This window comes from Anabrus simplex, chromosome 1, assembly GCF_040414725.1.
Source record: "Anabrus simplex isolate iqAnaSimp1 chromosome 1, ASM4041472v1, whole genome shotgun sequence".
NCBI lineage: Eukaryota > Metazoa > Arthropoda > Insecta > Orthoptera > Tettigoniidae > Anabrus > Anabrus simplex.
In genome coordinates this window covers 736,274,112-736,406,718 of record NC_090265.1, presented here as the reverse complement: position 1 = coordinate 736,406,718, position 132,607 = coordinate 736,274,112, and the positions used below count along the sequence as shown (strand labels likewise).

At 38.8% G+C, this 132,607-nt stretch overlaps 2 long non-coding RNA genes across 2 annotated transcripts; one reads left to right on the top strand and one right to left on the bottom strand.

Moving 5' to 3' along the window:
- Positions 1-21,110: 21,110 nt before the first annotated feature.
- Positions 21,111-66,679, bottom strand: LOC137496970 (uncharacterized). The gene is made up of 3 exons (XR_011017551.1): positions 66,597-66,679; positions 57,872-59,006; positions 21,111-22,899 (listed from the first exon to the last, which is right to left on the bottom strand). It is a non-coding gene; the product is annotated as an uncharacterized lncRNA (long non-coding RNA).
- Positions 66,680-72,067: 5,388 nt separating this feature from the next.
- Positions 72,068-128,361, top strand: LOC136857450 (uncharacterized). The gene is made up of 3 exons (XR_011017550.1): positions 72,068-72,441; positions 84,799-84,889; positions 126,428-128,361. It is a non-coding gene; the product is annotated as an uncharacterized lncRNA (long non-coding RNA).
- Positions 128,362-132,607: the final 4,246 nt, after the last annotated feature.

Here is a 132,607-nt window from a genome sequence, read left to right as displayed (position 1 = left end):
TCTTTCATTTTAACTGTAAGCAAAAAGGACACTTTATCAGAAGAGAATTGAGCAGGCTGACTTGAGAGGTTCAACAACCCAAATACATTTTAAAAATAACCAAAACATTATATCTTATGGCAGGGCTGGATAAATCCCAGGTGCTCGGATGTCATGGTGCCGGAAAGAACTGTATAGGCACCTAACATTTTCAACTTGTAACTGCTAAACTCCAGTCTGATGGAAAACAATATATTTGAAATGTATTTCTACTCTGAAAATAGCAACGCATAAAACATTAATTTGGTGGCATTTAAAATAACTCCATGATAAAATTTGTTCCTAAGGTAATTTATTTTTGTTGTTGTTGTTGTTGTCGTGTCTCCAGTGTATATAATTACAGAGATTATTAGGTTTAGATGCGGTTATAAGCGGTGATAACACATGAACATTGACTTGAATCAATATGAACGTCCGATAGGCCTATATCTCGTGACCACTCTTAACCATTACATCGACAACTTAAACCTCTACTTTTTGCCGCTCTTGGCACCAGATTTTATTCTCTATTTTTCTTGTGTGCTGCACTACTATGTCATAACAACTGCTCTGGTCCTAGTACATTTGGGCCCATTAACACATTCAGCACCAAACCCGTATATATATTGTACCGGTTATGTCATGTACATGCCGTATTTTTCGGCTATTAATTATACTTCATCGTCACGCAAGACGTTCAGAGCGATTTTGGTTTGTTTACGTTCGGAGGAGCGAACAGGCGAGCCGCCGACAGCTGTGTGTGTGACGTATCTGAAGGGACAATATAGACTAGCCGCCTAACACCATGTGTAGCCTGCATGGTGTGGTATATTCTGGATATGAATGTTACACCTTCGCGAACATTCCATTGAGAAAAATTCAAAACTTCTCTAATATTAATTGCAGCGACTTGAGCGATACGTCATTCTGAGGAGGGTAATATAAATGTCCCAAACTGTGAATCTTAAGGAAATCCATCGAGGGCTTCGCAAGATAATCAGCCTCAAGAGATCACGTTATATGATGATGTAGGAGCCCCGATCAGAATACAAGGAGAGCTCACTTTACCCAGATCAGACAGTCATAGCTGGGTGTTCAGCCTGACTCTTCACGCTGCAGTGTTCGTCAACGTGCTGACAGAGTCTACCTTTGAATATTCAAAGTCTTCCAGTGGGACTTAAACACTGACAGTCATGTTGAACTTATCAACTGTGCGTGTGTGAACTCTAATGTATAACAAAGTCTTTATAATGGACATTGAGTCTATCAATCAAGTTGAACTTATAATCTGTGTGCATATTGGAACTCTGATTATGACAAGCTGGGTATTGCATGTAGAAACTTCTCGATGCAACTTACTTTTATTCTCGTAGAACTGAGTTTATTACCATGTTGCTTGTGTGAAACTTAGCATCTGAACAAACATATTTAACTTCAATGTGACACTACTACGTTATACTATTAACTGTGACATTTTGAAGTATCTCAGTCAGCATAATTTCATTGGGATTTAGAGTGTTTATGAAAGTGTTCGAACTTTTGACAAGAGTGTTAATGCAAGCGATTATCATAATCGTGTGCTACCCACCAAGGTTTCACTCTGAACTCAAACTGTGTTCTTTATACAATTCAAAATTGTGTATTATTTCTTCTGAACAGTGTGTAAATTGTTTGTCCGTGACTGACAGCAGTGTCTTTGATAAACTCTCGAACAGTTACATATTTTATTTAATGTCAAGTGCGCCTAACAATGAACTATGCTTTTCATTTCAACCTTATTTCTTCGTCAAATGTTTAGTGTTGTTTCATGACTGACAGCAGTGTCTTTGATAAACTCTAGAGCAGTCATACATTTCTTTCAATGTCAAGTGCTACTTTATTTACTGGAAAATCACCATGAACTGTGCCAGGTGTGTGAACAATTTTCAGTTTCATTATTTCTATTCATGAACTGTGCTGTATTTTCTTCCAATCCCGATGCTACCCGCATCTTCATCTTTAGTGAACTTATAAATTCTATCTACAAGATTAAAGAGTGAATTCGACTGCATATCCCAACCATATTAAATGAAACAGTGCTATTAAACCGAAGTGTCGGTGGACTGTGTAATTCTGGACACTCGTATAAGTTATGTGACGAGTGATTACCCCGCAACATCGTCAGAGAACGTCGGAGATTGTCCAGAACATCGAACGTTTGAGACTCAACCCATATCTAACTAACCTGGACGTTCCAGCCTTATCTCAACATAATATTGGCAACTTCCAGAACGTGTTCCAGCCCCATTCAGCCTGGTGAACTGGGAGCACGGGTCATCAAAATGCGACGTAGAAGACAGCGACTATCAACAGTAAGGTGATGTGCACTTTGAAATGCATTTTCTGATTAAATTACTATTATTCAATCTATTTTAAAATTTTCTTGTAGATATGACCCTGCCTCCTGTACCAAGCCCTAGGTAGAAACCACCCAGAATTGCCCTGACACCTACTTTCTGCTAACTTTAATATTAATTCATAAAGTCGGACTATTTTACTGGTACAATATATATATGTCAATGAACGCCGTGCCTCACCCGCCATACCTTTATATATATGTTTTGGTGCAGTGTGTACTCCACCAATCTCATACATGAATGGGATATAGTGTCATGCTTTGAAATTCCATGGAAATGCTCAAAGAAGTTCTGTATGGCAGATATACCACTCCATTTCGCAAGTTTTGAAAGCGATCTGGTGATAATTCAGCTTCGTTGGAGTGGAAAATCTTTCCCACTAACGTGTAGCCATCATGGAGTCTTCAAGTATATATTCAACTCTTGTTGATGAAGAAAGTGAATGTTTCCTCATATACAGTGATTCTGGAGAGCTATATTTTGATGATGAAGATGGATAATATATAGGGGGCGATACAGACTACAACAAAGTGCGAGACGAAGTAGTAATGATGAATCTCATGCGAAATTGTCACCCCCTCCTCAGAAATTTTTTTTCCCCTAAATGTTAATGATTTTGATAATACCAGTTCTTGGATCAACAATTTTATATTATATTTCAGTAATAATATCACCGAGCAGAGTAGCCTTGCGTGTTAACATGCTTCAGCATTGTAGCCAAGTTCTGCATTTGACAGGCGAGTGCGTTTGAAATCCACCGTCAGCTGTTTTTCTCCTTTATAGTTTCCCTTTGGCACTCCCAAGCAAATACCGGGACTGTTCCTATTCATAAGCCACAGCCGATTCCCTCCACTTTCGTACCCAGTTTCATTCACCATCATTCATTTCATATTCATCAACATCTCAACCGAGGTTGACATCAGGAAGGGCATCTGGCCGTAAAAATAAGCCTTAAAATATAATCTCACTTCATCCCCGACCCCATATTAGGCTAAGGGGATGATATGCATTCCGTTGATAGTATCAGTAAAAATGTATCTGTAAAAGTGCTTCTTCCTTAAAAAGAACCCGGCCTAGAAGGGTTCGCCTGGTCATTAAAACTCGGCAGTGGAAAGGTTAAAGGTTAAAGGTTGAATGAAGTATCTAGAGTAGTGAATGTGATTTGATAGTGATTAAGATGAAGTGAGAGATTTAACTGGTTAATATTACAGGGGTAAGCAAATTATTTTTTTATGTCTGGCACGCAAGAAATTTTACTGGCTCCTACATTCACTTCTGACATGTCGTGCCCTGTCTTCTGGCATGTGACTCGAAAAAAAATTGCAAGCACTTTTTGAGGTAATGATAAGCAGTCGTGTTCCGGTAGTCTAAAGTGGGCCTAATGCAAGATCTTCCTCCACTTCATTCATCCACTTTCAGTTTTGTTGTGGGAAGGGAAGAACAAGGAGAAAGGCACAATAGATCTACACATCATGTACACCATGGTTGAATAGGAACCTACTTAAGTGCAACTTCACAAATGCAGTGTTCAGTTAGGATAATTTGAACGAGCCCGCCTGTTGGCCATGATCGTTTAGGCTTTGAAGCGTCAATGGTCTGACGCTGTGTTTAGCCGGTTCGAGTCCCATTGATTATGGCCGTCAGCATAGTGGAGGTGGTGGTATACTAGATTGCGTGCCAAAAGCCTGGATTCAATTCCAAACATCTGCGCAGTGCTCATAAAGGAGTGAGGGCATGTGACGCTGTTGATGGTGAATCTGTAGTCTCAGTGCAATGTGCGTTCCATATTAAGTTCCATTGTAATCCTCCAAGTGATAATAACATCCACAGATGTTATAAGTTTGAAGACACCAGCTGTCTTTGCAAAGGCAAGAGTACTAGAAGACCAACGAAAAAAGCACATCTTGAGCAAGTGAAAGTGTCTTTCAAGCGTAGCCCCAAGAAATCAGTTCGGAGGGCTTGTCGTGAATTAGCAGTTCCATTGATGTCAGTGTGGAGAGTTTTAAGGAAACAGAATTGAAACACCTGTTGCAACAATTACTCCAGACACACTGAACGAGATGTGGGGTGAACTCTGCGATCAACTCTATATGTCTGTGTGACGAATGGTGTTCACATTGAACACTTGTAGGACAAACTGTTTGAGTTTCTCTTTCACTTGATGTATTATTTGCAAATGTAAGTTCAATGTAATAAGCACTGTAGAGCCTTAAAACTCCGATATTCATTTTCAGAAAACCTTGTATATTTTTAAACCTGCTTGCCCAGCAAATTGTAGTTTATTGGGGATAGGAACAGAATTTGCAAATTTGATGGTATTTACAGTATCCGAGTGTGAAGTCCCGTCAGCACCACCTGTTGTCGGTAAAACGATATCGAGAATACCACTGTCATCTTCACCACAATTAATATTTTCATCATCACTAGGTTTCCCTTACATTGTAATCATTTAGCAAAGAACACAAAACACCGTGCAATGAGGAATCAATAGTGAAAACAAACAGCGGTTAGTGTCATTCTTTTGTTTCTACCCAGTAGTTAGGCCAAGCAAGGAGGATAAATACTTCGAGCAGCCCTATTGCAAAGAGAATATCTTTGAGATTCCAACGATGTGCAACAGATGGAATTTGTGTTCAGATAGGGAATCTGGCACCTGGGCAACTGACCTAAATGCAGATCAGTAGTGATTGATTGATTGATTGATTGATTGATTGATTGATTGATTGATTGATTGATTGATTGATTGATTGATTGATTGATCTAAGTGTTTGTTGTGATACTGTGATTAAGGTTATGTGTGTATTATTTTGTGTATATATGTGAATAAAAGCCTCCGTGGCTCAGACGGCAACACATCGGCCTCTCACCGTTGGATACCATGGTGAAAATCCCGGTCACTCCATGTGAGATTTGTGCTGGACAAAGCAGAGGCGGGACAGGTTTTTCTCCGGGTACTCCGGTTTTCCCTGTCATCTTTCATTCAGGCAACACTCTCCATTCTCACTTCATAGCATCTATCATTCATTAATTAAAATCACTTTGGGAGTGGCGACCCCATTGTACTAATTGCCTATATCTGCTTCATTCATAACATTCCTGACCCGGTCAATGACTGAAAAACAGGTTGTAGGTTTTCATTTTCATGTGAATAAAATTAATTGTACCAACTGACAGCATCTCGTGTGCATCTGTGTGGCTACATTATTTTTGATGACATCAATAAGACAGCAATCAGCTTCAGAGGATCCCTTAATTTTTTAAAATTTTAGAGACCCTTTTTCACCAAGTTAAACCGAATGACAATACGCACATCAGAAAATAAGAGCAGCTTAAGAGAACAGTTTTTCAATTAAGACGCAACATCAACACAAAAAGGTTCTTTTCAAAAACATTTTAAAATTAACAACTAAGAAAAAACACACACATCATATATAAACAAGAGTGCTGTATACTAATGAATTTTTAACATCCATTTAAGTGAATTGAAATTTGTATTAAGTTAGGTTAGAACATAAGTAGATCCATCTCCCCTTCCCATTTCACTGCCCACTCAACCCTCCCCACTTATTTTCGTAAAGAAGTCCGTTGTAGCGAGTACAGCAATTAACGAGAGCCCCATTATAATGCCGTTTTTTGCTGTCCCTTCAAAATTACTATATTAAACTGTGTATTATCCTTCGGTTACAGTGACAGCCCTACCACTGACGCATCCGATGTCACGAGCGATTATACGTGTGCAATCGTTCACCTTCGGTATCGCTTCCTTGCTATTTAAAAATAGCTTTCAAGACCATTCACACCAATGCCTAAACATTTTTTAATTCTCATACCATCAATGGCAACAACAAATTCACAAACTCGGGGATATACAAATTAAAGTGCCAGTCTTGGTTTTCAGCACGCGTAGGACAAACAGGCCGTAGTTTCAATATAAAGTACGCCGAACATCTTAACGCCTTGAAGTATAACAGCTATGCAGCCATGAGGGAACATTGTAGGGAGCAAAATCATATACACAACAATTGACCAGGATTGAAAGATCTTACATTATGAACAGAAAGCTCCCTTACTCAATATATTGGATAATATTTATATCGATATTGACCAATATAACAATTCCTCACACAACCTAAATGAAATTAACGAGAAGAGGAATATATTATTGGAATCTTTTGTCCCTCTCATCAGTCAGCAATTTATGAATGAAAAACGAGTTTCACTTCCGACATTCCAGAACAAGACCCGCCCTTCCCTCAATATCCCCCTCCCGTACCTTACCTTACCCCTCCTCATTCGTCCCCCCTCGTCGTCTTCCCCACCCAACCATATCAGCACAGACACACTGAAAGCTAAACATAAGCTTAGTGTCAATGTGACTTGAGACTGACAAGGTCGTACCACTTGAGACGACAGCTTTTTAACAAGTCAGTAGACTGAGCCTTATTTTTGCAAAATATTTTGATTTGTTTTCATCCACTCATACTCTCTTTTTTTCCATTACAGATGTTGCATACTTATTAACCACGTTATTGATGGTCTCATTACATTGTACAACACAATGTTTCATTTTAAAGAATCAGCAAGTTTTACTGTCAATCAAAACGGCCTTTCAGAAAAGAGAATTTTTACATCAATATGTTTTTTACTTTAACGATCATGATCATTGTATTTTACTTCATCAATATTTTAAATTTGTTTATGTAATGTACTGGCCTTGATGAAGATGGCCTTGAGATTAGGCTGAAAAAAGTATAGACGTTGTGCCATCTAACAGATGGTTTGTTTTGTATTGAAAAGGGGAATCTTATAAATTCTTTTTATTTTTAAAATGATAACCGACAATATGGAATGAGATTTATAACATGCAAAAGCAACGTTATGTAGCTGAAGACGTTCCTAGGAATGAAACCTGTTACAAATAATTAATTTGCTTAAAGAAAGTATATAGTAACAAACAGGTGGATTTAATGTAAAACTAAGATTTGGTACAGGAAATGAAGCCGATTTCTTTCAATCTGCAGAAGACACTCAAACTGCTACTAGCCGATGACAAGAATATTGCTGATCTCTTCATTCCCTTTATGCATGTGAGTCAAATAATCACGAGTATATACATTTCAAGCGTTCTGTTACTCAAAGAATTTACGCTCCCTTTTGATGCTTTAGTGACCGTTTCAGCTCAATAAGAAAACCTTTTAATTCATTTTCAAATTCCCTATTGAATAAATGATTTTATTTTATTTTTATTTCCATGTAATTTGTTCCGAGAGGATGATTACCAAATTGTGTTCCCTCTTAAAACAAAAGCTGTTGCTGCCACCACCACCACCTCTACATGACACGGGATAATACACGGATAAAGGAGAACAGAATTAACCTACAGAAAATGAAATGAAAGGAGAGGTATTAGTAGAGTGCAGGTGAGTGAAATGAGATTCTTGAGAAGCAGAATACGGTTTACAAGAGAACGAAGAAGATGAGGGGAAATACTAAGCGAGGATGAATTGCTAAACTCAAGACACTGAAGTTTTCTTACAGCACTTCATCCTGGGTACAATTCTTTATCAATCAATCAGTCACCACTGATCTGCATTTAGGGCAGTTGACCACGTGGCAGATTCCCTATCTGTTGTTTTCCTCGTCTTTTCTTAAATGATTGCAAAGAAATTGGAAATTTATTGAACATCACACTTCGTACATTATACAATCCCTTACCCCTCTTCCTATAAAAGAATATTTGGCTCAATTTGTCCTCTTGAATTACAAATACTTTTTTTTGTTTTTTTCTTTTCCTTTTTTTTGCTAGTGGATTTACGTTACACCGACACAAATAGGTCTTATCGCAGCGACGGGACAGAAAAAGCTTAGGTGTTGGAAGGAAACTGTGTGAAAATGGGAAACTACGGAAAACCATTTTCAGGGCTGCCGACAGTGGGATTCGAGCCCACTATCTCCCGGATGCTAGCTCACAGCCATGTGCCCCTAACCGCATGGACAACTTACCCAGTGATTTCCAACTTTATCTTCATATTGTGATCTTTCTTACTTTTAAAGACACCACTCAAACTTATTTGTCTACTAATTTCATTCCACGCCTTCTCTCCACTGACAGCTTGGAACATACCACATAGTCAAACAGCTCATCGTCTTTCTCCCAAGTCTTCCTAGTGCAACATTTTAGTAACACTACTCCTTTGTTGGAAATCTCCCAGAACAAATCGAGCTGCTTTTCTTTGAATTTTTTCCAGTTCCTGAATCAAGTAATCCTGGTGAGAGTCCCATACACTGGAACCAAATTTTAGTGCTTTACTGCTTTACATCCTTACTCTTCTCCTTCTTCTTCATATGTTTCTTCTTATGCAGGTCGTTCACAGAGCCTCTTCCAATCTTCTTTTTTCGCACATTTTTTCTTTCATCACTGTCTGCCACTGTAGTCCTCTACAATTGACATCATCCTCCACCTGATACCTCCATCTTGTTTGTGTTCTTCCAATTGGTCTTCTTCCAGATTGTGTCCATTCCAGAGCTCTTAGTAATCTCTCTTGTCCCATTCTTTTGACATTGCCGAACCATTTCAGCCTACTTCTCTCTCCATAGTTTCTTTTAGAGGGTGACCTGTAGCGTCGGTTTTTTTTTGTTTCATTTCTTATCTTGTCCCTCCTTGTTTTACCCAAGATCCCTCGCAGAAAGCGCATCTCTGTCACTTGTAATTTACTCCGATCTTTTTTTGTTCAAGTCCAACATTCTGCCATACCTCTTCTGTTCTAACCATGTTATAAGCCTTTTGTATATCAATGAATGCAAGAGCGATGTATTTTGCAATTTCCCATTTCTTTTCTACTACTTGTCTAGCTGTAAATATGGCATCAATAGTTGATCTTCCAGAACTAAATCTTTGTTGTTGTTCTCTTAATTGTGAATCTATCTTCCTATGGTGAAACTTCGGATGATGAACGTGAATTGTGAATGATCTGAGTATTGGGCCGATTCTATTTAAGATTTTTTGTAATGATTTTATTAATTGTAAGCCATCTGAGTTTATATTTGTGGTATATTCAAAGAAAATTAAATAGGTATATAAGTTATTTGATTTTTTATTTTTTTCTGTATTTTGCCGTCACAAATTTACGGTATGGGTCTTATTCGGTGGCGGGTGGTATTCGGGATAATACAGTATTTCTCAGACACATGTCTAATAACATCTCCTCTTCATCATTCTGTGATCTTCTCCGTGGCTTCCTATAACTGTTTCATATCCTCCTCTCTCATTCACAACTCTAGCATTGAAGTCTCGTATAGTCTCCTAGAATCACAGTCTTGTTCGATGTTACAGGATCCTCCAGTTTAGTGATGAACTCTTCCTTTTCATCTATTTCACAACCTATTTGAGGAGCATAAACCTTGATTTTGTCAAGGATATTTCCTTCTGTCGTCAACTGAACTTTAACTATTCTGTCACAAACATAACCCACATTGAGTACTTTGTTGGCCAGTTCTTTAGCCACTATTATTGCAACACCAATTTTTTTCTTTTGTCTCTTCCTGACCAACACATTTTATATCCCCTCTCCAGCACCACATTACCACTCAATGTTTTTTCTTATTTCGCTTAGTCCCGTTATCGGTATGTTTCTTTCCATCATAATTTGTGTGATTTCTTTAATTCCTGCATCCTCTTCTAAGGATGCTACGTTAATAGTCCCAATTCCTATATTTTTCTGTGAACTGATTTGTCTATCATCAGAGCAATTTTGGCCGTCATACCTGACATACCTCCACAAAGGCCTTGTCACTTTTGGTATTGGTTTTACATTTGATCCGAGGCTCGCTTGATTGTTGAAACCGATGTTAATACACTACCACTTGTTTGCTAGGTCTATCACGGATCTTTGCGTTAACATTTTGTTATGGACTAGCTGGCCAGCGCCTGACATGCATTGCCTCATGTCAGTAAGGTTTATGGTTTACCCACCAATACTCGGGAGGCTAATTGCAGTGGTTAACCACTATGCGATGGAGTCACCATATCCCTACGCCAACATCCTTACTACAACCTCTTAATTACCCTTTTAACCACGTGAAAGTATGTGTACCCTTTATTTAGAACCCCATTTATGTGATTACCTCAATGAAGATCTTTCCTTATAGTAAAACGTATGTACTTACAATGATCCCCAGAAGGAACCTTCACCCCATCAATGCAGTAATTAAAATTGGGAGGAATTTTCCTATTTGTGAAACTCATAACCCGACTTTTAAGCCGTTTATCATCATACCATTGCCTACTATCTACCTCACAATGTTATCAAGGTCATTTTGCAGTTGCTCACAATCTTGTAACTTATTTATTACTGTAGACAAAATAACAGCATCCTCAAAAAGCCTTGTCTCTGATTATATATATATATTACAATTGGTTTTACGTCACACCAACACAGATATGTCTTATGGTGATGATGGGATGGGAAAGGCCTAGGAGTGGGAAGGAATCAGCTGTGGCCTTAAATACGGTACAGCCCCAGTATTTGCCTGGTGTGAAAATGGAAAACCACAAAAAGCCATCTTCAGAGCTGCCGACAGTGGGGTTCAAATCCACTATCTTGCACGGCCAACTCGCCCGCTGATTCCACTTTTTTACTCATATAATTAATATATATATATATATAAGAAAACATAAAGGTCCAATAATACTGCCTTGAGAAATTCCCCTGTTAATTGCTGCTGGGGCAGATAAAGCTTTGCCTACTCTAATTCTGCGAGTTCTATTTTCTAGAAATATAGCCACCCATTCAGTCACTCCTTTGTCTAGCTTACTGGTCATCAATAGCGTGTATCGGTGGGAAATGATAACTTCTTCATTGCAAACCACTAAGGCGGGCTTGGCACAGGGTTGAGTATTGTTGCCTCTTCTGTTCTCATTGTACATCAACGACTTATGTGAGATGTTGATCAACTGTAAATATTACCTATGCAGATAAAATCCAATTATACATTCACACAAGGCCTAATGACTTAAACAATTCAATCACTAAGTTAAACAAAGACCTAGCAAATGTTAATGAGTGGACTAGCAGACATGGTTAAAGTGAACCCATCAAAATCACAGGTCATAATAATTGGTACTTACAAATCACAAGTTAAAATACAAAACACATCTGTACCCACTGAAATCCCAAAAACATAGTGATCATGTAAAGAACCTTGGAGTAATGTTCAATAAATATTTAAGTTTGTAGGAACAATGTCACAAAGATTCGTCAAAGATCCCCAAAAGGAACCTATTCATTACATTCTGCAAAAAGGATGAGAGACTTCCTTCTAAGAAACACAAGAAAACTATTAGTTCAGAGTTTAATATTCCCAGTATTTGATTTCAGAGATGTAGTTTATGATAGTTTGAGCAAAACACTTTCATATCAACTACAGCGAGCTTACAATGCTTGTGCTCAATTCATATTAAATATCCCAGTCTAAACACATATTAGCACTTTCCTCTCTCAGCTGTCATGGGTAAGATTGACCAAACAACGTAAATAGCATGCTGTTTTCCTTCTCCACAGTGTACTGCAAACAAGCAAAATGGACTTTAAATACGGTACATGTCCCCTTCTGATAGAGCTCCCTTAAAGTCATCCACACGATCCCTCTTGTCCATTCCCATTAATCATAGTAACTCGTACAACAACTCATTTATACCTCTACCATACGTTCCTGGAAATCAGTCCCAGCCGAAATTAGTGGCATAGGCAATCCAAGGCTATTTAAAAGGAAGTGCTTAATGTGGAACTCAAATCTATGGAAAGTAGAGCTCACTAACATATTAAAAACCTTATATTTAGTTATTAATTATCAATAAGGATACAAAATTACAGAGGTTAAGTAAATTCATTTTAGTGATATTTAGAAATATGATGTTTAACTAATGATTATGTGTTCTCAAGAAACAAAGCTAAATAGTATCAAAGCCACCATCGTTCGTCATCAGCTTAGATGGGCAGGCCATATCCATCGTAGGAGTGACAACAAACTCCCTCAGCAAATCCTGTATGGTGAACTCAGCACTGGCAAAAGTTCTCGTGGTGTTATCTGAAGCGGTATGAATACCAACTTAAGCAGACCATGAGAAGTGTAGATATAAACCCAAATACTTGGTATACTCTCACATTGGATCGCCCTCGCTGGTGTGCTACCATCTCAGCTGCAGTTGCACAGTTTCAGTCATACAAATTTTAGTGAAAAATGGAAGGGTATGTATAGGTATTTTAAGGCAGAAACAGGTTCCAAGAAGGACATTCCAGGAATAATTAATGAACAAGGGGAGTGTGTATGTGATGATCTTCAAAAGGCAGAAGTATTCAGTCAGCAGTATGTAAAGATTGTTGGTTACAAGGATAATGTCGAGATAGAGGAAGAGACTAAGGCCAAAGAAGTAATAAAATTTACGTATGATAACAATGTCATTTACAATAAGATACAAAAGTTGAAAACTAAAAAAGCGGCTGGAATTGATCAGATTTCTGGGGATATACTAAAGACAATGGGTTGGGATATAATACCATATCTGAAGTACTTATTTGATTATTGTTTGGCCGAAGGAGCTATACCAGATGAACGGAGAGTTGCTATAGTAGCCCCTGTGTATAAAGGAAAGGGTGATAGACATAAAGCTGAAAATTACAGGCCAGTAAGTTTGACATGCATTGTATGTAAGCTTTGGGAAGGCATTCTTTCTGATTATATTAGACATGTTTGTGAAATTAATAACTGGTTCGACAGAAGGCAATTCGGTTTTAGGAAAGGTTATTCCACTGAAGCTCAACTAGTAGGATTCCAGCAAGATATAGCAGATATCTTGGATTCTGGAGGTCAAATGGACTGTATCGCGATTGACATGTCTAAAGCATTTGATAGGGTGGATCATGGGAGACTACTGGCAAAAATGAGTGCAATTGGACTAGACAAAAGAGTGACTGAATGGGTTGTTATATTTCTAGAAAATAGATCTCAGAGAGTTAGAGTAGGTGAAGCTTTGTCTGACCCTGTAATAGTTGAGAGGGGAGTTCCTCAGGGCAGTGTTATCGGACCTTTATGTTTTCTTATATATATAAATGATATGAGTAAAGGAGTGGAATCGGAGCTAAGGCTTTTTGCGGATGATGTTATTCTCTATAGAGTGATAAATAAGTTACAAGATTGTGAGCAACTGCAACGTGACCTCGAAAATATTGTGAGATGGACAGCAGGCAATGGTATGTTGATAAATGGGGCTAAAAGTCAGGTTGTGAGTTTTACAAATAGGAAAAGTCCTCTCAGTTTTAATTACTGCGTTGATGGGGTGAAAGTTCCTTTTGGGGATCATTGTAAGTATCTAGGTGTTAATATAAGGAAAGATCTTCACTGGGGTAATCACATAAATGGGATTGTAAATAAAGGGTACCGATCTCTGCACATGTTTATGAGGGTGTTTAGGGGTTGTAGTAAGGATGTAAAGGAGAGTGCATATAAGTCTCTGGTAAGACCCCAACTAGAGTATGGTTCCAGTGTATGGGACCCTCACCAGGATTACCTGATTCAAGAACTGGAAAAAATCCAAAGAAAAGCAGCTCGATTTGTTCTGGGTGATTTCCGACAAAAGAGTAGCGTTACAAAAATGTTGCAATGTTTGGGTTGGGAAGAATTGAGAGAAAGAAGAAGAGCTGCTCGACTAAGTGGTATGTTCCGAGCTGTCAGCGGAGAGATGGCGTGGAATGACATTAGTAGACGAATAGGTTTGAATGGCGTCTATAAAAGTAGGAAAGATCACAATATGAAGATAAAGTTGGAATTCAAGAGGACAAACTGGGGCAAATATTCATTTATAGGAAGGGGAGTTAGGGATTGGAATAACTCACCAAGGGAGATGTTCAATAAATTTCCAATTTCTTTGAAATCATTTCGGAAAAGGCTAGGAAAGCAACAGATAGGGAATCTGCCACCTGGGCGACTGCCCTAAATGCAGATCAGTATTGATTGATTGATTGATTGAGGAAGAGGAAACTCGCCGGAGAAAGAAGTTACATCAAACACTGCCACGTCCCCCACCTTCCATTGGATACAATTTGTTTGGCTGCATGTTTTATGCAAGAATTGTTCTGATAAGCCATCAGCACCACCTTCAATGTGTAGACTAAGGATTACAGAACTGCAGGCGAGAAACAAGAACTCGGTCATGAGTATCGGCCAACGACAACGACAATATGTATACTACGAAGACAAGTCAATAAGTATCTGCAATTCTGCTCTAATTGTCTGTAGGTTGGCTATATGGCTATATGTGTTCCTGCGTTGTCAGATCAGTACAGCTTGTTCTGTTGCGACGTAAAGATGGCCGCAACACACTCTGTTTGCATCAAGAAAGAACAGTGTTCCATAATAAGTATTTTGTGGTCTGAGGATGTACCAGGAGTGGGAGTTCTTCTGGTGTCATGGTAGTGTTGTTACATTGAGTGTGAATGTTATTTGGATTCTATCAGTGTAGTTTGCTGTTGAATGTCTTCCGAGAGTATTTCTAATTCCCATGCAAATGTTCAAACATAATGTTTAAAAGTAATTGACCTCTCGGATAAAATATAATTTAATTAAACAATTCTAGATTTATGAACTCATGTGCGACAAATTTACTTTGTGTCTTATATGACGTATTTCACTGTGCATTTCATCTTATGCATTACTGTGGATTTATGCAGGATAGTGTCATCAAATTCAGTTTTAAATTCAGATTTGTGGTAGGACTAAAAATCACCACTAATAATAATAATAATAATAATAATAATAATAATAATAATAATAATAATAATAATAATAATAATAATAATAATGATAATGATAAATTTTAAAGCTGGGTTGAAATAAAGTGATAAATAATATTTGCTGTTCTTGCGAGATATTTAATGTGTGCTCTGTTGAGGAATTGCAGTATGAGCCTGGAATACGGCGATCCTGTGGGATTAATTTGTGGATTATTTGGAGAAGCATGTGTATTGGGTTACCATGCATTCTGCAAATTTTGAGCATGTGTTAATTAATATTTATGAGATTTAGCGATAATAACAATTTAACGTGACTCATTGACCACGTGTATGGTGACATTGACGTTTAACCTTAATGATGTGCATGATAATTGTTGACCAATTCTCCTATATGGATGTGATAGCTGGACTCTGAATCCAGTCATAGAAAAACATATTGATGCCTTCGGTGTACCTGTATCGCAGTCTCTTGCGGATATCTTGGGTAATGAAAATCTCAAATGTTGAGGACCTTAGATGAAAAAGCAAAAAGAACTACTGCTCACCATAAAACAGAGGAAAACACAATACCTAGGACATATCATGAGAGGTGGGAGGTATCAGTTATTACAGCTTATTATCGAAGGAAAGATACAGGGGAAGAGATCTCCTGGGAAAAGATGAATTTCATGGCTGAAAGACTTTCAAACATGGCTCTGCCGTACTTCAGAAGTGGCATTCCATTCTGCGCTGTCAAGATCAGAGCTAGTTACATGGAACGCCAACCTCTGCTTGGGGACAGCGTCTTAAGAAGAAGAGGAAGTTCTTCTGAGTATTAAATTGCTGATTTTGTATGTGATCGACATTGTATTAATCCTGCTGTTTTCTTTTAAAAGTGATTGCCAATATTCAATCACGTGTTACTGATTTTCGGACGTAACGATTTACCAAATTCTGTCATCTGACTGTTCCTTTGATAGGATTATGATAAAAATCAGAACCTAAAATTAAATTCTAGAATTCATTTTTAAATAATATAAGTAAAATTCTTGTATCATATGTGTGAATGTGGAGTGAATGCAGTAGTTATGAATAATTTTTTTCTTGTGATTTATTCAAATGTGGTTTTAACCTAACGACGTGTTCACCATGGTGGGCTCAGGTTATTCTGGCATTGTTTGTGCTAGTTTATTTTGTGGAAATTAATTATATTTAGTGAATTTTATAGTGTACTAGCAGAAGTACCCGTTCTTCGCATGGGTTAACAGAAACTGGCTTTAGTTACTCATGCTATCGGTGTGACTGACTTCATTAGATATTTATATCACTGGTGTATTTACTTAAGTACGTAGAAAATATTTGTCATGTTTGGAATTAAAGTGTATCTTCTTCATCTTTTCTTCATGGGGGCCTCTAAATATTAGTTCCTAATTAGCGTCAACCTCTAAGATATTTTGCTACCATGTTTTTCCTTCATTCCTACCCAGATATACCTGCTCCCTTCACAAAGCTGCCGGTTTAGTGTAAGTATACTTTCGCCAGATAGTACCACAAATATAAATATTTTTGAATGTATTTGGTTGATCCGACATTTTGTAACTATTACAAATGATCAAGGAAATACGCGATGCATAAAAGGAACTACTATAATTATCGAGAATTATAATTCTCAGGGCTTGTCACTCATGTCGCACACCATATAATGAATTTGAGTATAAATGTTGAGAAATTATTTCAAGTCATGTGCGCACCATCTTGACAACTGTGTACAGTATATAGGTTGTTTTCATGGTTATAATGATTGTAAAAGTGGACCAAAATATCGGCACTAATAACATTAGTGATCCTACTACTCCATTATTTGATAGAAAATAGTTTAGATTATAGGTAACCGACTCCACAAAATTCTGAAACCTAAGCCAGTACGTAAAAATGGAGGCTGGTCGGCAACCGCTGGTCACTGTACTACGGAGATCTCCGGGGCTATTGCTTTTATACTTCACTCCCTTTCCATCCCCGCCCAAAGGATTGTTATGAGCATTTTACACAACAGTTTATTTTTTCCAGATAGTAAGTCATATGTGTATCAATTTTGGTTGGCAGCTATGCCCAAACGTACATGGATAATCTCGCTGCTGTTGAATCTTGGAGCTGACATTGCAAACGGCCGTTCGTTTCTTTATCTGATTCCTAGAGCAGGGGTAGTGTGGTTCAAATATCTCCATAACATTTGGTTTTAGGGCCTTAAAACATGGTTTTCCAAGTTTTGTTCTTTGCGTCAAGGGGCTTAAAATGAGCTTTGTCTCGTCCTTGTATAACAAATTCGATTTTGTCTGTATTAGCCTATTATTTTAATATTTTTATATCTCCCCCCGTCGCCCCCCTCGAATTGTTTTGAAAATAAAATACAGCCCATGTTACTCACTGACAATGTAGCTTTCTATAGGTGAAGTAATTATTAAAATCGGTTCAGCAGTGCTTGAGTCTATCTGTTACAAACAAATATACAAATTTTTCCTCTTTATAATATTAGTATAGAAGTATAGATTACATCCCTACACATACGGTTGCCATCAGGAAGGGCATCCAGCCGTAAAACTGGGTTTAATCCACATGTGCGACAGAGTTCGCACCCGCAACCTCACAAGTGTGGGTAAAGCAATAGAAGAAGAATATACTCATTTTTAAAAATTCACCCGCTTTTTATTCTTTTCACCCCCTTAAGTGGATTTTCCAAAAAGAGTGTGTTCATTTTTAAAGGAGATTCCAAGTACCAATCTTCATTTCTTGAGATATATGTATCCTCATATAAATAATTCAATTCCTTCCTCACTTTCTCTCACCCCCTCCCCCCCTTAAGTGGATTTTCTGAAAACGAATATTTGTGTTCTTTTATTTTTAAAGGGGATTCCAATTATCAATTTTCATGCCTGTAACATGTTAAGTTTTTGTGATTTATCTATATATATATATAAAAGCAAGTCGGTCTGGAGCGATGTATATATAAATATTCAAAAATGAAAAAAGACGTGAATTAATGAGGCACTTCCAGAAATCTCAGAAATTTAAAACTTGGTACGGGAGAAGCTGATGACCCCAGGATCCCTAGAAAAATCGAAAATTCTCAAAATTCCTTCAAGGGGGCACTCTGGGGGCCTCGAATTTTGGGCTCAGCATAAGAACGCAGCCGTATAATTTATCCAAAATGACACCTGCCAGATGAGGTAGAAAATTGAAATTTGGTGAAATTATAGCATATCATAGGACCACCTATTTATATCGCTAAATGTGGCCAGAAAGTGCGTCTTATCGTACAATCCCCTTTTCGATTTGGTGTACTGTTTAGCAGCAGTTATTCTGTAAATGAAGGTAAACATCCATATACTTCCGTATGACGACTATATTCTTTCATTGACGTCGATTTGTAGCGATCTAGAAAGGGTTTGTCTGCCATTGTTATTAAATTGCAAATCATTAGTGACTGTCAGAACGAGGGCGTCTGCTATTGTATTCACTCCTCCCCACATCGCTTTTGACAGGCAGTAAGAATGGGGTCATCCTCCATGTCCTGTGCACTATTTTAATGCATAAATCGCTTCTCAGTTCGACTAGCAGAAGACAAGGGAGCGTGAATTTTTTCAAAACTCTTTTACCCAATCCTTTTTATCAGTAGGCAAGATTGTCCTCCATTATAAGCAAATTTACCCGTGTAAAATGTGACTGACGTTAGGCATAGTGACCTGCTATTATAATGGAAACTCACCAAATCGGTGTGACTGGCAGTAAGCTGACTGGAATTAGAGAAATGCGTCTGCCATTATAATCATAAGAACACAACTCACTTTTGACTGGCAGTAAGGAAGGTCCTTGCAAATATATTAAAAGTTCCTCAACTGTAATCTATCTGAAAGTAGGAAATGGGATCTGCCATTGTAATGAAACCTCTCCAAATCGATTTTGGCCTTGCACTAGGCAATGGGGCCTGGCGTTAAATGAATATTACCAACTTCTTTGTGAATTGCAGTAGACAAGTGGACTTGCCATTATCAACACAATCCCGCAAATCACACTTTCATTGGAAACAACATCTGTGGATTTCACAATGCTGTTTCTCGGATAAAGCCAAGACACACCCAATTTAAAAATCTTATTCACTTCATGTGCAGTAATTTACTTCGATATCCGTATACAATGTAGAGTACCGTAGCAAAGCACGGTTACATTTGCTAGTTGTAGATAATTTCGCTGCTGTAGAATCCTGGAGCTGATGTTGCCATGGTTATGCCAGTTCATTACTTTATCCGATTTCTAGAGCAGGGGTAGAGTGGTGCCAATATTTCCAGAACGGTTGGTTTTAGGGCCCATAGGGCTAACCGAGTTTTGTTCTTTGCGCCAAGAGGATTAAATTGAGTTTTGTTTCGTTCTTATACGAAAAATTTGATATTTTGCCTAAATTAGCCTATTATTTGTATATCTCCCCCCCCCCTCCCCATGGCCCCACCACGAATTGTTTTGAAAATAAAATACAGCCCATGTTACTCACTCACAATGTAGCTTTCTATAGGTGAAGTAATTTTTTAAATCAGTTCAGAAGTATTTGAGTCTATTCGTTACAAACAAACAAATTTTTCTTCTTTATAATATTAGTATAGATTTAAGTAAAGTTCTACATTGATGTGCTATTTAAAAAAGAATAGGCCCGATCTATTTCAACCTCGCATAAACAAAGTTTATAATTCTTTTTTAAACATTGTAAAATTTTCCATAGTGTTGTGTAACTTTAATTTATAAATGTCACAAATTAATTTCAATCACATTTTGCAGGATTTTCATGGAAAGAATGCTTTTTTTAGGTCATAATTACGCTTGTGAAGTTTTAAATCAACATAATTGTCTGAAATTACATTAATTAAAGTATTCTCGAGAATTTTTTGTTAGGAACTTTTTCAATATCAGTGGAATCTATCCATAATTAAAATGAAACTATGATGTAAATATTTCAGCATTATTTTGTGAGATTTTAACAACGCTATTATCATTCAAAGATTTTTACACTGAGAAAAATGTTCTATTTTCCTGAGTTGAAAATATGCTATCGCAACAGCCAGTTTCTATTAAGTTAACGGTTCAAAGAAGTTAAGATGAGGTTTGCCCTCAACAATTTTGTTTTCCTCAAGCCAGATGGAGGCTAATTTTGAATTTTATTTACATTTCAGTGTAATTCGGGTTTCAACGTGGAAGGACCAGAGAGTCAGAACTGTATAAAACTGTCTTTTGAGAAGAAAATGCATAATGACTTCAAGATTGGTTTGTAAAATTTTGTTTAATTATTGTTTAAAGGAGTGCTATTAGCAATAAATGTCAAACTTTATTTTTAAATTGTTTGTTTTTCCATTGTCGTCAGTCCTTGTCCTATTAACTGCCCTTAAAAATTAGTGACGCCAGTTAACAAACGATCCACCTCTGGGACTCTTGTTCACCAGCTGAGAATACCCAGGAAATAAGGGGCAATATACACCCTCCCAATGGCACGAAAGTATGCTAAATGATGATGAATACAAAGTTTGTTAATAACGAAGCCATACTTGAATCTTTGAATATAAAGGAAGCAATCAAAATTTACATCACAAAAAAGCTGACGTAACCAACCTCAATGACCATACATACTTTAAAAATTGCCCCCTCTTCGCTCTACCTACATAACATCTGGACAACACTTACTCTTGAAATTAGCGCTTAACAGCCTTTAGAGTATGGTTTATCTTAATATTAACATCTAACAGATACTCTCTATTTCAATTCCATACTTTATTTACATAAAATCATTAACTTGCATTCATCCATATTACATAAAATACATAATAACCTTCTCTTCCCTTCCAGTGATGAAGGGAGGTTCCAGAATGCTGCACTTGCTCCACCCATATTTCCGTCTCCTGACTCCAGAGTACAGTATGCTAGATTATAACATCCAATAGGAAGAACCCACAATGTTCCACTTGTTACTCCCCTGCTTCCCCACCCCTCTCAGCCAACAGTATGCTTTGCCCAAAACTTTCCATTTGCCTCTCCATGACCACAGTCCTGAAATAGTGTTTGGTGACAATGGACTTTGCATCAGCAGTCTAGCAAATGTGTTAATACTTGTAAATTCATTATCTGTTATTACTTGTCCATATTATCACCTAACTCTCTATCATTGACAAGTTTAAGCAACGTAAACAATATTGTACATATATATATATATATTTGATAGAATCTGAGGATGTTCTTGTAGAACGAAACATATCATTCTTTGTATAATAGTGCGTATTTTTACAGGTTTGTTTATAGTATATAATTTATATTGAAATTGTTGTGTGTTTGGCAGAGAGGAAAAAATGAAATGGTGTATGGCTTTTAGTGCCGGGAGTGTCCGAGGACAAGTTCGGCTCGCCAGATGCACGTCTTTTGATTTGATGGAGCCAGTCAGAGTGGAAAGTTTTTATGTTACATGAATACAGAGATCAAACTGAATAAGGAAATATGATTAGTAGTCTTAGCTGTAGGGACAAATGTAATGTCGCATTAGACTGCTCACCTGGTTTCCCCTCCTTCACCTTGGCGAGTTAAGGCATGTCCTGCTTGTGATAAGCTCTCTCACTGTCCACAAGATTTGTTTCAAGACCATTTGCCTCCATGTTCCCCACTGCATTCCCAGCAACATTCAGAAGAGCGTCCTTCTGAACCTTTCTCTCCTGCACTGGAAAGTGGATTTTCTCCGGGATAACTTTCTGCCGCGCAATATTCCCACCTTCTTTGACAAAGCCATCTTGTTCAGCAATATGAGCTTTCTGCTGTTGAATGATACTTGGAATGTTCTTGACTGGGAATCTCTGTTCTGGTATTTTAACTTTATCTGGGACAACTTTGTTTTGTGACATATTTAGATTGTCTTTGGCTGGGAAATCTCTGTTCTGGATTTTTAGGTTTTCTTTGGATAACACCACTTTGTAAATTATTTGGATTGCTTTCAGCTGGCAAACTCTGCTCTGGAATTTTAGGTTTTCCTGGGGTAACTTCATTTTGTAAGATACTGGGTTTGTCTTTGACTGGGAATCTCTGTACAGGAAGTTTAATCTTATCTGGGGTAACAACTTTTTTCTGGTCAATATTTGGATTGTTCATGGCTGGAACATTAGCTTTCTCTGGGACAACTATTTTCTGCTGACTATCCTTGGCCAGGACTACTTGTTCAGGAACACCGACATTCTTTGCACCATCGCCGCCGACGACTTTGTTAACTTGTTCTACTGTGAGTTTCTTAGTCCTATCTATCTCCTTCTTGTGCTCATGCAGCGCTTGAAGGATCTGTTTCAGCTCTTGAAGCAATTTTATTTGTTGCTCTTCGTGCTCCTCGAGTTTACACAGAATTTCAGCGTCTTACTTCTCGGCGTCATTCTCTGCCCTCTTCTCTGCTTTGGCCAACTCCACATCCTCTTTGCGAATGGCGTCTTGGTCCACAAGCTTTACCTCCTCCTTGTTCTCTGGATCCGGAACCTGTTGGTCCGGTGCTGCGCTCTTAGACTTGGCTGGCGCCACTAGCTCCTTCGACTCCGCCTTTGCCACAGGAACCTTCGCGACCTCTTTAGGAACATCTTGAGGCTCGACCGGTACTGGAGGCTCTTGTCTTGCTTCTGCAGTTGCTGATAAGTCTGCTGCGTCATCTTTCATTTTAACTGTAAGCAAAAAGGACACTTTATCAGAAGAGAATTGAGCAGGCTGACTTGAGAGGTTCAACAACTTCAATACATTTAAAAAATAACCAAAACATTTTATCTTATGGCAGGGCTGGAGAAATCCCAGGTGCTCGGATGTCATGGTGCCGGAAAGAAATTTATCGGCACCTAATATTTTCAAATTATAACTGCTAAACTCCAGTCTGAAGAAAAACAATATTTTTGGAATGTATTTTTACTCTGAAAATAGCAATGCATAAAACATTAATTTGGTGGCATTTAAAATAACTCCAGAATAAAAATTGTTCCTAAGGTAATTTATTTTTGTTGTTGTCCTCTCTCCAGCGTATATAATTACAGAGATTATTATGTTTAGAAACGGTTATAAGCGGTGGTAACACCTGAACATTGACTTGAATCAATATGAGCATCCGATAGGCCTATATCTCTTAATCGCTCTTAACCATTACATCGACAACTGAAACCTCTACTTTTTGCCGGTCTTGGTACCAGATTTTATTCACTATTTTCCTCGGGTGCTGGACTACTATGTAATAACAACTGGTCTGGTCTTAGTACATTTGGGCCAATTAAACCATTCAATGCCAAACCCATATATGTATTGTACCGGTTACGACCTGTATATGCCGTATTTTTTGGCTATTAAGTATACTTCATCATCATGCAGTACATTCAGAGTGAACGTGGTTTGTTTACGTTCGGAGGAGCGAATAGGCGAGCCGCCGACAGCTGTGTGCTTGACGTAATTGTAGGGACAGTATAGACTACCCGCCTGACACCACGTGTAGCCTGCATGGCCTGGTATATACGGTGACATTTTGAAGTATCTCAGTCAGCACAATTTTATTGGGATTTAGAGTGTTCGAAGTTTCACAAGTGTGTTAATGCAAGTGATTACCATAATCGTGTGCTACCCAACAAGGTTTCACTCCAAACTCAAACTGTGTTCTTTATCCAATTCAAAATTGTGTATTATGTCTTGTGAACAGTGTGTAAATTATTTGTCCGCGACTGACAGCAGTGTCATTGATAAACTCTCGAACAGTCATATATTTTATTTAATGTTAAGAGCACCTAACAGCGAACTGTGCTTTTCATTTCAACCTTATTTCTTCGTCAAAGTGTTTAGTGTTGTTTGATGACTGACAGCAGTGTCTTTGATAAACTCTAGAGCAGTCATACATTTCTTTCAATGTCAAGTGCTACTTTATTTAGTGGAAAATCTCCACGAACTGTGCCAAGTCCGTATTCAGTATTTCTATTCATGAACTGTGCTTTATTTTCTTCCAATCTCAATACTACCCGCATCTTCATCTTTAGTGAACTTATAAATTCTATCTACAAGATTAAGAGTGAATTTGACTGCATTTCCCAACCATATTAAATGAAACAGTGCTGTTAAACCAAAGTGTCAGGGGACTGTGTAATTCTGGACACTCGTATAAGTTATGTGATGAGTGATTATCCCGCACCATCGTCGGAGAATGTCGGAGATCGTCCGGAACGTCAAAAGTTCGAGACTCAAACCCATATCTAACTAACCTGTATGTTCCGGCCTTATATCAGCGTAATATTTGCAACTTCCAGAAAGTGTTCCAGCCCCATATAGCCTGGTGAACTGGGATCACGGGTCATCAAAAAGCGATGTTGAAGAGAGCGACCATCAACAGTGTACCAGGCGGTACACCTCCACACCGCTTGTTCAAATATTGCGCCAGTTGAAACTCCTCTACAGGAGAAAGCCTGAACTTTAACAAACGGTATTAACTCAACGGATTCTCTGAAGATGTCACTACTGTAAATTTGGCAATTTTGAAGTGTTCTGAACTGTGTCTATTTTGATTTGTGTTTGTTTGCCCGGTATCAAGAAGTTGGGACATTCTCTAACAGATGTCTCTACCAAAAACTATGATAACGCACTCTGGTGTAAAGGAATGTACTCTCCTGAAGAAATATTGTATTCCTAAGTTTTGTTTTTACGAAATTTTGTTCTGTGGTTTGTGGTTTGGCAACAGTTATCCTTTCTTTCCACTTGTTTTGAATTTAGCCAATCCCAAATTTCTTTAATTTATTTCCAGCCAATCATGTACGTCTTCTTCGACATAGATATGTTGCACTAAGCTATCCAATAAAAGCGAAAGGGTGTGTCTACTCATTCCTGAAAGGTCTCGAATGTTCCACGAGAGTATAAAAACTGTTGATTTTCTTGTCTCGGGGCCACTTCAGTAACATCTAACTTAGTGTGTGTATGGAAATGTAGCAGGGGGGGGAAGCGCCTCTTTCTTCAAGCAGCAGTTCTTCTACAAGGTAATGGCCTGTTAACATCTTCATTTCTTGCTAGCTCAGCAGTTTAACTCTCGGCGAGGGTTCGAAACCTTTAGTATGTAACCTACCCTTTTAAAATGTAATTTCTTTTCTGTCTATGTAAAATCTATAAATTTCTTTTACTGTAAAGCGGGGATAGAGAGTGCTTTACCCTCCCGAACTCCCCTTCATTTGGAAATTGAGGTGACTACGTTTTCATAACCGTTTCTTCTCTTCCTTAAAATATTAAAGTTTCTCATACGGGTCACCTCCTTTGCTTGGGATTAGCCCCTGTGTTTCGGCGTAGAGCCACTTAGGTTTTAAAAGTGTATTTAGGAGTGCAAGTTCACGCCTCCAATCCCTTCTGTACTTTGGGCCAGTAACTTAACCTGATGTTTTGTTTTCTTCATGCGAAGGCCCCGTAGGTTGGATATTAATTACCCCTGTTTCCTTGTGTGCCTCAAGGGCAGATAGAAGTGAAGTTTGTTGTAGCCTTCGATAGGCTTGTAAAATTGAGAGCGGGTCTGCTCTTTTCCTTAACATTGTAATTAGGAGCAAGTGCTCCTCGTACTTAGGGGTTTTCTGCCCTTTAGCAATTGTGGTTGTGAGCTGAGAGTTCAGAAATTAAACTTGGGGCTCGAAGCCCAAATCTTGTAACGAACTGTAATTTGTTAATTTGTTGATCTGCTACTTGGTACCTGTTATACTCTGTTATTTGTTGATTTTGAAAAGAAAATATAACCTTTGCTAAAGTTTTAAATTAACTTTAATTTTGTAGTTGAGACCTATTCCAGCCCGCACCTTCTTTCACCTCTAACTACCACGGATATCTCCGTAACAAGTGGTAGCAGAGCATGGTTGAATGGGTCTCAATTTAGCCCCTTTTGACGGCTAAATATGCTTTTTGTTTGAACTCTAACAATTTTCTCAGACAATGGTTTTTTTATTGTTTTCTAAATTTGTAAAGTTCTGCCATCATGCCCGGCCCTCGCGACGTCCTCCATCCCGGCTATTTGCGCAAGGAGGAATTGATCTATGAATTAACGATTAGGAATGTTCAATCTGGAGGCACGGTTGCGATAGACACCAATAAGCTTAAAGATTCCCTTGATTTGCCTATTACTATCCCAACCTTGGGAGAAAAAGAGATTGACGACGCTCTATCCACGATCACTGATAATGCTACTGAGCTAGCATCGGTAGTTAGTTTTTTTGAAGGGGGTAATCCATCACCTAATCAACTTAAACGTGTACAAGCTAGATTGTACCATTTTTCCGATAGGGTTAGTGATCTGTTGTCTCTTAAATTGAATGATACTCAAGGGAAGGAGGCTAGTGCTGTCCTCGAAAACCTTTCCGATTTGTCCAGTAAGGTTAGCTTATTGTTAACTGGAGCAGTACCTACCGAAACTGATCAACCCGCTACGGTAAACGTAGTTAGCGAGGAAGAGTCTTCTAAAGGAGAAGCAAATAGGAAATCTGTAGGAGCTCAACAAACCTCTTCCCCATTAGACAATGAGTCTGAACGCCGTACCTCTTTGAATAATGCACGTTCTGAATTAGCTTCTTCGCCACTTAGACCTCTACCTACTATGTCACCAGGGTTCAGCAGTTTGCCTCATCCATTAGCAGTGTTGCTCAGGGGTAATTCTAAGTTTTCTGTTAATTCTACCAGTGACGTAATTTCATTCTTAAGGTTTTTAGTTGAGTTTCAGGATCATGCCCTTGTTTTTTCTCTTTCACCGTGTCAAATTTTGCAGATCATTTATCCCTATGCAATTGGGGTTCTATCAGACAAGATAGTTAGGACAATTGCTGAACAGTCATCCATAGAAGACTTCCACGCCCATCTGTTAGCTAATTTTATTCTGGCTCGAGCTAGGTCATCTCTAATTCAGAAGTACTATTATTGAGTGCAGTGACTTGATGAAAACCTGGCAGACTTCATACAAGACATCATATTCTATACTAGGGTATTTGCCCTTCATTTTCCCGAAGATCAAATCGTTCAAGCCATTGGGGAAGGAATTTCACCATCTTACAGGTCATATTTGTGCTGTTTCAGCCGAAGGGGTTAGGTATGCTGACACATTACGTGTTGCGAGGGAGCCTCCTCCGTCTTCAGGTAATTTTCGGCCTCCACCTCACCGAACCTTCAATGCCCGTAAATGTTATGCTTGTGGGTCACCTGACCATCTTGGGAACAAGTGTCCATTAATTAAATCTAGTGGGACAAGGAATGGAGCAGGGTCATTCCAAGGCTGTTTTAAATGCGGCACTTTTTCACATATTGCCAAGAACTGCCCTAATGCTAACAGCACCCCCTCCTGCTCAACTTTGGGTGCAACTTCCACCAACAATCATAAGTGACTAGTGGCTTCGGCTGAGTCAGCTAACCCATCTTCCCGAGGCTCAGCCCCAAGTAAACCAGTCGAAATTTCAGGGAAAACTCAGTCTTTAAATTTATCTTTTGAAGGTCCCAAAGAATGTCTTAGGATTGCGGCGGATACCCCCGCACCTGTTCCTTTTCTCAAAATTGAATTAAATAATGAACCTGTAACAGCTCTATTAGATTCTGGCAGTGTTTGTTCTATTATTTCAGCTGAATGGTACTCCAAATTGAAAACTGTTTGTAATCTTCCTGATTTTTGTTCGACTTCGGTTCATTATGTTTCGGCAAACTCATCTCCATTAGATATTTTAGGTTTTCTGTATGCTAAAATCCGCATTTCGAAGTTCACTTGGAAAATAAAACTGTTGGTGGCTAAGCACTTGTCTTGCCCCATTATATTGGGAGCGGACTTCATGTCTCACACCGGTCTAGTGCTCGACCTTCAGAGCAAGTCGTGCACTTTCAAATTTGATAGTAATTCCAAAATCCCTTTGCTAAAATGTAGTTCTGTGTCATGTTCATCTATTTCGCCTACCCAGGATGAGATGTTGTTAGACCTTAGACCTTAGAGGAGCAGGCAGAGAGTATTCGTAAGTTGTGTCAGTCGTTTCCAGAGGTTTTCTCTGATACTCTTGGTGTTACTGACCTTATCGAATACAAGATTGAGGTGACGGATTCAATTCCTGTCCGTTTTCCACCTTATAGGTTATCTCCACCTAAAATGAAGGCATTGAAGGAAATCATAGATCAGATGCTAAAAGATGGTATTATTCGGCCCTCTAAGTCGGCGTATTCTTCGCCTATTTTTTTAGTCCTGAAACCCCAAGGTGGCTTCAGGCCTGTGATTGATTATAGGGCACTCAATCGGAAGGTGGTGTTACAATCTGTGCCCCTTCCCGACCTTCATTCTTGTTTTTCATGGTTTCGTAAAGCTAAGTTCTCACCATCTTAGACCTTAATCAGGCTTATAATCAGATAACGTTAGCAGAGGAATCTAAACACCTTACAGCTTTCGCCACAGATTGGAACTTGTATGAGTACAACCGCGTGCCTTTCGGGCTGCCCACGGGGGCAGCCGTGCTTACGAGACTGCTAGACAGGGTCTTCTCCGACATCAAATTCGAGTACTTGTATCATTATCTGGATGATGTCGTATTTTCTGAGACCTTTGAAGAACATCTAGATCATCTGAAAGAGGTCCTGAGTCGCCTTCGTAAGGCAGGGTTAACGGTGAAGTTGTCCAAAGTCGCTTTTGCTAAGCCGTCCATATCATTCCTAGGGCATATTGTGTCGCCCAATGGGGTCGCAGTCGATCATTCTAGAACACAGGCCATCCGTGATTTCAAACCTCCCAAGGACGTCAAAGGTATCGCCAGGTTCATAGGCATGGTGAACTTCTTCAGGAAATTTATTCCCAACCTTGCTAATAGAGCGGCGCCCTTGAACCTTCTTTGCAGGAAAGGCATCAAATTTGAGCGGGGGCCTTCTCAACAAGCCGCTTTTGAAGACCTGAAATTAGCTCTTTGTAATGCCCCAGTTCTGGCTATGCCGGATTTCTCGAAGAAATTCATCGTCCAAACCGACGCGTCGTCGTCAGCAGCGGCTGCGGTCCTTTTTCAAGAGATCGAACTAGGGAGGCGACCCATCGCCTATGCATCTAGGACTCTTTCGGCTCAAGAAGCCAAGTATTCCATCTATGAACTTATGGGTTTAGCTGTCTTGTTTGCTCTAGAATAGTTACGCCTCTATCTGGAACATGTCAAGTTCGACTTGGAAACTGATAACCAAGCCTTAAGTTGGGTCTTAAGTAGGCCGTGTCGTACTGGTCATATAGCCCGGTGGGTCATCCGAATTTCTGCCTTCCAGTTTGACTTTAGGCATATTAGAGGTACTGAAAACGTGGTTGCTGACGGACTAAGCCGTATGTTTTCTAATGATGTAGAGACCCCTGAACAGGTTGATAGATCTTCACCTCCCAAGTCCATACTACCTGAGGTTAATGCCATTATAACTGATGCTCCCATGTTGTTTAGGGATCTTGAGAAATATCAACGTGAAGATCCGACGCTGGCCCCTATCATGGAAACCCTTTCTTCTGGGGAACATGTCATCCCTTATGTACTGAGGAATGGTGTTTTATGTTGCCTGTCGAGGATGATAAGATGATGAAAGTTGTGGTTCCAGCTGTTCTCGTGCCTATGATCTTCAAGTACTATCATGAGACCCCATTAGGGGGGCATTTAGGCATCTTCAAAACCCGTGAAAAGATCCGTGAAATGTTCATTTGGAAGGGTATGGATGGAGAAATCCGTGAATTAGTAAAAGCTTGTAAAACTTGTTGGCTTAGTAAACCCTCCATGTCCACTAAGCAAGGGCTCTATGTCTTCTCATCAGGCGTCGCGCCCCATGGAACGTCTTTATATCGACTACGTAGGACCCTTCCCCCAGTCAAAGGGGAACGCCAACAAATTCATTTTAGTGTGTGTAGATGGTTTCACAAGATTTTCTTGGTTATTTCCGACTAAGCTGGCTACCGCTCAGTCCACTATTTCTTGTTTAAATTCCATTTTTGCTTCTTTTGGTCCGTGTCAATATATTGTGTCTGATAATGCTAAAGCCTTTACCTCTAATCTCTTTCGTAAATTCTGTTTTGATCTATCCATCTCACATGTAACAACTTCTGCTTACTATCCTCAACCATCTCTGCCTGAATGGGTCAATCATAATCTGAGGTCGGCACTGATTGCCTACCATCATGACGATCATTGTAGGTGAGATACATCCCTGCATGAGTTAGCTTTTGCTTTGAATTCGGCGGTTCATGAATCTCATAAATTTACTCCAGCTTCTTTGATGTTCAAGTTTGTTCCCAACACGCCGCTCTCTAACCTTTGGTCTCTTAGTGATATTCTACCCGAGACAATAGATCCAGATAATATTAGAGATCTTTGGAAGAAGGCCAAGGCCAATCTTAAAATTTCTCATGAAAAGGTTAGGGAAAGATATGATCGTGGACGGAGGCCCACCAATTTAAAAGTAGGAGACCAGGTTATGGTAAAGAATTTTGTTCCCGCAGGCAAGCTTGCCCCCAGATTTCATGGGCCGTGCATCATTTTAGATTTCCTTACCCCGGTGACATTGTTACTAAGCAATCCAGCCACCGAGAGGATATTTAGGGTTCACCTGTCGCAGGTGAAACCTGTATAATTTCCGTGCTAACTTTGTCCTTATAATTTTGTAAGAATCCTAAAGGTTATATTTTTAGTTTCATTTTAAGGCCTTCTGCCTCTTATAGTTTTACATTTGGTTGAATCTGCTTTGTATAAATTTTGTGAAACCTTCCCTGAAGTTACTCTGCTGTCCTCTCCATATGGCCATTACCACGCTCCCGTCTCCTGCTAAACCACACCAGTGGCATTAAAATAAAAGTAGTGAAATAAAAGTTTCCACGCCACTGACCCTCAGCCTCACCACAAAGACTGTACCCTAAAAACATTAATGTCCAACACAATTCTGCCGCCGAGATCTTACTGTTTCAGTGCCCCCGCAGGCGTGCGGCGCCGTACCGCCACTGAGGTGGGGTACGGGACCACTCTACTCCAGCGAGGTCAACCTGTGTACGGCACGCAGGATTCCTCCTTCCAGCCAAGGCTGATGTGCGGTGCACCACCTGCAAGCTACTTGTGGACTGTAAACAAAAGTCGCATCTGCGGCGTGCAGCACGACTACCCCTCTCATAGTGCGGGAGAGCGGTATCTCAGGGTACTTGAGGGGTCCGAGTGGCCTCCTCTGGACATAGGCAGCGGCGGCAGGTCTTGCTGTCAAAAGTAATCGGCAACTAATGTACTCCTTCTGCTACATGGACTCTCCATTCGGCAATTAAATACTCCATCCAATCAACATTTGGTGGACTTAGAAATATTTTTTTTTCAAGAAGTAAAGTTTTTTTTCTGAATTCAACTACTACAAACATAGAGACCTTTCATCAAAAGCTACTACAAAGAAATTGTAAAAAGCAGATCCCACCTATATCAAACAACTTCTGAGACCTCCAACTACTGAAAAGTTATATGTTTCTCTTCTAAATTCTTCAACTCATCAGCAAAAAACTTGGACTTAGTTTTAAAACAAAAATTTTGTTTTCTTCGGTGTCACCCCTTGGAAGGACATTTGGGGGGGGGGAGGTCTGTACCGGGCGGTACACCTCCACGCCGCTTGTTCAAATATTGCGCCAGTTGAAACTCCTCTACAGGAGAAAGCCTGAACTTTAACAAACGGTATTAACTCAATGGTTTCTCGGAAGATGTCACTACTGTAAATTGGCAATTTTGAAGTGTTCTGAACTGTGTCTATTTCGATTTGTGTTTGTTTGCCCGGTATCAAGAAGTTGGGACATTCTCTAACAGATGTCTCTACCAAAAACTATGATAACGCACTCTGGTGTAAAGGAATGTACTCTCCTGAAGAAATATTGTATTCCTAAGTTTTGTTTTTACGAAATTTTGTTCTGTGGTTTGTGGTTTGGCAACAGCTATCCTTTCTTTCCACTTGTTTTGAATTTAGCCAATCCCAAATTTCTTTAATTTATTTCCAGCCAATCATGTACGTCTTCTTCGACATAGATATGTTGCACTAAGCTATCCAATAAAAGCGAAAGGGTGTGTCTACTCATTCCTGAAAGGTCTCGAATGTTCCACGAGAGTATAAAAACTGCTGATTTTCTTGTGTCGAGGCCACTTCAGTAACATCTAACTTAGTGTGCGGATGGAAATGTAGCAGGGGGCGGGTAGCGCCTCTTTCTTCAAGCAGCAGTTCTTCTACAAGGTAATGGCCTGTTAACATCTTCATTTCTTGCTAGCTCAGCAGTTTAACTCTCGGGGAGGGTTTGAAACCTTTAGTAGGTAACCTACCCTTTTAAAATGTAATTTCTTTTCTGTCTATGTAAAATCTATAAATTTCTTTTACTGTAAAGCGGGGATAGAGAGTGCTTTACCCTCCCGAACTCCCCTTCATTTGGAAATTGAGGTGACTACGTTTTCATAACCATTTCTTCTCTTCCTTAAAATATTAAAGTTTCTCATACGGGTCACCTCCTTTGCTTGGGATTAGCCCCTGTGTTTTGGCGTAGAGCCACTTAGGTTTTAAAAGTGTATTTAGGAGTGCAAGTTCACGCCTCCAATCCCTTCTGTACTTTGGGCCAGTAACTTAACCTGATGTTTTGTTTTCTTCATGTGAAGGCCCCGTAGGTTGGATATTAATTACCCCTGTTTCCTTGTGTGCCTCAAGGGCAGATAGAAGTGAAGTTTGTTGTAGCCTTCGATAGGCTTGTAAAATTGAGAGCGGGTCTGCTCTTTTCCTTAACATTGTAATTAGGAGCAAGTGCTCCTCGTACTTAGGGGTTTTCTGCCCTTTAGCAATTGTGGTTGTGAGCTGAGAGTTCAGAAATTAAACTTGGGGCTCGAAGCCCAAATCTTGTAACGAACTGTAATTTGTTAATTTGTTGATCTGCTACTTGGTACCTGTTATACTCTGTTATTTGTTGATTTTGAAAAGAAAATATAACCTTTGCTAAAGTTTTAAATTAACTTTAATTTTGTAGTTGAGACCTATTCCAGCCCACACCTTCTTTCACCTCTAACTAAAACAGATATCTCCGTAACAAACAGTAAAAAATTTCTTGTAGAAAGGACCCTGCCTCCTGTACCAAGCCCTAGCTAGAAACCACCCAGAATTGCCCTGAGACCTACTTCATGCTAACTTTAATATTAATTCATTAAGTCAAACTATTTTACTGGTACAATATATATATATGTTAATGAACGCTGTGCCTCTCCCACCAAACCTGTATATATACGTTTTGGTGCATTGTGTACTCCACCGATTACATACATGAACGGGATATAGTGTCATGCTTTGAAATTCCATGGAAATGCTCAATGAAGTTCTGTATGGCAGATATACCACTCCATTTCACATGTTTTGAAAGCGATCTGGTGTTAATTCAGCTTTGTTGGAGTGGAAAATCTTTCCCACTAATGTGTAGTCATCATGGAGACTTCAAGTATATATTCAACTCTTGTTGATGAAGAAAGTGAATGTTTCCTCATAAACAGTGATTCGTAAACAGTGACGATGAAGATGGATAATATATAGGGGGTGATACAGAACTACAACAATGTGCGAGATGAAGTAGTAATGATGAATCTGTTGCGAAATTGTCACCCCCTCATCAGAAAATTCTTTTTTGCCTAAATGTTAATGATTTTGATAATACCAGTTCTCGGATCAACAATTTTATATTAGATTTCTGTAATAATATCACCGAGCAGAGTAGCCTTGCGTGTTAACATGCTACAGCATTGTAGCCAAGCTCTGCATTTGACAGGCGAGTGCGTTCGAACCCCTCCTTCAGATGCCCTGAGAATTTTTTTTATAGTTTCCCTTTTGCACTCCCAAGCAAATACCGGGACAGTTCCTATTCATAAGCCACACCCAGTTTCATTCACCATACTTCATTTCATATTCATCTTCTTCTCGACATCAGGAAGGGCATCTGGCCAAAAAATATGTTTTAAAAAATAATGTCACTTCATCCCCGACCCCGTATTGGGCTAAGGGGACGATATGCATTCAGTTAATAGTATCAGTAAAAATGTATCTGTAAAAGTGCTTCTTCCCTAAAAAGAACTCGGCCCAGAAGGGTTCGCCTGGTCATTAAAACTTGGCAGTGGAAAGGTTAAATGAAGTATCTAGAGTAGTGAATGTGATTTGATAGTGATTAACACGAATTGAGAGATTGAACTGGTTAATATTACAGAGGTAAGCAAATTATTTTTTTATGGTTGGCACGCAAGAAATTTTACTGGCTCCTACATTTGCTTCTGACTTGCCCAGCCCTGTCTTCTGGCATGTGACTCGAATAAAAATTGCAAGCACTTTTTGCGGTAATGATAAGTAGTCGTGTTTCGGTACCCTAGTCTAAAGTGGGCCTAATGCAAGACCTTCCTCCATTTCATTCAGCCACTTCCAGTTTTGTTGTGGTAAGGAAAAAACAAGGAGAAAGGTAGAATAGATCTACACATCATGTACACCATGGTTGAATAGGAACCTACTTAAGTGCAACTTCGCAAATGCAGTGTTCAATTAGGATAATTTGAACTAGCCCGCCTGGTGGCCGTGATCGTTTAGGCTTTGAAGCATAAATGGTCTGACACCGTGGTTAGCCGGTTCGAGTCCCATTGGTCAAAAACCTTTTCACCATCAGAATGATGGCCATCAGCGTAGTGGAGGTGGTGGTATACTAGATTGCGTGCCAAAAGCCTGGATCCAATTCCAAACCTCCGCGCAGTGCTCATAATGGAGTGAGGGCATGTGACGCTGTTGACGGTGAATCTGTAGTCTCAGTGCAATGTGTGATCCATATTAAGTTCCATTGTAATCCACCAAGTGATAATAACATCCATAGATGTTATAAGTTTGAAGACACCAGCTGTCTTTGCAAAGGCAAGAGTACCAGACGAGCAACAAAGAAAGCACGTCTTGAACATGTGAAAGTGTCTTTCGTGCATAGCCCCAAGAAATCAGTTTGGAGGGCTTGTCGTGAATTAGCAGTTCCATTGACGTCAGTGTGGAGATTTTTAAGGAAACAGGATTGAAACAGCTGTTGCAACAATTACTCCAGACACACTGAACGAGATGTGGGGTGAACTCTGCTATCAACTCTATATGTCTGTGTGACGAATGGTGTTCACATTGAACACTTGTAGGACAAACTGTTTGAGTTTCTCTTTCACTTGACGTATTATTTGCAAATGTAAGTTCAATGTAATAAGCACTATAGAGCCTTAAATCTCCAACGTTCATTTTCAGAAAACCTTGTATATTATCAAACCTGCTTGCGCAGTAAATAGCAGTTTATCGGGGATAGGAACAGAATTTGCAAATTTGGGGTTATTTACAGTATCCGAGTGTGAAGTCTGTCAGCACCAGCTATTGTGGGTAAAACGATATCGAGAATACCATTGTTGTCTTTACCACAATTAATATTTTCAACATCACTAGGTTCACTTGAACTCTGACTTTCACTGAATAAATCATGATCAGAATACTTTCCCCTTTCATTGTAAACATTTAGCAAAGAACACAAAACACCGTGCAATGAGGAACCCATAGTGAAAACAAACAGCAGTTAGTGTCGTTCTTTTGTTTCTACCCAGTAGTTTGGCCAAGCAAGGAGGATAAATATTTAGAGCAGCGCTATTGAAAAGAGAATATCTTTGAGATTCCAACGATGTGCAACAGATGGAATTTGTGTTCAGATAGGGAATCTGCCACCTGGGCGACTGCCCTAAATGCAGATCAGTAGTGATTGATTGATTGATTGATTGATTGACTGATTGATTATATTCTTGAAGTGAAGTGTTTGTTGTGATACTGTGATTAAGGTTATGTGTGTATTATTTTGTATATATGTGAATAAAAGCCTCCGTGACTTAGATGGCAATGTGTCAGCCTCTCACCGCTGGATACCGTGGTTCAAATCCCAGTCAATGCATGTGAGACTTGTGCTGGACTAAGCGGAGGCGGGAAAGGTTTTTCTCCAGGTACTACGGTTTTCCTTGTCATCTTTCATTCAGGCAACACTCTCCATTCTCACTTCATAGCATCTATCATTCATTAATTAAAGTCACTTTGGGAGTGGCGACCCCATCGTACTAATAGCCTATATCTGCTTCATTCATTACATCCCTGACACGGTCAATGACTGAAAAACAGGTTGTAGGTTTTCATTTTCATGTGAATAAAATGAACTGTACCAACTGACAGCATCTCGTGTGCATCTGTGTGGCTATATTATTTTTCATAACATCAATAAGACAGCAGTCAGCTTCAGTGAGAGCCCTACCACTGACGCATCCGTTGTCATGAGCGATTATACGAATGCGATCGTTCACCTTCGGTTTCGTTTCCTCCATATTTAAGAATAGCTTTCAAGACCATTCACACCAATGCCAAAATATATTTTAATTCTCATACCGTCAATGGCAACAACAAATTCACAAACTTGGGGATATACAAATTAAAGTGCCAGTCTTGGTTTTCAACATGCGCAGGACAAACAGGCTGTAGTTTCAATATAAGATACACTGAACATCGTAATGCCTTGAAGTATAACTGCTACGCATCCATTAGGGAACATGGTAGGGAGTAAAATCATAAACACACAACAATTGACCAGGATTGAAGATCTTACATTATAAACAGAAAGGTCCCATTACTCAATATATTGGAGAATATTTATATCGATATTGACCAATATAACAATTCCTCACAAAACCAAAATGAAATTAACGAGAAGAGAAATATATTATTGGAAACCTTTGTCCCTCTCATCAGTCAGCAAATTATGAATAAAAACGAGTTTCACTTCTGACATTCCAGAACAAGACCCGCCCTTCCCTCAATATCCCCCTCCCGTACCATACCTTACCCCTCCTCGTTTGTCGCCCCTCCTCTTCTTCCCCCCCCCCCCAACCATACCAGCACAGACACACTGAAAGCTAAACACAAGCTTAGTGTCAATGTGATTTGCGACTGACAAGGTCGTACCAATTGAGACGACAGCTTTTTAATAAGTAAGCCGACTGAGCCTTATTTTCACAGAATATTTTGATTTGTTTTCATCCACTCATACTCTCTTTGTTTCCATTACAGATGTTGCATACTTATTAACCACAATATTGACGGTATCACTACATTGTACAACACAGTGTTTCATTTTAAAGAATCAGCAAGTTTTACTGTCAATCAAAACGGCCTTTCAGAAAAAGAGATTTTTTACATCAATATGTCTTTTACTTTAACAATCATGATCATTGTATTTTACTTTATCAGTATTTTTGATTTGTTTATGTAATGTAATGGCCTTGATGAAGATGGCCTTGAGATTAGGCTGAAACATGTATAGACATTGTCCCATCTAACAGATGGTTTTTTTTTGTATTGAAAAGGAGAATCTTATAAATTCTTTTTATTTGTAAAATGATAACCATTAATATGGAATGAGATTTATAACATGCAAAAGCAACGTTATGTAGCTGAAGACGTTCCTAGGAATGAAACCTGTTACAAATAACTAATTTGCTTAAAGCAAGTATATAGTAACAAACAGGTGGATTTAATGTAAAATTAAGATTTGGTACCGGAAATGAAGCCGATTTCTTTCAATCTGCAGAAGTCACTCGAACTCTCACTAGCCCATGAGAAGAATATTGCTGATCTCTTCATTCCCTTTATGCATGCGAGTCAAATAATCATGAGTATATACATTTCAAGCGTTCTGTTACTCAAAGAATTTACGCTCCCTTTTGATGCTTTAGTGACCGTTTCAGCTCAATAAGAATACATTTTAATTCATTTTCAAACTCCCTATTGAATAAAAGATTATATTTTATTTCTCTTTCCATGTAATTTGTTCAGAGAGGATGATTACCAAATTGTGTTTCATCTTAAAACAAAAGCTGTTGCTGCCACCACCACCAACTCTATATGACACGGGATAATACACGGATAAATGAGAACAGAATTAACCTACAGAAAATGAAATGAAAGGAGAGGTATTAATAGAGTGCAGGTGAGTGAAGTGAGATTCTTGAGAAGCAGAATATGGTCTACAAGAAAACGAAGAAGGTGAGAGAAAATACGAAACGAGGACGACTGTGTAGACAGAGATATATTACTCGCTAAACTCAAGAGGCTGAAGTTTTCTTACAGCACTTCATCCTGGGTACAATTCTTTATGAATCGATCAATCGCCACTGATCTGCATTTAGGGCAGTCGACCAGGTGGCAGATTCCCTATCTGTTGTTTTCCGTGCCTTTTCTTAAATGATCGCAAAGAAATTGGAAATTTATTGAACATCATCCTTCGTACATTATACAATCCCTAACTCCTCTTCCTATAAAAGAATATTTGCCTCAATTTGTCCTCTTGAATTACAACTAATTTTTTTTTTTTGCTAGTGGCTTTACATTACACCGACACAAATAGGTCTTATTGCAATGATGGGACAGGAAAGGCAGGTAGTTGGAAGGAAACGGTGTGAAAATGGGAAACAACAGAAAACCATCTTCAGGGCTGCCAACAGTGGGATTCGAACCCACTATCTCCCGGATGCTAGCTCACAGCCGTGCGCCCCTAACCGCGTGGCCAACTTACCCAGTGATTTCCAACTTTATCTTCATATTGTGATCTTTCTTACTTTTAAAGACACCACTCAAACTTATTTGTCTACTAATTTCATTCCACGCCTTCTCTCCACTGACAGATTGGAACATACCACATAGTCAAACAGCTCATCATCTTTCTCCCAAGTCTTCCCAGTTCAACATTTTTGTAACACTACTCTTTTATCGGAAATCTCCCATAACAAATGGAGCTGCTTTTCTTCGGATTTTTTCCAGTTCTTGAATCAAGTAATCCTGGTGAGAGTCCAATACACTAGAACCAAACTTTAGTTGGGGTCTTACCAGTAACTTATATGCCCTCTGCTTTAAATCCTTACTCTTCTTCTTCTACTTCTTCTTCTTCCTCCTCCTCTCCTCCTTCTTCATATGTTTCTGCATATGCAGGTCGTTCACAGAGCCTCTTCCAATCTTCTCTTTTTTCCCACATTTTATCTTTCATCACTGTCTGCCACTGTAGTCCTCTACAATTTAAGTCCTACTCCACCTGATACCTCCATCTTGTTTGTGTTCTTCCAATTGGTCTTCTTCCAGATTGTGTCCATTCCAGAGCTCTTAGTGATCTTTCTTGTCCCATTCTTTTGACATTTCTGCCTACTTCTCTCTCCATAGTTTCTTTCAGAGGGTTGATCTGTAGCGTGCTTTGTATGGTTTCATTTCTTATCTTGTCCCTCCTTGTTTTACCCAAGATCCCTTGCAGAAAGCGCATCTCTGTCACTTGTAATTTTCTCAGATCTTTTTTTGTTCAAGTCCAACATTCTACTCTATAGGTCAATATTGGCAAATAATACGATTTATATATCATGACTTTTGCTTTGAAAGGTACACAGTAATAACATTTTGAGCAATTTCCTTTCCTCTCAAAAATTCCTTCCTTGATGTTTCCTTTCCCAGTTTTCTTACTTCCCAGGTATTTAACAGCATTTACTTCTTTAAGAATTTTTCCATTAAACCTAACATCTTTCTTTTTTTCTTTCTCTACTGATTTTCATTATCTCACTTTTTGTTAAATGTACGTCCATGCCTGCTTCTTCAATTCTCCTCTGCCAGGTATTTAATTGTTCTTTCAATTTTTGTTCATTTTCTTCCTGTATCATTACATCATCTGCATATGCTATGACTTTCATATCATTTGCTGTTGACCCTAGGCAAACTTTCCTCATAATGTTTCCCATCACTATATTAAAGAGCACTGGTGAAAGTATACTTCTTTGTCAAACTTCTCTGTCTCTTCTAAACCATTCTGATTTTTTTTTGCCATCTATTATAACACAGTTCAGACATTTGTTATACATGTTTCTATTTCTGAATTGCATTTCTCTTGACAATTCCATTCTATTAATCCCTTGCCATACCTCTTCTCTTCTAACCATGTCATAAGCCTTTTGTATATCTATGAATGCAAGTGCGATGTCTTTCCCAAATTCCCATTTCTTTCCTACTAATTCTCTAGCTGTAAATATGGCATCAATAGTTGATCTTCCAGACTTAAATCTTTGTTGTTGTTCTCCTAATTTTGAATCTATCTTGTTCTTGATTTTTTGTGACACAGTAATGCTATTCCTCTGTAGTTCTTACAAAGTGCCTTATTACCTTTTTTTAAAATAGGTACAATAATTGCCCTTGTCCAATCATCAGGAATCTCTCAATCAGTCCATACGATCTTCATTATTCTATACAGCCACTGCATTCCAATAGGTCCTGCAGCTTTAATCATTTCTAATGTGATGTCATCTATTCCAGGAGCTTGTCCATTTTTCATTTCTTATACAGCTTTTTCTACATCAAGCATTTGTAGATCTTCTCTTCCTATTTCATCGGATCATTTATGCATCCCTTCCACTGTAATGGTGATATTTATTTTATCTTCATCTATTTCCTTGGGCTCATTTGTTTCATTTTGTCCTTCATATAGATTTTGGAAGTATTCTTTCCATACTTTCAAAACTTTTTCTTCCCACACAGCTTTTCCATCTTTGTTGATGACTTTTGATGTATTTTCTTTTTGCTTCCTTCTGTTACCTAATATGTGGTATAATATTTTCTTGTCATTCTCTTCTATCTCCTTTGTACATTTTTCCCAGGACATCTTTTTAGCCAATGCTATCATTTTCCTTGCTGCTCTGCTTAGTCCTTTCCATTTGCCTCTATTATGTTCCGTTCTGTTTCTGAACCGTTCTCTCCATGCATTATTCTTCTTCTTGACTGCATCTGCAATTCTCTCATTCCACCATGGAGTTTCTTTGTGTCTGACATTTGTTGATGTCCTTCCACAGGTTTCTTCTGCTGCTTTGACTACAGCCTGTTTGAACATTTTCCATTCTTCGTCAAAATTCTTCCTCTCATCTTTAATAATAATGTTATTTGTTTTACGTCCCACTAACTACTTTTTAAGGTCTTCGGAGACGCCGAGTTGCCGGAATTTAGTCCCGCAGGAGTTCTTTTACGTGCCAGTAAATCTACCGACACGGGGCTGTCGTATTTGAGCACCTTCAAATACCACCGGACTGAGCCAGGATCGAACCTGCCAAGTTGGGGTTAGAAGGCCAGCGCCTTAGCCGTCTGAGCCACTCAGCCCTGGCCCTCTCATCTTTAGGAAGTTGAGTATTAAACTTTTCTCTATATATCTCTTGGATTTCTCTATCTTTTAGTTTCCAGCATTTGATTTTTGCCTGTCTTTTCCCCCCAATATTTACCCCTTCTGAATTTCAACAATGTCCCCACCAATAGTCTGTGGTCACCATCAAGATTAATGCTTGGTATCACCTTCACATCTGTCAAGCAACTTCTGATTTCCTCAGTTATTATTATATAATCAATTATGGATTTCTGTTGTAAGTTCCAACTGTATCTGGTAAACTTGTGATTACCGAGCTTGATAGCTGCAGTCGCTTAAGTGCGGCCAGTATCCAGTATTCGGGAGATTGTAGGTTCGAACCCCACTGTCGGCAGCCCTGAAAATGGTTATCCGTGGTTTCCCATTTTCACACCAGGCAAATGCTGGGGCTGTACCTTAATTAAGGCCACGGCCGCTTCCTTCCCACTCCTAGCCCTTTCCTTTCCCATCGTCGCCGTAACACCTATCTTTATCGGTGCGAAGTAAAACAACCAGCAAAAAAAAACAACTTGTGATTATCTCTTTTCTTATACCGTCCATTACCATTGATCCATTTACCGCAGAATGCCGTATACCACCCTAATTTTTCCCCAAAAATATTGGTTCTAAATCTTCGGTGCGGGTTGTATTCAAGCCGTTCAGTCTCGTAAATATTTACTACGTTTACATGGAGTATTGAAATAGATTTGAATATGATGACCGTACTCAATATACCGTATGTAAACGGGCATTCAGGTCTCATCGTGTTTTATTTGTGTTCTATAAAACAAGATCGATTTTTTCCCAATAAGGTTACAGTGACATGTAAGGTCAAGAAATACGGTAAATCAAAGAATATGGGTAAATATAGAGTAAATATGAAAGCCGCTGCTGCGGATGCTTGATCGTCATTTGTTTCACAAGTGTTTCTGGCATGCTGGGTGCATGAATAGGTGATCTCGCGGGATACCCTACTTTGCGAAAGTTGAAACTCTTGGTTATGGAAGTCTACCCCGCTCACGTTCTGTCCCGTGAAAGTGCTGTCTTGATAGTAAGCGATGGATTCAAAACGGCATCAGCGGTCATTTACTGTGCGTGAGAAACTTAAAGTTGTAAGCGAAGCTGAAATATAAGGAAATCATGCTGTTGGCAGAAAGCACGTTATTGATGAATCGTGTATTCGTGATGGGCGGAAGAAGGAAAAACTTCTAAAAAGTAACATCAATCGCAGAGCGTTCCGTGGGCGGAACACAGTGTATCCGGAAATTGAAGAACAACTCCACAAATTTATGATAGAAAACGTGAGTTAGTATATGGTATTTCTAGTGAAATGTGTCAACTGAAAGCACAAGAGATCTCAAAAGAACTCAAAACACAGGGTTTTACTGGAAGCCATGGATGGATCCAAAACTTTTATCAGAGAAAGGGATTGTGCATTCCGAGTATATTTTACAAAGTCTCCCCGAGGCGTATGAAAAAAATTGACAGCCTTTCAGCGTCACATCATTCGTTTAAGGAAGCAGAATTCTTATTCGCTGTCGCAAATTGGGAATGTCTTCCAGACACCTGTCTATTTTGAAATGCCGTTGGAAAGTACAGTGGATACGAAGGGTTCTAAAAGTGTAACCATCAGAACAGGTGGTAAAGAAAAGCAACGATGCACGGTAATGTTGTGTGTATTAGTGGATGGAATCGAACTCCCTCCACACGTGGTTCTGAAAAGGAAAACACTTCCAAAAGGAAACTTGCTGTCCGGTGTTATTGTTAGAACACATGAGTCCGGCTGTATGGACAGCGTGTTAGTTGAGGACTGGGTGAAGTGTGTTTGGCAACGTCGCCCGGGAGCTTTGTTACAAAAACGAAACATGCTTGTGTTGGACAGTTACCCAGGACATACAACTGATGCCGTAAATGATATGATGACGAAAGGAAAAACCGATATTGCAATAATTCCAGGAGGACTCACTTCTATTCTACAGGTGTTGGATGTGTGCATGAACTGGCCTTTCATAACTGCAATGAAACAGTTGTACACCAAATGGATGCCTGATGTTGATCTCGCGCTAACACCAACCGGACGAGTGAAGAGGCCTGAAGTGGGACTAATATGCAGCTGGATCAAGACCGCATGGGTGCGCATTCCCAATAATCTAGTGTCCAAGAGCTATAAGAAATGTGGAATTTCAAATTCAGTGGACTTTAGTGAGGATGGCTATTTGTGGAAAGATGCCAACGACGAAAGTTCCTATGGTGAAACTTCAGATGATGACAGTGAATTGTGAATGATCTGAGTATTGGGCCGATTCTATTTAAGATTTTTTGTACCGGGCGAGTTAGCCGTGCGCGAAGAGGCGCGCGGCTGTGATCTTGCATCCGGGAGATAGTAGGTTCGAATCCCACTATCGGCAGCCCTGAAAATGGTTTTCCGTGGTTTCCCATTTTCACACCAGGCAAATGCTGGGGCTGTACCTTAATTAAGGCCACGGCCGCTTCCTTCCAACTCCTAGGCCATTCCTATCCCATCGGCGCCATAAGACCTATCTGTGTCGGCGCGACGTAAAGCCCCTAGCAAAAAAAGATTTTTGTAAAGATTTTATTAATTGTAAGCCACCTGAATTTATATTTGTGGTATATTCGAAGAAGATTAAATAGGTATGTTATATGATTTTTTATTTTTTCTGTATTTTGCCATCTCAAATTTAGGGTATGGGTCTTATTCGGAATTATATAGTATTTCTCAGACACATATCTAATAACATCTCCTCTTCATCATTCTGTGATCTTTTCCGTGGCTTCCTATAACTGTTTCATATCCTCCTCTATCATTCCCAACTCTAGCATTGAAGTCTCGTATAGTCTCCTATAATCACAGACTTGTTCGATGTTACAGCATCCTCCAGTTTAGTGATGAACTCTTCCTTTTCATCTATTTCACAACCTATTTGAGGAGCATAAACCTGGATTTTGTCAAGGATATTTCCTTCCATCGTCAACTGAACTTTAATTATTCTGTTACAAACATAACCCACATTGAGTACTTTGTTGGCCAGTTCTTTAGCCACTATTATTGCAACACCAATTTTTCTTTTGTCTCTTCCTGACCAACACATTTTATATCCCCTCTCCAGCACCATATTACCACTCAATGTTTTTTCTTATTTCCCTTAGTCCCATTATCGTTATGTTTCTTTCCATCATTATTCATGTGATTTCTTGAATTCCTGCATCCTCTTCTAAGGATGCTATGTTAATAGTCCCAATTCTTTTATTTTTCTGTGAATAGATTTGTCTATCATCAGAGCCATTTTGGCCGTCATACCTGACATATCTGCACAAAGGCTTTGTCACTTTTGGTATTGGTTTTACATTTGATCCGAGGCTCGCTTGATTGCTGAAAGCGATGTTAATACACTACCACTGGCTTGCTAGGCCTATCATGGATCTTTGCGTTAATATTTTGTTATGGACTAGCTGGTCAGTGCCTGACATGCATTGCCTCATGTCAGTAAGGTTTATGGTTTACCCGCCAATACTCGGGAGGCTGACTGCAGTGGTTACCCACTGGGCGATGGAGTCACCACATCCCTACGCCAGAATCTTTACTACAACCCCTAAATGCCCTTTTAACCATGGGCAAGTATGTGTACCCTTTATTTAGAACCCCATTTACGTGATTACTTCAATGAAGATCTTTCCTTATATTAAAACGTATGTACTTACAATGATCCTCAGAAGGAACCTTCTCCCCATCAATGCAGTAATTAAAACTGGGAGAAATTTTCCTATTTGGAGCCTCGTAACCTGACTTTTAAGCCGTTTATCATCATACCATTGCCTACTGTCTATCACACAAAATTATCATGGTCATTTTGCAGTTGCTCACAATCTTGTAAGTTATTTATTACTAGGGCCCGGATTTATATGCACTAAAAAACCTGAAAATATGCATGCAAATATGCACTAAAAAGTTACAATATATGCACGGAAAATAAGGAAATATGCTCTTAAAAACATGCAATTTTATTCACTTACCTATTTACAGGTATCATTTATTGCAAAAAGAAGCATCACAATAGGTAACTAGTAGTCTTTCAATGTTTTCTGGAGACAAACTATGTCTGTTGTCCGTCAAAATGAGTTTATAGGCTGAAAATGATCGTTCTACATCAACTGACGTAATTGGACAGTACTTATACATGGGCACCAACGTTTCGGAGCATACATCTGGCAAGGATACCCTAGTTCCACTCAAGTATTGACTAATTAACTTAATCTTCTTCAGTCCTGGGTTCGAATTCAACACCTTTTCTAACTTGCATTTAATCTTCTCTCCAATTTCGCCTGGAGCGTAATTCAACGAAGATGCAGCTTTTTCAACGAGATCAAGTGATTCATGGAGGGGAGTACCAAAAGATTCTAAGCTCTCAATGGCTTTTGGAAGTTCAGAAAAATGTGCATGAATGAAATTCACATCTTGATAAACAGTAGCGGTTTCAAACACACCTTTTGCATCACGGACACACGCAATATGTTCATCTTCAAGTTTTGTAACCACTTCTTTCACTTCATTAAAATGTTCCTGATAAAATGATACTGCAGATAACCATGTCCCCCACCTAGTCAGGACAGGTTCAGGTGGCAAAGGAACTTCAGGTAGACAATCTTTGTAGAGCTGGACACGAGCTGGTGCTTTCAGAAACAGTTTCTTCCCACATCCAATTAAACTGTTAACAGCTGGAAACTGTGCGCGTATTTCTTCTGCAATGCGGTGTAATCCGTGCGCTAAACAGGTTACGTGTATGAGTTTAGGATAAAATACTTGGAGGGCCTTTGCTGCTTTCAACATATACGAAGCTGCATCTGTGAGTAGTACAAGCACTTTACAACAATTAGTCTCAATTTCAGATGGCCACAATAGTCGCAGAGAATCATTTACAAATCTTGCTATTGTGCTATGGTTGGTTTTCTCTAGTACTTTACAAGCAAGAAGATGTGGCTTACCGGGTTCGTCTGGATGTAATTTACCAACCACGAAATTTGCTATGTAACGGCCACACGAATCCGTTGTCTCATCCACCGATATCCAGACACAGTTCCTTCCGATATCAGAACGAATCAATTCCAGGGTAGATTCATATAGCGGAGGTAGGTAATTTTTCCTAAGAGTTGATTCATCTGGTATTTTTTGATTTACGCAATATTTCTCGAGAAATGATCGCAGAACTGGATTGTTTAATTTATTCCATGGAATGTTGCTGCATACAAAAGCCCGACAAAGATCATTTGAAAATGTATTAAGACTACAGGACTTGGGCTTTACCTGTGTAAAAAGTAGTTGTTGTGGTGTGCTGCTCTTCCCCTCCTTTGCTTTAATATGTGCAGTTGTTTTTGAATGCTGTTCAAGCTGAAATTTCTTTTCACATTTCACTTCCTTTGAGCAAACTTGACAGTACACGATGACACCATCTGTTGAATAGTCCCTATTACCCGACACCCACTGATTTAGTAAATCTCTTCTGCTGCTCTTTTCCTTAGGCATTTTTTAAAAACTAACACTTTTAGAAATGAGATGCAGGGCACTAAAATGGAACGTAACTAGTGAACTGAAGATACTTCTCTCCTGACCAAGTGCCCAGCCCCCTGAGATTATTATCTGCTGTGGTAGAGAAAGGAATTCAGGGAAGTCCAGCCTGCCTACCCACACCTAAGCTATCTGTTGCCATTTTCAGTTGTGAAAGTAAAGTGCCGTTACACAGACAGTCGAAAATACCAACTAGCGAGGGATGCACATAAAATAGGCAACTAGCTAGGGATGTACAAAACAGATTTATTTAGTAGTTCTTATCCTTAAATTCAGACATTATATACCGGAATATGCTGTTACGTCTAGAATATGCACTAACCCTCAAAATATGTCAAAATATGCAATTGCATATGCGCATATGCATTTTTAAAAAATCCGGGCCCTATTTATTACTGTAGACAAAACAACAGCATCCTCATAAAGCCTTGTCTCTGATTATATATATATTTTTACAATTAGTTTTACGTCACACCGACACAGATAGGTCTGATGGTAATGATGAGATGGGAAAAGCTTAGGAGTGGGAAGGAAGCAGCTGTGGCCTTATTTAAGGTATAGACCCAGTATTTGCCTGATTTGAAAATGGGAAACCACGAAAATACATCTTCAGAGCTGCCGACAGTGGGGCTCAAATCCACTATCTCCTGGATGCAAGATCACAGCTGCACACCCCTAATGCATGGCCAACTCGCCCGCTTATTGCACTTTTTAACTCGTATATTTTATACATATATACATATATATAAGAAGACATAAAGGTCCAATAATACTGCCTTGAGGAATTCCCCTGTTAATTGTTACTGGGGCAGATAAAGCTTTGCCTACTCTAATTCTGCGAGTTCTATTTTCTAGAAAAATAGCCACCCATTCAGTCACTCTTTTGTCTATCTTAGTGGTCATCAGTAGTGTGTATCAGTGGGAAACGATACATCTTCATTGCAAACCACTAAGGCGGGCTTGGCACAGGGTGGAGTATTGTTGTCTCTTCTGTTCTCATTGTACATAAACGACTTATGTGAGATGTTGACCAACTGTAAATATCACCTATGCAGATAAAATCCAATTATCCATTCACACAAAGCCTAATGACTTAAACAAGTCAATCACTAAGTTAAACGAAGACCTAGCAAATGTTAAAGAGTGAACTAGCAGACATGGTGAAAGTGAACCCATCAAAATCACAGGTCATAATAATTGGTACTTATAAATCACATGTTAAAATACAAAACACATCTATACCCACTGGAATCCCAAAAACATTGTGATCGTGTAAAGAACCTTGGAGTAATGTTCAATAAATATTTAAGTTGGTCGGAACAATGTCACAAAGATTCGTCAAAGATCCCCAAAAGGAACCTATTCATTACATTCTGCCAAAAAGGATGAGAGACTTCCTTCTAAGAAACAGAAGGAAACTATAGTTCAGAGTCTAATATTCCCAGTATTTGACTTCAGAGATGTAGTTTATGATAGTATGAGCAAAACACTTTCATATCAACTACAGCGAGCTTACAATGCTTGTGCTCAATTCATATTAAATAACCCAGTCTAAACACATATTAGCACTTTCCTCTCTCAGCTGTCATGGGTAAGATTGACCAAACAACATAAATAGCACGCTGTTTTCCTTCTCCACAGTGTACTGCAAACAAGCAAAATGGACTTTAAATACGGTACCTGTCCCCTTCTGATAGAGCTCCCTTAAGGTCATCCACACGAGTCCTCTTGTCCATTCCCATTAATCATAGTAACTCGTACAACAACTCATTTATATCTCTACCATACGTTCCTGGAATTCAGTCCCAGCTGAAATTAGTGGCAAAGGAAATCCAAGGCTATTTAAAAGGAAGTGCTTAATGTGGAACTCATATCTGTAGAAAGTAGATCTCACTAACATAATAAAAACCTAATATTTAGTTATTAGTTATCAGCACTGGCAAAAGGACTCGTGGTGCTCCTCTGAAGCGATATGAAGACCAACTTAAGCAGACCATGAGAAAAGTAGATATAAACCCAAATACTTGGCATACTCTCACATTGGATCGCCCTTGCTGGCATTCTACCATCTCAGCTGCAGTTGCACAGTTTGAGCAGGAACGTCAAAGACAGGAAGAGGAAACTCACCAGAGAAAGAAACTACATCAAACACTGCCACGTTCCCCACCTTCCATTGGATACAATATGTTTGGCTGCATGTTTTATGCAAGAATTGTTCTGATAAGCCATCAGATCCACCTTCATTGTGTAGACTAAGGGTTACAGAACTGCAGGCGAGAAACTGCCAACGACAACGACAACATGTATACTACGAAGACAGGTCAAAAAGAGTCTGCAATTCTGCTCTGATTGTCTTAGGTTGGCTATATGGCGTTGTGTGTTCACTAGCCACTAGGTGACACCATTGTCTACATCTGTGGTAGGTTTCAGCGTTATCAGATCAGTACAGCTTGCGCTGTTGCGACGTAAAAATGACCGCAGCACACTCTGTTTGCATCAAGAAAGAACAGTGTTCCGTCATAAGTATTTTGTGATCTGAGGATGTACCAGGAGTGGAAGTTCATAGAACAGTCACTCATCTGTTATTCAGGATCATATCACACACTGGTTCAATATTGGCTTGAGTTATGTCTGCAGATGGACGCCCGTATCTTTCTTCATCCTTCACGCTTCTGCAATCCCTCTTGAACTCTTCATTCCACTGGTAATCACTTCGCTGTAGCAAAACATTGTTCCTGTATTGTGCTGAATGTCTTCTATAATTTTCTGCTCCTGGTACATCCTCAGACCACAGAAAAAAAAATTACGGAATGCTGCTCTTCCATGGTGCAAATAGAGTGTGGTGCAGCCGTCTACACCATCCAACAGCTGGTGAGCATACAATGCCTTAGAGCCAACCTGAAGATGATTAGAGCAAAATTGCAGGTATTTACTGACTTTCCTATGCATTTACATTATTCTATAAAGTGAATAATGGTGTTGCATGTTATAGTTTGGCATAATAGCAGGCTTCATAGTCTGAGCCTTGCCATGTAAGAAAGGCAATAAACTAAACTACAAAAGAGAATAGGGACAAGTTCGGGCAGGTCAGGTACATATACCAAGAAGAGTGCACTAGATTGGAGTTGGCAGCTAGTAGATGAGTGGAAGACTGAGAGACAAGATGGTTGAAAAGGGTAAAGAGAGGAGAAGACTCAAACAAAGCTGGTGGGATGAGAGGAAACGATGGAGAATCTTATGTGCTATATTGTACCCTTCAAGTTTGGCTCATAATAAGCATTTTTATTACGTGTTCTTAAAGTCCGACTCGTTGGCTGAATGGTCAGTGTACTGGCCTTCAGTTCAGAGGGTCCTGGGTTTGATTCCCAGCTGGGTCGGGGATTTTAATCTCTTCTGATTAATTCTTCTGGCTTGGGGACTGGATATTTGGATATTTGTGTCCATCCCAACACTCTCTTCTTGATGTTCACACTACACACTACACTACCAACCACCACAGAAACACTCAATTGTAATTTCATCCCTCCCTATAGGGTTGGAGGCAGGAAGGTCATCCAGCCGTAAAACAGAGCTAAATCCACATGTGCGACGCAGTTCGCACCCGCGACCCCACATGTGTGGGAAATGCGGTAGCAAAAGAAGAAGAATATTATGCGTTCTTAATGGCTAACAACATTATTTCATTGGGAGTGCAGTGTGATGTTTTATTTGTGAATGGGTGTGTTCTCATTGAGAGAGGTGGTTTGACCAGTTTTGGGGAGTGTGCAGACTATTGATTATTCCAGCCTGACGATCAATAAACATATGGTAGTCACGTGACCAGCCAGGAATTTTTCAAGGTTGCTTCTGCATGTACTTGCGCATGTCAAAACTCAATCGGAGCCCAGTAATTTCTGGAAAGAATTACAGCCTATCACAGAACATCAAGACAAACAATTATGTGTGTCAGGAATGTGCCACACCTCCACAGCCGAGGGTATATAAGCTCGCGAAAAATGCATACAATCTCTCTTTAATTGTGATTCTGTATTGCTGCAGATTTTTGTGAGCTTCAAGTTAAGTGTGTTCATCAAGCTATTTATTCGACGTGGTCATACTTGATAAACTTTATAAAGCTGTTTGTGTCAGTTTCAGCCACCATCAGAACTTCAAGAAAGAAGAGGACCTCTACAATTCACAATAACCATCTACGCCTATCTTCAAGAGGAGCAAATAATTCACCTAGGAAAATGGACTTTGCTGTCATCATGTTGTGCTAAATGTAGGCACATTCTAACATGAGGGAGAAAGCGACCAGCACCACCTGCAACATGTGAGCAGATTCAGCCACTTGGAAAGAGACCGTGTCTTATCACAAATTTAAGTAAATTTTGCAATATTATTACTGTCCATCTATGTAGAAGTAGTATGTGCCTCTTCATTTCTATTAGTATTTATATCAGATCAGCGCAATTTTTCAATATTTTCATACTTCATTCTACTGGTGTCGTTAGTGTTGTTACATTGAGCGTGAATGTTATTTGGATTCTTTTAGTGTAGTTTGCTGTTCAAACATAATGTTTAAAAGTAATGGACCTCTTGGATAAAATATAATTTAATTAAACAATTCTACATTTATGAACTCGTGTGGGACAAATTTACGTTGTGTCTTATATGACGTACTTCGGTGTGCAGTTCATCTTATGCATTACTGTGGATTTATGCAGGATAGTGTCATCGAATTCAGTGTTAAATTCAGATTTGTGTTAGGACTATAAATCACCACTAATAATAATAATAATAATAATAATAATAATAATAATAATAATAATAATAATAATAATAATAATAATTTTTGCATCCGGGAGATAGTAGGTTCGAATCCCACTATCGGCAGCCCTGAAAATGGTTTTCCGTGGTTTCCCATTTTCACACCAGGCAAATGCTGGGGCTGTACCTTAATTAAGGCCACGGCCGCTTCCTTCCAACTCCTAGGCCTTTCCTATCCCATCGTCGCCATAAGACCTATCTGTGTCTGTGCGACGTAAAGCCCCTAGCAAAAAAAAAAATAATAATTTTTAAGGCCCAGTTGAAATAAAGTGATAAATAATATTTGCTGTTCTTGCGAGATATTTAATGTGTGCTCTGTTGAGGAATTGCAGTATGAGCCTGGAATATGGTGACCCTGTGGGATTAATTTGTGGATTTTTTGGAGAAGCATGTGTATTGGGTTACAATGCATTCTGCAAATTTTGAGCACGTGTTATTTGATATTGATGACATTTGGCAATAATAACAATTTAACGTGACTCATTGACCATGTGTCAGGTGACATTGACGTTTAACCTTAATGATGTGCATGATAATTGTTGACCAGTTCTCCTATATGGATGTGAATGCTGGACTCTGATTCCAGTTATAGAAAAACGTATTGATGCCTTTGAAATGTACCTGTATCTCAGTCTCTTGCGGATATCTTGGGTAATGAAAATCTCAAATGTTCAGGACCTTAGTCAGATGAAAAAGCAAAAAGAACTACTGCTGACCATAAAACAGAGGAAACAGAATACCTAGGACATATCATGAGAGGTGAAGTATATCAGTTATTACAGCTTATTATCGAAGGAAAGATACAGGGGAAGAGATCTGCTGGGAAAAGATGAAATTCGTGGCTGAAAGTCTTTCAAACATGGCACTGCCATACTACTGAAGTGGCATTCCATTCTGTGCTGTCAAGATCAGAGCTAGTTCCATTGATTGCCAACCCCAGCTTGGAGACAGCATCTTAAGATGAAGAGGAAGTTCTTCTGAGTATTATATTGCTGAATTTGTATGTGATCGACATTGTATTAATCCTGCTATTTTCTTTTAAAAGTGATTGTCAATATTCAATCACATGTAACTGACTGTCGGATGTAACAATTTACCAAATACTGTCATCTGACTATTCCATTGATAGGATTATGATAAAAATCATAACCTAAAATTAAATTCTAGAATTCATTTTTAAATAATATAGGTAAAATTCTTGTATCACATGTGTGAATATGGAGTGAATGCAGTAGTTAGGTATATTTTTTCTTGTGATTTATTCAAATGTGGTTTTAACCTAACGACGTGTTCACCATGGTGGGCTCAGGTTATTCCGGCGTTGTTTGTGCTGGTTTATTTTGTAGAAATTAATTATGTTTACTGAATTTTATAGTGTATTTAAGTAAAGTTCTACATTGATGTGCTGTTAAAAATGAATAGGCCCGATCCATTTCAACCTCGCATAAACAAATTTTATCTTTTCTTTTTAAATATTGTAAAATTTTCCATTGTGTTGTGTAACGTTAATTTATAAATGTCACAAATTAATTTCAATCACATTTTGCAGGATTTTCATGGAAAGAATGCTTTTTTAAGGTCATAATTACACTTGTGAAGTTTTAAATCAACATAATTGTTTGAAATTACATTAATTAAAATATTCTTGAGAATGTAATTTATTCAAATTTTTGTTGGGAAATTTTTCAATATCAGTGGAATCTATCCATAATTAAGATGAAATTATGATGTGTATATTTCAGCATTATCTTGAGATATTCACAACACTATTATCATTCAAAGATTTTTTCACTAAGAGAAATGTTCTATTTTCCTGAGTTGAAATTATGCTATCGCAATAGCCAGTTTCTATTAAGTTCACTGTTCAAAGAAGTTAAGATGAGGTTCACCCTCAACAATTTTGTTTTCTTCAAGCCAGATGGAGGCTAATTTTAAAATTTATTTACATTTCAGTGTAATTCATGCTTCAATGTGGAAGGACAAGAGAGTCAGAATTGTATAAAACTGTCTTATGAGAAGAAAATGCATAACAACCTCAAGTTTTTGTTTGTAAAATTTTGTTAAATTTTTGTTTAAAGGTGTGCTATTAGCAATAAATATCAAACCTTATTTTTAAATTGTTTGTTTTTCCATTGTCGTCAGTCCTTGTCCTATTAACTGCCCTTAAAAATTAGTGACACCAGTTAACGAACGGTTCACCTCTAGGACTCTCGCTCACCAGCTGAGACTACGCAGGAAATAGGGGGCAATATACACCCTCCCAATGGCACGAAAGTATGCTAAATGATGATGAATACAAAGTTTGTTAATAATGAAGCCATACTTGAATCTTTGAATATAAAGGAAGCAATCAAAATTTACATCACAAAAAAGCTGATGTAACCAACCTAAATGACCATAAATACTTTAAAAATTGCCCCCTCTTTGCTCTACCTACATAACATTTGGGCAACATTTACTCTTGAAATTAACGCTTAACAGCCTTTAGAGTGTGGTTTATCATAATATTAACATCTAACAGATACTCCCTATTTCAATTCCATACTTTATTTACCTAAAATCATTAACTTGCATTCATCCATATTACATAAAATACATAATAACCTTCTCTTCCCTTCCAGTGATGAAGGGAGGTTCCAGAATGCTACACTTGCTCCACCCCTATTTCCCCATCCTGACTCCACAGTACAGTATTTTAGATTATAACATCCAATAGGAAGAACCCACAATGTTCCACTCATTACTCCCCTGCTTCCCCTTGCCTCTCCGCCAACAGTATGCTATGCCCAAAACTTTCCATTTGCCTCTCCATGACCAGAGTCCTTAAACAGTGTTTGGTGACAACGGACTTAGCATCAGCAGTCTAGAGAATGTGTTAATACTTGTAAATTCATTATCTTGATTGATAAATTTCATTTTTTATTCTGTATTGATAGTCACCATAAGTCATAAATGAAAGAAACTTTCCACCTAATCAATACTATTTTATTGTCACATGTAGGACCGGTTTCGACCTCTCAAAAGGTCATCCTCGGCTATACTAGAATTGCATTTAACATATTATGCCTCATATTGAGAGCTAATGGCATACTCTAGAATTCAATTATTTTAAAGTGGTTATACCCATGCTGAGAATTCAATATTATACAATTACAAAAATTAATTGCTCTTATTACACTCAATGTACATATGTAAGAAACTAATATGAGTTCGTCTTTTCTTTATTGTGATGAGTATGTCGGAGTATTTTTAACATAGGTATTTGCCTAGTCAGTTTAATTGATCTCCAATCTTTTGAGTATTTAGTCCTGTATGAAATGAACTTAGTTGAACAATTGTAAAATAATCAGTATTATAGTCGTTTTAACAATAATTTACTTTAAATGTAGAGATATACAGGTTGATAGTTCAATAAAACAAATGACTAGCCAAAATAAAAAATTAGTAAATATAATTTAATGTGCTTGACTGCACTGTTGATTATCTAATGTAATAGTGTTTCTTGCGTTGTACAGTTCGTGTTATATTAGAGTAATAAGAAGTTAGCACATAAACAAACAATTAAACACATTAAAACGATAAAAATCACAATACAATACAAATGTTGTTTGCAAGTTTTAAGCTTAAATTAATGTAATCATTGCTAATATGTATTGAATATTACTCAACCACTTTCCAATTTAGTATGTATAACTTTTGGATAATCTATTTGTTCTAGAAATTGTTCACTTTTTGAATCCAAGGTCGTTAATGGTGGCTCTTTCCTTTCTTATGATGGTTAATATCTGCAAGTCGAAATGATTGAATTAGAAATTCTGATTGAAATAAAAGTTGAATACTAGTGTGAGTTCTATGAAAATTTACTTACTGCTGTGGGGTGGTTGAGATGTTTGCTGTTTGGCTGTCTGTCGCGTATTGTACCTTGTACTTCTGATAATGTTGTCGGCTGTTGAGGAGGGGTTGGAGGGGTGTGTGGGGGAAGCCTTGTTGTGTGTATGGGCAGAGCCGGGCGTGTCCGCTGTCTGCGCTATGGCTTGCATATGACGCTGTTTGTTAACTAATTTGATGTAATCATTCTTTACAATTGGGATAATTTTATTAAATAAAATGTTGGTTTTCTCAGTTCATTGATATTATAATTGGAATTAGTATATTGATCAAATGTTATGTATAACTCCTCGTATATATTAAGCAAAGGGCCTTTCGGATTTGTATTTAATATTTTCAAATCATTATCTATATCTGTAAAATTATGTTTGTAATCATGCATATGCTGTCCTATTGCAGAGAAATGATTATACTTAATAGCGTTGACATGTTCATGTCTGTCATCTGAAGTTTACATCCAACACAAATTGCAGTGATTTTAATGTTTTAATGTGTTTAAGTGTTTTGCTACCGAGCTCGATAGCTGCAGTCGCTTAAGTGCGGCCAGTATCCAGTATTCGGGAGATCGTGGGTTCGAACCCCACTGTCGGCAGCCCTGAAGATGGTTTTACGTGGTTTCCCATTTTCACACCAGGCAAATGCTGGGGCTGTACCTTAATTAAGGCCACGGCCGCTTCCTTCCCACTCCTAGCCCTTCCTGCCCCATCGTCGCCATAAGACCTATCTGTGTCGGTGCGACGTAAAGCAAATAATAACATAACAAGAGATTTGCTTATGAGCTATTTCACATAATTCTAACATAATACGCATTGCAAAAACGCAAGAACTACTATTATCTGCCGCTTTAGACAGTCAACATTTTAATTAAGTTAAACCATGTCCACTAATTTGTATTGTGACTTTTATCGTTTTAATGTGTTTAATTGTTTGTTTATGTGCTAACTTCTTATTATTCTAATATAACACAAACAGTACAATGCAAGAAACACTATTACCTGCCGCATTAGACAATCAACAGTGCAGTAAAGCACGTTAAAGTATATTTACTAATTTTTTATTTTGGCTAGTCATTTGTTTTATTGAACTATCAACATGTATATCTCTACATTTAGAGTAAATTATTGTTAAAACGACTATAATACTGATTATTTTACAATTGTTCAACTAAGTTCATTTCATACAGGACTAAATACTCAAAAGATTGGAGATCAATTAAACTGACTAGGCAAATGCCTATGTTAAAAATACTCCGACATACTCATCACATTAAAGAAAAGACGAACTCATATTAGTTTCTTACATATGTACATTGAGTGTAATAAGAGCAATTAATTTTTGTAATTGTATAATATTGAATTCTCAGCATGGGTATAACCACTTTAAAATCATTGAATTCTAGAGTATGTCATTAGCTCTCAATATGACGCATAATATGTAAATGCAATTCTAGTGTAGCTGAGGATGACCTTTTGAGAGGTCGAAACCGGTCCTACATGTGACAATAAAATAGTATTGATTAGGTGGAACTTATCTTTCGTTTGTGACTTATAAATTCATTATCTGTTATTACTTGTCCATATTATCACCTAACTCTCTATCATTGACAAGTTTAAGCAACGTAAACAATATTGTACATATATATGGATCTTTTAAGTGATTTGATAGAATTTGTAGAATGAAACATATCATTCTTTGTATAATAGTGTGTATTTTTACAGGTTTGTTTACAGTGCATAATTTATATTGAAATTGTTGTGTGTTTGAAATGAAAAGGCGTATGGCTTTTAGTGCCGGGAGTGCCCAAGGAGAAGTTCGGCTCGCTAGATGCAGGTCTTTTGATTAGACGCCCGGAGGCGACCTGTGCATTGTGATGAGGATGAAATGATGATGAAGACGACACATACACCCAGCCCCCGTGCCAGCGAAATTAACCAATTAAGGTTAAATACCCAACGCTGCCGGGAATCGAACCCAGGACGTGAGTGACCAAAGGCCAGCACGCTAACCATTTAGCCATGGAGCCGGACAGTGTGGAAAGTTTTTATGTTACATGAATACAGATATCAAACTGAATAAGGAAATATGATTATGAGTCTTAGCTGTAGGGACAAATGTAATGTGGCATTCGACTGCTCACCTGGTTTCCCCGCCTTCACCTTGGCGACTTCATTATCGAGTCCTGCTTGTGATAAGCTCCCTCACTGTAAACAAGATTTGTTTTAAGACCGTTTGCCTTCATGTTCCCCACTGCATTCCCAGCAACATTCTGAAGAGCGTCCTTTTGAAATTTGTCTCCTGCACTGGAAAGTGGATTTTCACCGGGATAACTTTCTGCTGCGCAATATTCACACCATCTTTGACCAAGCCATCTTGTTCAGCAATATGAGCTATCTGCTGTTGAATGATACTTGGAATGTTCTTGACTGGGAACCTCTGTTCTGGAATTTTAACTTTGTCTGGGATAACTGTTTTGTGACATATTTGGATTTTCTTCGGCTGGGAATCTCTGTTCTGGATTTTTAGGTCTTCCTGGGGTAACTTCATTTTGTAAGATACTAGGTTTGTCTTCGACTGCGAATCTCTGTTCAGGAATTTTAAGTTTTTCTGGGATAAATTCATTTTGTTGGATGTTTGAACTGGTCTTGGTTAGGACTGTCTGTTCAGGAAGTTTAATTGTATCTGTGGTAACAACTTTTATCTGGTCAATATTTGGATTGTTCATGGCTGGAACATTAGCTTTCTCTGGACAACAATTTTCTGCTGACTATCCTTGGCCAGGACTACTTGTTCAGGAACACCGACTTCCTTTGCACCATCGCCGCCAACGACTTTGTTAACTTGTTCTACTGTGAGGTTCTTAGTCCTTTCTATCTCCTTCTTGTGCTCTTGCAGCGCTTGAAAAATCTGTTTCTGCTCTTGAAGATATTTTATTTGTTGCTCTTCGTGCTCCTCGAGTTTACGCAGAAGTTCAGTGTCTTTCTTCTCGGCATCATTTTCTGCCCTGTTCTTTGCTTCGGCCAACTCCTCATCCTCTTTGTGAATGGCGTCTTGGTCCACGAGCTTTGCCTCCTCCTTCTTCTCTGGCTCCGTAACCTGTTGGTCCAGTGCTGCATTCTTGGACTCGGCTGGCTCCACTAGTTCCTTTGACTCCACCTGTGCCACTGGATCCTTCGCACCCGCTTTACGAACATCTTCAGGCTCGACCGGTACTGGAGGCTCTTGCTTTGCTTCTGCGGTTGCTGATAACTCCGCTTCATCATCTTTGATTTTAACTGTAAGCAAAAAGGACACTTTATCAGAAGAGAATTGAGCTGGCAGACTTGAGAGGTTCAACAACTTAAATACATTTTAAAAATAACCAAAACATTATATCTTATGGCAGGGCTCGAGAAATCCCAGGTGCTCACACGTCATGGTGCCGGAAAGAAATGTATAGGCAGCTAACATTTTCAAATTGTAACTGCTAAACTCCATTCTGAAGAAAAACAATATTTTTGGAATGTATTTCTACTCTGAAAATAGCAACGCATAAAACATTAATTTGGAGGCATTTAAAATAACTCCATGATAAAATTTGTTCCTAAGGTAATTTATTTTTGTTGTTGTTGTTGTCATCCCTCCAGTGTATATAATTACAGAGATTATTAGGTTTAGAAACAGTCATAAGCGGTGGTAACACCTGAACATTGACTCGAATCAGTATGAGCATCCGATAGCCCTACATCTCGTGATCGCCTTTAACCATTACATCGATAACTTAAACCTTTGCTTTTGCCGCTCTTGGCACCAGATTTTATTCACTATTTTCCTTGGGTGCTGGACTACTATGTAATAACAACTGCTCTGGTCTTAGTACATTTGACCCATTAACCCATTCAACGCCAAACCTACATATATATATATATATATATATATATATATATATATATATATATATTGTACCGGTTACGACCTGTACATGCCGTATTTTTTGGCCATTAATTATACTTCATCATCACGCAAGACGTTCAGAGTGAATTTGGTTTATTTACGTTTGGAGGAGCGAACAGGCGAGGTGCCAATAGATATGTGTGTGAAGTAGCTGCAGGGACAATATAGTCTACCCGCCTGACACCACATGTAGCCTGCATGGCCTGGTATATTCTGGATATGAACATCACACCTTCGCGAACACTCCATTGACAAAAATTCAAAACTTCTCCAATATTAATCGCAGCGACTTGAGTTATACTTCATTCTGAGGAGGATAACATAAACATCCCAAATTGTGAATCTCAAGGAAATCCGTCGAGGGCTTCGCGTCAGCCTCAAGAGATCACGTTATATGATGATGTAGGAACCCCGAACTGAATATAAGGAGAGCTCACTTTACCCAGATCAGACAGTCATAGTTGGGTGTTCTGCCTGATTCTTCACGCTGCAGTGTTCGTCAAAGTGCTGACAGAGTCTACCTTTGAATATTCAAAGTCTTCATGTGGGACTTAAACACTGACAGTCATGTTGAACTTATCAACTGTGCGTGTGGTGAACCCTAATATATCAATCAAGTCTATCAATCAAGTTAAACTTGTAATCTGTGCACGTATTGGAACTCTGATTACGACAAGTCGGGTATTGCATGTAGAAACTTCTCGATGCAACTTACTTTTGTTCTTGTAGAACTGAGTTTATTACCACCTAGCTCGTGTGAAACTTAGCATCTGTACAAACATATTTAATTTCATTGTGACACTGCTACGTTATACTATAAACTGTGACATTTTGAAATATCTCAGTCAGCATAATTTCATTGGTATTTAGAGTGTTTATGAAAGTATTCGAACTTTCAGAGTATTAATGCAAGTGATTACCATAATCGTGTGCTACGACACCAAGGTTTCACTCCAAACTAAAACTGTGTTCTTTATCCAATTCAAAATTGTGTATTATTTCTTATGAACAGTGTGTAAATTATTTGTGCGTGACTGGCAGCAATGTCTTTGATAAACTCTAGAACAGTCACATATTTTATTTAATGTCAAGTGCGCCTAACAACGAACTGTGCTTTTCATTTCAACCTTATTTCTTCGTCAAAGTGTTTAGTGTTTTTTCATGACTGACAGCAGTGTCTTTGATAAACTCTAGAGCAGTCATACATTTCTTTCAATGTCAAGTGCTACTTTATTTAGTGGAAAGTCACTGCGAACTGTGCCAAGTGCATGAACAATTTTCAGTTTCATTATTTCTATTCATGAACTGTGCTTTATTTTCTTCCAATCTCGATGCTATCCGCATCTTCATCTTTAGTGAACTTATAAATTCTATCTACAAGATTAAGGGTGAATTCGACTGCATATCCCAACCACATTAAATGAAACAGTGCTGTTAAACCAAAGTGTCGGGGGACTGTGTAATTCTGGACACTCGTATAAGTTATGTGATGAGTGATTACACCGCATCATCATCGGAGAACGTTGGAGATAATCCAGAACATCGAATGTTGAAGACTCAAACCCATATCTAACGAACCTGGATATTCCGGCCTTATCTCAACGTAATATTGGCGACTTTCAGAATGTGTTCCAGCCCCGTTCAGCCTGGTGAACTGGGAGCACGGGACATCAAAAGGCGATGTTGAAGACAGCGACTATCAACACTAAGGTGATGTTCACTTTGAAATGCATTAACTGAATATAAAAAACTATTATTCAATCTATTTAAAAAATTTCTTATAGATAGGACCCTGCCTCCTGTACCAAACCCTAGCTAGAAACCACCCAGAATTACCCTGAGACCTACTTCATGCTAACCATAATATTAATTCATAAAGTCGGACTATTTACTGGTACAATATATACATATTTTAATGAACGCCGTGCCTCGCCCGCCAAACCTGTATATGTACGTTTTGGTGCAGTGTGTACTCCACCAATCTCATACATGAACGGGATATAGTGCCATGCTTTGAAATTCCATGGAAATGCTCAAAGAATTTCTGTATGTCAGATATGGCACTCCATTTCGCATGTCTTGAAAGCGATCTGGTGTTAAATCAGCTTCGTTGGAGTGGAAAATCTTTCCCACTGACGTGTAGCCATCATGGAGTCTTCAAGTATATATTCAACTCTTGTTGATGAAGAAAGTGAATGTTTCCTCATAAACAGTGATTCTGAAGAGCTATATTTTGATGATGAAGATGGATAATATATAGGGGGCAATACAGAACTACAACAAAGTGCGAGACGAACTAGTAATGATGGATCTCATGCGAAATTGTCACCCCCTCCTCAGAAAAATCTTTTTTCCCTAAATGTTAATGATTTTGATAATACCAGTTCTTGGATCAACAATTTTATATTATATTTCAGTAATAATATCACCGAGCAGAGTAGCCTTGCATGTTAACATGCTACGGCATTGTAGCCAAGCTCTGCATTTGACAGGCGAGTGCGTTCGAACCCCACCGTCAGCTGTCCTGAGAATTTTTTCTCCTTTATAGTTTCCCTTTTGCACTCTCAAGCAAATACCGGGACAGTTCCTATTCATAAGCCTATAAGCCTATTCATCCCCGACCCCGTATTGGGCTAAGGGGACGATATGCATTCCGTTGATAGTATCAGCAAAAATGTATCTGTAAAAGTGCTTCTTCTATTAAAAGAGAACCCGGCCCAGAAGGGTTCGCCTGGTCATTAAAACTCAGCAGTGGAAAGGTTAAATGAAGTATCTAGAGTAGTGAATGTGATTTGATAGTGATTAAGATGAAGTGAGAGATTGAACTGGTTAATATTACAGGGGTAAGCAAATTATTTTTTATGTCTGGCACGCAGGTAATTTTACTGGCTCCTACATTTGCTTCTGACTTGCCCAGCCCTGTCTTCTGGCGTGACTCGAATAAAAATTGCAAGCACTTTTTGAGGTAATGATAAGTAGTCATGTTCCGGTAGTCTAAAGTGGGCCTAATGCAAGATCTTCCTCCATTTCATTCAGCCACTTTCAGTTTTGTTGTGGGAAGGGAAGAACAAAGAGAAAGGCAGAATAGATCTACACATCATGTACACCATGGCTGAATAGGAACCTACTTAAGTGCAACTTCGCAAATGCAGTGTTCAATTAGGATAATTTGAACTAGCCCGCCTGGTGGCCGTGATCGTTTAGGCTTTGAAGCGTCAATGGTCTGACACCGTGGTTAGCCGGTTCGAGTCCCATTGGTAGAAAAAATTTTCACCATCAGAATAATGGCCGTCAGCGTAGTGGAGGTGGTGGTATACTAGATTGTGTGCCAAAGCCTGGATTCAATTCCAAACCTCTGTGCAGTGCTCATAATGGAGTGAGGGCATGTAACGCTGTTGATGGTGAATCTGTAGTCTCAGTGCAATGTGTGTTCCATATTAAGTTGCATTGTAATCCTCCAAGTGATAATAACATTCATAGATGTTATAAGTTTGAAGACACCGGCTGTCTTTGCAAAAGGCAAGAGTACCAGACGACCAACAAAAAAAGCACGTCTTGAACAAGTGAAAGTGTCTTTCACGCATAGCCCCAAGAAATCAGTTCGGAGGGCTTGTCGTGAATTAGCAGTTCCAGTGATGTCAGTGTGGAGAGTTTTAAGAAGACAGGATTGAAACACCTGTTGTAACAATTACTCCAGGCACACTGAACGAGATGTGGGGTGAACTCTGCTATCAACTCTATATGTCTGTGTGACGAATGGAGTTCACATTGAACACTTGTAGGACAAACTGTTTGAGTTTCTCTTTGACGTGATGTATTATTTGCAAATGTAAGTTCAATGTAATAAGCACTATAGAGCCTTAAAACTCCGATATTCATTTTCAGAAAACCTTGTATATTTTCAAACCTGCTTGCCCAGTAAATAGTAGTTTATCGGGGATAGGAACAGAATATGCAAATTTGGGGGTATTTGCAGTATCCGAGTGTGAAGTCCCGTCAGCACCAGCTGTTGTCGGTAAAATGATATCGAGAATACCACTGTCGTCTTCACCACAATTAACATTTTCATCATCACTAGGTTCACATGAACTCTCACTTTCAATGAATAAATCATGATCACAATACAATTCCCTTTCATTGTAATCATTTAGCAAAGAACACAAAACACCATGCATTGAGGAACCCGTAGTGAAAATAAACAGCGGTTAGCGTCATTCTTTTGTTCTACCCAGTAGTTGGGCCAAGCAAGGAGGATAAATACTTACAGCAGCGCTATTGCAAAGAGAATATCTTTGAGATTCCCATGATGTGCAACAGATGGAATTTGTGTTCAGATAGGGAATCTGCCACCTGGGCAACTACCCTAAATGCAGATCAGTCGTGATTGATTAATTAATTAATTGATTGATTGATTGATTGATTGATTGATTGATTGATTGTATTCTTGAAGTGAAGTGTTAGTTGTGATACTGTGATAAAAGTTATGTGTGTATTATTTTGTGTATATATGTGAATAAAAGCCTCCATGGTTCAGACGGCAACGCGTCTGCCTCTCACTGCTGGATACCGTGGTTCAAATCCAGGTCACTCCATGTGAGATTTGTGCTGGACAAAGCGGAGGCGGGACAGGATTTTCTCCGGGTACTCCGGTTTTCCCTGTCATCTTTCATTCCACACATCACCACCAATGCCGCCCGCCCCTCTTCCTCTCAAATAAAGATTGTACTCTCGAATCTCAAGCAACAACACTTCTCTGTCACCTTGATCTTACTGTTTCAGTAACCCCCTCAGCCGTTCGCTGCCGTACACAACATCTGGTGAGAGAAACATAGTGGGGTAAAGACCCACTTCACTCCAGTGAAGACTCCTTCAACGGCGCACCGGAGCGCATCTTCCTGGCAAAGGCTGAAGTGTCGGTAACCCTACCACCAACACTTCTGGGGACTGTACATTTCGCATGTTTTGAAAGCGATCTGGTGTTAATTCAGCTTCGTTGGAGTGGAAAATCTTTCCCACTAACGTGTAGCCATCATGGAGTCTGCAAGTATATATTCAACTCTTGTTGATGAAGAAAGTGAATGTTTCCTCATATACAGTGATTCTGGAGAGCTATATTTTGATGATGAAGATGGATAATATATAGGGGGCGATACAGACTACAACAAAGTGCGAGACGAAGTAGTAATGATGAATCTCATGCGAAATTGTCACCCCCTCCTCAGAAATTTTTTTTCCCCTAAATGTTAATGATTTTGATAATACCAGTTCTTGGATAAACAATTTTATATTATATTTCAGTAATAATATCACCGAGCAGAGTAGCCTTGCGTGTTAACATGCTTCAGCATTGTAGCCAAGTTCTGCATTTGACAGGCGAGTGCGTTCGAAATCCACCGTCAGCTGTTTTTCTCCTTTATAGTTTCCCTTTGGCACTCCCAAGCAAATACCGGGACTGTTCCTATTCATAAGCCACAGCCGATTCCCTCCACTTTCGTACCCAGTTTCATTCACCATCATTCATTTCATATTCATCAACATCTCAACTGAGGTTGACATCAGGAAGGGCATCTGGCCGTAAAAATAAGCCTTAAAATATAATCTCACTTCATCCCCGACCCCGTATTAGGCTAAGGGGACGATATGCATTCCATTGATAGTATCAGTAAAAATGTATCTGTAAAAGTGCTTCTTCCTTAAAAAGAACCCGGCCTAGAAGGGTTCGCCTGGTCATTAAAACTCGGCAGTGGAAAGGTTAAAGGTTAAAGGTTGAATGAAGTATCTAGAGTAGTGAATGTGATTTGATAGTGATTAAGATGAAGTGAGAGATTTAACTGGTTAATATTACAGGGGTAAGCAAATTATTTTTTTATGTCTGGCACGCAAGAAATTTTACTGGCTCCTACATTCGCTTCTGACATGTCGTGCCCTGTCTTCTGGCATGTGACTCGAAAAAAAATTGCAAGCACTTTTTGAGGTAATGATAAGCAGTCGTGTTCCGGTAGTCTAAAGTGGGCCTAATGCAAGATCTTCCTCCACTTCATTCATCCACTTTCAGTTTTGTTGTGGGAAGGGAAGAACAAGGAGAAAGGCACAATAGATCTACACATCATGTACACCATGGTTGAATAGGAACCTACTTAAGTGCAACTTCACAAATGCAGTGTTCAGTTAGGATAATTTGAACGAGCCCGCCTGTTGGCCATGATCGTTTAGGCTGTGTTTAGCCGGTTCGAGTCCCACTGATGATGGCCGTCAGCATAGTGGAGGTGGTGGTATACTAGATTGCGTGCCAAAAGCCTGGATTCAATTCCAAACATCTGCGCAGTGCTCATAAAGGAGTGAGGGCATGTGACGCTGTTGATGGTGAATCTGTAGTCTCAGTGCAATGTGCGTTCCATATTAAGTTCCACTGTAATCCTCCAAGTGATAATAACATCCACAGATGTTATAAGTTTGAAGACACCAGCTGTCTTTGCAAAGGCAAGAGTACTAGAAGACCAACGAAAAAAGCACATCTTGAGCAAGTGAAAGTGTCTTTCAAGCGTAGCCCCAAGAAATCAGTTCGGAGGGCTTGTCGTGAATTAGCAGTTCCGTTGATGTCAGTGTGGAGAGTTTTAAGGAAACAGAATTGAAACACCTGTTGCAACAATTACTCCAGACACACTGAACGAGATGTGGGGTGAACTCTGCGATCAACTCTACTCTGTGTGACGAATGGTGTTCACATTGAACACTTGTAGGACAAACTGTTTGAGTTTCTCTTTGACTTGATGTATTATTTGCAAATGTAAGTTCAATGTAATAAGCAATGTAGAGCCTTAAAACTCCGATATTCATTTTCAGAAAACCTTGTATATTTTTAAACCTGCTTGCCCAGCAAATTGTAGTTTATTGGGGATAGGAACAGAATTTGCAAATTTGATGATATTTACAGTATCCGAGTGTGAAGTCCCGTCAGCACCACCTGTTGTCGGTAAAACGATATCGAGAATACCACTGTCATATTCACCACAATTAATATTTTCATCATCACTAGGTTTCCCTTACATTGTAATCATTTAGCAAAGAACACAAAACACCGTGCAATGAGGAATCAATAGTGAAAACAAACAGCGGTTAGTGTCATTCTTTTGTTTCTACCCAGTAGTTAGGCCAAGCAAGGAGGATAAATACTTAGAGCAGCGCTATTGCAAAGAGAATATCTTTGAGATTCCAACGATGTGCAACAGATGGAATTTGTGTTCAGATAGGGAATCTGGCACCTGGGCAACTGACCTAAATGCAGATAAGTAGTGATTGATTGATTGATTGATTGATTGATTGATTGATTGATTGATTGATTGATTGATTGATTGATTGATTGATTGATTGATTGATTGATTGATTGATTGATTGATTGATTGATTGATTGATTGATTGATTGGTTGATTGATTGATTGATTGATTGATTGATTGATCGAAGTGTTTGTTGTGATACTGTGATTAAGGTTATGTGTGTATTGTTTTGTGTATATATGTGAATAAAAGCCTCCGTGGCTCAGACGGCAACACATCGGCCTCTCACCGCTGGATACCATGGTGAAAATCCCGGTCACTCCATGTGAGATTTGTGCTGGACAAAGCAGAGGCGGGACAGGTTTTTCTCCGGGTACTCCGGTTTTCCCTGTCATCTTTCATTCAGGCAACACTCTCCATTCTCACTTCATAGCATCTATCATTCATTAATTGAAATCACTTTGGGAGTGGCGACCCCATTGTACTAATAGCCTATATCTGCTTCATTCATAACATCCCTGACCCGGTCAATGACTGAAAAACAGGTTGTAGGTTTTCATTTTCATGTGAATAAAATTAATTGTACCAACTGACAGCATCTCGTGTGCATCTGTGTGGCTACATTATTTTTGATGACATCAATAAGACAGCAATCAGCTTCAGACGATCCCTTAATTTTTAAAAATTTAAGAGACACTTTTTCACCAAGTTAAACCGAATGACAATACGCACATCAGAAAATAAGAGCAGCTTAAGAGAACAGTTTTTCAATTAAGACGCAACATCAACACAAAAAGGTTCTTTTCAAAAACATTTTAAAATTAACAACTAAGAAAAAACACACACATCATATATAAACAAGAGTGCTGTATACTGACGAATTTTTAACATCCATTTAAGTGAATTGAAATTTGTATTAAGTTAGGTTAGAACATAAGTAGATCCATCTCCCCTTCCCATTTCACTGCCCACTCAACCCTCCCCACTTATTTTCGTAAAGAAGTCCGCTGTAGCGAGTACAGCAATTAACGAGAGCCCCATTATAATGCCGTTTTGTGCTGTCCCTTCAAAATTACTATATTAAACTGTGTATTATCCTTCGGTTACAGTGACAGCCCTACCACTGACGCATCCGATGTCACGAGCGATTATACGTGTGCAATCGTTCACCTTCGGTATCGCTTCCTTGCTATTTAAAAATAGCTTTCAAGACCATTCACACCAATGCCTAAACATTTTTTAATTCTCATACCATCAATGGCAACAACAAATTCACAAACTCGGGGATATACAAATTAAAGTGCCTGTCTTGGTTTTCAGCACGCGTAGGACAAACAGGCCGTAGTTTCAATATAAAATACGCCGAACATCTTAACGCCTTGAAGTATAACTGCTATGCAGCCATGAGGGAACATTGTAGGGAGCAAAATCATATACACAACAATTGACCAGGATTGAAAGATCTTACATTATGAACAGAAAGCTCCCTTACTCAATATATTGGATAATATTTATATCGATATTGACCAATATAACAATTCCTCACACAACCTAAATGAAATTAACGAGAAGAGAATTATATTATTGGAATCTTTTGTCCCTCTCATCAGTCAGCAATTTATGAATAAAAACGAGTTTCACTTCCGACATTCCAGAACAAGACCCGCCCTTCCCTCAATATCCCCCTCCCGTACCTTACCTTACCCCTCCTCATTCGTCCCCCCTCGTCGTCTTCCCCACCCAACCATATCAGCACAGACACACTGAAAGCTAAACATAAGCTTAGTGTCAATGTGACTTGAGACTGACAAGGTCGTACCACTTGAGACGACAGCTTTTTAACAAGTCAGTAGACTGAGCCTTATTTTTGCAAAATATTTTGATTTGTTTTCATCCACTCATACTCTCTTTTTTTCCATTACAGATGTTGCATACTTATTAACCACGTTATTGATGGTCTCATTACATTGTACAACACAATGTTTCATTTTAAAGAATCAGCAAGTTTTACTGTCAATCAAAACGGCCTTTCAGAAAAGAGAATTTTTACATCAATATGTTTTTTACTTTAACGATCATGATAATTGTATTTTACTTCATCAATATTTTAAATTTGTTTATGTAATGTACTGGCCTTGATGAAGATGGCCTTGAGATTAGGCTGAAACATGTATAGACGTTGTGCCATCTAACAGATGGTTTGTTTTGTATTGAAAAGGGGAATCTTATAAATTCTTTTTATTTTTAAAATGATAACCGACAATATGGAATGAGATTTATAACATGCAAAAGCAACGTTATGTAGCTGAAGACGTTCCTAGGAATGAAACCTGTTACAAATAATTAATTTGCTTAAAGCAAGTATATAGTAACAAACAGGTGGATTTAATGTAAAACTAAGATTTGGTACAGGAAATGAAGCCGATTTCTTTCAATCTGCAGAAGACACTCAAACTGCTACCCTCCTCATTCCCTTTATGCATGTGAGTCAAATAATCACGATGTACCATTTCATAGCCCTGGTCATTTAGAATCGCGACATTGAAATCGTCATTTGCCGAGAATAGCGGTAAAGTTCCGTAAATCGTGCGGCAGAAAGTTCGAAGTAATGAAATACAGACTAATGGCCGCTAACATAAGGGAAAATATACAGGCAAACGGAATCCAGGTAACCGTGATATAAGAAATGTTCACTATAAACCAACAGTATAGTAATGGGAAGGAGCAGTTCACCTGTGGGAACTAGTTCATTTACTCTCGCTCCCAAGAAAGAACTACTTCATGAACTACTTCACGAACTACTTCAAAATGTTTAACTTTCCCGCTAGACTACTCTGCAACCGCTGAAGTAGTTCGTCAGCGAACAAGTTCTTTCCCATTCCCTTCACACTCGTGAAGTTCTACAGTTCGAGAAGTAGTTCTCGAGAGCAGTGGCGGCGCGTGACTTTCATCACTGGGGGTTCAAAAGAAGAAAAAATTGCCTCCCCCCCCAACCTCTCCTCTTCCCATCTCCGCCAGCTTCTCTTCCATCGTGGGCCGTAACCTCCTACACTAAGATGACATAAGTTCTAGAAAGTGATCAAATACAAGAGGAGCAGAAAATACGGTAGGCCTACATGCCGAGTTTTACCACATGCAAAATAAGAAATAACTGCTTCATTGAAGTCCGCAGAGTCTCGAACAAAGTTCCTTTCAATTGACAACATAGCAAGAGCAATAAGTCTATCCTCGGTCATTGTGCTGCGCTAGAAAGTTTTTATTCTCTTCAGGGTAGAGAAACACCTTTCTGCTTCCGATGTCATGGGAATAGTAACAACTATATTTAAAAGTTTTCATTGGTATTACCTTGCCGCTATTCTTTGCCTCAATGATTTTTGAGTTAAGTTTCTCTCCAAAAGGTAATTATTCCAAAGAAGGCAAATTAATAGGTGTTTAGAAAGTAATGATATATTTGGGACAAGATATTAATTGGAATTTGACAGTTTAATGTGACTTTTGGTAGTAACGATGCTTTTCAACACTAGCGCTAGTTACGTGCACTATTCTCTGTTGCCTAGTCAAATTCCCGTAAGGCCAACAGATGGCAGGCACATACCCCAACCCCAACAACACGACTAGCTAGTCTTGAGACAGTGGCCTATTGCGCATGCGTAAAGAACAGAGATCCGTTTCTGCGATATCCTGGTCTTGCCTTAGTGCTGGCTTTCGTCCCCCCGCACCTCGCCACTCCCTTCGCCGATGTACGGACGGAGAGATCGTCTTTGCAAGGGGGTTCATTCCAGACAAGTATCCAGCCACAGACCTTGCGCAGCTCACATGAATTGAAAGCCAGTACGAGTATATTACGGATAGAGGGACTTAGCAAGAGCTTCGAGATTGACAAGGGAGTTATGAAAATTACGTAGTTGAGTACAATTTGATATAAACTGGAGGTTCATTGCTCCATTGCGCTATACCAGAAACCGCCACTGCTCGAGAGACGAGTAAACACTTCACAGTTCGTGGGAGTGAAGTAGTTCACGAGAACTAGTTCGTTCGCGAACTACCCATCACTACAACAGTAGGAACATTCGAAGATCGTAAAAAGGAAGAATATTCACAGAAGATTTCAAGAAGCTACTGTATAAAGAAATAGCAGATTTTAGAGAAAAGATACTAACATTATCGGAAGAATTAACAAAAATACGAAGTCCAAAGGTTATATTTCTCGTAAAGATATAGGCTCATAGGCAAATTACACTGCAATTCGTGTTGTTAAAACTGCAATACCGTAGTTGAATTTACGTCATCATATTCTCCTCATAAGATCCTAAAGAATTTAAGAAGGCTTTATAACTATGGAGACCGTGGAATTAATGTTATATTTATCTATGTTTTTCATGCATGTACGTGAAAACGCTGTGATGGCCTGCTAAATGAAGATGGGATTGGCGACAGACGGGAACCGAACCGGCCTTGCCCGACAACACAAGTCCAGCGATCAAGACTCGGAGATGCCGCAGATATAAACCAGAGATGATCGCCACATAAGAGGACGAAATGACAGCAGTCCCAGCCCAAAACACAGGCAGAATAAGATAAGTTTAAAAGCTGTATTTTTCAAAAGTAGATATTTGTGTAGTATCATATAGTAATTTGTTGGTTGTGTTGATGTAAGGAATGGATCGATGTATCTTCGAGAGATGACTTATAAAGATAGTTTCATCGCGAACGTATTGATAATGCTGTTCAGATGAAGGTGTTTGGTAATCTTCAAAAGCAGATAAGAACTTCCATATGTAGGAAATGTCGCATTCGCCAATGAAGCACTATAATAACGTCTTGTCAGTCGATTTTCAAAGAGTTATGCCATAATCTAGCCGTTCAAATGTACTTAGAGTAAGTAAATACCGGTAATGCAGATCGAATCGTAGGTTACCTTGATCATCATTAACACCAACTTATTGCCAAACGTGAATAAATATGGGTTATATTTATACATATATATTTTGACAAATCAAGTGCATATTGTCAGAAATAGATGTTGTCGATCCATAATATTGTAATTTCATTGGGATATGGAATTATTCAAATCGAGCATTACATTGAATAGATCAAATGAAGTTTATGTATGCGGTGATGTAAGGATATGATGGAAATATGAGATAAGGAGTGCGAATAATAAATAATAGATATCCTTGAATATTTGTTTGGGGAATGATAATAAATGGAAGGTCGTTTGAGGAAAGAATCTCACGTATAAGTAATTAATGAGAGTGTATGTAACGTAGTGTAGAATTAAGGTTTTATTTAATGCTTAAAGCGACGTAACCTCGAATAATCTATATGTGACGTATTGGCAAATTGAAGATGGGTTTACAGGATGTTAATGAAGTATGGTCATCGGAAATTAATATCAATTAACCTACAACTCAGGCTATTATGGCAACCTCAAAGAAAATTTCCACATCCTATTTGATATTTAAGTTGATTTAAGCTGAAACACTAGATTAGTGTCGGCAGGTATGAAATTAGTGTCATCGTAATGTTAGCTAATCACTATTAATGGCTTAGGAACTGTCATCTAAGGTATTCCTTGACTTATTGCAAACATATAATTGAATTTATTAAGCGGTGCGACATATTATAACCTGAATGCAAAGCTGTTGAGTATATCTTGGAGATCTTACAGACTTTATAGGTATATTTTTATTATATCTAGTCATGATAAATGATGATTTTTTAATATTAAGATAGGTAGCTATTAAGAGCTACAGACATGAAACATTTCTTATTCTGCGTGAGTTTTTTAGATGATAAAATTAGTTGAAGAAAGCCTAGACAGATGATTACTTACCAAAAAAAAAAATTCTCGGATTCTTAAGTTTGAAACTTTGTAAAATATCAATAACCGTAACTGGATGTTTGTCAGAACTCGACTTTCTGCTGGAATTTCACGAGAATTTGACTTTATTCATGAAAGTTTCACTTTTATTTTACTCTTGTTGTGTCATTTACACAATTTCAAGCTAATTCATTAATCTAATTAATTTATAAATGTCAATATAAAGAACTATACAATTATAATTTTTTTTAATAAGAGAATGAGAATATGAAGATAGATTGTAATTCATGAAAAATCAGGATGAATTCATCAAACAATCTTAATCCATGAAAAATTTTAGGAGAAGAATTATTTGGTAGGACGAGACCATAGGTAATAATGAAGCAGTTTTTTTTGATTAATTATCATGGACTTCAAGGACTAGTTCAAGATTTTTTTTGATTGGATGAAATACCAATGTACATACAAAATATTTAGAAAACATTTAGCTCATCTGAAAATATGATATAATTTTGAATAAATATTAATAATTTAGAATTTAAGCGATTTTATATTATTTATAGATTATAAGATTAATTTAAGGTAATATCTTACCTGATGATGGTAACTAATTGAGTTTGAAACCGAGTCTTCGTGACCAAAATATTCCAATCGCTGTTCGCATATAATGAAAGGTAGAGAAGGTAATCCCAGTCGGATTAACGGTAAAAAAAAAAATGCTGATGTAACTTATTCCCTGAGATATTGTTCGAACATTGAATTTTCTTGATTGCTGAGTAGGACCGAAAGGTGGTATAGGCATTGTAGCACGGCTCTAGATAAATAGTCACCCATAAGAACGGTGCAAGAAAGGAAATTGTTGCCCACTCGTAGAGCTTGAAAGGAGAAAGACGCCGCGGGACTAAGCGTTCGATTCAGGAAAAAGGTAGTTGCCCACTCATGGCAAGAAAATTTTCCCTATTACGGCTCAACGAGTATATACATTTCAAGCGTTCTGTTACTCAAAGAATTTACGCTCCCTTTTGATGCTTTAGTGACCGTTTCAGCTCAATAAGAAAACCTTTTAATTCATTTTCAAATTCCCTATTGAATAAAAGATTTTATTTTATTTTTATTTCCATGTAATTTGTTCCGAGAGGATGATTACCAAATTGTGTTTCCTCTTAAAACAAAAGCTGTTGCTGCCACCACCACCACCTCTACATGACACGGGATAATACACGGATAAAGGAGAACAGAATTAACCTACAGAAAATGAAATGAAAGGAGAGGTATTAGTAGAGTGCAGGTGAGTGAAATGAGATTCTTGAGAAGCAGAATACGGTTTACAAGAGAACGAAGAAGATGAGGGGAAATACTAAGCGAGGATGAATTGCTAAACTCAAGACACTGAAGTTTTCTTACAGCACTTCATCCTGGGTACAATTCTTTATCAATCAATCAGTCACCACTGATCTGCATTTAGGGCAGTTGGCCACGTGGCAGATTCCCTATCTGTTGTTTTCCTCGTCTTTTCTTAAATGATTGCAAAGAAATTGGAAATTTATTGAACATCACACTTCGTACATTATACAATCCCTTACTCCTCTTCCTATAAAAGAATATTTGGCTCAATTTGTCCTCTTGAATTACAAATACTTTTTTTTTGTTTTTTTCTTTTCCTTTTTTTTGCTAGTGGATTTACGTTACACCGACACAAATAGGTCTTATCGCAGCGACGGGACAGAAAAAGCTTAGGTGTTGGAAGGAAACTGTGTGAAAATGGGAAACTACGGAAAACCATTTTCAGGGCTGCCGACAGTGGGATTCGAGCCCACTATCTCCCGGATGCTAGCTCACAGCCATGTGCCCCTAACCGCATGGACAACTTACCCAGTGATTTCCAACTTTATCTTCATATTGTGATCTTTCTTACTTTTAAAGACACCACTCAAACTTATTTGTCTACTAATTTCATTCCACGCCTTCTCTCCACTGACAGCTTGGAACATGCCACATAGTCAAACAGCTCATCGTCTTTCTCCCAAGTCTTCCTAGTGCAACATTTTAGTAACACTACTCCTTTGTTGGAAATCTCCCAGAACAAATCGAGCTGCTTTTGTTTGAATTTTTTCCAGTTCCTGAATCAAGTAATCCTGGTGAGAGTCCCATACAATGGAACCAAATTTTAGTGCTTTACTACTTTACATCCTTACTCTTCTCCTTCTTCTTCATATGTTTCTTCTTATGCAGGTCGTTCACAGAGCCTCTTCCAATCTTCTTTTTTCGCACATTTTTTCTTTCATCACTGTCTGCCACTGTAGTCCTCTACAATTGACATCATCCTCCACCTGATACCTCCATCTTGTTTGTGTTCTTCCAATTGGTCTTCTTCCAGATTGTGTCCATTCCAGAGCTCTTAGTAATCTTTCTTGTCCCAATCTTTTGACATTGCCGAAACATTTCAGCCTACTTCTCTCTCCATAGCTTCTTTTAGAGGGTGGCCTGTAGCGTCTGTTTTTTTTGGTTTCATTTCTTATCTTGTCCCTCCTTGTTTTACCCAAGATCCCTCGCAGAAAGCGCATCTCTGTCACTTGTAATTTACTCCGATCTTTTTTTGTTCAAGTCCAACATTCTGCCATACCTCTTCTGTTCTAACCATGTTATAAGCCTTTTGTATATCAATGAATGCAAGAGCGATGTCTTTCCCAATTTCCCATTTCTTTTCTACTACTTGTCTAGCTGTAAATATGGCATCAATAGTTGATCTTCCAGAACTAAATCTTTGTTGTTGTTCTCTTAATTGTGAATCTATCTTCCTATGGTGAAACTTCGGATGATGAACGTGAATTGTGAATGATCTGAGTATTGGGCCGATTCTATTTAAGATTTTTTGTAATGATTTTATTAATTGTAAGCCATCTGAGTTTATATTTGTGGTATATTCAAAGAAAATTAAATAGGTATATAAGTTATTTGATTTTTTATTTTTTTCTGTATTTTGCCGTCACAAATTTACGGTATGGGTCTTATTCGGTGGCGGGTGGTATTCGGGATAATACAGTATTTCTCAGACACATGTCTAATAACATCTCCTCTTCATCATTCTGTGATCTTCTCCGTGGCTTCCTATAACTGTTTCATATCCTCCTCTCTCATTCACAACTCTAGCATTGAAATCTCGTATAGTCTCCTAGAATCACAGTCTTGTTCGATGTTACAGGATCCTGCAGTTTAGTGATGAACTCTTCCTTTTCATCTATTTCACAACCTATTTGAGGAGCATAAACCTTGATTTTGTCAAGGATATTTCCTTCTGTCGTCAACTGAACTTTAACTATTCTGTCACAAACATAACCCACATTGAGTACTTTGTTGGCCAGTTCTTTAGCCACTATTATTGCAACACCAATTTTTTCTTTTGTCTCTTCCTGACCAACACATTTTATATCCCCTCTCCAGCACCACATTACCACTCAATGTTTTTTCTTATTTCGCTTAGTCCCGTTATCGGTATGTTTCTTTCCATCATAATTTGTGTGATTTCTTTAATTCCTGCATCCTCTTCTAAGGATGCTACGTTAATAGTCCCAATTCCTATATTTTTCTGTGAACTGATTTGTCTATCATCAGAGCAATTTTGGCCGTCATACCTGACATACCTCCACAAAGGCCTTGTCACTTTTGGTATTGGTTTTACATTTGATCCGAGGCTCGCTTGATTGTTGAAACCGATGTTAATACACTACCACTTGTTTGCTAGGTCTATCACGGATCTTTGCGTTAACATTTTGTTATGGACTAGCTGGCCAGCGCCTGACATGCATTGCCTCATGTCAGTAAGGTTTATGGTTTACCCACCAATACTCGGGAGGCTAATTGCAGTGGTTAACCACTATGCGATGGAGTCACCATATCCCTACGCCAACATCCTTACTACAACCTCTTAATTACCCTTTTAACCACGTGAAAGTATGTGTACCCTTTATTTAGAACCCCATTTATGTGATTACCTCAATGAAGATCTTCCCTTATAGTAAAACGTATGTACTTACAATGATCCCCAGAAGGAACCTTCACCCCATCAATGCAGTAATTAAAATTGGGAGGAATTTTCCTATTTGTGAAACTCGTAACCCGACTTTTAAGCCGTTTATCATCATACCATTGCCTACTATCTACCTCACAATGTTATCAAGGTCATTTTGCAGTTGCTCACAATCTTGTAACTTATTTATTACTGTAGACAAAATAACAGCATCCTCAAAAAGCCTTGTCTCTGATTATATATATATATTACAATTGGTTTTACGTCACACCAACACAGATATTTCTTATGGTGATGATGGGATGGGAAAGGCCTAGGAGTGGGATGGAATCAGCTGTGGCCTTAAATACGGTACAGCCCCAGTATTTGCCTGGTGTGAAAATGGAAAACCACAAAAAGCCATCTTCAGAGCTGCCGACAGTGGGGTTCAAATCCACTATCTTGCACGGCCAACTCGCCCGCTGATTCCACTTTTTTACTCATATAATTAATATATATATATAAGAAAACATAAAGGTCCAATAATACTGCCTTGAGAAATTCCCCTGTTAATTGCTGCTGGGGCAGATAAAGCTTTGCCTACTCTAATTCTGCGAGTTCTATTTTTTAGAAATATAGCCACCCATTCAGTCACTCCTTTGTCTAGCTTACTGGTCATCAATAGCGTGTATCGGTGGGAAATGATACTTCTTCATTGCAAACCACTAAGGCGGGCTTGCCACAGGGTTGAGTATTGTTGCCTCTTCTGTTCTCATTGTACATCAACGACTTATGTGAGATGTTGATCAACTGTAAATATTACCTATGCAGATAAAATCCAATTATACATTCACACAAGGCCTAATGACTTAAACAATTCAATCACTAAGTTAAACAAAGACCTAGCAAATGTTAATGAGTGGACTAGCAGACATGGTTAAAGTGAACCCATCAAAATCACAGGTCATAATAATTGGTACTTACAAATCACACGTTAAAATACAAAACACATCTGTACCCACTGAAATCCCAAAAACATAGTGATCATGTAAAGAACCTTGGAGTAATGTTCAATAAATATTTAAGTTTGTCGGAACAATGTCACAAAGATTCATCAAAGATCCCCAAAAGGAACCTATTCATTACATTCTGCAAAAAGGATGAGAGTCTTCCTTCTAAGAAACACAAGAAAACTATTAGTTCAGAGTCTAATATTCCCAATATTTGACTTCAGAGATGTAGTTTATGGTAGTATGAGCAAAACACTTTCATATCAACTACAGCGAGCTTACAATGCTTGTGCTCAATTCATATTAAATATCCCAGTCCAAACTCATATTAGCACTTCCCTCTCTCAGCTGTCATGGGTAAGATTGACCAAACAACGTAAATAGCACGCTGTTTTCCTTCTCCACAGTGTACTGCAAACAAGCAAAATGGACTTTAAATACGGTACATGTCCCCTTCTGATAGAGCTCCCTTAAAGTCATCCACACGATCCCTCTTGTCCATTCCCATTAATCATAGTAACTCGTACAACAACTCATTTATACCTCTACCATACGTTCCTGGAAATCAGTCCCAGCCGAAATTAGTGGCATAGGCAATCCAAGGCTATTTAAAAGGAAGTGCTTAATGTGGAACTCAAATCTATGGAAAGTAGAGCTCACTAACATATTAAAAACCTTATATTTAGTTATTAATTATCAATAAGGATACAAAATTACAGAGGTTAAGTAAATTCATTTTAGTGATATTTAGAAATATGATGTTTAACTAATGATTATGTGTTCTCAAGAAACAAAGCTAAATAGTATCAAAGCCACCATCGTTCGTCATCAGCTTAGATGGGCAGGCCATATCCATCGTAGGAGTGACAACAAACTCCCTCAGCAAATCCTGTATGGTGAACTCAGCACTGGCAAAAGGTCTCGTGGTGTTATCTGAAGCGGTATGAATACCAACTTAAGCAGACCATGAGAAGTGTAGATATAAACCCAAATACTTGGTATACTCTCACATTGGATCGCCCTCGCTGGTGTGCTACCATCTCAGCTGCAGTTGCACAGTTTCAGCAGGAACGTCGAAGACAGGAAGAGGAAACTCGCCAGAGAAAGAAGTTACATCAAACACTGCCACGTCCCCCACCTTCCATTGGATAAAATTTGTTTGGCTGCATGTTTTATGCAGGAATTGTTCTGATAAGCCATCAGCTCCACCTTCAATGTGTAGACTAAGGATTACAGAACTGCAGGCGAGAAACAAGAACTCGGTCATGAGTATCGACCAACGACAACGACAATATGTATACTACGAAGACAAGTCAGTAAGTATCTGCAATTCTGATCTAATTGTCTGTAGGTTGGCTATATGGCTATATGTGTTCCTGCGTTGTCAGATCAGTACAGCTTGTTCTGTTGCGACGTAAAGATGGCCGCAACACACTCTGTTTGCATCAAGAAAGAACAGTGTTCCATAATAAGTATTTTGTGGTCTGAGGATGTACCAGGAGTGGGAGTTCTTCTGGTGTCATGGTAGTGTTGTTACATTGAGTGTGAATGTTATTTGGATTCTATCAGTGTAGTTTGCTGTTGAATGTCTTCCGAGAGTATTTCTAATTCCCATGCAAATGTTCAAACATAATGTTTAAAAGTAATTGACCTCTCGGATAAAATATAATTTAATTAAACAATTCTAGATTTATGAACTCATGTGCGACAAATTTACTTTGTGTCTTATATGACGTATTTCACTGTGCATTTCATCTTATGCATTACTGTGGATTTATGCAGGATAGTGTCATCAAATTCAGTTTTAAATTCAGATTTGTGGTAGGACTAAAAATCACCACTAATAATAATAATAATAATAATAATAATAATAATAATAATAATAATAATAATGATAAATTTTAAAGCTGGGTTAAAATAAAGTGATAAATAATATTTGCTGTTCTTGTGAGATATTTAATGTGTGCTCTGTTGAGGAATTGCAGTATGAGCCTGGAATACGGCGATCCTGTGGGATTAATTTGTGGATTATTTGGAGAAGCATGTGTATTGGGCTACCATGCATTCTGCAAATTTTGAGCATGTGTTAATTAATATTTATGAGATTTAGCGATAATAACAATTTAACGTGACTCATTGACCACGTGTATGGTGACATTGACGTTTAACCTTAATGATGTGCATGATAATTGTTGACCAGTTCTCCTATATGGATGTGATAGCTGGACTCTGATTCCAGTCATAGAAAAACGTATTGATGCCTTCGGAATGTACCTGTATCGCAGTCTCTTGCGGATATCTTGGGTAATGAAAATCTCAAATATTGAGGACCTTAGATGAAAAAGCAAAAAGAACTACTGCTCACCATAAAACAGAGGAAAACACAATACCTAGGACATATCATGAGAGGTGGGAGGTATCAGTTATTACAGCTTATTATCGAAGGAAAGATACAGGGGAAGAGATCTCCTGGGAAAAGATGAATTTCATGGCTGAAAGACTTTCAAACATGGCTCTGCCGTACTTCAGAAGTGGCATTCCATTCTGCGCTGTCAAGATCAGAGCTAGTTACATGGATCGCCAACCTCTGCTTGGGGACAGCGTCTTAAGAAGAAGAGGAAGTTCTTCTGAGTATTAAATTGCTGATTTTGTATGTGATCGACATTGTATTAATCCTGCTGTTTTCTTTTAAAAGTGATTGCCAATATTCAATCACGTGTTACTGATTGTCGGACGTAACGATTTACCAAATTCTGTCATCTGACTGTTCCTTTGATAGGATTATGATAAAAATCAGAACCTAAAATTAAATTCTAGAATTCATTTTTAAATAATATAAGTAAAATTCTTGTATCATATGTGTGAATGTGGAGTGAATGCAGTAGTTATGAATAATTTTTTTCTTGTGATTTATTCAAATGTGGTTTTAACCGAACGACGTGTTCACCATGGTGGGCTCAGGTTATTCTGGCATTGTTTGTGCTAGTTTATTTTGTGGAAATTAATTATATTTAGTGAATTTTATAGTGTACTAGCAGAAGTACCCGTTCTTCTCATGGGTTAACAGAAACTGGCTTTAGTTACTCATGCTATCGGTGTGACTGACTTCATTAGATATTTATATCACTGGTGTATTTACTTAAGTACGTAGAAAATATTTGTCATGTTTGGAATTAAAGTGTATCTTCTTCATCTTTTCTTCATGGGGGCCTCTAAATATTAGTTCCTAATTAGCGTCAACCTCTAAGATATTTTGCTACCATGTTTTTCCTTCATTCCTACCCAGATATACCTGCTCCCTTCACAAAGCTGCCGGTTTAGTGTAAGTATACTTTCGCCAGATAGTACCACAAATATAAATATTTTTGAATGTATTTGGTTGATCCGACATTTTGTAACTATTACAAATGATCAAGGAAATACGCGATGCATAAAAGGAACTACTATAATTATCGAGAATTATAATTCTCAGGGCTTGTCACTCATGTCGCACACCATATAATGAATTTGAGTATAAATGTTGAGAAATTATTTCAAGTCATGTGCGCACCATCTTGACAACTGTGTACAGTATATAGGTTGTTTTCATGGTTATAATGATTGTAAAAGTGGACCAAAATATCGGCACTAATAACATTAGTGATCCTACTACTCCATTATTTGATAGAAAATAGTTTAGATTATAGGTAACCGACTCCGCAAAATTCTGAAACCTAAGCCAGTACGTAAAAATGGAGGCTGGTCGGCAACCGCTGGTCACTGTACTACGGAGATCTCCGGGGCTATTGCTTTTATACTTCACTCCCTTTCCATCCCCGCCCAAAGGATTGTTATGAGCATTTTACACAACAGTTTATTTTTTCCAGATAGTAAGTCATATGTGTATCAATTTTGGTTGGCAGCTATGCCCAAACGTACATGGATAATCTCGCTGCTGTTGAATCTTGGAGCTGACATTGCAAACGGCCGTTCGTTTCTTTATCTGATTCCTAGAGCAGGGGTAGTGTGGTTCAAATATCTCCATAACATTTGGTTTTAGGGCCTTAAAACATGGTTTTCCAAGTTTTGTTCTTTGCGTCAAGGGGCTTAAAATGAGCTTTGTCTCGTCCTTGTATAACAAATTCGATTTTGTCTGTATTAGCCTATTATTTTAATATTTTTATATCTCCCCCCGTCGCCCCCCTCGAATTGTTTTGAAAATAAAATACAGCCCATGTTACTCACTGACAATGTAGCTTTCTATAGGTGAAGTAATTATTAAAATCGGTTCAGCAGTGCTTGAGTCTATCTGTTACAAACAAATATACAAATTTTTCCTCTTTATAATATTAGTATAGAAGTATAGATTACATCCCTACACATACGGTTGCCATCAGGAAGGGCATCCAGCCGTAAAACTGGGTTTAATCCACATGTGCGACAGAGTTCGCACCCGCAACCTCACAAGTGTGGGTAAAGCAATAGAAGAAGAATATACTCATTTTTAAAAATTCACCCGCTTTTTATTCTTTTCACCCCCTTAAGTGGATTTTCCAAAAAGAGTGTGTTCATTTTTAAAGGAGATTCCAAGTACCAATCTTCATTTCTTGAGATATATGTATCCTCATATAAATAATTCAATTCCTTCCTCACTTTCTCTCACCCCCTCCCCCCCTTAAGTGGATTTTCTGAAAACGAATATTTGTGTTCTTTTATTTTTAAAGGGGATTCCAATTATCAATTTTCATGCCTGTAACATGTTAAGTTTTTGTGATTTATCTATATATATATATAAAAGCAAGTTGGTCTGGAGCGATGTATATATAAATATTCAAAAATGAAAAAAGACGTGAATTAATGAGGCACTTCCAGAAATCTCAGAAATTTAAAACTTGGTACGGGAGAAGCTGATGACCCCAGGATCCCTAGAAAAATCGAAAATTCTCAAAATTCCTTCAAGGGGGCACTCTGGGGGCCTCGAATTTTGGGCTCAGCATAAGAACGCAGCCGTATAATTTATCCAAAATGACACCTGCCAGATGAGGTAGAAAATTGAAATTTGGTGAAATTATAGCATATCATAGGACCACCTATTTATATCGCTAAATGTGGCCAGAAAGTGCGTCTTATCGTACAATCCCCTTTTCGATTTGGTGTACTGTTTAGCAGCAGTTATTCTGTAAATGAAGGTAAACATCCATATACTTCCGTATGACGACTATATTCTTTCATTGACGTCGATTTGTAGCGATCTAGAAAGGGTTTGTCTGCCATTGTTATTAAATTGCAAATCATTAGTGACTGTCAGAACGAGGGCGTCTGCTATTGTATTCACTCCTCTCCACATCGCTTTTGACAGGCAGTAAGAATGGGGTCATCCTCCATGTCCTGTGCACTATTTTAATGCATAAATCGCTTCTCAGTTCGACTAGCAGAAGACAAGGGAGCGTGAATTTTTTCAAAACTCTTTTACCCAATCCTTTTTATCAGTAGGCAAGATTGTCCTCCATTATAAGCAAATTTACCCGTGTAAAATGTGACTGACGTTAGGCATAGTGACCTGCTATTATAATGGAAACTCACCAAATCGGTGTGACTGGCAGTAAGCTGACTGGAATTAGAGAAATGCATCTGCCATTATAATCATAAGAACACAACTCACTTTTGACTGGCAGTAAGGAAGGTCCTTGCAAATATATTAAAAGTTCCTCAACTATAATCTATCTGAAAGTAGGAAATGGGATCTGCCATTGTAATGAAACCTCTCCAAATCGATTTTGGCCTTGCACTAGGCAATGGGGCCTGGCGTTAAATGAATATTACCAACTTCTTTGTGAATTGCAGTAGACAAGTGGACTTGCCATTATCAACACAATCCCGCAAATCACACTTTCATTGGAAACAACATCTGTGGATTTCACAATGCTGTTTCTCGGATAAAGCCAAGACACACCCAATTTAAAAATCTTATTCACTTCATGTGCAGTAATTTACTTCGATATCCGTATACAATGTAGAGTACCGTAGCAAAGCACGGTTACATTTGCTAGTTGTAGATAATTTCGCTGCTGTAGAATCCTGGAGCTGATGTTGCCATGGTTATGCCAGTTCATTACTTTATCCGATTTCTAGAGCAGGGGTAGAGTGGTGCCAATATTTCCAGAACGGTTGGTTTTAGGGCCCATAGGGCTTACCGAGTTTTGTTCTTTGCACCAAGAGGATTAAATTGAGTTTTGTTTCGTTCTTATACGAAAAATTTGATATTTTGCCTAAATTAGCCTATTATTTGTATATCTCCCCCCCCCCCCCCTCCCCATGGCCCCACCACGAATTGTTTTGAAAATAAAATACAGCCCATGTTACTCACTCACAATGTAGCTTTCTATAGGTGAAGTAATTTTTTAAATCAGTTCAGAAGTATTTGAGTCTATTCGTTACAAACAAACAAATTTTTCTTCTTTATAATATTAGTATAGATTTAAGTAAAGTTCTACATTGATGTGCTATTTAAAAAAGAATAGGCCCGATCTATTTCAACCTCGCATAAACAAAGTTTATAATTCTTTTTTAAACATTGTAAAATTTTCCATAGTGTTGTGTAACTTTAATTTATAAATGTCACAAATTAATTTCAATCACATTTTGCAGGATTTTCATGGAAAGAATGCTTTTTTTAGGTCATAATTACGCTTGTGAAGTTTTAAATCAACATAATTGTCTGAAATTACATTAATTAAAGTATTCTCGAGAATTTTTTGTTAGGAACTTTTTCAATATCAGTGGAATCTATCCATAATTAAAATGAAACTATGATGTAAATATTTCAGCATTATTTTGTGAGATTTTAACAACGCTATTATCATTCAAAGATTTTTACACTGAGAAAAATGTTCTATTTTCCTGAGTTGAAAATATGCTATCGCAACAGCCAGTTTCTATTAAGTTAACGGTTCAAAGAAGTTAAGATGAGGTTTGCCCTCAACAATTTTGTTTTCCTCAAGCCAGATGGAGGCTAATTTTGAATTTTATTTACATTTCAGTGTAATTCGGGTTTCAACGTGGAAGGACCAGAGAGTCAGAACTGTATAAAACTGTCTTTTGAGAAGAAAATGCATAATGACTTCAAGATTGGTTTGTAAAATTTTGTTTAATTATTGTTTAAAGGAGTGCTATTAGCAATAAATGTCAAACTTTATTTTTAAATTGTTTGTTTTTCCATTGTCGTCAGTCCTTGTCCTATTAACTGCCCTTAAAAATTAGTGACGCCAGTTAACAAACGATCCACCTCTGGGACTCTTGTTCACCAGCTGAGACTACGCAGGAAATAGGGGGCAATATACACCCTCCCAATGGCACGAAAGTATGCTAAATGATGATGAATACAAAGTTTGTTAATAACGAAGCCATACTTGAATCTTTGAATATAAAGGAAGCAATCAAAATTTACATCACAAAAAAGCTGACGTAACCAACCTCAATGACCATACATACTTTAAAAATTGCCCCCTCTTCGCTCTACCTACATAACATCTGGACAACACTTACTCTTGAAATTAGCGCTTAACAGCCTTTAGAGTATGGTTTATCTTAATATTAACATCTAACAGATACTCTCTATTTCAATTCCATACTTTATTTACATAAAATCATTAACTTGCATTCATCCATATTACATAAAATACATAATAACCTTCTCTTCCCTTCCAGTGATGAAGGGAGGTTCCAGAATGCTGCACTTGCTCCACCCATATTTCCGTCTCCTGACTCCAGAGTACAGTATGCTAGATTATAACATCCAATAGGAAGAACCCACAATGTTCCACTTGTTACTCCCCTGCTTCCCCACCCCTCTCAGCCAACAGTATGCTTTGCCCAAAACTTTCCATTTGCCTCTCCATGACCACAGTCCTGAAATAGTGTTTGGTGACAATGGACTTTGCATCAGCAGTCTAGCAAATGTGTTAATACTTGTAAATTCATTATCTGTTATTACTTGTCCATATTATCACCTAACTCTCTATCATTGACAAGTTTAAGCAACGTAAACAATATTGTACATATATATATATATATTTGATAGAATCTGAGGATGTTCTTGTAGAACGAAACATATCATTCTTTGTATAATAGTGCGTATTTTTACAGGTTTGTTTATAGTATATAATTTATATTGAAATTGTTGTGTGTTTGGCAGAGAGGAAAAAATGAAATGGTGTATGGCTTTTAGTGCCGGGAGTGTCCGAGGACAAGTTCGGCTCGCCAGATGCACGTCTTTTGATTTGATGGAGCCAGTCAGAGTGGAAAGTTTTTATGTTACATGAATACAGAGATCAAACTGAATAAGGAAATATGATTAGTAGTCTTAGCTGTAGGGACAAATGTAATGTCGCATTAGACTGCTCACCTGGTTTCCCCTCCTTCACCTTGGCGAGTTAAGGCATGTCCTGCTTGTGATAAGCTCTCTCACTGTCCACAAGATTTGTTTCAAGACCATTTGCCTCCATGTTCCCCACTGCATTCCCAGCAACATTCAGAAGAGCGTCCTTCTGAATCTTTCTCTCCTGCACTGGAAAGTGGATTTTCTCCGGGATAACTTTCTGCCGCGCAATATTCCCACCTTCTTTGACAAAGCCATCTTGTTCAGCAATATGAGCTTTCTGCTGTTGAATGATACTTGGAATGTTCTTGACTGGGAATCTCTGTTCTGGTATTTTAACTTTATCTGGGACAACTTTGTTTTGTGACATATTTAGATTGTCTTTGGCTGGGAAATCTCTGTTCTGGATTTTTAGGTTTTCTTTGGATAACATCACTTTGTAAATTATTTGGATTGCTTTCAGCTGGCAAACTCTGCTCTGGAATTTTAGGTTTTCCTGGGGTAACTTCATTTTGTAAGATACTGGGTTTGTCTTTGACTGGGAATCTCTGTACAGGAAGTTTAATTTTATCTGGGGTAACAACTTTTTTCTGGTCAATATTTGGATTGTTCATGGCTGGAACATTAGCTTTCTCTGGGATCGCCGCCGACGACTTTGTTAACTTGTTCTACGGTGAGTTTCTTAGTCCTATCTATCTCCTTCTTGCGCTCATGCAGCGCTTGAAGGATCTGTTTCAGCTCTTGAAGCAATTTTATTTGTTGCTCTTCGTGCTCCTCGAGTTTACACAGAATTTCAGCGTCTTACTTCTCGGCGTCATTCTCTGCCCTCTTCTCTGCTTTGGCCAACTCCACATCCTCTTTGCGAATGGCGTCTTGGTCCACAAGCTTTACCTCCTCCTTGTTCTCTGGATCCGGAACCTGTTGGTCCGGTGCTGCGCTCTTAGACTTGGCTGGCGCCACTAGCTCCTTCGACTCCGCCTTTGCCACAGGATCCTTCGCGACCTCTTTAGGAACATCTTGAGGCTCGACCGGTACTGGAGGCTCTTGTCTTGCTTCTGCAGTTGCTGATAAGTCTGCTGCATCATCTTTCATTTTAACTGTAAGCAAAAAGGACACTTTATCAGAAGAGAATTGAGCAGGCTGACTTGAGAGGTTCAACAACTTCAATACATTTAAAAAATAACCAAAACATTTTATCTTATGGCAGGGCTGGAGAAATCCCAGGTGCTCGGATGTCATGGTGCCGGAAAGAAATTTATCGGCACCTAATATTTTCAAATTATAACTGCTAAACTCCAGTCTGAAGAAAAACAATATTTTTGGAATGTATTTTTACTCTGAAAACAGCAACGCATAAAACATTAATTTGGTGGCATTTAAAATAACTCCAGAATAAAAATTGTTCCTAAGGTAATTTATTTTTGTTGTTGTCCTCTCTCCAGCGTATATAATTACAGAGATTATTATGTTTAGAAACGGTTATAAGCGGTGGTAACACCTGAACATTGACTTGAATCAATATGAGCATCCGATAGGCCTATATCTCTTAATCGCTTTTAACCATTACATCGACAACTGAAACCTCTACTTTTTGCCGGTCTTGGTACCAGATTTTATTCACTATTTTCCTCGGGTGCTGGACTACTATGTAATAACAACTGGTCTGGTCTTAGTACATTTGGGCCAATTAAACCATTCAATGCCAAACCCATATATGTATTGTACCGGTTACGACCTGTATATGCCGTATTTTTTGGCTATTAAGTATACTTCATCATCACGCAGTACATTCAGAGTGAACGTGGTTTGTTTACGTTCGGAGGAGCGAATAGGCGAGCCGCCGACAGCTGTGTGCTTGACGTAGCTGTAGGGACAGTATAGACTACCCGCCTGACACCACGTGTAGCCTGCATGGCCTGGTATATATGGTGACATTTTGAAGTATCTCAGTCAGCACAATTTTATTGGGATTTAGAGTGTTCGAAGTTTCACAAGAGTGTTAATGCAAGTGATTACCATAATCGTGTGCTACCCACCAAGGTTTCACTCCAAACTCAAACTGTGTTCTTTATCCAATTCAAAATTGTGTATTATGTCTTGTGAACAGTGTGTAAATTATTTGTCCGCGACTGACAGCAGTGTCATTGATAAACTCTCGAACAGTCATATATTTTATTTAATGTTAAGAGCACCTAACAGCGAACTGTGCTTTTCATTTCAACCTTATTTCTTCGTCAAAGTGTTTAGTGTTGTTTGATGACTGACAGCAGTGTCTTTGATAAACTCTAGAGCAGTCATACATTTCTTTCAATGTCAAGTGCTACTTTATTTAGTGGAAAATCTCCACGAACTGTGCCAAGTCCGTATTCAGTATTTCTATTCATGAACTGTGCTTTATTTTCTTCCAATCTCAATACTACCCGCATCTTCATCTTTAGTGAACTTATAAATTCTATCTACAAGATTAAGAGTGAATTTGACTGCATATCCCAACCATATTAAATGAAACAGTGGTGTTAAACCAAAGTGTCGGGGGACTGTGTAATTCTGGACACTCGTATAAGTTATGTGATGAGTGATTATCCCGCACCATCGTCGGAGAATGTCGGAGATCGTCCGGAACGTCAAAAGTTCGAGACTCAAACCCATATCGAACTAACCTGTATGTTCCGGCCTTATATCAGCGTAATATTTGCAACTTCCAGAAAGTGTTCCAGCCCCGTATAGCCTGGTGAACTGGGATCACGGGTCATCAAAAAGCGATGTTGAAGAGAGCGACCATCAACAGTGTACCAGGCGGTACACCTCCACACCGCTTGTTCAAATATTGCGCCAGTTGAAACTCCTCTACAGGAGAAAGCCTGAACTTTAACAAACGGTATTAACTCAACGGATTCTCTGAAGATGTCACTACTGTAAATTTGGCAATTTTGAAGTGTTCTGAACTGTGTCTATTTTGATTTGTGTTTGTTTGCCCGGTATCAAGAAGTTGGGACATTCTCTAACAGATGTCTCTACCAAAAACTATGATAACGCACTCTGGTGTAAAGGAATGTACTCTCCTGAAGAAATATTGTATTCCTAAGTTTTGTTTTTACGAAATTTTGTTCTGTGGTTTGTGGTTTGGCAACAGTTATCCTTTCTTTCCACTTGTTTTGAATTTAGCCAATCCCAAATTTCTTTAATTTATTTCCAGCCAATCATGTACGTCTTCTTCGACATAGATATGTTGCACTAAGCTATCCAATAAAAGCGAAAGGGTGTGTCTACTCATTCCTGAAAGGTCTCGAATGTTCCACGAGAGTATAAAAACTGTTGATTTTCTTGTCTCGGGGCCACTTCAGTAACATCTAACTTAGTGTGTGTATGGAAATGTAGCAGGGGGGGGAAGCGCCTCTTTCTTCAAGCAGCAGTTCTTCTACAAGGTAATGGCCTGTTAACATCTTCATTTCTTGCTAGCTCAGCAGTTTAACTCTCGGCGAGGGTTCGAAACCTTTAGTATGTAACCTACCCTTTTAAAATGTAATTTCTTTTCTGTCTATGTAAAATCTATAAATTTCTTTTACTGTAAAGCGGGGATAGAGAGTGCTTTACCCTCCCGAACTCCCCTTCATTTGGAAATTGAGGTGACTACGTTTTCATAACCGTTTCTTCTCTTCCTTAAAATATTAAAGTTTCTCATACGGGTCACCTCCTTTGCTTGGGATTAGCCCCTGTGTTTCGGCGTAGAGCCACTTAGGTTTTAAAAGTGTATTTAGGAGTGCAAGTTCACGCCTCCAATCCCTTCTGTACTTTGGGCCAGTAACTTAACCTGATGTTTTGTTTTCTTCATGCGAAGGCCCCGTAGGTTGGATATTAATTACCCCTGTTTCCTTGTGTGCCTCAAGGGCAGATAGAAGTGAAGTTTGTTGTAGCCTTCGATAGGCTTGTAAAATTGAGAGCGGGTCTGCTCTTTTCCTTAACATTGTAATTAGGAGCAAGTGCTCCTCGTACTTAGGGGTTTTCTGCCCTTTAGCAATTGTGGTTGTGAGCTGAGAGTTCAGAAATTAAACTTGGGGCTCGAAGCCCAAATCTTGTAACGAACTGTAATTTGTTAATTTGTTGATCTGCTACTTGGTACCTGTTATACTCTGTTATTTGTTGATTTTGAAAAGAAAATATAACCTTTGCTAAAGTTTTAAATTAACTTTAATTTTGTAGTTGAGACCTATTCCAGCCCGCACCTTCTTTCACCTCTAACTACCACGGATATCTCCGTAACAAGTGGTAGCAGAGCATGGTTGAATGGGTCTCAATTTAGCCCCTTTTGACGGCTAAATATGCTTTTTGTTTGAACTCTAACAATTTTCTCAGACAATGGTTTTTTTTATTTTTTTCTAAATTTGTAAAGTTCTGCCATCATGCCCGGCCCTCGCGACGTCCTCCATCCCGGCTATTTGCGCAAGGAGGAATTGATCTATGAATTAACGATTAGGAATGTTCAATCTGGAGGCACGGTTGCGATAGACACCAATAAGCTTAAAGATTCCCTTGATTTGCCTATTACTATCCCAACCTTGGGAGAAAAAGAGATTGACGACGCTCTATCCACGATCACTGATAATGCTACTGAGCTAGCATCGGTAGTTAGTTTTTTTGAAGGGGGTAATCCATCACCTAATCAACTTAAACGTGTACAAGCTAGATTGTACCATTTTTCCAATAGGGTTAGTGATCTGTTGTCTCTTAAATTGTATGATACTCAAGGGAAGGAGGCTAGTGCTGTCCTCGAAAACCTTTCCGATTTGTCCAGTAAGGTTAGCTTATTGTTAACTGGAGCAGTACCTCCCGAAACTGATCAACCCGCTACGGTAAACGTAGTTAGCGAGGAAGAGTCTTCTAAAGGAGAAGCAAATAGGAAATCTGTAGGAGCTCAACAAACCTCTTCCCCATTAGACAATGAGTCTGAACGCCGTACCTCTTTGAATAATGCACGTTCTGAATTAGCTTCTTCGCCACTTAGACCTCTACCTACTATGTCACCAGGGTTCAGCAGTTTGCCTCATCCATTAGCAGTGTTGCTCAGGGGTAATTCTAAGTTTTCTGTTAATTCTACCAGTGACGTAATTTCATTCTTAAGGTTTTTAATTGAGTTTCAGGATCATGCCCTTGTTTTTTCTCTTTCTCCGTGTCAAATTTTGCAGATCATTTAACCCTATGCAATTGGGGTTCTATCAGACAAGATAGTTATATGATTTTTCACGAGAGTTTAATCCTGATGTAAACAAATAGGCGGAGCACCTTGGCTTTGCACGTGGACACAGACGTAGTTGATTGGAGAAGCAACCGTCGTACTCACTGGACTGTATGCGAGCTCGAAGAAAATTAGTAGGTGGCATTAATTTAATTTTATCTTAGTTTATTACATTTAGATAGTCTGAAAGAGTACGTAATCAAAGTAAAATATGGTTGTCATATATACCGGTGTGTATCTATAATTTTTTTAAATTAAACAGTGATTAAATAACGAGATATGAAGGCAGAAGGCGTGGTGTAATGCAGGAAGTCTTCTCATAGCGAGGGAAAGTCCCAAGCTGTACAGCATGGAGATAAGGTGTTGCATCTTGCAGCAGCTGTAAAGTGTCAGTATTCACAGTGAGAGAAATGGAGCAAGAGGTGCTCTAGCCTACGATAGCTTTCTTTAATATTCAGAAATGAATAAATAAATAACGTAGGCCCTAATCTTCAGCAGTAGATCTCCCTTTAGACCCCTCTGTTTAGTTTCGCACAGCTCAAAATCTGTTCCTCGTCTATTTTAGGTAATATGCTCAGCACTGTATGTCCGAACACGAGACATTGACGGGGCGGAGGTCGATAGTACACGCTCAGCGGATCACAACTCTTTCTTTGGCTGAGGCGTGGACATGCCTTGTTTACATCAGGATTAAACTCTCGTGAAAAATCATATAGGACAATTGCTGAACAGTCATCCATAGAAGACTTCCACGCCCATCTGTTAGCTAATTTTATTCTGGCTCGAGCTAGGTCATCTCTAATTCAGAAGTACTATTATAGAGTGCAGTGACTTGATGAAAACCTGGCAGACTTCATACAAGACATCATATTCTATACTAGGGTATTTGTCCTTCATTTTCCCGAAGATCAAATCGTTCAAGCCATTGGGGAAGGAATTTCACCATCTTACAGGTCATATTTGTGCTGTTTCAGCCGAAGGGGTTAGGTATGCTGACACATTACGTGTTGCGAGGGAGCCCCCTCCGTCTTCAGGTAATTTTCGGCCTCCACCTCACCGAACCTTCAATGCCCGTAAATGTTATGCTTGTGGGTCACCTGACCATCTTGGGAACAAGTGTCCATTAATTAAATCTAGTGGGACAAGGAATGGAGCAGGGTCATTCCAAGGCTGTTTTAAATGTGGCACTTTTTCACATATTGCCAAGAACTGCCCTAATGCTAACAGCACCCCCTCCTGCTCAACTTTGGGTGCAACTTCCACCAACAATCATAAGTGACTAGTGGCTTCGGCTGAGTCAGCTAACCCATCTTCCCGAGGCTCAGCCCCAAGTAAACCAGTCGAAATTTCAGGGAAAACTCAGTCTTTAAATTTATCTTTTGAAGGTCCCAAAGAATGTCTTAGGATTGCGGCGGATACCCCCGCACCTGTTCCTTTTCTCAAAATTGAATTAAATAATGAACCTGTATCAGCTCTATTAGATTCTGGCAGTGTTTGTTCTATTATTTCAGCTGAATGGTACTCCAAATTGAAAACTGTTTGTAATCTTCCTGATTTTTGTTCGACTTCGGTTCATTATGTTTCGGCAAACTCATCTCCATTAGATATTTTAGGTTTTCTGTATGCTAAAATCCGCATTTCGAAGTTCACTTGGAAAATAAAACTGTTGGTGGCTAAGCACTTGTCTTGCCCCATTATATTGGGAGCGGACTTCATGTCTCACACCGGTCTAGTGCTCGACCTTCAGAGCAAGTCGTGCACTTTCAAATTTGATAGTAATTCCAAAATCCCTTTGCTAAAATGTAGTTCTGTGTCATGTTCATCTATTTTGCCTACCCAGGATGAGATGTTGTTAGACCTTAGACCTTAGAGGAGCAGGCAGAGAGTATTCGTAAGTTGTGTCAGTCGTTTCCAGAGGTTTTCTCTGATACTCTTGGTGTTACTGACCTTATCGAATACAAGATTGAGGTGACGGATTCAATTCCTGTCCGTTTTCCACCTTATAGGTTATCTCCACCTAAAATGAAGGCATTGAAGGAAATCATAGATCAGATGCTAAAAGATGGTATTATTCGGCCCTCTAAGTTGGCGTATTCTTCGCCTATTTTTTTAGTCCCGAAACCCCAAGATGGTTTCAGGCCTGTGATTGATTATAGGGCACTCAATCGGAAGGTGGTGTTACAATCTGTGCCCCTTCCCGACCTTCATTCTTGTTTTTCATGGTTTCGTAAAGCTAAGTTCTCACCATCTTAGACCTTAATCAGGCTTATAATCAGATAACGTTAGCAGAGGAATCTAAACACCTTACAGCTTTCGCCACAGATTGGAACTTGTATGAGTACAACCGCGTGCCTTTCGGGCTGCCCACGGGGGCAGCCGTGCTTACGAGACTGCTAGACAGGGTCTTCTCCGACATCAAATTCGAGTACTTGTATCATTATCTGGATGATGTCGTATTTTCTGAGACCTTTGAAGAACATCTAGATCATCTGAAAGAGGTCCTGAGTCGCCTTCGTAAGGCAGGGTTAACGGTGAAATTGTCCAAAGTCGCTTTTGCTAAGCCGTCCATATCATTCCTAGGGCATATTGTGTCGCCCAATGGGGTCGCAGTCGATCATTCTAGAACACAGGCCATCCGTGATTTCAAACCTCCCAAGGACGTCAAAGGTATCGCCAGGTTCATAGGCATGGTGAACTTCTTCAGGAAATTTATTCCCAACCTTGCTAATAGAGCGGCGCCCTTGAACCTTCTTTGCAGGAAAGGCATCAAATTTGAGCGGGGGCCTTCTCAACAAGCCGCTTTTGAAGACCTGAAATTAGCTCTTTGTAATGCCCCAGTTCTGGCTATGCCGGATTTCTCGAAGAAATTCATCGTCCAAACCGACGCGTCGTCGTCAGCAGCGGCTGCGGTCCTTTTTCAAGAGATCGAACTAGGGAGGCGACCCATCGCCTATGCATCTAGGACTCTTTCGGCTCAAGAAGCCAAGTATTCCATTTATGAACTTATGGGTTTAGCTGTCTTGTTTGCTCTAGAATAGTTACGCCTCTATCTGGAACATGTCAAGTTCGACTTGGAAACTGATAACCAAGCCTTAAGTTGGGTCTTAAGTAGGCCGTGTCGTACTGGTCATATAGCCCGGTGGGCCATCCGAATTTCTGCCTTCCAGTTTGACGTTAGGCATATTAGAGGTACTGAAAACGTGGTTGCTGACGGACTAAGCCGTATGTTTTCTAATGATGTAGAGACCCCTGAACAGGTTGATAGATCTTCACCTCCCGAGTCCATACTACCTGAGGTTAATGCCATTATAACTGATGCTCCCATGTTGTTTAGGGATCTTGAGAATTATCAACGTGAAGATCCGACGCTGGCCCCTATCATGGAAACCCTTTCTTCTGGGGAACATGTCATCCCTTATGTACTGAGGAATGGTGTTTTATGTTGCCTGTCGAGGATGATAAGATGATGAAAGTTGTGGTTCCAACTGTTCTCGTGCCCATGATCTTCAAGTACTATCATGAGACCCCATTAGGGGGGCATTTAGGCATCTTCAAAACCCGTGAAAAGATCCGTGAAATGTTCATTTGGAAGGGTATGGACGGAGAAATCCGTGAATTAGTGAAAGCTTGTAAAATTTGTTGGCTTAGTAAACCCTCCATGTCCACTAAGCAAGGGCTCTTGTCTTCTCATCAGGCGTCGCGCCCCATGGAACGTCTTTATATCGACTACGTAGGACCCTTCCCCCAGTCAAAGGGGAACGCCAACAAATTCATTTTTGTGTGTGTAGATGGTTTCACAAGATTTTCTTGGTTATTTCCGACTAAGCTGGCTACCGCTCAGTCCACTATTTCTTGTTTAAATTCCATTTTTGCTTCTTTTGGTCCGTGTCAATATATTGTGTCTGATAATGCTAAAGCCTTTACCTCTAATCTCTTTCGTAAATTCTGTTTTGATCTATCCATCTCACATGTAACAACTTCTGCTTACTATCCTCAACCATCTCTGCCTGAATGGGTCAATCATAATCTGAGGTCGGCACTGATTGCCTACCATCATGACGATCATTGTAGGTGAGATACATCCCTGCATGAGTTAGCTTTTGCTTTGAATTCGGCGGTTCATGAATCTCATAAATTTACTCCAGCTTCTTTGATGTTCAAGTTTGTTCCCAACATGCCGCTCTCTAACCTTTGGTCTCTTAGTGATATTCTACCCGAGACAATAGATCCAGATAATATTAGAGATCTTTGGAAGAAGGCCAAGGCCAATCTTAAAATTTCTCATGAAAAGGTTAGGGAAAGATATGATCGTGGACGGAGGCCCACCAATTTAAAAGTAGGAGACCAGGTTATGGTAAAGAATTTTGTTCCCGCAGGCAAGCTTGCCCCCAGATTTCATGGGCCGTGCATCATTTTAGATTTCCTTACCCCGGTGACATTGTTACTAAGCAATCCAGCCACCGAGAGGATATTTAGGGTTCACCTGTCGCAGGTGAAACCTGTATAATTTCCGTGCTAACTTTGTCCTTATAATTTTGTAAGAATCCTAAAGGTTATATTTTTAGTTTCATTTTAAGGCCTTCTGCCTCTTATAGTTTTACATTTGGTTGAATCTGCTTTGTATAAATATTGTGAAACCTTCCCTGAAGTTACTCTGCTGTCCCCTCCATATGGCCATTACCACGCTCCCGTCTCCTGCTAAACCACACCAGTGGCATTAAAATAAAAGTAGTGAAATAAAAGTTTCCACGCCACTGACCCTCAGCCTCACCACAAAGACTGTACCCTAAAAACATTAATGTCCAACACAATTCTGCCGCCGAGATCTTACTGTTTCAGTGCCCCCGCAGCCGTGCGGCGCCGTACCGCCACTGAGGTGGGGTACGGGACCACTCCACTCCAGCGAGGTCAACCTGTGTACGGCACGCAGGATTCCTCCTTCCAGCCAAGGCTGATGTGCGGTGCACCACCTGCAAGCTACTTGTGGACTGTAAACAAAAGTCGCATCTGCGGCGTGCAGCACGACTACCCCTCTCATAGTGCGGGAGAGCGGTATCTCAGGGTACTTGAGGGGTCCGAGCGGCCTCCTCTGGACATAGGCAGCGGCGGCAGGTCTTGCTGTCAAAAGTAATCGGCAACTAATGTACTCCTTCTGCTACATGGACTCTCCATTCGGCAATTAAATACTCCATCCAATCAACATTTGGTGGACTTAGAAATATTTTTTTTTCAAGAAGTAAAGTTTTTTTTCTGAATTCAACTACTACAAACATAGAGACCTTTCATCAAAAGCTACTACAAAGAAATTGTAAAAAGCGGATCCCACCTATATCAAACAACTTCTGAGACCTCCAACTACTGAAAAGTTATATGTTTCTCTTCTAAATTCTTCAACTCATCAGCAAAAAACTTGGACTTAGTTTTAAAACAAAAATTTTGTTTTCTTCGGTGTCACCCCTTGGAAGGACTTTTGGGGGGGGGGGGGGGGGGAGGTCTGTACCGGGCGGTACACCTCCACGCCGCTTGTTCAAATATTGCGCCAGTTGAAACTCCTCTACAGGAGAAAGCCTGAACTTTAACAAACGGTATTAACTCAACGGTTTCTTGGAAGATGTCACTACTGTAAATTGGCAATTTTGAAGTGTTCTGAACTGTGTCTATTTCGATTTGTGTTTGTTTGCCCGGTATCAAGAAGTTGGAACATTCTCTAACAGATGTCTCTACCAAAAACTATGATAACGCACTCTGGTGTAAAGGAATGTACTCTCCTGAAGAAATATTGTATTCCTAAGTTTTGTTTTTACGAAATTTTGTTCTGTGGTTTGTGGTTTGGCAACAGTTATCCTTTCTTTCCACTTGTTTTGAATTTAGCCAATCCCAAATTTCTTTAATTTATTTCCAGCCAATCATGTACGTCTTCTTCGACATAGATATGTTGCACTAAGCTATCCAATAAAAGCGAAAGGGTGTGTCTACTCATTCCTGAAAGGTCTCGAATGTTCCACGAGAGTATAAAAACTGCTGATTTTCTTGTGTCGAGGCCACTTCAGTAACATCTAACTTAGTGTGCGGATGGAAATGTAGCAGGGGGCGGGTAGCGCCTCTTTCTTCAAGCAGCAGTTCTTCTACAAGGTAATGGCCTGTTAACATCTTCATTTCTTGCTAGCTCAGCAGTTTAACTCTCGGGGAGGGTTTGAAACCTTTAGTAGGTAACCTACCCTTTTAAAATGTAATTTCTTTTCTGTCTATGTAAAATCTATAAATTTCTTTTACTGTAAAGCGGGGATAGAGAGTGCTTTACCCTCCCGAACTCCCCTTCATTTGGAAATTGAGGTGACTACGTTTTCATAACCGTTTCATCTCTTCCTTAAAATATTAAAGTTTCTCATACGGGTCACCTCCTTTGCTTGGGATTAGCCCCTGTGTTTCGGCGTAGAGCCACTTAGGTTTTAAAAGTGTATTTAGGAGTGCAAGTTCACGCCTCCAATCCCTTCTGTACTTTGGGCCAGTAACTTTACCTGATGTTTTGTTTTCTTCATGCGAAGGCCCCGTAGGTTGGATATTAATTACCCCTGTTTCCTTGTGTGCCTCAAGGGCAGATAGAAGTGAAGTTTGTTGTAGCCTTCGATAGGCTTGTAAAATTGAGAGCGGGTCTGCTCTTTTCCTTAACATTGTAATTAGGAGCAAGTGCTCCTCGTACTTAGGGGTTTTCTGCCCTTTAGCAATTGTGGTTGTGAGCTGAGAGTTCAGAAATTAAACTTGGGGCTCGAAGCCCAAATCTTGTAACGAACTGTAATTTGTTAATTTGTTGATCTGCTACTTGGTACCTGTTATACTCTGTTATTTGTTGATTTTGAAAAGAAAATATAACCTTTGCTAAAGTTTTAAATTAACTTTAATTTTGTAGTTGAGACCTATTCCAGCCCACACCTTCTTTCACCTTTAACTAAAACGGATATCTCCGTAACAAACAGTAAAAAATTTCTTGTAGAAAGGACCCTGCCTCCTGTACCAAGCCCTAGCTAGAAACCACCCAGAATTGCCCTGAGACCTACTTCATGCTAACTTTAATATTAATTCATTAAGTCAAACTATTTTACTGGTACAATATATATATGTTAATGAACGCTGTGCCTCTCCCACCAAACCTGTATATATACGTTTTGGTGCATTGTGTACTCCACCGATTACATCCATGAACGGGATATAGTGTCATGCTTTGAAATTCCATGGAAATGCTCAATGAAGTTCTGTATGGCAGATATACCACTCCATTTCACATGTTTTGAAAGCGATCTGGTGTTAATTCAGCTTTGTTGGAGTGGAAAATCTTTCCCACTAATGTGTAGTCATCATGGAGACTTCAAGTATATATTCAACTCTTGTTGATGAAGAAAGTGAATGTTTCCTCATAAACAGTGATTCGTAAACAGTGACGATGAAGATGGATAATATATAGGGGGTGATACAGAACTACAACAATGTGCGAGATGAAGTAGTAATGATGAATCTGTTGCGAAATTGTCACCCCCTCATCAGAAAATTCTTCTTTGCCTAAATGTTAATGATTTTGATAATACCAGTTCTCGGATCAACAATTTTATATTAGATTTCTGTAATAATATCACCGAGCAGAGTAGCCTTGAGTGTTAACATGCTACAGCATTGTAGCCAAGCTCTGCATTTGACAGGCGAGTGCGTTCGAACCCCTCCTTCAGATGTCCTGAGAATTTTTTTTATAGTTTCCCTTTTGCACTCCCAAGCAAATACCGGGACAGTTCCTATTCATAAGCCACACCCAGTTTCATTCACCATACTTCATTTCATATTCATCTTCTTCTCGACATCAGGAAGGGCATCTGGCCAAAAAATATGTTTTAAAAAATAATGTCACTTCATCCCCGACCCCGTATTGGGCTAAGGGGACGATATGCATTCAGTTAATAGTATCAGTAAAAATGTATCTGTAAAAGTGCTTCTTCCCTAAAAAGAACTCGGCCCAGAAGGGTTCGCCTGGTCATTAAAACTTGGCAGTGGAAAGGTTAAATGAAGTATCTAGAGTAGTGAATGTGATTTGATAGTGATTAACACGAATTGAGAGATTGAACTGGTTAATATTACAGGGGTAAGCAAATTATTTTTTTATGTTTGGCACGCAAGAAATTTTACTGGCTCCTACATTTGCTTCTGACTTGCCCAGCCCTGTCTTCTGGCATGTGACTCGAATAAAAATTGCAAGCACTTTTTGCGGTAATGATAAGTAGTCGTGTTTCGGTACCCTAGTCTAAAGTGGGCCTAATGCAAGACCTTCCTCAACTTCATTCAGTCACTTCCAGTTTTGTTGTGGTAAGGAAAAAACAAGGAGAAAGGCAGAATAGATCTACACATCATGTACACCATGGTTGAATAGGAACCTACTTAAGTGCAACTTCGCAAATGCAGTGTTCAATTAGGATAATTTGAACTAGCCCGCCTGGTGGCCGTGATCGTTTAGGCTTTGAAGCATAAATGGTCTGACACTGGTGTTAGCCGATTCGAGTCCCATTGGTCAAAAACCTTTTCACCATCAGAATGATGGCCATCAGCGTAGTGGAGGTGGTGGTATACTAGATTGCGTGCCAAAAGCCTGGATCCAATTCCAAACCTCCGCGCAGTGCTCATAATGGAGTGAGGGCATGTGACGCTGTTGACGGTGAATCTGTAGTCTCAGTGCAATGTGTGATCCATATTAAGTTCCATTGTAATCCACCAAGTGATAATAACATCCATAGATGTTATAAGTTTGAAGACACCAGCTGTCTTTGCAAAGGCAAGAGTACCAGACGAGCAACAAAGAAAGCACGTCTTGAACATGTGAAAGTGGCTTTCGTGCATAGCCCCAAGAAATCAGTTTGGAGGGCTTGTCGTGAATTAGCAGTTCCATTGACGTCAGTGTGGAGATTTTTAAGGAAACAGGATTGAAACAGCTGTTGCAACAATTACTCCAGACACACTGAACGAGATGTGGGGTGAACTCTGCTATCAACTCTATATGTCTGTGTTACGAATGGTGTTCACATTGAACACTTGTAGGACAAACTGTTTGAGTTTCTCTTTCACTTGACGTATTATTTGCAAATGTAAGTTCAATGTAATAAGCACTATAGAGCCTTAAATCTCCAACGTTCATTTTCAGAAAACCTTGTATATTATCAAACCTGCTTGCGCAGTAAATAGCAGTTTATCGGGGATAGGAACAGAATTTGCAAATTTGGGGTTATTTACAGTATCCGAGTGTGAAGTCTGTCAGCACCAGCTATTGTCGGTAAAACGATATCGAGAATACCATTGTTGTCTTCACCACAATTAATATTTTCAACAATACTAGGTTCACTTGAACTCTGACTTTCACTGAATAAATCATGATCAGAATACTTTCCCCTTTCATTGTAATCATTTAGCAAAGAACACAAAACACCGTGCAATGAGGAACCCATAGTGAAAACAAACAGCAGTTAGTGTCGTTCTTTTGTTTCTACCCAGTAGTTTGGCCAAGCAAGGAGGATAAATATTTAGAGCAGCGCTATTGAAAAGAGAATATCTTTGAGATTCCAACGATGTGCAACAGATGGAATTTGTGTTCAGATAGGGAATCTGCCACCTGGGCGACTGCCCTAAATGCAGATCAGTAGTGATTGATTGATTGATTGATTGATTGATTGATTGATTGATTGATTGATTGATTGATTGATTGATTGATTGATTGATTATATTCTTGAAGTGAAGTGTTTGTTGTGATACTGTGATTAAGGTTATGTGTGTATTATTTTGTATATATGTGAATAAAAGCCTCCGTGACTTAGATGGCAATGTGTCAGCCTCTCACCGCTGGATACCGTGGTTCAAATCCCGGTCACTGCATGTGAGACTTGTGCTGGACTAAGCGGAGGCGGGAAAGGTTTTTCTCCAGGTACTCCGGTTTTCCCTGTCATCTTTCATTCAGGCAACACTCTCCATTCTCACTTCATAGCATCTATCATTCATTAATTAAAGTCACTTTGGGAGTGGCGACCCCATCATACTAATAGCCTATATCTGCTTCATTCATTACATCCCTGACACGGTCAATGACTGAAAAACAGGTTGTAAGTTTTCATTTTCATGTGAATAAAATGAACTGTACCAACTGACAGCATCTCGTGTGCATCTGTGTGGCTATATTATTTTTCATAACATCAATAAGACAGCAGTCAGCTTCAGTGAGAGCCCTACCACTGACGCATCCATTGTCACGAGCGATTATACGAATGCGATCGTTCACCTTCGGTTTCGTTTCCTCGATATTTAAGAATAGCTTTCAAGACCATTCACACCAATGCCAAAATATATTTTAATTCTCATACCGTCAATGGCAACAACAAATTCACAAACTTGGGGATATACAAATTAAAGTGCCAGTCTTTGTTTTCAACATGCGTAGGACAAACAGGCTGTAGTTTCAATATAAGATACACTGAACATCGTAATGCCTTGAAGTATAACCGCTACGCAGCCATGAGGGAACATGGTAGGGAGTAAAATCATAAATACACAACAATTGACCAGGATTGAAGATCTTACATTATAAACAGAAAGGTCCCATTACTCAATATATTGGAGAATATTTATATCGATATTGACCAATATAACAATTCCTCACAAAACCAAAATGAAATTAATGAGAAGAGAAATATATTATTGGAAACCTTTGTCCCTCTCATCAGTCAGCAAATTATGAATAAAAACGAGTTTCACTTCTGATATTCCAGAACAAGACCCGCCCTTCCCTCAATATCCCCCTCCCGTACCATACCTTACCCCTCCTCGTTTGTCGCCCCTCCTCTTCTTCACCCACCCCCCCCAACCATACCAGCACAGACACACTGAAAGCTAAACACAAGCTTAGTGTCAATGTGATTTGCGACTGACAAGGTCGTACCAATTGAGACGACAGCTTTTTAATAAGTAAGCCGACTGAGCCTTATTTTCACAGAATATTTTGATTTGTTTTCATCCACTCATACTCTCTTTGTTTCCATTACAGATGTTGCATACTTATTAACCACAATATTGATGGTATCACTACGTTGTACAACACAGTGTTTCATTTTAAAGAATCAGCAAGTTTTACTGTCAATCAAAACGGCCTTTCAGAAAAAGAGATTTTTTACATCAATATGTCTTTTACTTTAACAATCATGATCATTGTATTTTACTTTATCAGTATTTTTGATTTGTTTATGTAATGTAATGGCCTTGATGAAGATGGCCTTGAGATTAGGCTGAAACATGTATAGACATTGTCCCATCTAACAGATGGTTTTTTTTGTATTGAAAAGGAGAATCTTATAAATTCTTTTTATTTGTAAAATGATAACCATTAATATGGAATGAGATTTATAACATGCAAAAGCAACGTTATGTAGCTGAAGACGTTCCTAGGAATGAAACCTGTTACAAATAATTAATTTGCTTAAAGCAAGTATATAGTAACAAACAGGTGGATTTAATGTAAAATTAAGATTTGGTACCGGAAATGAAGCCGATTTCTTTCAATCTGCAGAAGTCACTCGAACTCTCACTAGCCCATGAGAAGAATATTGCTGATCTCTTCATTCCCTTTATGCATGCGAGTCAAATAATCATGAGTATATACATTTCAAGCGTTCTGTTACTCAAAGAATTTACGCTCCCTTTTGATGCTTTAGTGACCGTTTCAGCTCAATAAGAATACATTTTAATTCATTTTCAAACTCCCTATTGAATAAAAGATTATATTTTATTTCTCTTTCCATGTAATTTGTTCAGAGAGGATGATTACCAAATTGTGTTTCATCTTAAAACAAAAGCTGTTGCTGCCACCACCACCAACTCTATATGACACGGGATAATACACGGATAAATGAGAACAGAATTAACCTACAGAAAATGAAATGAAAGGAGAGGTATTAATAGAGTGCAGGTGAGTGAAGTGAGATTCTTGAGAAGCAGAATACGGTCTACAAGAAAACGAAGAAGGTGAGAGAAAATACGAAACGAGGAAGACTGTGTAGACAGAGATATATTACTCGCTAAACTCAAGAGGCTGAAGTTTTCTTACAGCACTTCATCCTGGGTACAATTCTTTATGAATCGATCAATCGCCACTGATCTGCATTTAGGGCAGTCGACCAGGTGGCAGATTCCCTATCTGTTGTTTTCCGTGCCTTTTCTTAAATGATCGCAAAGAAATTGGAAATTTATAGAACATCATCTTTCGTACATTATACAATCCCTAACTCCTCTTCCTATAAAAGAAAATTTGCCTCAATTTGTCTTCTTGAATTACAACTAATTTTTTTACATTACACTGACACAAATAGGTCTTATCGCAACGATGGGACAGGAAAGGCAGGTAGTTGGAAGGAAACAGTGTGAAAATGGGAAACAACAAAAAACCATCTTCAGGGCTGCCGACAGTGGGATTTGAACCCACTATCTCCCGGATGCTAGCTCACAGCCGTGCGCCCCTAACCGCGTGGCCAACTTACCCAGTGATTTCCAACTTTATCTTCATATTGTGATCTTTCTTACTTTTAAAGACACCACTCAAACTTATTTGTCTACTAATTTCATTCCACGCCTTCTCTCCACTAACAGATTGGAACATACCACATAGTCAAACAGCTCATCATCTTTCTCCCAAGTCTTCCCAGTTCAACTTTTTCGTAACACTACTCTTTTATCGGAAATCTCCCATAACAAATGGAGCTGCTTTTCTTCGGATTTTTTCCAGTTCTTGAATCAAGTAATCCTGGTGAGAGTCCAATACACTAGAACCAAACTTTAGTTGGGGTCTTACCAGTAACTTATATGCCCTCTGCTTTAAATCCTTACTCTTCTTCTTCTACTTCTTCTTCTTCTTCCTCCTCCTCTCCTCCTTCTTCATATGTTTCTGCATATGCAGGTCGTTCACAGAGCCTCTTCCAATCTTCTCTTTTTTCCCACATTTTATCTTTCATCACTGTCTGCCACTGTAGTCCTCTACAATTAAAGTCATACTCCACCTGATACCTCCATCTTGTTTGTGTTCTTCCAATTGGTCTTCTTCCAGATTGTGTCCATTCCAGAGCTCTTAGTGATCTTTCTTGTCCCATTCTTTTGACATTTCAGCCTACTTCTCTCTCCATAGTTACTTTCAGAGGGTTGATCTGTAGTGTGCTTTGTATGGTTTCATTTCTTATCTTGTCCCTCCTTGTTTTACCCACGATCCCTTGCAGAAAGCGCATCTCTGTCACTTGTAATTTACTCAGATCTTTTTTTGTTCAAGTCCAACATTCTGCTCTATAGGTCAATATTGGCAAATAATACGATTTATATATCATGACTTTTGCTTTGAAAGGTACACAGTAATAACATTTTGAGCAATTTCCTTTCCTCTCAAAAATTCCTTCCTTGATGTTTCCTTTCCCAGTTTTCTTACTTCCCAGGTATTTAACAGCATTTACTTCTTTAAGAATTTTTCCATTACACCTAACATCTTTCTTTTTTTCTTTCTCTACTGATTTTCATTATCTCACTTTTTGTTAAACGTACGTCTATGCCTGCTTCTTCAATTCTCCTCTGCCAGGTATTTAATTGTTCTTTCAATTTTTGTTCATTTTCTTCCTGTATCATTACATCATCTGCATATGCTATGACTTTCATATCATTTGCTGTTGACCCTAGGCAAACTTTCCTCATAATGTTGCCCATCACTATATTAAAGAGCACTGGTGAAAGTATACTTCTTTGTCAAACTTCTCTGTCTCTTCTAAACCATTCTGATTTTTTTGCCATCTATTATAACACAGTTCAGACATTTGTTATACATGTTTCTATTTCTGAATTGCATTTCTCTTGACAATTCGTTTCTATTAATCCCTTGCCATACCTCTTCTCTTCTAACCATGTCATAAGCCTTTTGTATATCTATGAATGCAAGTGCGATGTCTTTCCCAAATTCCCATTTCTTTTCTACTACTTGTCTAGCTGTAAATATGGCATCAATAGTTGATCTTCCAGACTTAAATCTTTGTTGTTGTTCTCCTAATTTTGAATCTATCTTGTTCTTGATTTTTTGTGACACAGTAATGCTATTCCTCTGTAGTTCTCACAAAGTGCCTTATTACCTTTTTTAAAAATAGGTACAATAATTGCCCTTGTCCAATCATCAGGAATCTCTCAATCAGTCCATACGATCTTCATTATTCTATACAGCCACTGCATTCCAATAGGTCCTGCAGCTTTAATCATTTCTAATGTGATGTCATCTATTCCAGGAGCTTGTCCATTTTTCATTTCTTATACAGCTTTTTCTACATCAAGCATTTGTAGATCTTCTCTTCCTATTTCATCGGATCATTTATGCATCCCTTCCACTGTAATGGTGATATTTATTTTATCTTCATCTATTTCCTTGGGCTCATTTGTTTCATTTTGTCCTTCATATAGATTTTGGAAGTATTCTTTCCATACTTTCAAAACTTTTTCTTCCCACACAGCTTTTCCATCTTTGTTGATGACTTTTGATGTATTTTCTTTTTGCTTCCTTCTGTTACCTAATATGTGGTATAATATTTTCTTGTCATTCTCTTCTATCTCCTTTGTACATTTTTCCCAGGACATCTTTTTAGCCAATGCTATCATTTTCCTTGCTGCTCTGCTTAGTCCTTTCCATTTGTCTCTATTATGTTCCGTTCTGTTTCTGAACCGTTCTCTCCATGCATTATTCTTCTTCTTGACTGCATCTGCAATTCTCTCATTCCACCATGGAGTTTCTTTGTGTCTGACATTTGTTGATGTCCTTCCACAGGTTTCTTCTGCTGCTTTGACTACAGCCTGTTTGAACATTTTCCATTCTTCGTCAAAATTCTTCCTCTCATCTTTAGGAAGTTGAGTATTAAACTTTTCTCTATATATCTCTTGGATTTCTCTATCTTTTAGTTTCCAGCATTTGATTTTTGCCTGTCTTTTCCCCCCAATATTTACCCCTTCTGAATTTCAACAATGTCCCCACCAATAGTCTGTGGTCACCATCAAGATTCATGCTTGGTATCACCTTCACATCTGTCAAGCAACTTCTGATTTCCTCAGTTATTATTATATAATCAATTATGGATTTCTGTTGTAAGTTCCAACTGTATCTGGTAAACTTGTGATTACCGAGCTTGATAGCTGCAGTCGCTTAAGTGCGGCCAGTATCCAGTATTCGGGAGATAGTAGGTTCGAACCCCACTGTCGGCAGCCCTGAAAATGGTTATCCGTGGTTTCCCATTTTCACACCAGGCAAATGCTGGGGCTGTACCTTAATTAAGGCCACGGCCGCTTCCTTCCCACTCCTAGCCCTTTCCTTTCCCATCGTCGCCGTAACACCTATCTTTATCGGTGCGAAGTAAAACAACCAGCAAAAAAAAAACAACTTGTGATTATCTCTTTTCTTATACCGTCCATTACCAATGATCCATTTACCACAGAATGCTGTATACCACCCTAATTTTTCCCCAAAAATATTGGTTCTAAATCTTCGGTGCGGGTTGTATTCAAGCCGTTCAGTCTCGTAAATATTTACTACGTTTACATGGAGTATTGAAATAGATTTGAATATGATGACCGTACTCAATATACCGTATGTAAACGGGCATTCAGGTCTCATCGTGTTTTATTTGTGTTCTATAAAACAAGATCGATTTTTTCCCAATAAGGTTACAGTGACATGTAAGGTAAAGAAATACGGTAAATCAAAGAATATGGGTAAATATAGAGTAAATATGAAAGCCGCTGCTGCGGATGCTTGATCGTCATTTGTTTCACAAGTGTTTCTGGCATGCTGGGTGCATGATAGGTGATCTCGCGGGATACCCTACTTTGCGAAAGTTGAAACTCTTGGTTATGGAAGTCTACCCCGCTCACGTTCTGTCCCGTGAAAGTGCTGTCTTGATAGTAAGCGATGGATTCAAAACGACATCAGCGGTCATTTACTGTGCGCGAGAAACTTAAAGTTGTAAGCGAAGCTGAAATATAAGGAAATCATGCTGTTGGCAGAAAGCACGATATTGATGAATCATGTATTCGTGATGGGCGGAAGAAGGAAAAACTTCTAAAAAGTAACATCAATCGCAGAGCGTTCCGTGGGCGGAACACAGTGTATCCGGAATTTGAAGAACAACTCCACAAATTTGTGATAGAAAACGTGAGTTAGGATATGGTATTTCTAGTGAAATGTGTCAACTGAAAGCACAAGAGATCTCAAAAGAACTCAAAACACAGGGTTTTACTGGAAGCCATGGATGGATCCAAAACTTTTATCAGAGAAAGGGATTGTGCATTCCGAGTATATTTCACAAAGTCTCCCCGAGGCGTATGAAAAAAATTGACAGCCTTTCAGCGTCACATCATTCGTTTAAGGAAGCAGAATTCTTATTCGCTGTCGCAAATTGGGAATGTCTTCCAGACACCTGTCTATTTTGAAATGCCGCTGAGAAGTACAGTGGATACGAAGGGTTCTAAAAGTGTAACCTTTCGTCGCCGTAAGACCTATCTGTGTCGGTGCGACGTAAAACAACTTTAAAAAGAAAGAAAAAAAAAAAAGTGTAACCATCAGAACAGGTGGTAAAGAAAAGCAACGATGCACGGTAATGTTGTGTGTATTAGCAGATGGAACCAAACTCCCTCCATATGTGGTTCTGAAAAGGAAAACACTTCCAAAAGGAAACTTGCTGTCCGGTGTTATTGTTAGAACACATGAGTCCGGCTGTATGGACAGCGTGTTAGTTGAGGACTGGGTGAAGTGTGTTTGGCAACGTCGCCCGGGAGCTTTGTTTCAAAAACGAAACATGCTTGTGTTGGACAGTTACCCAGGACATACAACTGATGCCGTAAATGATATGACGAAAGGAAAAACCGATCTTGCAATTATTCCCGGAGGACTCACTTCTATTCTACAGGTGTTGGATGTGTGCATGAACTGGCCTTTCATAACTGCAATGAAACAGTTGTACACCAAATGGATGCCTGATGTTGATCTCGGGCTAACACCAACCGGACGAGTGAAGAGGCCTGAAGTGGGACTAATATGCAGCTGGATCAAGACCGCATGGGTGCGCATTCCCAATAATCTAGTGTCCAAGAGCTATAAGAAATGTGGAATTTCAAATTCAGTGGACTTTAGTGAGGATGGCTATTTGTGGAAAGATGCCAACGACGAAAGTTCCTATGGTGAAACTTCAGATGATGACAGTGAATTGTGAATGATCTGAGTATTGGGCCGATTCTATTTAAGATTTTTTGTACCGGGCGAGTTAGCCGTGCGCGAAGAGGCGCGCGGCTGTGATCTTGCATCCGGGAGATAGTAGGTTCGAATCCCACTATCGGCAGCCCTGAAAATGGTTTTCCGTGGTTTCCCATTTTCACACCAGGCAAATGCTGGGGCTGTACCTTAATTAAGGCCACGGCCGCTTCCTTCCAACTCCTAGGCCATTCCTATCCCATCGGCGCCATAAGACCTATCTGTGTCGGCGCGACGTAAAGCCCCTAGCAAAAAAAGATTTTTGTAAAGATTTTATTAATTGTAAGCCACCTGAATTTATATTTGTGGTATATTCGAAGAAGATTAAATAGGTATGTTATATGACTTTTTATTTTTTCTGTATTTTGCCATCTCAAATTTAGGGTATGGGTCTTATTCGGAATTATATAGTATTTCTCAGACACATATCTAATAACATCTCCTCTTCATCATTCTGTGATCTTTTCCGTGGCTTCCTATAACTGTTTCATATCCTCCTCTATCATTCCCAACTCTAGCATTGAAGTCTCGTATAGTGTCCTATAATCACAGACTTGTTCGATGTTACAGCATCCTCTAGTTTAGTGATGAACTCTTCCTTTTCATCTATTTCACAACCTATTTGAGGAGCATAATCCTGGATTTTGTCAAGGATATTTCCTTCCATCGTCAACTGAACTTTAATTATTCTGTTACAAACATAACCCACATTGAGTACTTTGTTGGCCAGTTCTTTAGCCACTATTATTGCAACACCAATTTTTCTTTTGTCTCTTCCTGACCAACACATTTTATATCCCCTCTCCAGCACCTTATTACCACACCCTTTTTCTTTCTTATTTCCCTTAGTCCGTTATCGTTATGTTTCTTTCCATCATTATTCATGTGATTTCTTGAATTCCTGCATCCTCTTCTAAGGATGCTATGTTAATAGTCCCAATTCTTTTATTTTTCTATGAATAGATTTGTCTATCATCAGAGCCATTTTGGCCGTCATACCTGACATATCTGCACAAAGGCTTTGTCACTTTTGGTATTGGTTTTACATTTGATCCGAGGCTCGCTTGATTGCTGAAAGCGATGTTAATACACTACCACTGGCTTGCTAGGCCTATCATGGATCTTTGTGTTAATATTTTGTTATGGACTAGCTGGTCAGTGCCTGACATGCATTGCCTCATGTCAGTAAGGTTTATGGTTTACCCGCCAATACTCGGGAGGCTGACTGCAGTGGTTACCCACTGGGCGATGGAGTCACCACATCCCTACGCCAGAATCTTTACTACAACCCCTAAATGCCCTTTTAACCATGGGCAAGTATGTGTACCCTTTATTTAGAACCCCATTTACGTGATTACCTCAATGAAGATCTTTCCTTATATTAAAACGTATGTACTTAAAGGAACCTTCTCCCCATCAATGCAGTAATTAAAACTGGGAGAAATTTTCCTATTTGGAGACTCGTAACCTGACTTTTAAGCCGTTTATCATCATAACATTGCCTACTGTCTATCTCACAAAATTATCAAGGTCATTTTGTAGTTGCTCACAATCTTGTAAGTTATTTATTACTGTAGACAAAACAACAGCATCCTCAAAAAGCCTTGTCTCTGATTATATATATATTTTTACAATTAGTTTTACGTCACACCGACACAGATAGGTCTGATGGTGATGGGATGGGAAAAGCTTAGGAGTGGGAAGGAAGCAGCTGTGGCCTTATTTAAGGTATAGACCCAGTATTTGCCTGATTTGAAAATGGGAAACCACGAAAATACATCTTCAGAGCTGCTGACAGTGGGGCTCAAATCCACTATCTCCTGGATGCAAGATCACAGCTGCACACCCCTAATGCACAGCCAACTCGCCCGCTTATTGCACTTTTTAACTCGTATATTTTATACATATATATATATATATATAAGAAGACATAAAGGTCCAAAAATACTGCCTTGAGGAATTCCCCTGTTAATTGTTACTGGGACAGATAAAGCTTTGCCTACTCTAATTCTGCGAGTTCTATTTTCTAGAAAAATAGCCACCCATTCAGTCACTCTTTTGTCTATCTTAGTGGTCATCAGTAGTGTGTATCAGTGGGAAACGATACATCTTCATTGCAAACCACTAAGGTGGGCTTGGCACAGGGTGGAGTATTGTTGTCTCTTCTGTTCTCATTGTACATGAACGACTTATGTGAGATGTTGACCAACTGTAAATATTACCTATGCAGATAAAATCCAATTATACATTCACACAAAGCCTAATGACTTAAACAAGTCAATCACTAAGTTAAACGAAGACCTAGCAAATGTTAAAGAGTGAACTAGCAGACATGGTGAAAGTGAACCCATGAAAATCACAGGTCATAATAATTGGTACTTATAAATCACATATTAAAATACAAAACACATCTATACCCACTGGAATCCCAAAAACATTGTGATCGTGTAAAGAACCTTGGAGTAATGTTCAATAAATATTTAAGTTGGTCGGAACAATGTCACAAAGATTCGTCAATGATCCCCAAAAGGAACCTATTCATTACATTCTGCAAAAAGGATGAGAGTCTTCCTTCTAAGAAACACAAGAAAACTATTAGTTCAGAGTCTAATATTCCCAATATTTGACTTCAGAGATGTAGTTTATGGTAGTATGAGCAAAACACTTTCATATCAACTACAGCGAGCTTACAATGCTTGTGCTCAATTCATATTAAATATCCCAGTCTAAACACATATTAGCACTTTCCTCTCTCAACTGTCATGGGTAAGATTGACCAAACAACATAAATAGCACGCTGTTTTCCTTCTCCACAGTGTACTGCAAACAAGCAAAATGGACTTTAAATACAGTACCTGTTCCCTTCTGATAGAGCTCCCTTAAGGTCATCCACACGAGTCCTCTTGTCCATTCCCATTAATCATAGTAACTCGTACAACAACTCATTTATATCTCTACCATACGTTCCTGGAATTCAGTCCCAGCCGAAATTAGTGGCAAAGGAAATCCAAGGCTATTTAAAAGGAAGTGCTTAATGTGGAACTCATATCTGTAGAAAGTAGATCTCACTAACATAATAAAAACCTAATATTTAGTTATTAGTTATCAGCACTGGCAAAAGGACTCGTGGTGCTCCTCTGAAGCGATATGAAGACCAACATAAGCAGACCATGAGAAAAGTAGATATAAACCCAAATACTTGGCATACTCTCACATTGGATCGCCCTCGCTGGCATGCTACCATCTCAGCTGCAGTTGCACAGTTTGAGCAGGAACGTCAAAGACAGGAAGAGGAAACTCACCAGAGAAAGAAGCTACATCAAACACTGCCACGTTCCCCACCTTCCATTGGATACAATATGTTTGGCTGCATGTTTTATGCAAGAATTGTTCTGATAAGCCATCAGATCCACCTTCATTGTGTAGACTAAGGGTTACAGAACTGCAGGCGAGAAACTGCCAACGACAACGACAACATGTATACTACGAAGACAGGTCAAAAAGAGTCTGCAATTCTGCTCTGATTGTCTTAGGTTGGCTATATGGCGTTGTGTGTTCACTAGCCACTAGGTGACACCATTGTCTACATCTGTGGTAGGTTTCAGCGTTATCAGATCAGTACAGCTTGCGCTGTTGCGACGTAAAAATGACCGCAGCACACTCTGTTTGCATCAAGAAAGAACAGTGTTCCGTAATAAGTATTTTGTGGTCTGAGGATGTACCAGGAGTGGAAGTTCATAGAACAGTCACTCATCTGTTATTCAGGATCATATCACACACTGGTTCAATATTGGCTTGAGTTATGTCTGCAGATGGACGCCCGTATCTTTCTTCATCCTTCACGCTTCTGCAATCCCTCTTGAACTCTTCATTCCACTGGTAATCACTTCGCTGTAGCAAAACATTGTTCCTGTATTGTGCTGAATGTCTTCTATGATTTTCTGCTCCTGGTACATCCTCAGACCACAAAAAAAAAAATTACGGAATGCTGCTCTTCCATGGTGCAAATAGAGTGTGGTGCAGCCGTCTACACCATCCAACAGCTGGTGAGCATACAATGCCTTAGAGCCAACCTGAAGATGATTAGAGCAAAATTGCAGGTATTTACTGACATTCCTATGCATTTACATTATTCTATAAACTGAATAATGGTGTTGCATGTTATAGTTTGGCATAATAGCAGGCTTCATAGTCTGCGCCTTGCCATGTAAGAAAGGCAATAAACTAAACTACAAAAGAGAATAGGGACAAGTTCGGGCAGGTCAGGTACATATACCAAGAAGAGTGCACTAGATTGGAGTTGGCAGCAAGTAGATGAGTGGAAGACTGAGAGACAAGATGGTTGAAAAGGGTAAAGAGAGGAGAAGACTCAAACAAAGCTGGTGGGATGAGAGGAAACGATGGAGAATCTTATGTGCTATATTGTACCCTTCAAGTTTGGCTCATAATAAGCATTTTTATTACGTGTTCTTAAAGTCCGACTCGTTGGCTGAATGGTCAGTGTACTGGCCTTCAGTTCAGAGGGTCCTGGGTTTGATTCCCGGCCGGGTCGGGGATTTTAATCTCTTCTGATTAATTCTTCTGGCTTGGGGACTGGATATTTGTGTCCATCCCAACACTCTCTTCTTGATATTCACACTACACACTACACTACCAACCACCACAGAAACACTCAATTGTAATTTCATCCCTCCCTATAGGGTTGGAGGCAGGAAGGTCATCCAGCCGTAAAACAGAGCTAAATCCACATGTGCGACGCAGTTCGCAACCGCGACCCCACATGTGTGGAAATGCGGTAGCAAAAGAAGAAGAATATTATGCGTTCTTAATGGCTAACAACATTATTTCATTGGGAGTGCAGTGTGATGTTTTATTTGTGAATGGGTGTGTTCTCATTGAGAGAGGTGGTTTGACCAGTTTTGGGGAGTGTGCAGACTATTGATTATTCCAGCCTGACGATCAATAAACATATGGTAGTCACGTGACAAGCCAGGAATTTTTCAAGGTTGCTTCTGCATGTACTTGCGCATGTCAAAACTCAATCGGAGCCCAGTAATTTCTGGAAAGAATTACAGCCTATCACAGAACATCAAGACAAACAATTATGTGTGTCAGGAAAGCGCCACACCTCCACAGCCGAGGGAATATAAGCTTGAGAAAAATGCATACAATCTCTCTTTAATTGTGGTTCTGTATTGCTGCAGATTTTTGTGAGCTTCAAGTTAAGTGTGTTCATCAAGCTATTTATTCGACATGGTCATACTTGATAAACTTTATAAAGCTGTTCAGTTTCAGCCACCATCAGAACTTCAAGAAAGAAGAGGACCTCTACAATTCACAATAACCATCTACGCCTATCTTCAAGAGGAGCAAATAATTCACCTAGGAAAATGGACTTTGCTGTCATCATGTTGTGCTAAATGTAGGCACATTCTAACATGAGGGAGAAAGCGACCAGCACCACCTGCAACATGTGAGCAGATTCAGCCACTTGGAAAGAGATCAAGTCTTATCACAAATGTAAGTAAACATTTTCAACATTATTACTGTCCATCTATGTAGAAGTAGTATGTGCCTCTTCATTTCTATTAGTATTTATATCAGATCAGCGCAATTTTTCAATATTTTCATACTTCATTCTTCTGGTGTCGTTAGTGTTGTTACATTGAGCGTGAATGTTATTTGGATTCTTTTAGTGTAGTTTGCTGTTCAAACATAATGTTTAAAAGTAATGGACCTCTTGGATAAAATATAATTTAATTAAACAATTCTACATTTATGAACTCGTGTGGGACAAATTTACGTTGTGTCTTATATGACGTACTTCGGTGTGCAGTTCATCTTATGCATTACTGTGGATTTATGCAGGATAGTTTCATCGAATTCAGTGTTAAATTCAGATTTGTGTTAGGACTATAAATCACCACTAATAATAATAATAATAATAATAATAATAATAATAATAATAATAATTTTTGCATCCGGGAGATAGTAGGTTCGAATCCCACTATCGGCAGCCCTGAAAATGGTTTTCCGTGGTTTCCCATTTTCACACCAGGCAATTAAGGCCACGGCCGCTTCCTTCCAACTCCTAGGCCTTTCCTATCCCATCGTCGCCATAAGACCTATATGTGTCGGTGCGACGTAAAGCCCCTAGCAAAAAAAAAAAATAATAATAATTTTTAAGGCCCAGTTGAAATAAAGTGATAAATAATATTTGCTGTTCTTGCGAGATATTTAATGTGTGCTCTGTTGAGGAATTGCAGTATGAGCCTGGAATACGGTGACCCTGTGGGATTAATTTGTGGATTTTTTGGAGAAGCATGTGTATTGGGTTACAATGCATTCTGCAAATTTTGAGCACGTGTTAATTGATATTGATGACATTTGGCAATAATAACAATTTAACGTGACTCATTGACCATGTGTCTGGTGACATTGACGTTTAACCTTAATGATGTGCATGATAATTGTTGACCAGTTCTCCTATATGGATGTGAATGCTGGACTCTGATTCCAGTTATAGAAAAACGTATTGATGCCTTTGAAATGTACCTGTATCTCAGTCTCTTGCGGATATCTTGGGTAATGAAAATCTCAAATGTTGAGGACCTTAGTCAGATGAAAAAGCAAAAAGAACTACTGCTGACCATAAAACAGAGGAAACAGAATACCTAGGCCATATCATGAGAGGTGAGAGATATCAGTTATTACAGCTTATTATTGAAGGAAAGATACAGGGGAAGAGATCTGCTGGGAAAAGATGAAATTCGTGGCTGAAAGTCTTTCAAACATGGCACTGCCATACTACTGAAGTGGCATTCCATTCTGTGCTGTCAAGATCAGAGCTAGTTCCATTGATTGCCAACCCCAGCTTGGAGACAGCGTCTTAAGAAGAAGAGGAAGTTCTTCTGAGTATTATATTGCTGAATTTGTATGTGATCGACATTGTATTAATCCTGCTATTTTCTTTTAAAAGTGATTGTCAATATTCAGTCACATGTAACTGACTGTCGGATGTAACAATTTACCAAATACTGTCATCTGACTATTCCATTGATAGGATTATGATAAAAATCATAACCTAAAATTAAATTCTAGAATTCATTTTTAAATAATATAGGTAAAATTCTTGTATCACATGTGTGAATGTGGAGTGAATGCAGTAGTTAGGTATATTTTTTCTTGTGATTTATTCAAATGTGGTTTTAACCTAACGACGTGTTCACCATGGTGGGCTCAGGTTATTCCGGCATTGTTTGTGCTGGTTTATTTTGTAGAAATTAATTATGTTTACTGAATTTTATAGTGTATTTAAGTAAAGTTCTACATTGATGTGCTGTTAAAAATGAATAGGCCCGATCCATTTCAACCTCGCATAAACAAATTTTATCTTTTCTTTTTAAATATTGTAAAATTTTCCATTGTGTTGTGTAACGTTAATTTATAAATGTCACAAATTAATTTCAATCACATTTTGCAGGATTTTCATGGAAAGAATGCTTTTTTAAGGTCATAATTACACTTGTGAAGTTTTAAATCAACATAATTGTTTGAAATTACATTAATTAAAATATTTTTGAGAATGTAATTTATTCAAATATTTTGTTGGGAATTTTTTCAATATCAGTGGAATCTATCCATAATTAAGATGAAATTATGATGTGTATATTTCAGCATTATCTTGAGATATTCACAACACTATTATCATTCAAAGATTTTTTCACTAAGAGAAATGTTCTATTTTCCTGAGTTGAAATTATGCTATCGCAATAGCCAGTTTCTATTAAGTTCACTGTTCAAAGAAGTTAAGATGAGGTTCACCCTCAACAATTTTGTTTTCTTCAAGCCAGATGGAGGCTAATTTTAAATTTTATTTACATTTCAGTGTAATTCATGCTTCAATGTGGAAGGACAAGAGAGTCAGAATTGTATAAAACTGTCTTATGAGAAGAAAACGCATAACAACCTCAAGTTTTTGTTTGTAAAATTTTGTTAAATTTTTGTTTAAAGGAGTGCTATTAGCAATAAATATCAAACCTTATTTTTAAATTGTTTGTTTTTCCATTGTCGTCAGTCATTGTCCTATTAACTGCCCTTAAAAATTAGTGACACCAGTTAACGAACGGTTCACCTCTGGGACTCTCGCTCACCAGCTGAGACTACGCAGGAAATAGGGGGCAATATACACCCTCCCAATGGCACGATTTATGCTAAATGATGATGAATACAAAGTTTGTTAATAATGAAGCCATACTTGAATCTTTGAATATAAAGGAAGCAATCAAAATTTACATCACAAAAAAGCTGATGTAACCAACCTAAATGACCATAAATACTTTAAAAATTGCCCCCTCTTTTCTCTACCTACATAACATTTGGGCAACATTTACTCTTGAAATTAACGCTTAACAGCCTTTAGAGTGTGGTTTATCATAATATTAACATCTAACAGATACTCCCTATTTCAATTCCATACTTTATTTACCTAAAATCATTAACTTGCATTCATCCATATTACATAAAATACATAATAACCTTCTCTTCCCTTCCAGTGATGAAGGGAGGTTCCAGAATGCTACACTTGCTCCACCCCTATTTCCCCATCCTGACTCCACAGTACAGTATTTTAGATTATAACATCCAATAGGAAGAACCCACAATGTTCCACTCATTACTCCCCTGCTTCCCCTCCCCTCTCCGCCAACAGTATGCTATGCCCAAAACTTTCCATTTGCCTCTCCATGACCAGAGTCCTTAAACAGTGTTTGGTGACAACGGACTTAGCATCAGCAGTCTAGAGAATGTGTTAATACTTGTAAATTCATTATCTTGATTGATAAATTTCATTTTTTATTCTGTATTGATAGTCACCATAAGTCATAAATGAAAGAAACTTTCCACCTAATCAATACTATTTTATTGTCACATGTAGGACCGGTTTCGACCTCTCAAAAGGTCATCCTCGGCTATACTAGAATTGCATTTAACATATTATGCCTCTGCAAGTCGAAATGATTGAATTAGAAATTCTGATTGAAATAAAAGTTGAATACTAGTGTGAGTTCTATGAAAATTTACTTACTGCTGTGGGGTGGTTGAGATGTTTGCTGTTTGGCTGTCTGTCGCGTATTGTACCTTGTACTTCTGATAATGTTGTCGGCTGTTGAGGAGGGGTTGGAGGGGTGTGTGGGGGAAGCCTTGTTGTGTGTATGGGCAGAGCCGGGCGTGTCCGCTGTCTGCGCTATGACTTGCATATGACGCTGTTTGTTAACTAATTTGATGTAATCATTCTTTACAATTGGGATAATTTTATTAAATAAAATGTTGGTTTTCTCAGTTCATTGATATTATAATTGGAATTAGTATATTGATCAAATGTTATGTATAACTCCTCGTATATATTAAGCAAAGGGCCTTTCGGATTTGTATTTAATATTTTCAAATCATTATCTATATCTGTAAAATTATGTTTGTAATCATGCATATGCTGTCCTATTGCAGAGAAATGATTATACTTAATAGCGTTGACATGTTCATGTCTGTCAACTGAAGTTTACATCCAACGCAAATTGCAGTGATTTTAATGTTTTAATGTGTTTAAGAGTTTTGCTACCGAGCTCGATAGCTGCAGTCGCTTAAGTGCGGCCAGTATCCAGTATTCGGGAGATCGTGGGTTCGAACCCCACTGTCGGCAGCCCTGAAGATGGTTTTACGTGGTTTCCCATTTTCACACCAGGCAAATGCTGGGGCTGTACCTTAATTAAGGCCACGGCCGCTTCCTTCCCACTCCTAGCCCTTCCTGCCCCATCGTCGCCATAAGACCTATCTGTGTCGGTGCGACGTAAAGCAAATAATAACATAACAAGAGATTTGCTTATGAGCTATTTCACATAATTCTAACATAATACGCATTGCAAAAACGCAAGAACTACTATTATCTGCCGCTTTAGACAGTCAACATTTTAATTAAGTTAAACCATGTCCACTAATTTGTATTGTGACTTTTATCGTTTTAATGTGTTTAAGTGTTTGTTTATGTGCTAACTTCTTATTATTCTAATATAACACAAACAGTACAATGCAAAAAACACTATTACCTGCCGCATTAGACAATCAACAGTGCAGTCAAGCACGTTAAACTATATTTACTAATTTTTTATTTTGGCTAGTCATTTGTTTTATTGAACTATCAACATGTATATCTCTTCATTTAGAGTAAATTATTGTTAAAACGACTATAATACTGATTATTTTACAATTGTTCAACTAAGTTCATTTCATACAGGACTAAATACTCAAAAGATTGGAGATCAATTAAACTGACTAGGCAAATGCCTATGTTAAAAATACTCCGACATACTCATCACATTAAAGAAAAGACGAACTCATATTAGTTTCTTACATATGTACATTGAGTGTAATAAGAGCAATAATTTTTGTAATTGTATAATATTGAATTCTCAGCATGGGTATAACCACTTTAAAATCATTGAATTCTAGAGTATGTCATTAGCTCTCAATGTGACGCATAATATGTAAATGCAATTCTAGTGTAGTTGAGGATGACCTTTTGAGAGGTCGAAACCGGTCCTACATGTGACAATAAAATAGTATTGATTAGGTGGAACTTATCTTTCATTTGTGACTTATAAATTCATTATCTGTTATTACTTGTCCATATTATCACCTAACTCTCTATCATTGACAAGTTTAAGCAACGTAAACAATATTGTACATATATATGGATCTTTTAAGTGATTTGATAGAATTTGTAGAATGAAACATATCATTCTTTGTATAATAGTGTGTATTTTTACAGGTTTGTTTACAGTGCATAATTTATATTGAAATTGTTGTGTGTTTGAAATGAAAAGGCGTATGGCTTTTAGTGCCGGGAGTGTCCAAGGAGAAGTTCGGCTCGCTAGATGCAGGTCTTTTGATTAGACGCCCGGAGGCGACCTGTGCATTGTGATGAGGATGAAATGATGATGAAGACGACACATACACCCAGCCCCCGTGCCAGCGAAATTAACCAATTAAGGTTAAATACCCAACGCTGCCGGGAATCGAACCCAGGACGTGAGTGACCAAAGGCCAGCACGCTAACCATTTAGCCATGGAGCCGGACAGTGTGGAAAGTTTTTATGTTACATGAATACAGATATCAAACTGAATAAGGAAATATGATTATGAGTCTTAGCTGTAGGGACAAATGTAATGTGGCATTAGACTGCTCACCTGGTTTCCCCGCCTTCACCTTGGCGACTTCATTATCGAGTCCTGCTTGTGATAAGCTCCCTCACTGTAAACAAGATTTCTTTTAAGACCGTTTGCCTTCATGTTCCCCACTGCATTCCCAGCAACATTCTGAAGAGCGTCCTTTTGAACTTTTGTCTCCTGCACTGGAAAGTGGATTTTCTCCGGGATAACTTTCTGCTGCGCAATATTCACACCATCTTTGACCAAGCCATCTTGTTCAGCAATATGAGCTATCTGCTGTTGAATGATACTTGGAATGTTCTTGACTGGGAACCTCTGTTCTGGAATTTTAACTTTGTCTGGGATAACTGTTTTGTGACATATTTGGATTTTCTTCGGCTGGGAATCTCTGTTCTGGATTTTTAGGTCTTCCTGGGGTAACTTCATTTTGTAAGATACTAGGTTTGTCTTCGACTGCGAATCTCTGTTCAGGAATTTTAAGTTTTTCTGGGATAAATTCATTTTGTTGGATGTTTGAACTGGTCTTGGTTAGGACTGTCTGTTCAGGAAGTTTAATTGTATCTGTGGTAACAACTTTTATCTGGTCAATATTTGGATTGTTCATGGCTGGAACATTAGCTTTCTCTGGACAACAATTTTCTGCTGACTATCCTTGGCCAGGACTACTTGTTCAGGAACACCGACTTCCTTTGCACCATCGCCGCCAACGACTTTGTTAACTTGTTCTACTGTGAGGTTCTTAGTTCTTTCTATCTCCTTCTTGTGCTCTTGCAGCGCTTGAAAAATCTGTTTCTGCTCTTGAAGATATTTTATTTGTTGCTCTTCGTGCTCCTCGAGTTTACGCAGAAGTTCAGTGTCTTTCTCCTCGGCATCATTTTCTGCCCTGTTCTTTGCTTCGGCCAACTCCTCATCCTCTTTGTGAATGGCATCTTGGTCCACGAGCTTTGCCTCCTCCTTCTTCTCTGGCTCCGTAACCTGTTGGTCCAGTGCTGCGTTCTTAGACTCGGCTGGCTCCACTAGTTCCTTTGACTCCACCTGTGCCACTGGATCCTTCGCACCCGCTTTACGAACATCTTCAGGCTCGACCGGTACTGGAGGCTCTTGCTTTGCTTCTGCGGTTGCTGATAACTCCGCTTCATCATCTTTCATTTTAACTGTAAGCAAAAAGGCACTTTATCAGAAGAGAATTGAGCTGGCAGACTTGAGAGGTTCAACAACTTAAATACATTTTAAAAATAACCAAAACATTATATCTTATGGCAGGGCTAGAGAAATCCCAGGTGCTCGCACGTCATGGTGCCGGAAGGAAATGTATAGGCAGCTAACATTTTCGAATTGTAACTGCTAAACTCCATTCTGAAGAAAAACGCATAAAACATTAATTTGGAGGCATTTAAAATAACTCCATGATAAAATTTGTTCCTAAGGTAATTTATTTTTGTTGTTGTTGTTGTCATCCCTCCAGCGTATATAATTACAGAGATTATTAGGTTTAGAAACAGTCATAAGCGGTGGTAACACCTGAACATTGACTCGAATCAGTATGAGCATCCGATAGCCCTACATCTCCTGATCGCCTTTAACCATTACATCGATAACTTAAACCTTTGCTTTTGCCGCTCTTGGCACCAGATTTTATTCACTATTTTCCTTGGGTGCTGGACTACTATGTAATAACTGCTCTGGTCTTAGTACATTTGGCCCATTAACCCATTCAACGCCAAACCTATATATATATATATTGTACCCGTTACGACCTGTACATGCCGTATTTTTTGGCCATTAATTATACTTCATCATCACGCAAGACGTTCAGAGTGAATTTGGTTTATTTACGTTTGGAGGAGCGAACAGGCGAGGTGCCAATAGATGTGTGTGTGAAGTAGCTGCAGGGACAATATAGTCTACCCGCCTGACACCACATGTAGCCTGCATGGCCTGGTATATTCTGGATATGAACATCACACCTTCGCGAACACTCCATTGACAAAAATTCAAAACTTCTCCAATATTAATCGCAGTGACTTGAGTTATACTTCATTCTGAGGAGGATAACATAAACATCCCAAATTGTGTATCTCAAGGAAATCCGTCGAGGGCTTCGCGTCAGCCTCAAGAGATCACGTTATATGATGATGTAGGAACCCCGAACTGAATATAAGGAGAGCTCACTTTACCCAGATCAGACAGTCATAGTTGGGTGTTCTGCCTGACTCTCCACGCTGCAGTGTTTGTCAAAGTGCTGACAGAGTCTACCTTTGAATATTCAAAGTCTTCATGTGGGACTTAAACACTGACAGTCATGTTGAACTTATCAACTGTGCGTGTGGTGAACCCTAATATATCAATCAAGTCTATCAATCAAGTTAAACTTGTAATCTGTGCACGTATTGGAACTCTGATTACGACAAGTCGGGTATTGCATGTAGAAACTTCTCGATGCAACTTACTTTTGTTCTTGTAGAACTGAGTTTATTACCACCTAGCTCGTGTGAAACTTAGCATCTGTACAAACATATTTAATTTCATTGTGACACTACTACGTTATACTATAAACTGTGACATTTTGAAGTATCTCAGTCAGCATAATTTCATTGGTATTTAGAGTGTTTATGAAAGTATTCGAACTTTCACAAGAGTATTAATGCAAGTGATTACCATAATCGTGTGCTACGACACCAAGGTTTCACTCCAAACTCAAACTGTGTTCTTTATCCAATTCAAAATTGTGTATTATTTCTTATGAACAGTGTGTAAATTATTTGTGCGTGAGTGGCAGCAATGTCTTTGATAAACTCTAGAACAGTCACATATTTTATTTAATGTCAAGTGCGCCTAACAACGAACTGTGCTTTTCATTTCAACCTTATTTCTTCGTCAAAGTGTTTAGTGTTTTTTCATGACTGACAGCAGTCGTCTTTGATAAACTCTAGAGCAGTCATACATTTCTTTCAATGTCAAGTGCTACTTTATTTAGTGGAAAGTCACTGCGAACTGTGCCAAGTGCATGAACAATTTTCAGTTTCATTATTTCTATTCATGAACTGTGTTTTATTTTCTTCCAATCTCGATGCTATCCGCATCTTCATCTTTAGTGAACTTATAAATTCTATCTACAAGATTAAGGGTAAATTCGACTGTATATCACAACCACATTAAATGAAACAGTGCTGTTAAACCAAAGTGTCGGGGGACTGTGTAATTCTGGACACTCGTATAAGTTATGTGACGAGTGATTACACCGCATCATCATCGGAGAACGTTGGAGATAATCCAGAACATCGAATGTTGAAGACTCAAACCCATATCTAACGAACCTGGATATTCCGGCCTTATCTCAACGTAATATTGGCTACTTTCAGAATGTGTTCCAGCCCCGTTCAGCCTGGTGAACTGGGAGCACGTGTCATCAAAAGGCGATGTTGAAGACAGCGACTATCAACACTAAGGTGATGTTCACTTTGAAATGCATTAACTGAATATAAAAAACTGTTATTCAATCTATTTAAAAAATTTCTTATAGATAGGACCCTGCCTCCTGCCTCCTAGCTAGAAACCACCCAGAATTGCTCTGAGACCTACTTCATGCTAACCATAATATTAATTCATAAAGTCGGACTATTTACTGGTACAATATATACATATTTTAATGAACGCCGTGCCTCGCCCGCCAAACCTGTATATGTACGTTTTGGTGCAGTGTGTACTCCACCAATCTCATACATGAACGGGATATAGTGCCATGCTTTGAAATTCCATGGAAATGCTCAAAGAATTTCTGTATGGCAGATATGGCACTCCATTTCGCATGTCTTGAAAGCGATCTGGTGTTAAATCAGCTTCGTTTTAGTGGAAAATCTTTCCCACTGACGTGTAGCCATCATGGAGTCTTCAAGTATATATTCAACTCTTGTTGATGAAGAAAGTGAATGTTTCCTCATAAACAGTGATTCTGAAGAGCTATATTTTGATGATGAAGATGGATAATATATAGGGGGCAATACAGAACTACAACAAAGTGCGAGACGAACTAGTAATGATGGATCTCATGCGAAATTGTCACCCCCTCCTCAGAAAAATCTTTTTTCCCTAAATGTTAATGATTTTGATAATACCAGTTCTTGGATCAACAATTTTATATTATATTTCAGTAATAATATCACCGAGCAGAGTAGCCTTGCATGTTAACATGCTACGGCATTGTAGCCAAGCTCTGCATTTGACAGGCGAGTGCGTTCGAACCCCACCGTCAGCTGTCCTGAGAATTTTTTCTCCTTTATAGTTTCCCTTTTGCACTCTCAAGCAAATACCGGGACAGTTCCTATTCATAAGCCTATAAGCCTATTCATCCCCGACCCCGTATTGGGCTAAGGGGACGATATGCATTCCGTTGATAGTATCAGCAAAAATGTATCTGTAAAAGTGCTTCTTCCTTAAAAGAGAACCCGGCCCAGAAGGGTTCGCCTGGTCATTAAAACTCAGCAGTGGAAAGGTTAAATGAAGTATCTAGAGTAGTGAATGTTATTTGATAGTGATTAAGATGAAGTAAGAGATTGAACTGGTTAATATTACAGGGGTAAGCAAATTATTTTTTATGTCTGGCACGCAGGTAATTTTACTGGCTCCTACATTTGCTTCTGACTTGCCCAGCCCTGTCTTCTGGCGTGACTCAAATAAAAATTGCAAGCACTTTTTGAGGTAATGATAAGTAGTCATGTTCCGGTAGTCTAAAGTGGGCCTAATGCAAGATCTTCCTCCATTTCATTCAGCCACTTTCAGTTTTGTTGTGGGAAGGGAAGAACAAGGAGAAAGGCAGAATAGATCTACACATCATGTACACCATGGCTGAATAGGAACCTACTTAAGTGCAACTTCGCAAATGCAGTGTTCAATTAGGATAATTTGAACTAGCCCGCCTGGTGGCCGTGATCGTTTAGGCTTTGAAGCGTCAACGGTCTGACACCGTGGTTAGCCGTTTCGAGTCCCATTGGTAGAAAAAATTTTCACCATCAGAATAATGGCCGTCAGCGTAGTGGAGGTGGTGGTATACTAGATTGCGTGCCAAAAGCCTGGATTCAATTCCAAACCTCTGTGCAGTGCTCATAATGGAGTGAGGGCATGTAACGCTGTTGATGGTGAATCTGTAGTCTCAGTGCAATGTGTGTTCCATATTAAGTTGCATTGTAATCCTCCAAGTGATAATAACATTCATAGATGTTATAAGTTTGAAGACACCGGCTGTCTTTGCAAAAGGCAAGAGTACCAGACGACCAACAAAAAAAGCACGTCTTGAACAAGTGAAAGTGTCTTTCACGCATAGCCCCAAGAAATCAGTTCGGAGGGCTTGTCGTGAATTAGCAGTTCCAGTGATGTCAGTGTGGAGAGTTTTAAGAAGACAGGATTGAAACACCTGTTGTAACAATTACTCCAGGCACACTGAACGAGATGTGGGGTGAACTCTGCTATCAACTCTACATGTCTGTGTGACGAATGGAGTTCACATTGAACACTTGTAGGACAAACTGTTTGAGTTTCTCTTTGACGTGATGTATTATTTGCAAATGTAAGTTCAATGTAATAAGCACTATAGAGCCTTAAAACTCCGATATTCATTTTCAGAAAACCTTGTATATTTTCAAACCTGCTTGCCCAGTAAATAGTAGTTTATCGGGGATAGGAACAGAATATGCAAATTTGGGGGTATTTGCAGTATCCGAGTGTGAAGTCCCGTCAGCACCAGCTGTTGTCGGTAAAATGATATCGAGAATACCACTGTCGTCTTCACCACAATTAACATTTTCATCATCACTAGGTTCACATGAACTCTCACTTTCAATGAATAAATCATGATCACAATACAATTCCCTTTCATTGTAATCATTTAGCAAAGAACACAAAACACCATGCATTGAGGAACCCGTAGTGAAAATAAACAGCGGTTAGCGTCATTCTTTTGTTCTACCCAGTAGTTGGGCCAAGCAAGGAGGATAAATACTTACAGCAGCGCTATTGCAAAGAGAATATCTTTGAGATTCCCATGATGTGCAACAGATGGAATTTGTGTTCAGATAGGGAATCTGCCACCTGGGCAACTACCCTAAATGCAGATCAGTCGTGATTGATTAATTAATTAATTGATTGATTGATTGATTGATTGATTGATTGATTGATTGTATTCTTGAAGTGAAGTGTTAGTTGTGATACTGTGATAAAAGTTATGTGTGTATTATTTTGTGTATATATGTGAATAAAAGCCTCCATGGTTCAGACGGCAACGCATCTGCCTCTCACTGCTGGATACCGTGGTTCAAATCCCGGTCACTCCATGTGAGATTTGTGCTGAACAAAGCGGAGGCGGGACAGGATTTTCTCCGGGTACTCCGGTTTTCCCTGTCATCTTTCATTCCACACATCACCACCAATGCTGCCCGCCCCTCTTTCTCTCAAATAAAGATTGTACTCTCGAATCTCAAGCAACAACACTTCTCTGTCACCTTGATCTTACTGTTTCAGTAACCCCCTCAGCCGTTCGCTGCCGTACACAACATCTGGTGAGAGAAACATAGTGGGGTAAAGACCCACTTCACTCCAGTGAAGACTCCTTCAACGGTGCGCCGGAGCGCATCTTCCTGGCAAAGGCTGAAGTGTCGGTAACCCTACCACCAACACTTCTGGGGACTGTACATATACTTCTAATCAGCGACTACCCCTCTCATAGTAGCGGGAGAGGAGTATCTGAGGGTACTTGGGAGGTCCGGGTAACCTCTCCTGGGTATCAGCAGTGGCGGCAGATCTTGCCGTCAAATCTATCAACATGTATTTAACTTTCTACAAGCACAAGGACACTCTAAAGCTGCTGCATTTAAGAATTTTTCCTACAAATCCACTTTCAAAAAAAAAACTTAGAAATATTTTCCTACTGGAAATGTTTTCTCAAAATTATTCTGTGTCACCCCAAGGATGGAAGGACATTTGAGGGGGGGGGGAGGTCTGTACCGGAAGGTACACCTCAACTCCGCTCATTCAAAATTAGTGCCTTAATAAACTCCTCTATCAATCAAAAAGCGAAACTAATAACACAACAAGTTGGAACTTTGATCAGAAGATGTCACCACTGAGATATTAAGTAATTGTGCTGTTGTGAATTTCCTAAACTGATTGAATTTCTCCTGATTTTGTTTGACATACATCAAAAAATATGGGCATTTTTCCACAGATGTCACTACCATTTGGTGCAAGGTGAAAAAACTTATAACTTAAAGAAGTTTTGTATTTCTAGGTTCTCCATAACTGAATCTATGTTAATTTATTTTTGGGTTGGCAACACTTCTTTTTCTTTCTGCCAGTTTTGAATCTGGCCAATGACAAATTTTGGTGATTAATTTTCAACCTATCACAGGCTTCTTGTTCGATTTTGTGTGTAACTTTTGAACTTAACCAATAAAATTGAGAGAGTGTGGCTGGTTTAGTCTTGAATTCTCTCAAACCTTCCCTGAGGGTATATAAGTTGCAGCTTTTTGGGTTTCCTAATCAATTGATCACCGTCTTTATAATTGTGTGTGTTATGGCAGGAGGCAGGGCCGCCTCTTTCTTTGGTCAGCAGAACATCTATAAGGTAATGGCCATGTAAATTCTGTCTTTCTTGCTACCTCCATAGCTTTATTCAAGGGGAAGTTCCATATCTTTAACTATGTAACAAACCTTTCTAAAATGTAAATCTTCTTTTGGCTAATGTAAAATTTTCACTAAGTTTTAACTGTAAATCAGGGATAGAGAGTGAGTTACCCTCTCAAGCTCCCCTTCATCTTGGTTTGAGGTGGCTACGTTTTCGTAACCTTTCGTTTCTGTCATGTATTAAAGTTATTTCCATTCGAGCCACCTCAGTCGTTTGGGAATAGCCCCAGTTTCATCGGCTGAGAGCCCTATAGGTTTTAATGTTTTATTATCTGGAGCGCAGTGTTTGCCTCCATTTAGTTTGTGTTCAGACGGTTTATTTATCCTGTTCTTTTTTCGCAAAAGCCCTGTAGGTTGGGTACAAGATACCTCTGTGTAATAATATTTCAATTCGTAAATAGTGCTTAAGAGATCAGAGATTGTCAGATTTTCATGTAATGTTGCCTTGAGTAGGCCGGGAAAACTAAGAGACTGTTAGCTCTTTTTCAAAGTTTTGTAACAGTAAAGTGTGCCTTTGGGAGGCTAGATATTGTAATTTAGGGAGCAAGTGCTCTTGAATTAGGGGATTTCTGCCCTTAACTACATAATACCACTTTCAATTGTAAATTTGTAACCTAGGGGCTTGTAACCCAGAATTGTCAAGGTCTGAATTTTGAATTTTCCAATTTATGAAATTGTCATTGTACCTGATGTTTTATCGTTATGTTTATTCAGTGAAAAATTGTTAAGTTTGAAATTCTAAAAGAAATATAAACTTCAGTTCAAGTTTCAAATGAATTTTGATATTGTAGATAGACCCATTCACCCTGGGACTTTCTTTAACCTCTTCCTGCTCCACGGGTATCATCGTAACACTCTTTTCTTTCAACTTATCTAGATCCCATCTCTGTGCATTCCTTCCTTTCTTCAATTTCTTCAACCTCAGGTGGCATTTCATGACCAACAAGTTGTGGTCAGAGTCCACATCTGGTCCTAGGAAAGTTTTGCAATCCAACACCTGGTTTCTGAATCTCTGTCTAATCATAATGTCTATTTGATACCTTCCAGTGTCTCCAGGTCTAGTCCATGTACATAGCCATCGTTTGTGGTGTTTGAACCAAGTATTGGCAAGGACTAAATTATGATCAGTGCAGAATTCAACCAGCTGACTTCCTCTTTCGTTCCTTTGTCCCAATACAAATTCTCCTTCTCTTTCTTGGCCTATCACTACATTCCAGTCTCCTATCACAATTAGATTCTCGTCACCTTTTACGTGTTGTATTAAATCTTCTCTCTCTTCATATATTCCTTCAATTTCCTCATCATCCGCTGAACTAGTAGGCATATAGACCTGCACTATTGTGGTGGGCATTGGTTTGGTGTCTATCTTGACAACAATAATTCTTTCACTATGCTGGTCATAGTAGCTTACCCGCTGCCCTATTTTCTTATTCATTATTAAACCAACTCCTGCATTTCCCCTGTTTGATTTTGTGTTGATAATTCTCTAGTCACCTGATCAAAAAGTCTGTTCCTCCTGCCAACATACTTCACTTATACCAACTACATTTAACTTTAGTCTATCCATCTCCCTTTTCAGATTCTCTAACCTACCCGGAGATCCGAATTGGGGGCTAGTTTACCTCCGGAATATTTTACCCGGGAGGAAGCCATCATCAGTACATCACATGCTTGCTCCTTAAATGTGCTGCTGTACATTTGAAGAACAGGCAAAACATAAAGCCTATTTATACTTAGGTTTAAAAGTTAAATTAGGCAAAGATATGGAGTTTCTTAAACAATGTATTACATATAATTTGACACCCAATTTTCTCAAAGGACACTTGAAAATATTTCGACCTTCTCCTCACATTGCTAAGACCCAAATTAAAACAAAGAAATTAAATTCCTATACAAGAAAAAATCTTTAGCAAATCATAGATTATATGAAACTCACCTCGTAGCTGCAAATTTACTTTCAAGTGTTCAATGGAATTTATTTCAGTCTCTAACTGATAATAGACTTTTCACCATATTAGCTAAGAAACAGAAAACTTTGGATAAGAAGCTTTGTATGCTAAAAAGTTCTAAACCTAACAACCTTGCTTCTGGTAATAGAAATTCCTCTAGCACAACGATTCAATTTCATCCACCAATTATTAATTTATCCAATGTTCCTCTAAATGATGACAAAAATTCTATTTTAGCCAAAGGTCCTAATCACAATTGGCCTAATCTTAATATGCTTGATACCACTACTATTATGATTTTAGAATCTGAACTAGCCATCAGTAAATTACTCCTTGAAGAACAGGATGAAGTTAGGTTCAAAGTAAAACATAAAATTAACAACATTCTTAACTCAAATATGAACCCCAACTTCCCCATTAGCAATAAAGAATCAATCACTGATCAGAAGTGATTATGCGCTCTTAAAAAGAAGATAATCTTATTATCACTAAGTCTGACAAGGGTAATACTACTGGCATAATGGAAAGAAATGAATATATTGATAAGACTAAAGATTTCTTTTCTGACAGTTCGTTCACTGTAATTAAAAAGGACCCTACTCAAAAAACCCACTGCCTACTTGAACAAACTCTTAAAAATACTTCATTTCTTTTAACTGAAGGTCACCTTCTCTACCTTAGTTGCCACTGGTCTTCACCATCACCTTGAAAAGGGAGTCCTTATAAGGTACTGCCAAGCCAGGAGAAGGTGGACCAATGCTTTTCATCACTTTTATCATGGCTTAAGACAAATAGGGCCTGGCTACTGAACACTGGGCCTATAATGGCAGGCTTCATTGCCTGTACAGAGATTTCTTTTGCCTTTTTTAAGCCACCCGTGCTGTCTAGAGGTAACGAGTCAGACACCTAACAAGAGGACCCAGGTTTGATTCTCAGCCTGGTGAGGGAATTTCATCTGGATCTGATGGATGGTTTGAGGTCCACTCAGTCTACATTAGAACAGCTGTCTGATGGTGATAGAAACACAAGAATTATGGATAAGAAAATTTGTCTCGCTGGCCATGCATCACCTCTTAATCTGCAGGCTTCCAGCCTGAGCAGAAGTCGTTTGGTAGAAGGCCTACTAGGTCTGTAGCACCATGCATAGTTTTGAAATGAAAATAATTTCATAACAGGAAATGATAAATGGTAAAAGTTGTAAAAACTGAATGTTGAATAAGAGGTTTAAAGATCACGTCATTAATTCAGTTCAAGGTGTTGACCTCACACAATTTTAAAATTTTAATGGTATCCACATATACATATTATCATATGTTAAGAGTGATTAAGATAAAATTTATTATAAGACATTTAGGCTACATAGACATTACTTCATTCAAAACGTTTTTAATTAGCCTTAATACGGTATAAACAAAATTAAATATGATCATATCCACAGATGAACTTAAAGGTAAGACTTACCCTGCTCATAAGTTCTCGTGTGGCAGGTTGATGTACTCTTCATTACAGAATGCACAGCACGTACGACGTTTGGTTCGCGAACTCCGTCGCTGTTCTGTTTGATCTGTGGAATGTCAACAATATTCATTGTTAGTTTTTGCCCTTCATGGCTGAGATCTAAATATGTTTTCTGATCATAAGATAATCCAATTTAGGATCATGTCCTGTTAGTTTTAAATCCAGATCACTGATAATAGTGTTCTCTTGCAGCTCTGGCTAACAAGAAGAGGCCAGACCAATTTCAGCGAGCTTAAATGTACCTGTTGGAGGACACTCAACAGTAATTTGTGTATAAGGGTTTAGGTCAATAGGCTTTTGTTTCTGAAAGAGTTGAGGACAAATGTCATGACGCAGGATCCGCTTCGGACTAAGTGGAAGTGATAGAACACTAAAACGTGAACACATTTTATTTAAACATGTCAGGTCTGCAACCTAATATTTTCTGAAAAATTGATGAGTTCCTATTTTCCAATGCAACGCATACAGCACAGTCAAGTAGAGTGGCGGCCAAGTGTTCACTGTACTTGTCTACGAACCTCAATGACATGAGTTTTAGTCTTGCCGCAGCTGTATTTTTTGTACAAAATGAATTATTATATGAGAGAACGTGAAAAAAATGTGAATAAAAATATTAGGCAAACTGCAGTGAACTTTATTTCCTACCTCAAATTAATATATAAATATATATATAGAGAGAGAGAGAGAGAGAGAGAGAGAGAGAGAGATCAAGCAGTAACTGTGAGAATGTTTAGGCCTATATTAATTTCAGGTAGAAAAACTCAAACTCACGTCTTTGAGGTTCGTAGACAAGTACGGTGACCACTAGGCCACCAGTCCAGTTGACTGTGAGGTACGCCTCCAAGTATATATGCGTTGCGATGGAATTGGGGATTCATCAATTTTTTTTAAATTATTAGGTTGCAGACCTGACATGTTTAAGTAAAATTTGTTCACCTTTTAGTGTTCTGTCTCCTCCACTTTGTCTGAAGTGTATTCTGCATGATGACATTCGAAACAAAACATTGAAAACAAGAGCGTATTGACCTGAACAGTTATACACGAGTTACTGTTGAGTGTCCTCCCAAAGGTACATTGAAGCTTGTTGAAATCAGCTGGCCACAGGGTCTGGCCTCTCCTCGTAAAACAAAAGGACATTCAGAATTACAAGTTTCATTCATCACAATAGGAATGGCTTGAAACACAGGCCACTGACAAGGGTATGCACAGAATTCTTTAGAAGAGCTCCATATTCAATTGAATCTAGTCAGATATATAGAGTTGGGAACAAAGAAAAAGAAGCCATAATGGAATGAACACAATGACAGGCTGGAATGAGGAAACAAGAACACGAAAACAAAACAAAGAATCATCACATCCTAGCATTTTCTAACATGTTGGTTTTCTTCTCATATGAGCCAGTTTCCCCAGCTCCAGTGTTTTAGGTTTGCTTCCCAGCTTTGTGTGGACTTCAGACATTTACACTCACTTAGGGGTCTTGACAGATCTTCAGTCCTTTTTACTTTCATGTCTTTGCTCTCCTCCCTATTGCTTCATCTTCCTACACTGATCT